Genomic DNA, 144,179 nt, shown 5'->3' with positions numbered 1-144,179 from the left:
GACACACTATCAGGTAGTTAGATGTGAGAATGGAACTCAAGATGCAAGATTTAAATCTGAGAGGCAACTATGGAGGTAATGTTAGCTGCCAATAAAAACCAGACCTAATGGCAAACTCCATGACATTTATCTGTATTTTTTGCCATATATTTTTATCAATTTCTATTTCACCATAGTCAGCAAGAGATCAGCAATAGGTTTTATAATATTGTCTGCATTAACTAGTTCATATTAATTAAAAATATTAATTATAAGCTTGCAAGAGCTTTTATTTATTCAACAAATATTCATTAAGCACCTTTGTGGAAGACATTGTTATGGACCCTACAATGATGAGTAAGACATACAAGGTCCCTGTACCGTAAATAAATACATAATGTCAGATCACATAAATGCTGTGAAGAAAATAAAGCATTTTAAGGGACAAAAAAGATACAGAGCAGGGAAGGGAAAAGGAGGGGAGGTAACTCTTTGGATGGGTAGTCAGCAAAGACTTTTCTCTGAGGAGGTGAATTCAGCAAAAGAGCTGAACGAAATGAAAAATCAGGCAAAGTTATATCTGGGAGAAGAAACTTTCAGTCAGACAGAATAAGTAAGAAGGCCTTGAGACATTGACGTTCTCTAGAAATTTGAAGACCAGAATGACTAAAGCATAGAGACTGAGAGAGCTGAGTACAACCTGATCTTAAAGGGCCTTATTAGTCCTGTAAAGAGACTGGATTTTATTCCAGTTGTGATGGAAAGCCATGGAAGAATTGTGAACACTGGGAGGTTTTGAGCATTGGAGGCTGTGCTATTTGGATTTAGGAAAGCCTGCTCTGACTGCTTTGTGGAAAATTGACTTTAGAGCAGCAGTCCCCACCTTTTTGGCATAAGGGTCTGGTTTCATGGAAGACAGTTTTTCCATGAATGGGGGGTCGTGTGCAGTCAAACCTCACTGTTAATGTTAATCTGTATTTGCAGCCACTCCCCAGCGCTGGCATCACCATCTGAGCTCTACCTCAGATCATCAGGCATTAGATTCTCATAAGGGAGTGTGCAACCTAGATCCCTTGCATGCGCAGTCCACAATAGAGTTTGTACTCCTCTGAGAATCTAATTGCATGACTGATAGGACAGGAGACAGAGCTCAGGTGATAATATGAGCACTGGGGAGCAGCTGTAAACATAGATGAAGCTTTGCTCACTCACCAGCCACTCACCTCCTGCTATGCAGTCCAGTTTCTAACAGTCCACAGACCAATATCTTGCCTCCTCTGCCTACTCTAGAGTAGGCAAAATATGATGGTAGCTCTATTAAGGTAGTGAAAGTGGTGAGAAAAGAGTCAGATTTCAGATCCATTCTGAAGGTAAAAGGAGTACAGTTTGAAGATGATCATGGGAGGACTGATGCACGAGGTCCAACAGTTAGGTTTGTGAACCATCCTAGAAAAAGTGCTATATACCTCATTGCTGTGGTCTCCTTCGAAGTACTCCCCTTAGGAAGCTATGTACCAACACAAGTGCCAAGTCCACCCATCAAAACAATTTTGGAACTCATTTTTCAGGAATGGTCATCAGAGCTGTCATTGTTATTTGTTGAGGTGTGACGATTAAGTTTGCAAACTTGTCACTGTATGCATACATGGGCAGCACTGTGCAAGTAACTGTATTGGAACACCCTCCTTAATCACCTGTTCTGATCCCCAATTATTTTTTTCTTTACCTGAAGATAAAGGAAATATTGAAAGGAAGACATTTGATGACATTCATGGCATCAAGGGTATACAACAACAGCTCTGATGGCCATCCCAGAAAGAGTTCCAAAATAGCTTTGATAGGTAGACTAGCCGCTGGCATTTGTGCATGGCTTTCCAAGGGGAATACCTCAAAGGTGTCTGTAGTGATATTCAGCAAGGAGGTCTGTGGCATTCTGTAAAGGATGAGTTCGCGAACTTAATTGTCAGACTGTACTCTCTGATTGATGTAATATACCTATTGAGATGTTTTTTCCACTGCTCAAAAATGTTTTTGAACTCATCAGTTCCTTTTTGTGCTTTTGTTTCACCTCTTCCACACTGGCAAAACGTTTCCCTCTGAGAACTTTTTCTTTCTTTTTTTTTTATGTTGTATCTCACTCTGTTGCCCAGGCTGGAGTGCAATGATATGCTCACAGTCACCACAGCCTCAGTCTGCTGGGTTCAGGCAATCCTTCCCCTTCAGCCTTCCAAATAGCTGGAACTACAGATGCATGCCACTAAACTGGACTAATTCTTTTGTTTATTGTAGAGATGAGGTCTCGCCAAGTTGCCCAGGCTGGTCTTTAACCCTTGGACTCAGGCAATCTTCTCTCCTCTGCCTCCCAAAGTTCTAGGATTACAGGCGTGAGCCACCCCACTGAGGACTTTTTCCATCCAAGGAAACAACAAGAAGTGGCTAGGGCTGAGATTGAGTGAATAGGGAGGGTGGGGCATAGGGGTCATACCATTTCTGGTCAAAAACAACTAAACGGTGCTGTGCGTGCGAGTGCATTGTCATGGTAGAAGAAGCAGTCACCTGTTTGCCACAACTTGGGACATTTCTTTCGCAAATTGTGATGCAACTTTCTTAATACTTTCAGATGAAAACTTTGGTTGATCGTTTGATCTGGAGGAACAAATTTCAAGTGTACTACAACGGGCTTGCTCTCCAAAAAATAATTCCGGGTTTTTTTGGGTCCCCCTTCATATTAAATCTTTTCATTCTCAAACAATCCTGGGAGGTAGCTACAGGTATTATAATTACTGTTTTGCATGTGAGGAAAACATTAGCATATATGTACTTTAAGTGGCATCAGGTAAACTCAACACCTAAGCCTGCTCAGCATGGCATATTATATTTATGTAATATTTAAAATAAGCATTTATGTTATTTCACTAATCTTTTAGTTCTTCTGTTTTACATTGTGTTTTAAAAACTGTAGATAGAAGGTGATGCCTTATAATTATGGCATCTGTAAAGTTGGCCTTATTCTATTATACTTCCAACTTTTAATATCCTGTTTTTTTTTCATAGACCACCCAAATGCCTTGAAAATTATATTTTTTAATCTAAACAGTGCCTCTCAGATGATATTCCACATCTAGAAATTACAACAGAAATATTTCAATAGATGATGGCTTGATTTTTGATTTACAAAATTTCATTTTACAGCTCTTAGCACATAGCGGATGTTTAGTCACTGGAGACACCCATTTCTCTTTGCAACATGGTCTCATTTTTACCTGCTAAAGAAGAATAGGTTTACCCTTGAGACAGGAAAATATAACTACCAACTGCCCCAGATTAGCCTACCCTAGTGGAAAGTGAGAGGTTCTATCTTCCGGTATTCACTGGAAGAACTCTGGCCCATGGGGTCATGCACCTACCCTTTGGACCAATCATTACTTCCAAAAATTGAGGCATTATACCTGGCTAAGCCTAGGTCAGTTTTTCCTTTTAATGGCCATGGAGGCATATTCCATCACTAAGAGGAAAAATATGTGGAACCTGAGCCAACCAAAATGGCAACTTTAATTGTCCACCACAAAAACTAATTGGAGTTTAAATTACTAAACAAGTTTTGGTCTCTTTCAACTCCTGCAATTTAATGAAAAAGTGCAAGTTGAAAAGAAACATGGTATGTAAATATGGGAAATTCACTTCTTAGTATTTTTGATAAGGGAAATGAGAGAGGTAGAGATTGGCTCTGTAAAGTGATTGAAGATAGAAATCTTAAGGCTAAGCAGCTGTCTTTTCAAGTTTGCGAATGGGGGTCTTAACTCTCTCTGGTCAAAGGATTGCAATTCATGTTATTTTTGCAAGCCAGGCTGATTTTGTCCATTGTTTTCCTCACATGCTCAAGGTCCATTGAAGTTGTAAAGAAATACACTTTGAAGCTATCACAGTTCACCTTGTTTAGCTGAACTTGCTTAGGGGCAGTTATCACAGTTCCCAGTCAGCCAAGCTATTTCTGGTAACCATGGGAGGTGTGAAAAAGAAAAGAATTGAAATGAGAACTATTGGGAACTATTGGGAATGGAAGAGGTATGAGTGCTTTTCCCCTCCTTCATCACTGATAACAAAACATCTAGTACTATTGTTTCTTGTTCCCTTAAACGTTTCTATATCACATTTTGCTGTATGCAGAAAGTATTCCCTAATGAAAGAATGGAGTCAGAACAAAAGGAAACATCTAAGCTTTATCGATCTGTGCTTATCTTACATCACTGCTCCCTGCTGAGAAATTGATTGATGCTGTTTAAAAAAACAAACAAAAAACCTTCAGGAGCCTTTTTTGGATATTGCCATTGCTTTTTCAAACTAGGAAAACTATGCATAAATTATGTGGACAAGATATTTTTCTTGATTTTTTTCCTTCTACAAATGAGTGGTAAGATATTATACAAAATTAGTAAACGATCGTATTTTTTTTGAGAGACAATTTCATTCTCACTTAGGCAGCCCTAACATTAAGCAAGAAGGTCTTTGTGAGGAATTTACTGTTATTTGCATATTTACCCACACTCTATGATATAAGGGGTTTTAAAAGTTCTCAAATTACCATTTTGAGATCTTGAATTTTTTCCCAGCCCAATCACCAAAATCATATACACATTTTTTTTAAAAAAACCTATTGTTAAAAAAACCCTGCTATCAGCCCTAAAATGAGTAATGCCATAGTTATTTTTGCTTTTGTATTATGAATTCTCTCCACTGAAATTAGAACAATACTATTCAATTATCGTTTCATGTAAATTATGTCCTTGTTGTACACATGCAGTTTTTGTGACATGGGAATGAGCATGCCACCATAAATATAATTCCTAAAGATTGTCAATGTAGTGTTTTCTACATTGTAGTCGTGTCATTGTTTATCATAGTTAATGGTTTCCATTTTTTTAGTATGTAAAAAATGCAATTATTAAAATATTAAACATTAAACATCTGTAAGCCATTATTTTCTACAAGTTGTTGATATTTTAAGTGCTACTTAAGTAACTGAAACTTTTTAGTATTTGAAAAGATGCTTCTAAACATTGTACATAAAAGCAATTACTTTCTAAGATAAATGTAAAATAAATTTAATCCTAGACCTTGACTAACTTGTGTTCTTTTACTTCCTGGACAGTAATCTACCCTCATGACATTTCAAGTTGATTGACTTAAGTAATTTAACACATGATCCAAATCACCAAATATCTGTTTGGTCTTTTCAATAATTCTTGAGTTTATGCCTTCTGCTAATAATTTCACTTTTCATCAAGACTAAAATTAAACTTTTAATTGAGTTGTCTTCCTGAAGTTTTTTCATACTTAAACTGTTTCTCTTTCCACACTATTGCCAGATTATCTTTCTAGAGGCAAAGTTTTGGTCATATCCCATTTCTGCGGAAGTATCTCCAAAATCTTGCATTGTATACAGGAACAATTCTAAATTCTACTGTGCATTTAGAGACCCTCAGTAAACTGGCCTCGGTTTAGGTGACTATTTTCATAGCCTGCCCAAGTGATCTTCCTGCAACCACCGTATTATTAATGTACTCAGAGACATCTCATGGATCACCTACCAGCAACTCGACTGTACTTCTGTGAAATAGTGAAAAATGAATCACTTCATATTAAATAGAATAGCATTGGAACTAGTTATTTTATTGTAATGATATGTGACTTATACTGGGATTTAGGACATTGAGGAACTTATTTGTGGCAAAAACATCAAAATTTTATATCTCATTTTTTTCTAATGTGGTAAAGTGTGAAATAGTCACTGACAGGCATTGCAGGTTCATTGATACATGTTGTGCAATAGTAATTTGTTTGACGTCTTCCACCTGGCATTTTTCTATTCGAGCAGACAATGCAGTCTCATTTTCTTTCTCCCATATTAACAATATGTAATTTATTGTCCAGACTGTGCACCACTGTGAAAGCACTTCACACATTCTTTCTACGTAATGCCGGCTGATTTTTTTTTAACGTATATCTCAGTATATATTCCATCTCTCTTTTTTTTAATTTTTAGTTTAAAGATGTGGGATACAATTCAGGGTTAGGTATACAAATGGTCATTGTACAGGTAAAATTTGGGCCTCACTTTGGTTCTCACTTTACCTGGTTTGAGATCAGGTACCCTTATTGATGAGGTATGTGTGTCGTCTGTCCTCCATCCTGTCCCCCCACCTCCCCTTTCTTGTCTGTATTATGATAATTGTTCAGGGTCCATTTATGAGTGAGAACATGCTCTTTTGTGCAGTTTGAATGGAAAACTTCAAGGAGACATACATTTTTCAAAACTTTGCACTGGTATAAGGTTGTCCTGTATAATCACCAGCAGTCTCTTTATATCCCCTGAGAGGGGACATCCAAGTGGTTTGCTAGATTGATGATGTCCCCTCTGAAGGGATTACTATATTTAACTGCTTGCTGTTTCCAGACTTGCCTTTATGATTCTGTCCATCTTCACATGCACTGCCTTCCCTCACTATCCTTTTCTTATTTTGGTGCTCAGATGTCCCTTTATTTCTCTAGGACTCTGCATTCTTGTAACACTGTGTCTAGATCAGTGTTACAGCATTAATACATTATAATAAGTTGTTTAGATCTTTCTCACTAGACTAGGGCCTATTTAAAAACTCCTGGGCCCATTGTGGTACCTTGACATGAAATAGGTGTTCCATATGCCTTTAAATATTGAATTGGATACAGATGCAGAGTTTAAATATTTTTTCCCCCTGAAAGAATTTGATTTGTAAAAGTGTCGAGGGAATATAGTATCTTTTTTTCATCACATTCTTCCAAAGTAGGAAGGACCTGGTCAGGATAGTCTGGTAATTTAGTTGAGGGTTGAGGGAGGTATATTTAAAGTGTTAAATATAAAACCTTGTTATAATTTACTTGACAATACATAGTTAAAACTGAGTTAAATAGTTCAAAAGAGTGAATATATACTAACACAAATTGGTGTTAGGGTAGAACAAGTTGGGAAAGAATGAAGGGATAGCCATTTTTAATTGTGCTAACTCTTAAACTATATCTAAACTTGTGTTTGTGCAAGTTATTTGTGTGTTTTGTTTTTGCTTGAATAGAAATAAAATAGTGATTATTTCAGAGTACTCGGTGTTGATTACTTAGAAGCTTGTCATTCGAAGCAGATGGATTGAGTGTTTCCCTGCTTCAAGGAGAAAAGTAATGATCAGTTTTTGCTTCATATCATCTGATTTGTTTCCAGTCTTTCAGTCAGTAACGAAGTATACACATCAGTTTCAGATCTAAGCTTTAGTATGTCTGAATTCCAGTATTTGCTATGCAAATATTATAGGTGTGTACTTTTCATTTTTATGTCTCTGGGGGATTTGTATAGATTTTGATTTATGAAATGGCAGATACTTCTCTGCCTTCACAAGGTAATTACAGGTTGATTACATTTTTCTGTTCCACTCTCTATAGAAAAATTGACCTATCACTATTTTAAAATTTGGCATATCACTACGTTGAATAATTGCTTTCATGGGGCAGATATTTCACATAATCCCCCCCCAGGATAAAATCCATTAAAAAAAAAAAGGACAAAAACATCACAGGTAAAGTCAAGTTAAATTGACTGTCATAAATAGTATTGAAGGATAAAGGAAGCCACCCCTTTACATATAGCATGAAGGGTATATGTCGAAGAACTCCACCAGATAACTTTACCTTTTACCATGAACACGAGACCTAATTGTCTCCAGCACCTATTACAGGACCTAACACACTGGGCACTCAACATGTGTTTACATGAATAGATGACTGAGAGTTTAGACATTTGGTAGCAACAGTGGTACTACCTTTCCCACGACTATCTGCCTAGTTTTTGCTAAGTTTCAGCAATGGTCTCTTATCTAAAGTCAAGGGTAGGGCAGATTTGTTTGTTTGTTTACTCACTTATTTGGCTCAAATATTTTCTTTTAGTTTAGGCCTCTAAAACCCAGAATTAGTATTTATAATTGCATTAGATAGTGACAAGAGATGAAGTAAAATAATTTTGTAAGAAAGTCACATACTAACTTTCTTGGCAATGTTTACCTCAGTTTCTTTATACAATTTAAGATTGGATCAGAAAATTTGAAAGAGTTCTTGCTGGAAAGTTGTAAGTGGCTAGATAAATAGTTTTATAAAATTTAATTTATAAGAAAGAATGTTTAACGAATTTACTTAAACTGATATTGGACTATAGCATGAATGGTTTTGACTCCATGGAATTTAAATTTATAGAGGAAAATGTCATCTTTTAGGAGTATTGCTCTCGGGGTGGCACATGAAATAGCATTATTGTGATTATCATCTTTATACCTTCCCCCAACCTCCCTCACATAACCATAGGAGAAGCTGAATTTCCTAGCTTAAGTTTCCTGGCTTTGTTTTATATGGGTGATTCTCTATAATAAATTTAAAAAAAACTAGCTGGGCGTGGTAGCGTGCGCCTGTAGTTCCAGCTACTTGGAGGGCTGAGACGGAAGGATCGCCGGAGCCCAGCAGGTCAAGGCTGCGGTGGCTGAGAGCGGCCACTGCACTCCAGTCTGGGCGACAGAGTGAGACGCCAACTCAAAATAAGTAAATAAATAAATAAAAGGCTTCCCCTTATGTCTTCTTTATATTTCTTTAAATATGAAAACATTTAAATGCACAAAAAAACTCATATTCAAAATCAATAAAATAATTATTAGGGTAAGACAAAAGGAGTAAAAATGACCTACATATATTTGTGGGACTAAGGGAGTCATAATTAGAAACATTTTCCTGTATGTCCAGTGTTAGATTTTAAAATCAAAGTCATGCATTGCAGATGTTTAAGCATATTAATCTATTACAATAACTAAAAGACTTTAAAATGAAATATTTAGACCTCTTTGTTTGACTTAATTGTAAAATTGCAGGCCTTGGAAAGAGCATAATTAACTCTATTACTGCAGCAAACACTTAAAGATCCAAATATTTTGGAGCATTCTATTTGAAAATTAGGGGGAGAACTGCTCTTTACAAAGCCATCTACAGCTCTTTGTGTCCTTTTTATTCTTTCTCCTCGACAACTAGTTTGTTATATTTTAAGAAAGAGGAATAAAAATACGATTTTAGGCATAATTTTTAAGATTTTTAAAGCTTATTCTTTTCATTTTTCTTCTTCAGAGTGGCATTATGCAAAGCATTTGTACTCTTGTAACTTTCTTAAACCACAAACCCAAATTTCAAACATAGAGTGTACCCCAGGGGTTGAAATATGGCAAAGAATAATGCTAAAATGTAAAATTTGAATAACAAGTAAGAGAGGAATTTTCATACTTTAATTGTGATATCTAGTACTTCTGGGTCACTGCTCTAATTGCCAACCTTTACTTGGTTCTTTTTTTTTTTTTTTTTTGAGTCAGAGTCTCAATCTGTCACCCAGGCTGGAGTGCATGCAGTGGCACGCTCATGGCCACCCCAGTGTCGACTTTCTGGGCTCAGGTGATCCTCCTGCCTCAGCCTTCCAAGTATTTGGAACTATAGACACGTGCTACCACGCTTAGCTAATTTTTTCATATATTGTAGAGATGAGGACTTACCAACTTGCCCAGGCTGGTCTTGAACCCCTGGGGTCAGGCAATCCTCTTGCCTTGGCCTCCCAAAGTGCTGGGATTACAAGCTTGAGCCACCGCACCCAGCCTTTACTTGATATTTTAAAACATATGTGGTGTATCTTTATAAGTAAATCTGATGTGGAAACTAGACAGTTGTTTTCAAATAGTTGTTAATTTTGTTTTCTAAATAAAAGTTTTTCTTCTGCCAAACCTTATAAAATAAAGATAGGGGAGGGAGAAAACCATTTCTTAAGTAAAAATGGCAAAAACTTTATTATTTCATTGCAACAAACTTCCAAAGGTCATTGATACTTGTCATTTTGTTCTGATATTTGACTAATATGAGTAATGTTTGGTACTATTCCGTTTTTGTGATTTGATATTTGTTGTGCTGAAATCTGACCTGTAAAGTAGTATCATGACTTGATTTAGAGCTTTGATTGAAGAGAATGAGAGAATGGACACAAGGAAATAATTTTTTACAGTCTCGTCTCATATGTTTGTCTAAAATTAGTCAAGAGCCTCCTTACAGTAAAAAAAAGTTAAATTTTACAACTTAATTAAAATTGTTTTTAATTTATATGTGACCTCCAAAAATCTTATGCAGCTAGTATATAAATGACAGAGGAGGCAGGACTCAAAATCAGGTTTTGTCAGTTTTCAAAACGTGGATTTAAGCCACTGTTACAGAAACACACTCTTAATTCTTGAGTGAGGAAGTTGTTTAAGGTTTATGTTGTATCTACTTTTTTATTTTAAAAGACAGTGTATGTGTAATGACTATATAATAATGTGCCATGATGATTTGTAGTACTGATTATTTAAATCATTCCTCAGAGGTGAAAGTGTGCTGATTTTGAGTTGTGCTATTACAAATAAGGACTTTTCAAACTTGGCACTATTAGCTTTTTGGACTGAATAATTATTTTGTTGTAGAGGACTGTCCTGTGTACCATTGGATGTTTAGCAGCATCTCTGGCTATAGCTGCTAGGTGCCTATCGCACCCTCAGTAGTGACAATGAAAAATGTCTCTAACATCAGTATGACTCATATTTAGCTTTTTATATACACACACACACACAGTTTCACATGGGAATATTTATCAATGTGTGTATAATACAGAGATTAATAGATAGGCACATATCTCCTTATTCTGTCAGCTGGCAAGATCTAGAAGCAGTGACACCTTAGTAGCAATGAGCACGCCTTGCATTCAGATCTTGGTTTCTAACACCATTCTCCAACAAAAGGAACCAGGGCTCCTTATAGAAGTGACAGCTTCCAGGACTGGTTTAGGAAAAGTACAAGATGAGCTTGGAGCATCTTGTAGTGCCAGAAAGTAAGGAAGTACTAAAACAAAACAAAAACTCACCCCCATTTTATAGGGGTATGCCAAAGGGACACAAGATCTAACCAAAGAGCTTTCAAATCTGAAACAATTTAGCAATAAAATAGAGCAGCATTGGATTATAACCCAAAGTTTAAAATAAATATCCATGAGTCCACACTGATGTAAATAAATGATTTCATAAATTAACAAATGAGGGTGAAATAGGCAAACCTCCTAAAAAGAATTTATGCAGTTACTCGTCCTCAAAGTATGGAACATAACTCGCCATTCATTAAGTGTGAGCTGCCTATCGTGACTTCTTCCAGAAAGCACAGTCAATATAGAAAGAGAGGGAAAAGTAACTTTACAGGAGAAATCTGATGATATTGCCTAAGCCAGATGACCAAAATTACCATAAACAATTATAAATCATATTGATAGTATGTATCCTTGATATGAAGTAGTAAGAATGGCACTTTATCTCCCTCCAAAAACACATAACCTCAGTCTTATCATGGGAAAACCTCAGACAAATCCCAGTTGAGGGGCATTCTAAAGAATACCTGACTACTTTTCCTCAGCATTTTCAAGGTCATCAAAAACAAGTGTAAGAAATTGTCACAGACAAGGGAAGCCTAAGTAAACATAACAAGTAAATATAATATATCCTGGATGGGACAGGGACAGAAAAAAGGACTTTAGGTTAAAACTTAGGAAATCTGAATAAAATAAGAACTTTAGTTAATAATGTATCAATGTTTGTTTATTGATTTGTGACAAATGTACCATAGTCCTAAAATATATTGATAGTAGGGGGAATTGGTGTGGCATATGGGGACTCTCTGTACTATCCTTACAATTTTTCTGTAAGTCTAAAACTGTTCTAAAAGAAAAATTTTATTTTAAAAAAATTATCCAAACACTACTAAATGTCTCCTAGGAAGAAAAATTGCACCTAGTTAAGAGAATCGCCATTATAGATAACGCCACAGGAAAACAGGTATATTTCTTTTTTGTGTCTGTTGCGTCCACAGAAAGAAATAAAATTAGTGGAAATGTCTAGGACACCTAGCAGGCACAAAGTACATATTACTTACCTTTGCTAATCTCTCTCCCATTCCCCTTAAAACGTTGGTGTCCTTTAGGGTCCTGTGCTTTTTGCTTTTCTTCTCATTCTGGTATCTGCCTTGGATTACCTCATCTATGCCTATAGCTTCACTTATCTATATGTTGACACTACCAATTTAAAATCTTTAGGCTGATCTTAGAGAATATGAGGCTTATATTTCTGGCTGCAGAGTGAGCATCTGTCTATACTTGTATGTCCCATAGCATGTCAGATTGACTAAGTGTTAAACAGTTCAGTTACAAAATCTGATCTTCCCTGGATTTTCTGTCTTGTTTCCCCAGCTGAATATGTGGGAGTCATCCTAGATTCCCTTTATCATAAGGCCTGAATTATTGTACCCTCCTTCCCTCCCAGGGTATCTTCTACATCCTTGGGTTTAAAACAGAAATTTGATCCTTCTAATGCATTCTTTTCATCCTTTAATGGTTCCCCCTTTTCTGCAAGGAAAATTTTTCTCTACTATCATTTACTTCGGTATCTCTAAAATTGACCACATCCTCTTTTGAGCTCCCAAATCTATCTTACTGGCTTTTATAATAACACAAATAACTACCTCTGGCATTGCTGACCTGTCTCACCTCCTACTCTACTGTAAGGTCCTAGAGTGCAAAGACTGTCCTTCTGACCCATGATGGTTCATCTACATTAACTGAATGCAATTTTAGATTTATGGCTATAGTTTTTATTCACTGTGTTCAACTTGACTGTTTCCTGTGTTTTGGAAAGTTCTTAAGAGTATGGCTTTATAAAGTCAACGGTAGTAACCAGATGTTTTTAATTTATATAAGCAATGACTTTCCAGTGAATATTATGATTTGCCTCACACTTAATTACAGTGTAGTTGGGAAAAGCAGAGTAGTTAAAATATCAGAAAGAAACCTTACTGGTTTTTTCATACATGTCTACATACAGTACAGTAAAAGCATAATTATTTACATCCTAAATGTGAATGTTTGATTAGATACTGAAGCATTTCTTTTTTTTTTTTTTTTTGAGTTGGAGTCTCACTCTGTTGCCCAGACTGGAGTGCAGTGGCCGCTCCCAGCCACCACAACCTCGACCTGCTGGGCTCCGGCGATCCTTCCGCCTCAGCCTTCTAAGTAGCTGGAACTACAGGTGCACGTTACCACACCTGGCAAATTTTTTTTGATTTATTTTAGAGATGAGGTCTCGCCAAGTTGCCCAGGCGGGTCTCGAACCCGCGGGCTCAGGCAATTCACTCACCTCGGCCTCCCAAAGCGCGAGATTACAGGCTGAGCCACCGAGCCCGGCCTAAGCATTTCAATCATAATTAGACTAACAGATTGTGATTTAAAATTTGGGCAATGCACCTCTTTTTTCTGTAGCTAACAATTGTTTCAAAGTACAACTGCTATTGAAACTTGTTAAGTCAAATACATTTTTCTATGATAGATAAAAATGTGTATTGTGTTTTGTCTCTAAAATGATCTTAACTCTAACCAGTTGAATTTTAAAAGTTAATTGTATTTATTTAGAACATTATTTAATATTTTGTATAAAATATGCCTATCCTAAGAAAATGTGTAAGAGTTCTTGCCAGTGCTTCTTTAAAAATGAAAATATAGGCTGGGCTCAGTGGCTCGGTTTGTAATCCCAGCACTTTGGGAGGCCGAGGTGAGTGGATTGCCTGAGCCTGCGGGTTAGAGACCCACATGGGCAACTTGGCGAGACCTCATCTCTACAATAAATCAAAAATTAGCTGGGCGTGGTAGCGTGCGCCTGTAGTTCCAGCTACTTGGAAGGCTCAAGCGGAAGGATCGCCGGAGCCCAGCAGGTTGAGGCTGCGGTGGCCGGGAGCGGCCACTGCACTTCAGTCTGGGCGACAGAGTGAGACTCCAACTCAAAAAAAAAAAAAGGAAATATGAAATACAGGAGGCAGCTAAACAATTTTTGGTTATATACTGTTTCCAAGTTTTATTTCTTCAGAGGAATGAGTAAGTTTTTTTCTCCCATTTCTATAAGCTACACGTTATTTTAGGAGGTAAAAAGGACGCTGATACGTTCTGACATCACCCTAATTCTGTCTATGCCAACAGAAACCAAAGCCTCAAGAATCTTGTCTTTTAAAATATAATCTTTGAACTACAGAAACTTGTTCTGGAGGCGTCTCTGTTGGGGTTTACATGAACTTGGTGATGCAGGGGGAATGGGTGGAAATGAGATTCCTTAAGAATAATTTCATTACTTTTGAGGCTAAGACCTAGTTCATAGTTTAAAGTATGATTGAATTTCTCATAATTAATGATCTTTTTGCTTTCTTGTCTCATGAAGGAATTCTGTATTAGCCATTGGGTAGAAGTAATTATTGTAAAGCATAGTTCAAAGTCAAAATCATAATGACTTCTATTAAGTTTCTGTTTGATATGACTTTTTATGGAAATCTGTTAAATGTTTGATAATTTTCATTTTCCCACAATAATGGGACTACTATCTGATATGGCATGCTGTGTCAGAGGTCTCCAAGACCACTTCTAGGTTTGACAATTTGCTAGGAGGACTCAGAGAACTCAGCATAGAAACTTATTCATAGCTCTGATTTTTTTTTTAAATCTTTTGAGTCACAGTCTCACTGCATTGTCCAGGCTAGAGCAGTGGCACGATCCCAGTTCACCACAGTCTCAACTCCTGAGCTCAGGCAGTCTTTCCGCCTCAGTCTTCTGAGTAACTGGGACTACAGGTACTATGCCTGGCTCATAGAACCTGTAGCTGAGACTACAGGTACTATGCCTGGTTCATTTTTTAATTTTTTGTAGAGACGAAGTCTTGCTATGTTGCCTAGGCTGGTCTTGAGCTCCTGGCCTCAAGCAATCCTCCCATCTCAACCTCCCAAAGTGCTGAGATTACAGGTGTGAGCCACCATGCTGGCCCATACCTCTGATTTATAACAGCAAAAGGAAAAGGTACAAGGTGCAAAGCCCAAGGAAACCAGGAAGGAGTCACATAGGTTGCCCTTCCCTTCTCCAGCATTGAGTTGTGACAACATATGTGAAATGTTCTTTACCAGGAATGCTCAGTTGAGACCCACTGGCCTGGGTTTTTATGGGGGCTGGTCACATGGACATCCTCAGCCTAACGCGTCCCAGACTTCTAGACTCCCAGTGGAAGTTTGCACAGCTTAGGCATAGTGAGACTTTCTTATCAGGGATGTGTGGGAACTCTTAAAATTTTCAGGGATAAGCCTTCAAGCACACTTAAAGGATAGCAATCTCATAACTTGAATGCGTCTAGATAACGTTTATCTATCATAGTTACTGGAGCTTTGGAAGATGGTAATAAATTCCTGCCTGTTTTTTGATAGCTAGTAGCTATAGTTTGAAGCAAATGTAAACATGGTCAGTTCAGACTTCAACATTAGAAGCATGTTAACTTTTGGAACTAATGCTATTTTTAAAAAATAGTAGAAAATTATATGTTACAAAATGATCACAATAGGAACATACTGAGACTTCTTTTTTCTCAATTCTTCATGTGTAAATTCCATAAATTTGCATAAGTTCACCAAACATTTGAATGCCTACTGTATGTATATCTATTTATTTCTGTTTTAGATACTAGAGATATAGAAATGAACCAGGCGTGATTCCTGCCATGAAGAAACCCATATTCTAGCAAAGGTGACAAAAATGAACATAAATAAATGTTTATAAATTAATATAGGGAACATTATTTTGTTTATCAAATTGTATTTTCTAAGAAGTTTTAAAATATATTTCCTTCTGCTACTGCTTATGTGTCTGTGTATGCTCCATGGATACTGTTGTGTTATACTAGAGCTTTTGGTTTAAAAAAAAAATTTCTTTAATGCCCCATTGTCTTCAGATTTCTAGATCTTGTGCTAGAGAAAGGTGAGGGTGTGTGCTTAATTATATTGTTCTTAGCTATGATAAATCACTGTGCTGGAACCTCTTTGTCTTCTTCCTGCATACAGCCACTGCAAACTAGTAATTGGTTTTAAGAAAAATTTTGTAGTTAATGCTAATCTTAATGTCCAGTACTAGTAATCATATTTTGAACTTTATATAAAACTTAATATGAAATGAATGATCAGTTTTCTGTTTCAACCTTGTAATTCCTACTTCCTCTCCTGAAATATCCTAGTTATTGCTCAGTTTTGCTTTCCTTCATGTTTTTATTTTCCTTTTTGATATGACCAACTTACCATTATAAGCCTGGAATTTGTTTTCTAGTCTTTATTGGTCTGATATGGTTGCTGCAGTCTATATTTTACCTTGGTCTCAGAGTCTTCTGTCATGCCCACATCTCCACAAAAGAACACCAGAACCTGGACCCTTAATAATGCTTCCTCCCCTTCTCTTTAAATGCCTGCATTGACATATGTGTGTCTTCTGGTTTGTTATGTATTTCTTTATAATTACCCATGTGCTTACCTTTGCCTTCTGTCCTCTGAGAAGCTGTGCTTTTTTTTCTTAAACCTCAATTATACAACTAGCTGTGTGACTTTGAATAGGTTCCTTAACCTCTCAATTCCTCATCTATAAAATAAAGTTAATAATAGTGCTTGCTTCACAGGAATCTTGTAAGGATTAAGTGAGTTAATATATTTAAATATCTTAGAATGGTGTCTTCAACCCATAGTATTCACTCAATAAATGTTAGTTGTTTTCCCCAACTTTTTTTTCAAGTTTAAACCTTCAAAATTGGTGAAAGAAGAGTAAATGAGTATCCACACACCCTTAGCTTAGGCTATTTTTTTGTTTGTTTTTTAACTTATGCCACATGTTCTTTATCTCCCTTTTGTATATATGTGCTGAATTTTAACTAAACTATTTGAAAGTAAACACACTGTGATGCTTCAGCATTTATATCATAAGAGTCAGGCCACTTTTCTGTGTAATCACAATGACATTTTCACACCCAAGAAATGAAGAATGGACAGTAAAAGTATTTAATATGCAGGCCATGTTCAGATTTTCCCAGTTCCAAAAATGTCCTTTATAGCTTTTTTTTCCTTCTTTAAAAAAACCTAGGATTCAAACAAGAATCACATTTACTATACTTATCCTGACTCTTCAGATTGTTAATTTAGAATAATCCCTCTGACTTTTTTTGTGTGTGTCTTTTTATGACATTGACATTTTAAAAGAGTCTAGGGCAATTGCTTTGTAAAATGTTCTTTTGAAAACTGCATATAGAGATTAAAAGAGAGCAGACTATGTTAAACTATATTTCCTCTTTGTAGTCTTCATTTGGCTATTAAAATTCAAACTTTTGAGAAGATAAATAATGGAGATAATTTGGGTAATGTGGAAAATTATTGAAAATAAAATAAATGGTTTGAGTAAAGTATTTTAGAAGATAAGATTGGGTTTACAAAGAAAAAATTATTATTAGGCCAAAAAGTTGTTTTATTTCTCAAAGACTTTAAGTATTTGTGTTGCATTTTATTAGTTCTTTAATATTCCTATAGCTCTGGCTATGTTTTCCCTGTTTGATGCAATCCAGGGAATAAGACAGACAAGAACCTGGGCAGGTATAATAATGTGGGAAGGCATGTGGTATATGTGATAAGGGGAATTACAAGGCCCTACAGGAGCAAGTAAAAAGGGCAACTAACTTAGAATTGAGAGATCAGCGAGGCTTCTTCAAAGATAACAACCATGTACAGACATGAATATAGGTGTGCAGGTTGTAGGAGACAGCTGGACAAGGGGTCGGGGTAAGAGTGTTCCAGAGAAAAGGAGCATCGTGGTTCAAGCCCTAGAAGTGAGAGAGACAACCTAATGTTTGCGTGGTGTGAGAATTTCAGTGGGTATGGAGTGTGGAGAGGGAACTACAGAGTGGCAGGAGATGAGGCTGAGGGGAACGCGGGAGGTCTTATAAATCACACTAAGCGATTTGAAGGTTCTTCTCAGTTCAGTTGGAAGTCATTGGAAGGTTATGTACAAAAGCAGAGGTGTGATAATCAGATTTGGACTTTAGGAAAATCCTTAGGAAACAAGGTCCATGGCAGGGAGTCTGGTTAGGAAGCTGTTGGTTTAATCAGGCAAAAGGTGATAGTGTATTGGATTAAGCTAGTGGTTGTTGAAATAGAAATGAATGAATGAATTTGAGAAATATTTAGAAGATGATATCAACAGTATTCAGTGATTTGTGTAACTAATTGTTAAAGAAAAAAAGAATGTAGAGCCCAATCACCTGGATTTGAGTCCTAACTCTGCCACCAAGTAGCTTTGTGAATTTTGGCAAATTACTAAACTTCTGTATGCCTTATTTGCCCCATCTATAAAATGGGAAAAAAAACAATACTATTTCATAGGACTGTCGTGATAATTAAATAAATTAATATATGTATAGAATATAGAACAGGTGCCAGGTACGTAGTAAGTGCCATTTAAGTGTTAGTTACTATAATAATTATTGTTGCAATTTTGAAATTTTATTACTGATTTTATATGTCAGTGATGGGGGAAAAAAAACCAAGGCTGACTCCTAGATTTGTAGATTGGAATTTGAGGCACATTATGGTGAGTATAGTGGATTTTGTGGTGGGGAGGGAGGAAGGTATGATGAGTTCACATTTGGGTTGGCTGAGTTGGAGAAACTTTTTCAGGTGGAAATACTCAGTAGGCCCAAGAGTTTAGAAGTAGGGAGAAGAAGTTGGGGCTATCATTTTGGGAATTGTTAGCCTAGAGGTGATAATTAAAGAAGTTGTGGAAGTAGATAAGATTACCTAAATTAAGAGCATGTTAAATAGAGAGAAAGTCTATGTCGTGTTTCAGAATGTCTTATGTAGACCAAAAACCAAAGAATGAAACTTGGTGCAAAGTGGAGGGTTTAGAAGACTTTCAGCATTCAATACAACTTCACTTCCATTAGCTTGGGCTTCAGAGGTTATTGAGCAGTGTAAAGGGAGCAGTCAGATGAAGGATGATTCTTTGCCTATTGGGGGAACCCAGAGCTGCAGAGAAGTCACTTTGCTAGCACAGGGAAGATGTTGCTATTTTCTGTTTTGCTTCTGATTGAGGGAAATAAAAGATGTAAGACTGATTTCTAATTGGCAGAATATAGAGTGAGTTCTTGTCTTTCTATAAATTATGTGTCCTGTTAAAGTATATATTACTACAGTTAGTTAGCATTGTGTTTACTAAAGAATTTTATTTTTTTCAACTTCTTATTATGAAAATTTTAAAACATACAGAAAAGTTAAAAGATCAGGGCAATGAATACCCATATAACCACCACCTACATTCCGTATCCACCCATCTATAAGTGAGTTTGTGTGTGTGTGTGTGTGTGTGTGTGTGTGTGTGTGTGTTTGTATTTAGCAAAACTATTTCAAAGTAAATTGCAAAAAAAAGCCCCTGAAAACAAAGTCAATTGCAAATTTCATACTTTATCCCTAAGATATTTAGCATGTATTCCCTATTATACTTTGCAACATCACTGTAACATCAAGAAAATTGTCAATAATTTCTTAATATCGCAGTATTCAGTCCACAGTCAAATTTCCTCTTCTCTCTCAAAAATATTTTTTATAGATTTTTTTCACCCAAACCAGGGTTCACATGTTGCCTTTAGGTGTTATATTTCTTTAGTCCCTTTTATTCTAGAACATCTTTACCTCCCCTACTTTTTTTGAAGGAAGCACAGACTTTTTAAAAGATTAGAATGTTCTAAATTTTCTGCTTTTTCCTTTTGGTATCATTTATCTTGGTCTTCTGTCCTTTGTAATTCCTATAAACTGGAACATAAGTCTAAAGTTGATTCTATTCAGACTAAACATTTTTGGCAAAAATACTTCATATTGTATACTTCATATTATATTGCAATAGGAGGCTGTCACATTGTCCCTCTATTATAAATTTGGTCTTTTCTGTTTAATATTCTTTTCCCCTTTGCAATTAGCAAAAAATCTATGGAAATAATTTCATAATAAATGGCTTAGCATCTATTGATGATTCTTGCTTGAATAAGTTATTTAATTGGGGGGTGCTAATTCTATCATTACTTCTAGATTGTTACCCATTCTTGGGTAAAGAGTAACTTTTCAACTGGAAATAAACAACAGTTATTTCTTCAAAAGACAGGGTAATAGCTTAATTATTTTCTTTTAATTAGAAGTTTAAAGAAAAGGGAGTTTGGTATTATAGTCACCTATAATCATTTGGTATTATAGTCAGAAATAATCATTATTTTTGATGCTCAAAATCTCTCAAATGGCTAGTGAGAGCCTCTTAAATCTGGTTCCAGTGTCTTTTTGACAGCTCTCCATTAGTCTTTGAGTATTTCTTTACTTTCTAGAAAAACATAAAGACCTAGGCTCACTCAGTTTCTACCCTAGACCTAAAACCAGTAATTTCTCTAAGGAGCCCTGGTTCCTTTTAATGGGAAAGGGTGTATAGAAGGCAAGATCTGAGCACTAGAGATTTCCATTGCTACTGGGATGTCATTACCTCTAGAGAATATAATGAGAATGGATGGGTGTATATATATATATATAGATAGATAGATAGATAGATAGATAGATAGATATACACACACATATATACACATGCATACATATTTCTAATTATGTTCATGTACATGTACATATATGTTGAAGTCTTAGCTTCATGTTGATAACTATGTAAATTTAACACTATAATTTTATATTGTATCTTTCATCTTCCACCAAACATCTTGGTTTCTAATAACAGTTACATAATTAGTTTATTTGCTTTCTCTTACAATTAAAAAAAGCTTCAAAATTACAAAACTTAATACTACAAGTGTTATGTGAAGTTGAAGATTTCTTTATAGTTTTTATCATCCTTAGACTGTATCCCAGTAAGAATGTAAGTTAGTACTCTGTTCAAAAGTGACTTGAAATATTTTTTTTCTTCATATGTTCACACCATCAACTTGATGTACAATTAAGTTCATTTGTTTCCGCTTGTTTTCAGTTAAAGTTTGCTTATTTAGATATTTAGTTTTTATTTAGTTTTATTCTCTTGAATGTATAATTTTGTGTGGGGTGTGTGTGTGTGTGTGTGTGTGTGTGAAAACAGGATTTATTAAGAGGACAGAAAAGCTCCCACAGTGGGAGGGGACCTGAAGGGGTTGCTCTGTATAAAATTATTATTGATTCAGAAGTCAAAGTATATTTAAAAAAAGAGAGAGAAGTGTTGCTTCTACTTTCTGCCTCCACCCTCTACCTCAGTCCTTTTACTCCACCATAGGTAACCATTTTTATTAATTTCTGGTTTTACCTTTCAATATCTCTGTTATTACATAACTGTTTTTGTCTATTAGGGCTGCTATAACAAATCATAAACTCTGTGGCTCCAACAACAAACATTTCTCTCTCATAGTTCTGGAGGCTGGATAGTCCAAGGTCAAGGTGCTAGCAGATTTGATGCCTGGTGAGGGCTCACTTCCTGGTTCATAGATGGCCATCTTTTTGCTCTGTTCTCTCATGGCAGAAGGGTCAAGGGAGCTCTGTGGAGTCTTTTTATAAGGCACTAATCCCATTTATGCAGGCTCTGCCCTTGTGATCTAAGTACCTCCTGGAGACCCCACCAACATGTGCCATCACATTGGGGATTAGGTTGCAGGATATGACATTTGGGGAATACAGAAACATTCAGTCTCTAGCAGTAACTATAACTCTCACTGTCCTTATTTTTTCTTCCAACCTGGTTGTATCATTTTGTACTCCACAGTGGCATACATAGTATATCTGATGCCTGGAGCAGGTAATTTTTAAATATCTTCCTCTTGTATATGATAAAATTATTTTCAATAATTACCATGAAATAAAACAACATAATAATGGCTAGAAATTATTTGTAAATGTTAAATATTTTTTATTGAATGTTGACTATAGAACCATGCCAATAAAGTATATTAATAATAAATATTACAATTCAGAAAGTGTTTATTAAAATATTTTCATCAGAAAATTTATCTCAAGTTTTTATTATATTTCGTTTTTAAAAAACTTAGCTGAGTGCCGTGGCTCAAGCCTGTAATCCCAGCACTTTGGGAGGCGGAAGTGAGAGGATTGCCTGAGCCCCTGGGTTGGAGACCAGTCTGGGCAGAGTGGCGACCATGTCTTTACAATAAATCAAAATATTATCTGGGCGTGGTGACGCACACCTGTCGTTCCAGCTACTTGGAAGGCTGAGGTGGAAGGATCATCTGAGCCCAGTAGATCGAGGCTGCAGTAACTGTGAGTGTACTACTGTACTCCAGCCTGGGTGGCAAGAGTGAGACTCCAACTCAAAAAAATAAAAATAAAAACTTCTAAAGTTTTTCTTTTTCTGCAAAATCCAGAGAAAATGTCTGAACCATAGCAAACACTGATGCTATGTGATCCACTAGTTTATAACCAGGCATTCAAATAAACATTGCCCTTTGGTTTCTTCTTTTTCATTGTCTTTCTCAGCATTCTTCAAATTTTTATTCTTTTTTGATGTAAAGGTACATTTCCTTACATCATACCTTGGCCACAATTTCTATGCACTGTTCTTTAAATAACAGTTTAAATAAACAGTTTTAAAGCTTTGTGTTTTATAGTTCATTATTCAAGGCTGTCTGCAAAAATTTTTGTGTCTGATTAACTCATTTAATATCAGAAAGAAAAAAAGACAAGTTAGAAAAGAGAAATAGCATGCAACTGTCATTATTTATTTGGAATCTATCATTTAATTGCAGGAATATGTAGTATCACAGGGTCTAGAGACATGAAACTCTGCTCAGAGGGAGCTTGAATAATTTAAAAACATTACAAAATTAACTTCTGAAATTAATGTGTGGAACTGAATCCATGTGTATCAGAGACTAAACTGAATTCTCCAAATTAACTTCCATATATTATTCAGTGGTTATTCAGAAATAAGTAACAAAACATGCTAATTTGAAGCTTATGTACGTGTTATTAAAACTCAGCAGTCAATGCAACGATTATTTAGAATTTAGAACAACAAAATATTTTTTTCAGGGAGTATTTTATCATTGGCATTGTTTAGAATTGCTGGTACATGATTAAAAAGCAGACAAATATTTAGTTAGGTTTAGTTTTTAAGTTCTCTGTGTAGAATGTACCCCCTTATTGTGGTCGCCTGGGGTGGTCTGCTTCCACTACCCACCCTTGGCATGCCTGTTTCTTCCCAGCCTCACCAACCGAGTGTTGTTGAATTTCATCAGTCTGATGGATGAGAAATTGTATTGCTTTAATTAGTGTTTATCTTATGAGTGAAGGTGAATATTTTTTTATAAGTTTAAAGGTCATTGCATTTTTTTCTGTAAACTGCCTAGTCATTTATTTTTGTAGTAACTTTTGCTCTGCTCTTTTCAGTTTATAAAGGGAGAGTTCTGTGTTTGAACGTAAGTGGTTAGGAAAAAAAAAAGCAGGGCACCATTTTTTACTAAATTGACCATGCTTATGAGAAGCCTCAGTGCACAACATGATATTAACAGAAACCATTGTTTCCTCCTTTGAGGTGGCTTATGCATATTGCAGCCATACTAAGGAACTAAAACAACCTCACCAACCTGGTAAACACTGGTGAAACAGAGATTTTCAAATTGGACCCACAGTTTGTCTATTTTTACACATCAGAATTTCTCATAAAATTTCTTTGGTGATATAATTCTGTTCTTAAAAAAAAAAAATTGACCAGGCTCGGTGGCTCAGCTTGTAAACCCTGCAAAACTTTGGGAGGCTGAGACGAATGGATTGCCTGAGCCCACAGGTTCAAGACTAGCCCAGGCAACTTGGCGAGACCTCATCTGTAAAATAAATAAAAAATTAGCTGGTTGTGGTAGCATGCACCTGTAGTTCTGACTTTCTGACTTGGAAGGCTGAGGTGGAAGAATCGCTGGAGCCCAGCAGGTCGACACTGGGGTGATCGTAAGCATGCCACTGAACTGCAGCCTGGGCAACGGAGTGAGACTCCAACTCAAAAAAAAAAAAAAAAAATTTAAATTGTGTCCCATTCCATTAAACATTTTTAAAATGACTGCTATAAAGTGAGAGGAAATATCAGTGGTTCTTTAAAATTTTATAATATACCATTGTGCAATAATAGCTACATAATTATGACTAAAATGATTAGAAATCAGTTATTTAACCCATGAAATCAATTAAATTGGTTTCCTTACTGATTGACTAGGTAATTTAATTAAAATAATTATTACATTAGTATAGCCTTGTTATTTAAGATTATTCATGCTTTGATAAGAAAAATGGCATATTTCATTTTTATAGAGTCAAATATGAATCTTTTTGTATCCTGGTTTTTTAACTAAACTTTTATATTATCTATATAAACAACTCTGTAGAAACAACTGAACATTAAGCCTTATTTTAACATCTGTGAATTCCCTTTCAGTTAGTATTAATCTATACTATCTTTGTCTTTATAGTTATAAACAAAGTATATATTTGAGTTTGAGCTTTTTCTAGCTTTTTTTTTAATTGTAACAACAGTAACAACACTTAAGACAAAAATTTAAAGACAAGACACTCATAATCTTATCACTAGCAATGGTTTAATTATCTTCCAATTTGTTTTCTATTTTTAAGGTCTCTTCTAAAATTGTCACATCTGACTCTTAAAAATCCTTATCACTAAGAATAATTTTTTTTCAATGATGATTCTTGTCTGTTAGTTTCTTTGTTAATATAATAGTATTCTTCAAGAGCAGCAAAGTAGACTTGGTTTTAATTTTGAATTTAAAATTTAACGAAGTATCTCATGTTTACTGAGGTTAAGTCACAAATGAATCATAGTATTTATTGGAAAGTTTAGAAACATTAATTCCAAGTGTGTGTATTATAAACCTGCCTCATAATGCCAATAACAAGATGATAGAATAATATGATATATAAAGATGTATGTTTTTGAGGTACTACAAAGAAGTGTCACTGTTAGTTTTTACTTGAACTTTCAACAGACTTTATTCCATCCTAATTGTGATCAACTTATGTCTCTCCATAAAGCTGTAACTTTTGACATCCTGCCACTAAAAAATTCAGCTATGCGTGGATTTTGCCTGCTCCCTGTGTCTATTGGTCTTGTTACTTGTTTTGTTTGTTTGTTTGTTTTGCTTCATGTCACCTGTTTATTTTTTCATCACAGTAGCAATATAACAATATCCACTTACAGCAGCTCTAAGTTATGAGGTTTTGTTTTAACTTTAGTCACAGAGATCTGAATTACTCCTTTCATTGCTCTCTGAAGAAAAGGTAGCTAGATGAAATCTCTTTGTCTATCACTATCTATCTGTCTATCTATCTATCTATCTATCTATCTATCTATCTATCTATCTATCTATCTATCTAATCTATCATCTATGTATCCATCCACCCATCTATCAGTCACCTATCTAAAACTACCACCCAACTCTGAGAGACTTTTTGTTCTAAGCAAACGGAATACGGATACCACATTGTGTCTTTCATCATGGAGTTATCATCTTAATCTCTGTTGATTTGGACTGTTTAAATATTTGTTAAATCTTTCTTTTGGGAAGCTGAGAGATTCTTCACCCTCACCTCACAGTCAAAACTAAAACCTTTAAATTCATGTCTTTATGATGCTGTTGTTTTTTTCATGACATGGTGAACTTTTCCATTTCCAATCTTATTTCTTTTTTTTTTTTTTTTGAGTTGGAGTCTCACTCTGTCGCCCAGACTGGAGTGCAGTGGCCGCTCCCAGCCACCACAGCCTTGACCTGCTGGGCTCCGGGTGATCTTTCCGTCTTATTTCTTTTCAATTTTTGAATGTTTTCTTCAACTGTACTCCTTGTTTATTGTTTAATTCATTCCCTTTTTACCTTCATGAACACCCATAATTTGAAGTTTGATTCACAGCACTTTCTCTGTGAATGAATGCACATTTGTGAGCATTCTCTTCATGTCTCAGCTAGTTTCTTATGTTTAGTGTGTTTCTGGAGTCTGCTTCCTATTTCACCAATCCAATTTTCTGCTGCATTGACTCTTCTAATACTGCTTCTACTGCCAGTATTTTTTTTTTTTGAGTTGGTGTCTCACTCTGTCGCCCAGACTGGAGTGCAGTGGCTGCTCCCGGCCACCGCAGCCTCGACCTGCTGGGTCTGGTGATCCTTCTGCCTCAGCCTTCCGAGTAGCTGGAAGTACAGGCACGCGCTACCACACCAGGCTAATTTTTTGATTTATTGTAGAGATGAGGTCTCGCCAAGTTGCCCAGGTAGGTCTCGAACTTGTGGGCTCAGGCAATCCACTCACCTCAGCCTCCCAAAGCACAGAATGACAGGCTGAGCCACTGAACCTGGCTTTACTGCCAGTATTAATTGGTTTGTGGCTGAATGTATCCTGTGCTGGTTGGTCTCAGTGCCTGCCAGCTGTTCTTCTTGTCTTTATAGTCCACGTTGTGGCTAGAATGATCTGTTTAAAATGCAAGTTTCGCCTGGTAAAATCTTTAGTACCTTCACGGCTGAGTCATGTTCTTACCCTTGAATGTCATGAGTTATCTGAACTTCCTGCCTGTAACTCTAGTTTTATAATCCCCGGCAACCCTGCTTTTATCCCCATGCCACTCAATATGCCCTTCCTCCTGCCAAGAATGTCCACTGTGCCATCCATTCTCCTGTCCATACTTTCAGCCTGCATTACCAGCTTTCCCCCAGACAATTATTTTCTCTTGAGTGCATACTCTGTGTATTTGTACATGCCTCTTAACTGGGTTTTAGGGTTATTTGTCTACGATACTGTAACACCGGGGTGAATACTGTGACACCAGGGCAGGCACTGCTTTGTGATTTTTATGTCCCTAACATCCAGCTCTGTGCTTGGTGATTTGTTTTATCACCCGCTTGTCCTTTTGCTTTTATTTACTTTAAGAGAGAGACTGACCTCTATCATATAGCATACTTTTTTTTTTATGGGTGATATTTTTATTGGAGTTAGGCTATTAAATTGTTTGTTGCCTGTCTGTGTTTTCTTATACTAAACTTACCCTTAAGATGTGGTTTTGCATAACTTGCCCAAACTGCCATATAGTATTCAATCTCTGGGTCAGGGCTCAGGAATCAGTTCTGTAAGTGACCTGCTACAGGCCCAGTTGCTTTTCATTTCAGTAATCAGATTACAGGCCTTAGGTAAACCAGGACTGACTTCTCTAGCCTTCTTGTTTGGTCTGCAGCCTAGGATGGTGCTCAGCTTTGACAATGTGCTCCTAGTTACAAAGCTCTGAAATTTGAAAGTCAGCTGTCCTTGGCTTCCTCTCCTGTTTTATTGTTTATCTCCAAGCTTATATTGTGCTCTGATTCTTAAGCACTTAAGAAACTAAGGGCGGGGGACCAGGGAGATGAATGAAGCTCTATAGATTTCTTTAAAATGGTATGCTTTTGTTGTTTGCTTTTATAAACAAGCACCTCTCAGTGTAGAAAATTGTGAAGATGAGGGTAAAAATTATTCAATGTCTTGTCGCTCAGAGACAAGCATATTTTAGAATATACTTTGCATACATATATGTAATAACTGTGTATCTATTTCATGAATAACATTGTACACTAAATGCTGTTCTGCAGCTTCCTCTTTTTTTTGCTCAACAATATGTTTAGACACTATGCATCAGTAATTGAAGATGTGTTTGATTGTTAATAAGTTAATCGCCAGTTCCCTATAGTTGGACATATAAATTCCTTATAAAATAATGCTGTGATGAGGATTCATCTTTTACATTTTTTTAAGCATTTGTGTTTGAATATTATCTCAGTAGAGCTTTTTAAAAAAAGAATCTGGAAGTATATGTTGATAGATATTGCCATAATGCCTTTCAGAAAGATTATGCCAACTTGTACCCTCATCAACAGTGAATGAAAATGCTTATTGCCCCACATCTTTTTCAAATCTAGATTTTTGTCAGTTATTTCCTGTGAGTTAGTCTCCCAATTTACAGCTCTAAATTCAGATCTCTTCTCTGAATTTCTCATACTTGTATCCCAACAACCTACTTGATATTTTCATATGATATTTGTCTTATCAGCATGTGAAAACATGCCCTAACCTGTAACCTGATTTCCTGGCTCAATTCCCAAACTGATTTCTTCTCCTTTCTGTGTATTTTCTTGTTTTTGATTTTTTTTATTTTCTGAGTCAGAATCTTCCTCTGTTGCCCAGGCTGGAGTACATTGGTATGTTTATGGCCACCACAGCATCCACTTGCTGGGCTCATGCGATCCTTCTGCCTCGGTCTTCCTAGTAGCTGCACCTACAGGTGTGCGCCACCATGCCTGGCTAATTTTTTGGTTTATCGTAGAGATGAGATCTCATCAAGTTGCCCATGCTGGTCTTGAAACCCTGAGCTCAGGCAGTCCTCTTGCCTCGGCCTCCCAAAGTGCTGGGATTTCAGGCATGAGCCACTGCACCTGGCTATATTTTCTTTACGTAGAACTTAAATTTACCTAATTTCTCAAGTTAGAAACCTGGAGTGATTTTTTTTTCTCTCTCCCTCTTTTACTGAACCTTCCTGTCAAATAACTCACCAAGCTTATTGATTCTACCCATAGTAGCATGTATATTCAAATATGAGGACAGCCTGTTCTTAAGCTGTCTCATAATTACTTGTTTTTTAAAAAATATCTTTTGATTGCACAATATGAATATAAACTTTTAGAGTTATAATTACATTTCTACTTCTAATATTTAATTTAATTATACATATCCATAAAATAACAATTTAGAAATTCTGCTTTCCTACTATTTCATGCAAAAATCTTATTCAGACTTTTTAAACATATTTATTTGGTATTTTGTCAACACTGGAATGAGTCATCTAACAGTTTTCCAGAGCATCTCCTCTTCTTCCATCTACATTGTTTGAGATACTGTATTTTTTAATCTGTGTAAAATGCTGTCCCAGCCACAAGTATAATCAGGACAAAAATCTCCCCCTACTCTTTCTGTTGGCATATATTCGTGATTCCATAACCTACCCTTGGACTGAATCACTTGTTTCCAAGCGATTGTTGAAATATTATTTGGCGGTGATGGTGACATCTAACATATGCATTTATGAGGTGGTACCCCATAGAATAATTGCTAAGTCTTCTCACTTTCCTTACTGTTTTTCCCTCTCTTACCAATTGTGTCGCATTTTCTTTTGAAACAATTGTTGGTTCAGGCTAGCATGGCTGCTCCAGACAGTACTTTGTACTTTTTTCAAAATGAAATAATTGAGATATCATCCTGTAGTCTGAAACTTTGTTAAGTCTCAAATATAGATGACTTCCTCTTCTAAGTGCAGCTTTTGGTATTAAAAAACTCTTCATGCATATGGGTGTGGACAGTGAATCTCATCTCCTTTCTCTCCACTGCTACCATGAATGTAAATCGTCTCTCACCTGGACAATGGCCCTTGCCTTTTAACTACATGCTCCATAGCTATTCTTGGCCGTTGTACATTCTCTACACAATTTTAACTTTCTAACATGACAATCCAGTTTCCTTACTTCTTTACTTAAAAGCTCATCAAGTCCATTTCTTGACTACCTTTTTGCCTTATCTTGGTACCACTTGGCTCCTACCATTAGTAAATGAACTCTCTAGCTCCACAGATAGCAGGTAGCCTCTATTTAGCTGTTCAAACGTCTGAAAAGGTAGTGGGTGGGGAGGGAACTAGAGCAATGGCAGCTATATTGTGGGAGCTTTATCTCTGTTTCCTTTGAATTTTTGTGTCTTCTGTTCCTAGACATTGGGAAGTTTTGCCCTCCCGTTGTTGGGAGTAGAGGTGATGGTTTTGTTTGGTTCCCTCTGCTTCAGAGTGAGCTGATGGTGAATTAGCAGGTCACTGCAGCAGCATATACATCTTTGGTCGTGTACCATTCCAATCTCAAAGTCACTGTGGTCTGCAGCTTTGAAGTAGATATGCCTGTGACATCACACCTCCTACTTGAGAACTTTGGACAGAAGAAAAATGGCCAGTGAACTTGGCCAGTGAGTCCCACCTTCAGCCCTGCCATGCCCTTTCATAGCTTGTGTAAACCAGGGGTGTCAATGGGGGCCTTCTGAGTACTTTCTACTCAGAATCTGCAAAATGTGCTGGACTTTTGAGCTAGCAAGTGGTATGTCAGCTTCTGGCATTCCCTCGATGGTGGTCCAAATTGTTTTGTATTTTTGAAGTTGATAAAGTTTTAAGGAGATTAACTTTTTTCCCTATTTTTTGACTATTTCTCCTCATTTTGTTCTGTGTTGGAGAGGGGGCTTTTTGTAAAAGTGACTTACATTACTGTGTTGACTAGAAGAGGCTCTTCCATTTCTTGAACTGACATTATGAATAATCACATTTTGAAGAATAAGTTTCGAAATTCTTGTAAATGCGTCATTGATTAAACATAGAGATTAGAAATAGAAATGGGAAATACCTAAATTAGTTTGTTTGTTCAATGAATGCTGACTCCCTGGGGTTATTGATGGTGCAATAAAGTGTCTAGGAGCTTTATGTACTTTTGAAAATTTCTAGGGGTTAGTATATAATTTTAAAAACTATCAGAGAAAAGGAGTCTATTAAATTGTTCTTTTAATAGTGGTTAATAGTATCAGTCTACTGCCTGAACCCAGAGTTTGAGATTGTTGACATAATGAAGCCTCTTAAAACACAGTATGAATTCTCTAATGGTCGTCTTTTTTGGATCAGTGTTCCCCTTCAATTGTTTCTCTAACAGTTGTTGTATTGAAATATCAGTAATAGATCTTCCACCTGAAGTCTTGGACATTCTGTTGAAGCACATAACTTTTATTTGCAAAGATTGTTGAACCTGGTTTTTCTGTTTTCAGTGAAAATGACAGGGCACAATAGTTGGCTTTGTACTCTACTGTCAAAAGGATGAAGCATTAATACTATAACTCAGTTTTTGGTGTGCCAACCGGACATTGGTTATATGGCATTATGACTGGTTTGCTAATGATTCCTGACATCAGTGTTACAAAGAAAACATTGTAACTAGCCTTAAGGTAGCACTTTTTAAAAACTGTTTTTCTTTGAGCATGGAAAATTCACATAATCTCTAAATCTACATAATCCCATCAAAAGTTTGGGGGAAAACCGGCCCAGTTTTGATTATTTATTATTATTCTGTTCTGCTAGGAAGGTTCCATCTTATTTTGATCTTCCTGATATATGACTTTTTAAGGAAAATTACAGTGATTTTTTTTGTGTGTCTTGTCTAAAATGATGATTTTCATCTGCTTTTTCTTTTTTTTTTTAATTTTAATCAGTATTTTCATCTACTTTTTCAAAGGTAGTTTTAGTTTTTTAGCGAATCCATTGAGAGTTTCAGTTAAAAGAGAAATGGGGGGGCAACCCCTTTGGGTCCCTCCCATTGTGGGAGCTTTTCTGTCCTCTCAATAAATTCTGCTTTCTTTAAAAAAAAAAAAAAAAGGGGGGAGAAATGGCTGCCATTTAACCTAGGTGTGGTACAGATGATTCTTAAATGACTAAAGAAAAATCTACACAAATGATCTTGTCTTTCATAAAGAACCTGTAAATTTTTTGTCATAGCATACATTATGTCAGGCTTTGTTTTCTACTAATGACCTTTGAAAGGCACCGTTCAAAAAAATATAGTTTCTGATTTATAAAAGTTTTTCTCATTATAATAATATATTTTCACTGTAAAAATTTGAAAATATAAAAACTGTGAAAAAAATTAAGTTTTAAAAGTTTTAAGATATATACTTCCATGATACCTTAAGTTTTGTTAAGTGTTTAAGTGCAAATTTATATATGTCTCTTACATTTTTATTTGCATATTCTCTGACATATTTTAATTTGAGTTTACCCTGAATATTTTATTTTGTAATCTACTTTTTTTTGTTTAAAATATATCATTTCCATACGACCCAGCAATCCCCCTCCTGGGAATATACCCAGAGGAACCTAAATCACTCTACAGAAAAGATACCTGCACACGCATGTTTATTGCAGCACTATTTACAATAGCAAAAACATGGAACCAACCATGCTGCTCATCAAAACTGGAATGAATAATAAAAGTGGTACGTATACACAATGGAATATTATGCAGCCATAAAGAAGAACAAAAGTATGGACTTCGCAGCAACTTAACTGGACTTAGAGTTTATAATACTCAGTGATTTATATCACAGAAACAAAGAACTGAGTGCCACATGTTCTCACTCATACGCAGACCCTGAATATTTACCATAATACTATACGAAAGGGATTGAAAGTAGCCAGAAACAGCCAGGGGAGGGGTGGGGATGAGCACATAACATCCATAAGGGTACCTGATCTCAAACCAGGCAGAGTGGGATAAAAGGGAGGTCCAAACTTTACCAATATGATGACCACTTGTATATCTAATCCTGAATGGTATCCCATATCTTTAAAATTAAAAAAGTAAAATAAAATATATTGTGAACATTTGACAACATTATTATCATCATCATAGCATTACTTTTAATCATACTGTTTATTGAAAGGATGTCTGTGTCTTTGAGGGTTATAATAAAAGTATTTTTCTAAGACAAGTAAAAACTCAATCAGCATAGCAATCACATTATTTGAAATGTCGTTTTTGCGTGTTTAAGACAAGGGCTTCTTCAGCATTATGCTAGCTATTTGGGGGGATACAGAGACAAATGAAATCTACTTCCTGACTTCACACATACTTAAGATATAGCGAGGGAGGCAGGCATGTACTTCATGTTCTTTGGCGAGAACTAGTGGGGAGGAGAGATGGAAACAAGACCTAGTTAATGGGACTCTGAAGTTCTGCCTGGATCTTGGCTTCAAAGAGCAGGTAGACATAACAGTCTTTGTATGTACACAGAACTGTGGGGCATCCAGTAGAACAGACACAAAACTGAAACCAGCAGGGGATATAGTTGGGTATGGAGATAGAATGGTAGAGTTGGGTGTTAACCAACTTGTGTAGTTGCCTCAGAAATGAGAACAAATATGTAGCTACAATAGTATTTTCCTCTGAGTACCAGTTCGTTTTCTTTACAACTCTGATCCCTGGCCATATGTCTGAGAGTTTTTAAGAGAAATGATTATTTGTAAATACATTGTACATGGAAACATTTGCTTTATTTAAGCAGATAAAAATCATACAAATTAAAATGTATGTATAGCATGATGGATTTCATTTGTATATAATTTGGATATGCTGAAGCAATTTTGATGCTGCGTAAGCTGGAATTTTGCATCTAAAGTGTTAGACTTTTAGGAATGGATACTCTTAGTTTGGTAGGTGTATAGGTTGGATTTTTTTCTGATGTGTAGACTCCCTAACTCAAAGAGTTCTTTCTCTGGCTATGATTCCAATTCTTCTGACTATAAATGCACTAAAAAATAGTAAAGGAAGGAGGCAGAGAAAGAATGAAAGAAAAGCAGAAGCGAGAAGAGAAAACCTTTCTAGGAATGTATAGGGGTTGAACCAGGTGTGCAACAGCAGACTTGACCTTAAGATGTCTGCAATGTGTAGGAAATTGATGAAATCTGACCGACGTATTTATGGTGGTTGCTTCCAGGAACCTATGAAGGATGGACACTTCTCCATTTTAACATGTCTATTGCCATAATTTGTAATATAGACAAAGAATATGGCCTCTGTTAGCAAGAGACTTTCTCCTGATAGGTGAGATGGCTGCAGTATTATGCAGATGATAGCAGCATTGCTTAATTTCTTCAGTCTGTATTTCTGCAGACTGTATCTTGGAAAATTGACTTGTTTTAAAAACTGAAATGGCTTGGGAAATTCCAGAGTATTTAATGCTTTTCACACTTGGGAATGGGAAAAAATTTAATTATATAAATTATTTTAAAAATTAATTAAGTTACTGCTTGCCTATAATGAGAGTGGCATACATAGAGATGTATGTAGCTCTGGGCCTTCTAAGTTGATAACCTTGGGTATATTCTTGTAAATAGGAGACAGAACAGAAATAAAGAGATAGCATTTGAACACAAATGTGGAATATAGAGGTGGCCAGAAAGAATATGCTTATAGTAATTAGCTTATAGCAATTATGAAGGGTTTGATGTTAGATCTGAGTTAGTGGAGTTCTTTTTTCTTTTTTCGCTCTGTCAACCAGGCTGGAGGGCAGTGGCATGCTCATGGCCACAGCAGCCTCGACCTGCTGGGCTCAGGCAATCCTTCTGCCTTCCAAGTAGCTGAAAATACACATGTGCACCACCATGCCTGGCTAATTTTTTTACTTATTGTAGAGCCGAAGTTTTGCCAAGTTACCCAGGCTATTCTTTAAGCCATGAGTTCAGGCAATCCTCTCACCTCTGCCTCCCAAAGTACTGGGATTACAGGCGTGAGCCACCTGTGCCTGATCTGGATGTTCTTTTAATTACAGTTACAAGTTTGTGCTTAACTCATGAGTCCCTGGAACTTATGCGACCTAAGAGCCAGCTGTCCTGGATTGCTGTCAGTTTCTTAACCACTGTGTTCTTTTCCACCTCAGATAAGTGCCTGCATGTGTTCTGCTGTCTCTACCGACATCCTCTTTTTGCCTAGCTGTCTTCTTTCTGCCTTCATGTTTCAGCTCCTGTGGCACTTAGTGAAGTGTTCCCACAACCCCAGACTTAAGATCTAGGTCATAGATTCCCGCAGCGCTCTGTACAGTAGTCCCCCTTTTATCCTTGGGGGAGATGTTCCTGGATCCCAGTGGATGCCTAGAACCACAGATGGAACCAAATCCTGCATATACTGTGTTTCTGGATCTGATAACTCAGGCAGCTACTGAGTGACTAATGGACAGATAGTGGATACAGGGATGATACATCTGGACCAAGGGATGAGTCACATCTCAGGCAGGATGGAGCAGGAGAATGTGAGACTTCATTGCATCACTCAGCATGGCGCACAATTTAAAACTTAGGAGTTGTATTTCTGGAATTTTCGATGTAATTTTTATTTTGGACCACAGTTGACCTTGGATTAGGGAGGACTACTGTACTTCTCTTTATAATGTTCCTGTGTTTGGAATTTCTTCTTCAATGATTACCTTCCCTGTAAGACTTTAGGGTCCCTTTGGGCTCACTTGCATTCACTGCCTTATCCCCAAGTGCCTACTCCTCAGAACTCAGAAATGACTAGATGTGACTATTTCATGGAAACACTCTATACCCAGTGGAGCCAGAAGACAATAGATTTGAATGGTTAACTTAGCCATATTTTCTATTTTAGGCCAGATACCATTTTGTGAATATTTTTTAATACGTTAATAAAGAACAATTTGAGGAATTTGAATATAAAGTAATAATTAAAACTTACTTTTAAAGACTAATAGGGCATACTTCTTTAATAAAGAATTGAAGAATTTATTTTAGCATTTTCACAGTTAAAATAAAATCTATTTCATTGTTGAAGAAACACAATTTAGATAAAACTATATATAAACTATTAAAGAGTGTTGTATCAGTTAAGAGAGTATCGTCTTCCTAAATTTCATGTATTCAAGGAGAGGGTCAAATGAACAATTAAAAATGCAAAATAAAATCGATTCACTCATTCTATGTGCTAGATACTGGAACTAAATCTGCAAAAAACAAACCATTGCCTTTGCCCTCAGATAGCTTACAAACATTTATGTTTAACAGTGTATAAGGTGTTTTGAATAACTTTTCTGCCATAAATTTTTTTATGATGGAATATATAGATATTGATTACCTAGAATAGCCTGTAAATACCATTTAGTTTCACAGACAAGTGGATTACAATTTTGTTTTGTTTTAGGGACCCCCTGCTTTGGCCAAGAAGCCAGTTGACATTAGGCGGATTTCACCACTTTCACAGACCCTTCCCTTACTGCCGAAGAACTCATGAGGCAGAGGAAGCAGTAAGAAGAATTGCTATTCCGAGTCTTGATCTAATGGAGAGCTCTAGTTGGTCATGTTAGTTGTGTTGAACTAGTTAAGTTATATTGAGCAGTTTATTGGGGAAAATAACCAAGTTGTCTTATAGACATAACAGTAAGGAAGAGAACTGGAACATAGTTATGCCCATCCTTTGCCTTTGAGGAAAACAGTTTTGAAAGCTTAAAGCACCTATAGGTGTGATCCCAAGGCTAGAGATTTCTAAAAGAAAAATGATGTGTAGAAATGCTTATTGGTCTACAGAATGCTGTGAGCAGCTCAGGTTTCCTAAAGGATGTGTATGATTTATAGATGAATGGAGCACATAATCATTTATTCAGTGCTAAGGAAACTTTTAAAAAAATAAATATCTAAGAATTTTCAAAGACCAAAGCTCAAAAGAAGTAAGATGCTTAAGAGAACACAAAGAGCTTTTAAGGTTGTGTTTGGAGCAAGAATATCAAGAGGAAAGAGACAAGCTCACCATCTGAGGAAGATAAGCTTAATGTGAGCTGTTTACAGGCAGAAATCAGGCTTATGTCATTCTAACTTTGCTTCTATAATCTTTAAATTGCAGAATTACCTCTCTAACAGTAGGAAGTAAAAAGAAACAACCTGAAACAGGGAAAATTAAGCCAAAGAAAAGATAAGAAGATAGTAAGAGTGTCATTCATTTGAAATGAGTTTAGGATTTTGGGATTCATATGAGTTGTCTCGCAGAAGTTGATGGGACTAACATATGATCTCAGGGTTATTGTCGGTATTTTCTGCAGAATCACCGAGAATGTGGGAAATACCAGGAAACTAGAGAGAGACAAATGCCCACTTTCCAAAAAGGAGTAAAGTATATTATGAAAACTCAAGTCCGGTTCTCTAACTTAAATTATGGCAGAACTTGAAGAGATTGTGAAAAAGTGAAATACTATGTTTAGAAGAGAATGGGATGATCACCATAAACCAATGTGAATTTTTAAGAACAAGACATGCCAAACGACCTTATTTTTTTTTAATTTTATAATTGTAAAATATTGCTACTGTATTAGAGAATAGTAATTTTTTTTCTTGAGTCAGAGTCTCACTCTGTTGCCCAGCTGAAGTACAGTGACACAGTCACAGCTACCACATACTGGACCTGCTGGGCTCAAGAGATCCTTCAGCCTTAGCCTCGCAAGTAGCCAGAACTACAGGTGCATGCCACCATGTCCAGCTGATTTTTTTATTTTATTGTAGAGAGGAGGTCTCACCAAGTTGCCCAGGCTGGTCTCAAACCCCTGGGCTCAGACAATCCTCTCATCTCTGCCTCCCAAAGTGCTGGGATTACAAGCATGAACTACAACATCTGGCTAGTAAAGACACTTTTTTTTTTTTTTTTAATTGGAGTCTCACTCTGTCGCCCAGACTGGAGTGCAGTGGCCGCTCCTGGCCACTGCAGCCTTGACCTGCTGGGCTCCGGCGATCCTTCCGCCTCAGCCTTCCAAGTAGCTGGAACTACAGGCGCGAGCTACCATGCCTGGCTAATATTTTGATTTATTGTAGAGATGAGGTCTTGCTGCCCAGGCGAGTCTCGAACCCATGGGCTCAGGCAAGCCTGGCTAATTTTTCAAAATTTATTGTAGAGATGAGGTCTCACCTTGTTGCCCAGACTGGTCTCAAACCCGCGGACTCAGGTAATCCTCTCCCCTTGGCCTCCCAAAGTGCTGGGATTACAGGCTTGAGCCACTGCACCCGGCCCATAAAGACACTTTTTATCTTGACTTTAGCCAAGTGATTGAAGAAGTTTCCTCAACTATTTTTGTGGAAAAGATACTGAAATGTTGGTAGTCAGATTTCAGCTGCTTACATGGGCACACCCATGCCAGCATGCCCAGGTTTTATCTAAGTAATAGTCAGTTATGTTACAACTGATTCCTCTAAGAGAACTGGTGGTAATTTGCATATATTCAGAAAGTATAATCTGTAATTGTGAGTTCCTTTGACTAAGGATTTGTATGTTGAAACTTGAGTGCCTGGATTTTTTTCGTATGATTGAGATTTCAGTTATAGACTTTTTTCCCACCCAAGCTGTATTTGTAAGATACATACATGTATTTTTAAGTGTCATAAATCACCTTGACTTATAAATTGTGTAGAAGTCAAGGAATACTATTAGCGCTTTACAGGAAAGTTATACTATATCTTATAATATATAAAGAATGCTAACATTGTAAGAAATCATTTATTTAATAACAACTACATTAGTTCAATTAGGGTATGTTTTTCATACCCTTGAAAATGTAGTTTCTGAAAACTATCCCTGAACAAAAGACAGAACTTCATATACCACTTGATAATCTAGATAGACTGAGCACTGTCTGTTTGAGTTCATGTTTTTCTTAGCCTTCTGGTAATCCCACAGTCAGCTGCCTATTTAGGATATTTTTACTTTTTATATTACAAATTTCCTGGAAGTATATCAAAGAGGGAACCATAATATTCTGTCCCCTTAGGAAAGTTTTTTGGTTTCCTGAGACACAGAAGTCCCCTGATGACTGCTTCATCCGACATATTTTATTAATTGTTAATCTTAAAGAATGCCAACCCATACTTATTGAAATATCTAATTGATATTTCATTGATGCTTATAATATTTTGTCTCTAGCCTCAAGAAGTATAATGACTTTTTTGAATAGTTGCACATCTTAAATAAAATATCACACTTAAAAAATTGTCCCTCTTCCCTTTGCAACTGTTCATCTCAGTGTTACACCCAGATTCCCATTAGAGGTAGAGGGTGAAAACAGAGAGCAGCTCCACCCCCAGTAATTTTAGGTGTTATTCTTTAAGTCTAGCCTTTTCTGCCTTAACTCTCAGTCTTAAGATCTTGTAGGCCTTAAAACAATAATTGTGTTGTTTTAACCATTTTCCCTTAAGAGCCCCATTATGCTGTAATTTGTGATTTATTTTATTGTGGTTTTGTCCTTTATATCACATTTAATGGCTGTTATTTTTATAGATTGAAATCTAGTCTGAATTTTTAGCATTTTATAGTTATCTCTGTAAGTTATACTATATCTTATAATAAAACTTCAGATTTTAAAAAAGCATTGATTCATACTTTTTAAATTATACATTATTATTTTCATCCAAATTGAGTATTTTCCTGAAAATGTGTTACATAGCTTTTTTAAAATATATACTGGAGCCTACATTTTGTTTTTAAGTTGGAAAAAAACAATGTTGCATTCTCTGTCCATTCAAAAACCCTAACCAAACTTCCCCAGATAGAACAAAACACCGTTAAGCAACTATTTGGCAATCCACCAAAACTTTCATATAATATTTACAAAGCATTTGAGACATCTCCCTAATTTTTAAAATACTATATGAACTATTATTGGGTATATTTTTGTTCAATAAGCAATGACTATACAGTATTGATTATAACTTAGGTTTTTCTTCTGTCTAGCAATGGGCAAGTATCATAAATAACAAATGAAATAATATGATTTTTTCTAAATTAGACTTGGGTTAGCAGGACTCCTAGATGCCTGACAAAAACAACTTCTGGGACCAGTGGTTCTTCCACATTCTTTCCCATAAATATCTTTCAGTTTTTTTTCTTTTGTCATTTTTCATCCCCTCCTTCCCTTGGCACCTATTTTTGGCAAGGCAAAATAAGGACTTTTTTTGGTTTGTGTTTGTTAGTGGAGAATCTGAATGTTCTCTCAGAACTTAAGAGACACTCTGATTTTCTGCTTATGTTAAACACCCTTTTACATAGGTTTTGTTTATTTATACGTGTGAGAAAAGAGCAAAAGAGGGAATTAGAAATGTAATATTGTGGAACAGTAGTTAAAAGAATGACTTGATTTGTAGTATTTGGTCTATCTAACCTTATAAGTATGTTGCTCCAAATAAAACAAAAAGTATACTTTAATCAGCTAGTCATTTCTTACTCAATAAGATAATCCATTTTGTTAATAAGTCATTTCTTACTCAATAAGATAATCCATCTTTTTTAAATACCGGGAGTCTTGTCTACTGAACAGTGTTTGGACTACTTTGATTTTCATTTGAACTTTAACCCTTACTGCAAATTCACTGCTATCAGATTTCTGGAATCCCCTGTATTTCTGCTTAATATTTCTTTGAGAGCCCTAATATTCTTCTGTTTATCCCCCATTGCCCCATAAGTAACAGAAGTTCTTTGACTCTCTTATTTATTCACATTGTATCTAAGAGTCAAGCAAGTGGACAGAAAATGCTTGTTCAATATCACGATAGACAGAAGACCCTGAGGTAGGGCCAGTTTGGCCTTTTCCACAATCAGAAAGATGGCCAAGCATCAATGGAGCATAGTTTGAGAGGGGGAAGAGTGAACGAGTTAGAGTTAGAGATGGCCAGAAACCAGAACATGTAGGGCCTTCTCTGTCTGCCCTGGACAGTTTTTATTTTATTCCAAGTACAACAAGACGTTATTGGGGGGGGGAAGGAGTCCTAAGCAGATAAATAATTATCGGGTTTATGTTTTAAATCTCACACTGGCTGTGTGTGAGTGGTGGGACAGGAAGGAGGCAGTAATGGATGCCCGTGAGGAGGCTGGTATAGAATTTCAGATGAGAAGTGCTGGTGGCTTAGTTAGGCTGATGGCCTAAATGGAGAAAAGTGGAATATGTTTTGAAGGCAGAACGTACAAAAATTGTTAATGAATTGGATCTAGGGGATAGAAGTGAAAAGGGGAAATCAAAGATGACTCCTAGATTTGGGGATTGTTCTATAGGTTGATAGTACAGGGGAAACGGGGGAGGAGAACAGTGGGGGAGGGGAGAATTAAGAGTTATGTTTTGGCTATCTGAAATTTGAGGTGCTTATTTGATTTCTAAGTACATCTGCAATGTACAAGTATATGGATGAACTTGATGAGTTTGGAACTTGGTAGAGATAAGTCAGGGATGGAGATAAGATATGAATCTAGAAGTCATCATTATATAGATGTTATTTAAAGCCCTGGGACTAAGTGAAATTACCTTGAATTTTTTTACATTCTCTGACTTGTACCTTTACCCTATTCTCCCATGCAAAATTATACCAACGTTATATTGCAGGTATGTATTTTAATATAGTACCTATAATAATTTGATGTTAGTTATCTTCTTTTTAGGAAAATATTTCTGATTACTTTTTCCTATTTATAGTTATATGGCTTAAGAATATTCAGTCACTAGCTTCTGTATTTAACTGGACATCTAACAATTATATGTTTTATTTTCTGTTTTTTTTTGTTGTTGTTATAGGCAAAGTCATTAATAAGGATTTGCGACATTACCTGAGTCTTCAGTTTCAAAAAGGATCAGTTGACCACAAACTGCAGCAAGTGATCCGAGATAATCTCTACTTGAGAACCATTCCATGTAAGTGTGTGATGCAATAAAAGAAATGAGGCAGAAATACCCTTACTTAACTAATTAAACATGTAGAATTCAGTAGAGTGTCTCATGAAATTGTGAAAACTAAGTTGAGGACAAGAATGCAGTAAAAATTGAATAAAGAGAAAAATTTCAGAACGTTTGTAAAAGTAGAAAAGTTGGAAGATTCTATATTGTCAAATACAGTGATGAATAGAATTTAAGAACATATATTTACATGTTGTTAATTAGATTTTATTCCTATAAATCAATTTCTGAAACCTGTGCAGTAAGAAGACATAGCTTACAATGCCCTGCACATCAAGAACATGTATTTTATTAGAACATTACTAGTTTTAAAATTTGCCCCTTCCCCAGTGAAAAACAAAAGTAAAAAAGAAGAAACATGCTTTACCTCCTTTCTGGAAATTCATTTTGAATTTTTATCTAGATGTTGGTGGATCTATCCCAGTCCTAATAGTTTTCAGAGAACCTGGCTATTGTACTAATGGTGCTTTTTAAAAAACACATGGCCAAGTAGGGTGGCTCACGCCTGTAGTCTTAGCATTTTTGCAAGGTTGAGATGGGAGAATCACTTGAGGCCAAGAATTTGAGACCAGCCTGCACATCATAATGAGATCCTGTGTCTAAAAATAATTTAAAAATTAAAACTAATTGGCCAGCACAGTATGCTTGCCTGTAGTCCTAGCTACTTGGGAGAGGCTGAGGTGAAAGGATCGCTTGAGCCCAGGAGTTCGGGGCTGCAGTGAGCTATGATTGTGCCACTGTGCTCTAGCCAGGGTGACAGAGTGAAATCCTGCCTCTTTAAAAAAAAAAAAAAAAAAAGCACATAACAAGAAGTCATATACAGTATGCTTAAATTTTTACTTTAGTTAGTGCAGGTTTAGGGAAAAAGTAAAAGCAATATAAAGCTTTGTTTTCCTTTACAAAATATTTGTAACTCCTTGTGGGTACTAGCATTCTTTTTTTTTTTTTTTTTTGGTACTAGCATTCTTAATGAAATAGGTAAGGTAAAATAGGGAAGCAAGACAGAACTGAGGCAAAGCATATTGATCATATCAATAAATATAAGGAATGTCTGTAAAACAAAGAGATTCAGAAACTTTAAAAATAAAAAAAGGAAAAAGATATGACAGAAAAATACAAATTAGAAAAAAGGCAGGCCAGGCGCAGTGGTTCAAGTAATCCCAGCACTTTGGAAGGCCGAGGAGAAAGGATTGCCTGAGCCCATGGGTTCGAGAACTGCCTGGGCAACTTGGTAAGCCCTCATCTCTACAAGATATGGAAAAATTAACTAGGCGAGGTAGCGCACACCCATAGTTCCGGCTACTTGGAAGGCTGAGGTAGAATTCTTGATTTCTTTTTCTTGATGTTTAATGTTTTACAACGTTCAATCTATCAACAAGCCTCCCTCGTTATGCTTTTTAAATACCTCTCCCTCTGTATTACTTGGATCATTTTTCTTCTCTTTCCTTTAAACTAACAAACAATGAAAACAAATAACATTATGTTGTAGCCTCCACCTAGCTAAAATTGAGTTCAGAATCGTGACACTAACATCTTACGAGCTGCTTTATTTGGGCAAGCTACTTCATGAAGTCCCTGAGCCTCAGAATCTCCAGATGTAAAATGAGAGTAACAAGACTGGCCTTATATGGTTGTTATTAGAATTAAAAGGAGAATGTGACTGTTAAGTACTTGACTGAGAGCAGGCTTTCTGCAGGGTTGTCTTTTCACCCATTCTGACTGGATCCCCTGCTCTCATGTCTCAAGTCAGTCCGCCTTTACAGTACACGTCTGGTTCTTACCCATCTCTCGTTTGGCCTTCAAAGACTCCCATTGACTGCAAGATAAAGTTCAGGCTCTTTAGCATTGTATAAAATATCTTTTCTTTTAAAATCGGACTCCTTATCTATTATTTCCTCCTCCTGCAAGTCTCCCATGTCAGATTTCAGGATTGCAACTCCTGCCTTTTTTTTGAGTTGGAGTCTCACTCTGTCGCCCAGGAGGCTAGAGTGCAGTGGCATACTCTTGGCCACCCCAGTGTTGACCTGCTGGGCTCAGGAGATCCTTCTGCCTCAGCCTTCTAAGTAGTTGTAGTTGGAACTATAGGTGCACGCTACCACGCCCAGCTAATTTTTCCATGTATTGTAGAGATGAGTTCTCACCAGGTTGCCAAGGCTTTTCCCAAACCCGTGCGCTCAGGCAATCCTCTCACCGTGGCCTACCAGAGTGCTGGAATTACAGGCTTGAGCTACCGCGCCCGGCCTGCCTTTTTTCTGATTTGTATTTTTTCTGTCATATCTTTGTCCATCTTTTTATTTTTAAAGTTTCTGAATCTCTGTTTTACAGACATTCCTTATATTTATTGTTGTGATCAATCTGCTTAGCCTCAGTTCTGTCTTACTTTCCTGTCTTACCATATGTAAGTCTTTACATAAAAAGCTTTTCACTGTGTAGCCTGTTTTATTTGACTTCTCTCCTTTTAGAAATGTTTGTCTTTATTCGAATGGCTACCTTTATGCTCTTTGTTCCCCTTTCCCCCCTTTTGCTATTGTTTCTCCTATGATTAATGTTAAAATTATCAAGTCATCTCTTCTTTGTCCTTCCTTCCCTTTTCCCCATCATCTGACTGGAAGTAATATCTTTTTACTACAAACATATATAAGGTAATCAGTCAGTAAGCTTATTCTACTCTGCATAAGCTTTCCTCATTCATACGCTTTTCTTTTTTAAAGTTAAGCTGTATCTATACTGACAACGTAAACTACTGTCACATTATTGTACTCTCCCCTTTATAATTACTATTTACTGTCTATTCTGTGGGTAAATTCATGTTTAATCTAACCACCAGTCCTGATGTAGTTTTGTTTTTTTCCCCCAGTAATTATGGTTGTCTAAAGCTTGTTCTCTACTAGATTTCCCAGGAAAGGCTCACAGGATCCTCCTAGCAGTTTGTGGCCTTTACATGTTGATGTTTGGATGGATATGCAATTTTTGGCTCATATTTTGTTTCCTTGACTATCTTAAATATGTTAGTCAATTTTCTTACTGTATTCTGGCATAAAGCATTGCTCTTAAAAAGTTTGATAATAGTCTAATTTTTATCCCCTTTTGAGTAACTTGGTATCTTACTTGCATGAGGTTATCCTTTTATCTCAGGATAACGTTCTTAGTTTCCTAGCTCTGGAGCTTCCTCTTCCTTTGTTAAAACAAGGTAATGAAAATATGTACTTGTACTTTCTAAGATACGTCTTTTTTACTGCCCTCTGCCACTTTTACTTGGATTTTCTTTTTAATTTACTGTTATTGTCCCAGTTTTGCAGTTTCCTCAATGTGAGGTTTTGTCCTAGAAAGGAGCTAAAGTTTATTTAGTTTTAGCTCATAGGGTCCAAGAAGCTGCAGCTCTTTCAGATCTTCATAGAACCTGTTATACTTAACTCAAAAATTAAAGTGTCCAACAGCCCCACTAGGAAATTAGAAGCAATGACACACCAGTAGCAGTTAGTGTACTGAATGGTCACATCTGGTCTCTAAATATCATTCTTTCTAAAAAATCATTCTATCTTGGAGAAAATTCTGATTTTAGGTCTAGGGCGAGGAAAGTATAAGATGAGCTTTGGAACATCTAAGTATACCAGAAAGTATATAAATGCTTTAAAAAGTATAGAAACAGGCGGGCTCGGTGGCTCAGCCTGTAATCCTGCACCTTTGGGAGGCTGAGGTGAATGGATTGCCTGATCCCGCGGGTTCGAGACCCGCCTGGGCAGCGAGACCTCATCTCTACAACAAATCAAAAAAATCAGCTGGGCATGGTAGTGCGCGCCTGTAATTCCGGCTACTTGGAAGGCTGAGGCAGAAGGATCGCCGGAGCCCAGCAGGTCGAGGCTGCGGTGGTCGGGAGCGGCCACTGCACTCCAGTCTGGGTGACAGAGTGAGACTCCCAACTCAAAAAAAAAAAAAAAAAAAAATAATATATAGAAACATGTCAAAAGGAAATAGAAGCCATCTAGAAGGAGTGCTCACTGACCAAAAAAAAAAATCGAACGCAATTTGAATGACAAAAGAGAGGGAGAGAGGGAGACACTGCTGTTGATAGATACTGGATTGTAGGTAGAACAGGATTATGACCCCTTAAAAAAAAAAAAAGGAGACTACACACAAAGGAATCCTATAATTTCTTCAACTTGCTATGTAGATGCACTCTCTAGACCACAGTATAGGAAGGGAGAACCCAGGCAGAGTATAGTGGACCCAAATTTGTGAGGACAAAAATCTGAATTCAAGAAGTTTGAGGTGTCTGGAATTTGCAGGACAGAGTGTCAGAGAAGAGAACACTGTGAAGAAAAAGAGTTAAGCAATCTGCAAGGGCACCTTCTTTAGTCTGTTGCTGAATACTAAGCTGATAATGTATAGGGCTAGACTTCACAAGGCCAGATAAAAAAACTCTCAGGGAACTGTCAGGTTAACAATTCCCAGAGCTTACACAGGGCAAGGAGACACTTAAGTTCTAATCAGCATGAGTGGAGAAATCCCATAAGGGTCCTGCCTTACTAGCAGGGCTAAAATAGCCATAGATTAAGCTCCTTTAGGCCTACTTTAACAAAGATTAATTAAGCAAGCCCCCAAAGGCTCAAGTGGATGGATATACATGCAACTTAACTATTAGAAAGGAAGGAGAGAAGGGGGGAGGGGAGAAGGGGGAGGAGACAAAAAGGGAGGTAAGGAAGGAATCAACACTTCTTAAAGGAAGACAACAATGGAGAGACTGAATAACAGTATTCACAATGTCCAGGATTTAATAAAAAATTACTAGACATGCAAAACAGGAAAACGTGACCCATAATCAAAAGAAAAATCAGCTGATAGAATAAAGAAACAGAAATGACACAGATGATAGCATTATTATACCAGGAATTTTGGAGTTATTATAAATATGCCCAAGAATATAAAGGGCAGTATCAACATAATTAAGAGAAAATGAAATATATAAAAAAGAACTAAGTGGAACTTTAAAAATTCACTGAATCCACTTAACAGCAGTGTAAAAATTATAGAAGAAAAGATCATATAAAAAAATAAAAGAATAAAATCAGTAAACTTGAACACATAGCAATATCAACTCATCAAACTGAAGCATAGAGAAGAAAAAGACTGAAAGAGTGACCCTTTTTTTTTGAGCAAATGTGTGTGTGCGCGCGCGCGCGAAAGAGAGAAAGAGAGAGAGAAAATTTCTGCTTCTGCAATGAAGTACCAATACCGTAACTAGTACTGGATTTACTCTCTTGTAAACAACCAGAAATTGGACAAGATACATGTAGCAGCTGTTTTCAGTCATTGAAACATAGGCAGAACAGAACAATTGTGCATTTATATTGAACTATGGAAAAATATCAAGCCAAAGTGAGGAAAGCAGAAAAAAATACTTGAAGAAATAGTATTTCTGAAATCTTTCCAAATTTGGTGGAAACTATAAACCCATAGATCAAAGAAAGAAGTTCAACAGACACCAAGCAGAAGAAACATAGAACCATACCCAGGCACATCAAAATCCAATTGCAGGTAACCAGTGATAAAGAAAATGATGTCAAGTACAGTGACATATACCTGTAGTCCCAGTTACATGGGAGGCCAAGGCAGGAGGATTGTTGGAGCCCAGGTCCAGCCTGGGCAACATAGTGAGAACCCATCTCTTAAAAAATTAGTGAAAAAAGAAAAAAGAAATGCAAAAGGCAGACAGAAAAAAAAAAAAAAGATATAGTAGGTGGAAGGGAACAAAGAATGAGTGTAGACTTATCTACAGAAACAGAGTCCATCAAATGACATCTTTCACATGCTGCAAGAAAACAAATGCCAACATAGATTCCTTTTCTTTCTTTTTTTTGTTTGAGAGACAGGGTCTTACTCTGTCACTCAGGCTGGAGTGCAGTGGTGAGATCCTATGTTAATGCAGCCTCAGCCTCCTGGACTCACTTGATACTCCCATCTTAGCCTCCCGAGTAGCTGGGACCATAGGCACTTGCCACCACGTTCAGCTAATTTTTTTTGATTCTTTTGTATAGACAGGGTCTCACTACATCGCGCAGGCTGGTCTTGAACTCCTGAGCTCAAGCAAATCCCAAAGTGCTGGGATTATAGGCATGAGCCACCATGCCTGGCACCAGTCTAGATTTCTATATACAACAAGGATATCCTTCAAAACTGAAAACAAAATAAAGAATTTTTTAGACAAAAAAAAAAAAAAGTGGTTAGGGAACTACTCAGCAGCAGACTTGTGTAAGAAATATTAAGGGAAATTCTTCAGGTAGAAGGGAAATGATACCAGGGCAATAGAACTGAAAAGAAATTATTAACAGATATTTGGAAATTAAATAGCATACTTCTAAATAACCTGTGAGCCAAAGAATAAGTCACTAGAGAAATTACAAAATATTACACTTATCAACATATCAAACACATATATGGAAATTTGTAGAATATAGCTGAATAATGTTTAGGTGAAAACTTACAGTATCAAACATATTAGAAGACAATGAAGATCTCCAATCAATGATCTCAACTTCTTTCTTTAAAATTGTATTTATTGGCCAGGCACGGTGGCTCAAGCCTGTAATCCCAGCACTTTGGGAGGCCTAGGTGAGGGGATTGCCTGAGCCCATGGGTTCAAGAACAGCCTGGGCAACTTGGCAAGACCTCATCTCTACAATATATCAAAAAATTAACCAGTCGTGGTAGTACACGCCTGTAGTTCTGGCTACTTGGAAGGCTGAGGTGGAAGGGTCGCCTGAGCCCAGCAGGTTGATACTGGGGTGGCAATGAGCATGCCACTGCACTCCAGCCTGGGCAATGGAGTGAGACTCCCAACTCAAAAAAAATTATTTATTATAAAGTTGTGGGGTACAAGTGAGGATTTGCTACACAAGTAGTCTCCATGCAGGTGAAATTTGGGCTTCTAGGTGCCCTCACTCCCCTGGTAGCGGTTAAGGTACACTTTGTGCTGTCATGTACCCTCCAGCCTCTCTTCCTCTTCTAGCAGTGCCCAACGACTACTGATAACACCCTGTGCTAATGTGATTAGTGATCAGGGCCCACTTATGAGTGAGAACATGTGGTATTCAATTCTTTGTTTCTGTGATAGTTCATATAGTATGACGGTCTCCAGTTGCATCCAAGTTGCTGTGAAGGCCATTAATTTGTTTTTTTGGCTGTGTAATACTCAGTCATGTATATGTGTATATGTACATTTTCTTTATCTAGTCCACTTTCAATGGGCAACAGGGTTGGCTCCATGTTTTTGCTATTGTGAATAGTGTGTGCTGGTATCTTTTTGGTAGAGCGATTTATGTTTCTCTGGGTATATTCCTAGGAGAGGGATTGCTGGATCGTATGAAAGATCAGTTTTTAGTTCTTTTAGGAATTGCCACACTGCTTTCCATAGAGGCCAGACTTGCTTATGTTCTCACCAACAATGTAGAAACATTCCCTTTTCTCTGTAGCACCTGTTGTGTTTTGACTTATTAATGATAGCCATCCTTACTGGAGTTAGGTGATATCTCGTAGTTTTGATTTGCATTTCTCTGATGACTAGTGAGGCTGAGCATTTTTTTTCATGTGTCTGTTGCCTGCTTGTATATAATCTTTTGATAAGTGTCTGTTCATGTCCTTTGCTTACTTTTTAGTGGGGTTGTTTGGTTTTTTCCTCTTACTTTATTTTGAGTTCCTTGTAGATCCTGGATGCTAGACCTTTGTCAGATTCATAATTTGCAAATTTTTTTTTTCCGTTCTGTAGATTGTTTCTTTACTCTCTTGATGATTTCTTTTGCAGTGCAAAAGCTTTTCAGTTTGATGAGGTCCCACCTGTATATCTTAGTTTTTGTAGCATTAACTTTTGGGGACTTGGTCACAAATTTGTTGCTCACTCTGACTTCTAGAATTGTGTTGCCTATGTTTTCTTCTAGGATTCTTATAGTTTGAAGCTTTACATTTAGGTCCTTGATACATTTTGAATTGATTTTTGTATATGGTGATAGGTGTTCTTCTGCATGTGGTTAGCCAGTTTTCCCAGCACCATTTGCTAAACACGGTCTCCTTTCCCCAATGATCACTATCGGTAGCTTTGTCAAAGATGAGTTGATTGAGAGACTTTGTTTTACTTCTGGAATCTCTGTCTTGTTCCATTGGTCTATGTGCCCACTCCTGTACCAATACCATGCCGTCTTGGTTATTGTAGCTTTGCAATAAAGCTTAAAGTCTGGAAGTATGATACCTCCCACTTTGTTCCTTTTGCTGAGGATTTTTTTGTCTATCCATACTCTTTTTTGTTTCCATTTGAATTTGTGTGTTGTCATTTTCAGGTCTGTGAAAAATGATGTTGGCAATTTGATGGGTATTGCACTGAATCTGTAGATTGCCTTGGGTAGCATGGACATCTTGACAATATTGACAGATCAATGATCTCAAACTCTATGTTAAGAATTAAAAAAAAATAAAAAAGAGCAGAGTGAACCCAAATTAAGCAGAAGGAAGGAAATAATAAAGAGCAGAAATCAATTATATAGTAAACAGAGAAAATCAGTTTTCTTTGAGATCAATAAAATTGATAAAGTTTCTAGCTAGATTGCTCAGAAAAAGACAAAACACAAATTAACACTATCAGAAATGAGAGGTAGTGTTCACTAAAAATCTTGCAGATGTTAAGTGTATAGTAAGGAATATTCTGAACAACTTTATGCCAACAAAATCAACAACTTAGATGAAATGGACAGATTTCTTAAAGGACAGAAACCATCAATGCTTTCTGAAGAAGAAATAGATGACCTGAACAATCTTTTTTCTATTAAAGAAATTTAATTTGTAGTTTATGATTTTTTCATAAAGAAAACTTTAGGCTCAGATGGTACTGGTAAATTGTTCCAAACTATTAAGAAAGAAATAATACCAATTCTACACAGACTCTTCCAGAAAATAGAGGAGGGAGTACTTCCCAACTTGCTCTGTGATCTGAACGTTATTCTGATTCTAAAACCAGACAAAAACATTAAAAGAAAATATTAGAATAAAATTTTTTATGAATATACACTCAAAATTTTTAAAAAATATTTTAGCAAGTCAACATATGGCAATATGTACAGAGAGAATACGTTATCATCAAGTAGGGTTTGTCTCAAGAATGCAAGACTGGTATAACATTTGAAAGTTAATATAGTAATAGACTAGAAAAAAAACCAAAGAATCAGTTGGTGAAGTAAAATCATTTGACAAAATTTAACTCCCATTCATGATAGAATCTCTCAGAAAAAGTAGTTTGTTATTTATTACTCATTGACTTCAAATCTACTCTTTTGCTTGCTTGTGATACTTGTGATAACATTTCTCTCCTGTCTACTGGCACAATGTTAAGTTTTGTCAGTAGACAGCATGGGAAAGAAACTGGAGAAAGAAGAGACTTCTTATCCTGGTTCTGGTTTGTCTTTTTCTTTTTTGCTCCTGCTGTGCAAAAAGGCACCCAGTAAGTTTCAGTAGTATCTTAACAGTCTGCTTCCCAGTGGCAAGTTCGGTGGCACATTTATGGGCGGCTTCCCAGCAGCAAGTTCTGCAACAGCCTCTTGGGTAGTTTCATGAATACCACTAGTGCACCAGCTGACTTCCTAGCGATTTGCTGAAAAGTTCTATGGATACCGCTGCTGGCCCCCAGATTTCAGCAAATCCCTTGCAAACCAGTTTTCCTGTGGGTTTCTCATGAGTGCAGCTAGGGTCCTACCCACAACCATAGGCAGCTTGCTGGTGAATCTCCTTGGTACTCTAGGCAGGTCCCTGATTCCATACTTGACCCACTGACTGTGAACCAGCTCTGTCCCCAGGCAACCCAGCAAAAGTCTCCACCATCCACTGGACTGTTATCACATTATTTTCAATGAGGTCTGAATCCCAGACTTTGGGAGACTCCTTCACTTCCAAGTTTGTTCCTTACTTGGGTATTCTCCCTCAGCTTTAGGGTGATATTCTTTAGAGTTCATGCTTATTCCCACCTAATTAATTCCCCATAAATACTTAATAATTCTGTATATTAAGCCTTCACTGTTCAAGTGACCATGTGGTTTCTCTATCCTGTGTGGATCCTGACTAGTACCAGTAGTGGTCCTAGGGACAGACCATCCAAAAAGGGATTTCAGGATTGGTTTTGTTGTGTTCTTAGTATTGTGCACAATGCCAGATTTTTTTCCAATGGGAAGTAATACACGCATGACTCATGACAAACTGGGGCATCACAATTTAATCACAATATCACCTATGGTTAATTGTGAAGAAGTGCCAAATTGAACCAGAGCCCAAATGACTCCTGTACTTGACTATTAGAACAGTAATAATGGCTACAAACCCTGTGGTGTGGAATGGATTCTCCTGAATGTGGCAAGTGCTTGCAGAGAAAAAAAAGGCAAGATAAAATCAAATGGTTTGTTGTTTTTTATGAATTACTATAATAAGATTGTAATATGGTTTTAAAATGATCTCTGCCTGGTACATTTGATTAAAAAAAAAAAAAAAACCCTTGAAAGAAAGAAACTTTAACAGAAAATAAATGCCAAATAAAAATCATGTAAAATTTTGAAAGATAATCACATACATATTTAGTATTTAAATTGTTTTCTCCTAAAATGAGTTGTTAGAGCGCAAAGCGTCAATAGCATTATCTGATGGTCTTGATCTTTGATGATAGATATTCCAGACATAGAAAAAATATATTTAATTGTATACTGACATTCATCAAATTGTTAAGAGTGTGTCCGAAAGCATCTTCAAATTGGGTATTATGATGTTTGTTGCTTCATATAATCTCATTTTCTTTTTTAATGATGAAAATATTTTATCTGCTACTGATTTTACCATTGAAATCTACATTTTTATAATGTCTGATTTAGTTTCTGATTTCATGTTGGAGTTTTTCAGAAGAGCATTCACTTCTTCTCTTTGCATTTCTTCAGTTAAAGTATTTACAAAGCACTGAAGCTCAAAGAGGGAAAAATACCAGAAAATATTTTTGGATAGTATTCAAATAACACAACATTCATCTCTCCTAGCATGGCTAATAGCATTACAAAGAATCATGTATTGAAACCGCCAATTTAAGGTCTTATTTAGCCTCCAAACTTATTATTTATGAAAACACCATTTATGGGATTTATATAAACTATAATACACATATAATCTTATTAATATTGTTTTGGTAAGAAAGACCCACCATTAGCATATAGGGTCACAAGTACACACTTACAACTTGGGAATAGTTGCAAGTAACACTGACTTGAGTATATCATGACTGCTGCTCTCCCACATGCTTCTGTTCTGGTTTCTGGAAATATCAGCCTTGACTTTTGATCCTACTTTTCAGTGTTCTCTGCTTTTGCTTTCAGTTGATATCAGTCAGTTTCTTAAACCAGAAATGTCTCTATTTCAAATTATTATGCTTTAATTCATGCAGGGGAGCCATAATACTTTTTTCTCATTTCCTCTATTAACTGATTTTTCAGGGTGCTATAGAAAAAATAAGCTAACTGAGAAACACCAGTTACATAGAAACACTAATATAAATCAACTATAGAAACACTAATATAAATCAACTGTAGCTCTCATATATTGCTGGTGGGAATGCAAAATGGTACATTTACTTTGAAAAATAATGTGACATTTTCTTATAAATTTAAACATATACTTACTATATTCTCCAGCAATTTCATTCCTAGTTATTAACTCAACATAAATGTTAAATATATGTCTGGCCAAAGACTTGTAAGTTCATAGCAGTTTTATTTATAATAACTCAAATTTGGAAACAGCCCAAATGTCCATTATTGATGAATGAATAATCAGATTTTGTTATACCTATACAATAGAATGGCAGTCAGCAATAAAAGGAAATTTAATAGAACAAGACAAAAGGTCAATGGGGAAACAGAGAACTTGAAAACCATTATAGACCAAATGAATCTAACAGATGTACAGACCATTCCGTCCAATAACAGCAAACTATGGGTTCTTATCAAGCATACAGGGAACATTCTCCATAACAAACCATGTTAGACTGAAAAACAAGACTTAATAAATTTAAGATTTAAATTATGCAAAATATCTTTTCTTACCATAATGGAATTAAACTAAAATGAATAGCAGATGAAAAATAGGAAAAATCCACAAATATATGGAAATTAAGCTATGTGCTCTTAACCAGTGAGTCAAAGGAGAAAGCATAAGAGAATTTAGAAAATATCTAGAGACAAATAGAAATGAAGATACACTATACCAAAACTTATGGGATGAAGTGAAGGTAGTAGTAAGAGGGAAGTTAATAGCAGTAAACACTTACATTAAAAAAGAAGAAAAATCTCAAATCAACAACCTGATTTTACACCTTAAGTAATTAAAAAAATAGCAAACTAAACCCAAAGTCAGCAGAAGAAAATAATAAGGATTAGTATAGAGGTAAATTGAATAGAGAGCAGAAAAACAAGGGGAAAAAAATCAATTGATTTTCTGAAGTGATCAATGAAATTGACAAACCCTTAGCTAAACTAAGAAAAAAAGAGAGAGAGAAGACTTAATTAAAGAATCATGACATTTTATAACCAGGTGGGATTTATGCCTAGAATTCAAGGATGGTTCAACATACATGAATCAATCAATATAGTACACCACATTAACATCTTAATCAATTAATCAATGCAGAAAGATCCTTTAACAAAACTTAGTATCCTTTCATTATTAAAAATACTCAACAAGCTGAGTAGTAGGAAACTATCTCAACATAATAAAAGCTATATATGAAAAGTCCACAGCTAATATTCTACTAAATAGGGAAAGACTGAAAGCTTTTCCTCCAAGATCAGGCAACAAGGCAAGGATGCCCACTCTTGCCACTAATATGCAACAGGGTACTAGAAATTCTAGCCAGAATAAACAAGAAAAAGAAATAAAAGGCACCAAGTTAGAAAAAAGAATTAAATGATCTCTGTTGACAGATGACATGATCTTATATGTAAAAAAATTTGAATAACATGAGTAAATCTCAGAAGTAGCATGCTAACTTAAAGAAGCAAGGCACAAACAACTACTGGAATCAAATTAATGTATAATTCCATTTATATGAGATTCTACTTATGGCAGAACTATAGAGACAGTAAGTCAGTAGCTGCTGCAGGGTGGGGGATTGCCAAGGGGTCCAATGAAACGTTTTGGGGTGATAGTTTCCAAAACTCATAGAATTGTACTATTACAATTAGTGCACTCTTGTAGGTAAATTACATCTTCAACAATTAGAATTAAATTAGAAACAATTAGAAAATGAAAGTTTACAAAAAGATATTATTTATAGTAGCATTTAAATATTTGAAATATCTGGAAACTAACCTCTAAAGAAGTGTAAGAGCACTATTGAGTAAAAGTAAGGGACACTAAAGAAGATGTGACTATATTGACAGATTTCTTGCTCATGAATTAAAGCCTCAGTGTGGTGAAGGTATCAATTCTCAAATTAATTAGTAGAGTCCATCTAATTTTGTAAAAATTTCAGTCATTTTAGCCTGTTTATCTGATTCCAGAATTTTTTTTTTTAAGATTAGAAAATATAGTTTTTTAGAAAGTAAATTAGAGAGAAGGAAGAGCTTCACCTCCCCAAAGTAGGGGAGGGGCCAACGCTAGGAAACATGGCAGCCATAGCTCAAAAAGCCACATGGGTGCACCAGAGTTTAACAAAGCAATGGCCTTTTTTTTTTTTGAGTCAGAGTCTTACTTTGTCACCCAAGCTGGAGTGCAGTGGCACATTCACGGTTACTACAACTTTGACCTGCTTGGCTCAGATGATCCTTCTGCCTCAGCCTTTCAAGTAGCCATAAGTACAGGTGGACACCGTCCTATCTGGATAATTTTTTTATTTATTGTAGAGGTGAGGTCTCACCAAGTTTATCAGGCTGGTCTTAAATCCCTGGGCTCAGACAGTCCTCTCACCTCTACTTCTCAAAGTGCTGGGATTACAGGTGGGAACCACTGCACTGGGCCCTGATTTCAGAATTTATATAGAAAGCCATGAATAGAAAAAAACAAGCTAGATGGACTTGCTGTACTATATATCAAGATTTATCATGGCCATCTAATAATTATAGCACTGATAATGGTACCGGAATGGTCGGTAGGTAAGTGGAATATAGTAGAAATCCCAGAAGTAGATACCCAGTCTTAGATAGATGTTTCTATAGTAGAAGTATTGTGACTGATCAGTAGGGAATATAATTGACTTTTCAACAAATCATTTTGACCTTTAAAAAGGATTTTTTCGGCCAGGCTCAGTGGCTCAGCCTGTAATTCTAGCACTTTGGGAGGCCGAGGCAAGTGAATTGCCTGAGCCCGCGGGTTCGAGACCCACCTGGGCAACTTGGTGAGACCTCGTCTCTACAATAAATCAAAAATTAGCCGGGTGTGGGCTGAGGCGGAAGGATCACCGGATCCCAGCAGGGCGAGGCTGTGGTGGCTGGGAGCGTGCCACTGCACTCCAGTCTGGGTGACAAAGTGAGACTCCAACTCAAAAAAAAAAAAGGATTTCTTCAACTAGGTACAAAAACTATTAGCCATAAAGGAAAAGATTAATAAGTTTAACTACATTAACATTAAGAACCTCTGTCATCAGAATACCAGTTTTTAAAAAGTGAAAGGAAAATCCGAGTGGGAGAAGATACTGTCTGTTCTGCTACATTTGTTTCTACAATGCAAATAAGTTCATGTGTGATTGACAGATATGTAGGAGAATGATGCCAATTTAACTGAAGTTAATTAGTTCTTACGCCATTTTCCTCAGCAAGCTGATGAAAATGTTTTGTATCATCAGGTAGCAGCAAGTAAACAGAATAAATGAACACAATTGAATGTTGCAGCTGAGGAATAGTATGGTGGTACACATGATACCCATTCACCTCAGTTTGACCTCTTTTCTCAGTTTGACCATTGCTCTGTCTTAAAATTCTTTATTGCACAATTTGCCCTGTCTTCAGTATTTAGTAGCCTCAACCCTTCCTTATACCACTTTCTATCGAGCTAACTTTTCATTTTTTAAATGACAGAGGATTGTATTTACTCTAGTTTTTTTGAGTTAAGAATTTAGCATGTCTTTTAAACTAGATTAATATTTTAAATAATGATTGCTATTGATTTTGTTAGTGTTCTGGTTTCAAGATTGCAAAGGTTTTAAGAGGTTAGCCCTGACCCTATTTTTTTCATAGTCTCTATTGCTTTTGATGCACGATTTTGCAGCAAGTACTGTTTCAAGAAAGCATGTGTCACAGAAATGCCCCATTTGCAACACATATGTCTGATAAAGGACTAGAGTACTTCATCAGTACTACAACAGTTTTTTAAATCATCTCTACAAATGGGATGCATCTTCAATAGACGGAATCTTTCAGTTATAATTGCCAGGTTTTTTTTCTTTCTTTCTTTTTTTTTTTTTTTTTTGAGTTGGAGTCTCACTCTGTCGCCCAGACTGGAGTGCAGTGGCCGCTCCCGGCCACCACAGCCTCGATGCTGGGCTCTGGTGATCCTTCTGCCTCAGCCTTCCAAGTAGCTGGAACTACAGGCGTTCACTACCACACCTGGCTAATATTTGATTTATTGTAGAGATGAGGTCTCGCCAAGTTGCCCAGGCAGGTCTCGAACCCACGGGATCAGGCAGTACACTCACCTCAGCCTCCGAAAGGCGCAGGATTACAGGCTGAGCCACGGAGCCCGGCTTTTTTTTTCTTTCTTGTAATCGTATACTTTAGAAGCTGTTGGTCATATAGATTTGATGATGTGCTATAGTATTCAGAATATAAAGATCTACAAATCAATTTTAAAGACACACAACCCAATAAAGAAGTGGGAAAAGACTTAAATAGCCACTTTACAACAGAGGAAATCGATATGATTACTAAATATATGAAAAAGAATGTTTAATCTCTTAAGGCAGTTGCACATTAAATACACAGTGAGGTGCCTTTACACACGCAGCATATTGACGAAAGTTTAAAAACCTGATAACAAGTATTGGAGGATGTAAGAAGATGCATGTTGTATGCATAAAGTTACAAAAGAGGCAAAACTAAGCTATGTTGCTTATAAATGCATTACTTTGTATAACCATCAAAAAAGAAATCATCGGCTGGACTTGGTGTCTCAGCCTGTAATCCCAGCACTTTGGGAGGCCGAGGCGCGTGGATTGCCTGAGCCTGTGGGTTCATCACCAGCCTGGGTAACTTGACAAGAGCTCGTCTCTACAATAAAATAAAATTTAAAAAAATTAGCCAGGCATGGTAGCGCGCACCTGTAGCTCCAGCTACTTGGAAGGCTGAGGCAAAAGGATCGCCGGAGCCCAGCAGGTCAACGCTGGGGTGGCCGTGAGCATACCACTGCACTCTAGCCTGGGTGACAGAGTGAGACTCCAACTCAAAAAAAAAAGAAAAGAAAAGAAAAGAAAAATCATCATCACAGATATCAGGATGGTGGCTACTTTTGGGGATGGAAGGAGGGAGAGGCTTATGGGGTCCTGGTAATGCTCCATTTCTTCATCTGGATATATTTGCTTATAACTAAACTTTAAATATGCATCTTATGTGTTTTCTGTGTATTTCAGAATAAAACAAAAAGGAATGATCAGTTATGTCACATGTTCATAGGTCAGGTAATATGAGGACTAAGACTTGACCATTAAGTTAAACAAAATGGAGACTATTGTTGAACACAGAAAATTGTCTCAGTGAATGGTGACAAAAAATGACCTCATTGGAATAGGTTCAAGAGACAGTGAGAGGAGAGGAATTGGAGATTGTGAGTAAACAGAACTCTCTGGAGGAATTTTGTGTATAAAAGAGAAATATAGTGATAACTGGGGCACGGAGAGAGTATTAGGAGAATATACAGATACATTTTCTGGAATGCTGAAGCAGTGAGGTAAGGGGAGGAAGATAACTTTTTTATGTGTATGCGGTTATATGGCTTTAGGGGGAAAGTGAAAATTTCTAGTGCTTTGTAAAGAGAATTAACATTACAGCTGTTTTCTAAGTCTTAGAAATATATGTTAGAATCACACATAGCATTCATATCTATTAATGAAAAGAATCATGACCAACATCTTGCTCAACACCACTTTGCAGAAAGAGAATAAAGCTCAGAGAGGTTAAGTACTTCCTTCAGATTGTGCCATTAATTATATTCCCAGACTAAAACAGAGTTCCTCCTGCCCCTTGGGTCAGGGCTCTTTTTATAATATTATCTTTCTTATGGTTTGCTCTTAAGTTGATTTTTATACTCATTATATTTTATAGCAGAATTTATTTGGATAATGTCCAACCTTTGCTACATAACAGACCACCCTAATGTTTGGAGGCTTTAAATAATCATAATGTGTATTTCTTGTCATTTCATGAGTTGATTGGGCTTAGATGGAACCCCTTACATGGCTATAGTCATTGGCGGCTCAAATGGGGCTGGGGGCGCTGAGATGCTCTCACTCACGTGTCTGGAACCTTGGTGCTGTTTGTTGTCTGAGCTCTCTCGTTGTTCAGTAGTCTAGTCTGGACTTGCACAGTGGTAGGAGCATTCTGAGAGGGTAAAGATTTAAAAAGTCTCAACTCTGAACTTGCACAGCATCACATCCTCTACATTAAATTAACCAAAGCGAGTCATGCATCCAGTCCAGATTCAAGGGATGAGGCAACCTGTTATTGGGAGGAGGTGTAAAATATTGTAACCATGTTTTTCCCATTTATAACAGATAATTATAAATTGTAATTTTAATCATTTAATTTACTTTACTTTCTAATGTTGTTTTATTTAATATGGAGCTAAAAGCTATTGATTTAGGAAATCTAATAATGTAGTTTATGTCAATATATGAGAAACACAGATTCGAAGAAAATATGCTAAGAAAAAAAGGAAGCTGTGTTTTCTAGATTTTGTATCTTCTGTTGATACAAGTCAAATAAATGCTTATCTTTAGAAAAAGTTGGGTTAAAAAATGAGAGGGAAAATTCAATATAGTCTTCACTGCATAGAAAGCTGGCTTAATCATTATTTTCTCGGATCATTACCATGAATATATTATCAGCATCTTTGTGGATGTTTTCACATTTTACAGAATATAATAGACTGTAATGCAACTAAACAGCAGGAACAATTAAAAGTTTCTTATGAATTAATTTATAATAATAATAATAACAGCCAGGCTCGGTGGCTCAGCCTGTAATCCCAGCACTTTGGGAGACCCAGGCAAGCGGATTATCTGAGCCCATGGGTTCGAGACCAGCCCGGGCAACTTGGCGAGACCTTGTCTCTACAATAATCACAAATTAGCTGGGTGCAGTAGTACACGCCTGTAGTTCTGGCTACTTGGAAGTCTGAGGGGGAAGGATCGCCGGACCCTAGTGGGTCGATGCTGGGGTGGCCGGGAGTGTGCCATTGTACTCCAGCCTGGGCGACGGTATGAGACACCAACTCAGAAGAAGAAGAAGAACAAGAACAAGAACAAGAACATAGTGCCAGGCACTGTATTAATTATATTTGTTTAAAATGTCAATTTATTTGACCCCTATGTATGTCAAGTACCTACTATGATCCTTGCGCTGTGCCAAGGCTGTTACTCAGAATCACATTTAAACTATGTCTATGGTTTCTATTTATTGCCATACCCTGGATGAGAATCAGGAAAGATTCTGTAAAGGAACTTTCTAAGTGAGGACGTGAAGGAGTTAGCTAAGAGAAGAGTGGGAAAGGGAGTATGAAGTCTTCTAGGCAAATAACAACAGCTTTGGAAGTGAGTGAGTGAAGGGAACATTCAGTGAAAGAATTGAAAAAACTCCATTTTAGCTAACGCCCAGAGTGCGAAAGGGTAAGGCTAGAAAGAAGCTGCGGAGGTAGCCAGCGGCCAGATTGCCAAGGGCATTGTAAAACACGTTGTCATAGAGTCTGGATTCTATTTCAAGGGTCATGGGATGCCATTGATGGGTTTAGAGAAGAATTTTTTTGTTTGTTTGCCGACTGTTTTAGAAAAGTCACCGCCTGCCATTTGGGTAGTAGGTTAGGCTATGGCTGGGGAGAGGCAAGGATTGACCCGGGGGGGATACCTAATTCATATCATATCATCTATGACTGAGATGATATGATATGAATTAGGTGATATTAGAGATACCTAGGAGGTAGATTTGTACTGGATTTGGCTTAGTGGGAGGAGCCCAAGATGACTGACTCTCAGGTTTCATACTTGGAGTGCCCTTACTGAATAGGGACTTAAGAGAAGGAGCAGGTTTAGGAAGGCACCCTTGCCCAGGACTCCATTTCCAGCTAAAAACGTGGACCTCTTTTTCTTTGTATTCTGTAGTATTTGAAATGACATTTCCAATATCAGTTCTTAAAAGTGACTTTTGCTTAGTAATATTCAATCAAATGTAGCAGTGCTGCCATAACCTGAATTTGTACCTTGGAGTTGAAAGAAAGATTTTACTTTAGCATGAATTCCTTAATATACAGAAATTGAGTGAAGCTGTACTCAATTTTATAAAACTGTTTACATAATGCTTGATTTTTGGAGATTACTTAAAATTACATATATGGCTAGGAAGCAATATTTGAATATCTATCTTAAACCATTTATTGTTAGTATAAAAGCTTTATAATTTTTTTTTCAAGTTTTAAAAAAGTTTATTAAAAGAACTTATAAAAATTATTTTTCTATTTTTATTGTCTTTCACAACTCAAGTAAGTAGAATATTAGTCTGCATTTATGCTAGGAAAGAGAAAAATGCATAGGGATAACTACTTAAAAATGAAGTCTTCCACAATGTATACATTTACATCAAAGCATCATGTTGTACACTGTAAGTATATACAATTTTTATTTGTTAGTTATACCCAAATTCAGTTGTGTGAAGGGGAATGAAGTCTATCAGTAGTAGACTCTTTGTTGTCAAGTAATGTAATAGAAGTTTCTAAAGAATTAACTATTGTGTCTCGGAAAGTTAAGCCTCTTTTGGCACAAAAATTATTTTAGAATTTTTGTAGTTTTGAATTTCTTGGTTATCTTTAGATTGTATTAAAGTATATTTACTCAGTTTGCATTATTTATTAGCCTACTTTCACCTAGTAATATTAAGTTACCTGAAATTTTCTCATCCTTTTTCTAGCAGATACAATATATTCAGTAGTCTCTGTCTCCCGTGTGTTTTCTGTAGCCTGAATATTATGTTACTCTGAATATTTTGTAAGCATGAAAGCACTTTACAACTGGCTTTTTTTTTTCCCCCTTAGGTACTACAAGGGCCCCCAGGGATGGGGAAGTACCAGGAGTGGACTATAATTTCATTTCTGTTGAACAGTTCAAAGCACTGGAAGAGAGTGGAGCATTGTTAGAAAGTGGAACATATGATGGTATGTCCCCCAATACTAACAGCAGCATCCAGAAAATGATCTGAATGACTGAACATACTTCAGAGGGAATTTGATCAGTAAAATACCACTTTTTGAAAAGGTTTCTTTCCTCTCTGTTTTTGGGAAATTTTGTTTGATGGGGAGATTTGTAATTTACTAATTAAAATGGGATCAAGCAATAAGCAAAAACACTTTACTATATTGTAAAGTTGATTGTGTACAATATACTAAAAATTAGCCAAACTGGCTAGTTTACATGTTTCATAGAATATGCATATGAATTCAATGAATATTTTTGATTGCTTTCTATTTGTGGTTGAGAATCCAAAATCTGTACACTTTAAAAAATCTATATGTATCTTGACTATCTGGGAGAAAAGAGAATGTAGATTTTTTTTTTTAAAAGCAGTAATTGGTAATCTTTTCATATGTCTGTTCTCTTTGCCCACTTGATTCCAGGAAATATATATTAACTTCCATTTTTAAATGATTCTGTGTTAGGTCCATTTTTTTCTCCCTTATTTAACATAATCTTCACTGGTAAGCCTATCCACTCCCACAAGTACCCTGTACCCTTCCGTCGTTGCCTTATCATGCTATTAGAATTGGCTGTTTCCCAGGCACTGTGGTAGTAGTGATCATGTCTTTCTTACTTGATATTATCTTCAGTGCTTAGAGATAGTGTTCAATAAGTATATTCTGAACACTAGAATCATCATGTCCAATATGCTTTTGTGTTATTTCCAAAAGAACAGTTCTTCATAATTTTTCTCTTTAGCAGCACTATGATCTCAAAACAGTAGAATCATCATTTACTTTCTCCTTTTTTCAATTTTATTGAATAAATATTAATTTCATATCTAGCCAGTTACCAAATTGTGTCTTTCTTCCTTTGCAGCCACTTTTACAGTGCCCCCCCCCCTTTTTTTTACTTTCTCTGCCTCATTGTGGTCCCACTAGAAGAGCTCATTTCTGGACTATCACAAGCTGATCTCATTTGTTCCAATTTATTCCCTCTGTCCAATCCACCCTGCCCATTGCTTTCATGCTAGTCTTCAAGTATAGCTCTGATAGTGTCCCTTTCCTGTTCAGAACCTTTAGTGATTTCCTTTTGCCTGCTAAGTTTGACCTAGCTACTCTTTCTGGGCTTAGCTCCCATGATTCGTTTATTTATTAATTGATTTAATCCTGTTTTATTAATTCAGCAACCATTATTAAGTACCTCCTAGAGGACCTAGGGATACTGTGATGAACAAGAGTGAAGTGATACTGTTTTAGTAAATCCTAGTGGGGAAGGTGATCAAAAACCAACGAACAAAATAACTATAAACTGAGATATTACGAAGAAAACAAAAACAAAGGATTTAAAGAAAATAACAAGAATATTTCTTTAGATAAAGTGACCAGTGAAGTTGTTCACAGGAAATGACAGCTGCTTATTTGTTTTCACTTTATGGAAATAGCTCCCTCTTATCATTAACCATTCTGATATGTTTAATATATACAATTTTGTTTGTATGTGTTCTTATAAAATGTGTTCTTGTGTGTGTATATTTACTATTTCCATCGGAATTGTGATCTGTATCTCATTCCGTTTTTTACTGTTTTCATTTATTACTGTTTTTAGAATCATCTGTGTTGGTTGCTATGCTGTATTTACAGTATCATCCATTGCTTTTAACTGCTGCAGGACTCCATATTCTCCTAGTAATGGTCTCCCTGATTGCCTCTAATCCTCCCTCATCACCACAGATAAAGCTGCAGGGAACATTCTCACGTGGCTTTTTTATAGACCTGTGTGAGAATGTCTGTGGAATATATTCCCAAGAGCAGAGTTGTTTATATGTAAACATACACACACAGTTAATTTGAAGAGATATTTTGGATATCTTTCCAATTTATGTTGTCCCTAGCAGTGCATGAGAGCTACAGTAATGGCTTGAAATCTTCATCAATACTCGGCACTATCTACTTTTGTAGTTTTGCCAATCTAATGATTATAGAAGCGGTATCTCGTTTACATTTTAGTTCCCCTGGTAGTCAGAGAGTTTGAACATCTTTTTATAAGCTTATTTTTCTTTGGGACTTCTGAAAATTGGGCATTCATGTTCTCTGTCCATTTTTTTTTAAAGTAGGATACCAATCACATTCCAGTTTGCAGATGTTGCTTAGATGTTTAGATATTAATCTCATTGATATTTTCTCCCATTCTGGCAACTGTGAGTTTTGTGCTGTGGTTTTTCAGAAATCCTTAATTTTTATATATTAGTTTTATCACTGCTTCCTATGATTTGTGCTTTTGAGGTTTTGCTTGAGAAGTCCTCTGCCCTTATGTGACAAAGATAGTCTGCATTTTCTCCAATTAAGTATAAGAACTTGGCATGTGACAGAATGATGTATTACATGGTATTAATTACTGTGTGATCAACTCAAAGGAAATAGAAATTAAAACAACAATTATACATCATTTCATATTTACCAGATTGGCAAAAAGTTTAAAGTCTGCTAATTGCAAGAAATGGAAATTCTTGTACACTGCTGGTGTGGTATAAATGGTCCAGTCCCTTTGGGGAACACCTTGGCAATAGCCAGTAAGGTATATATAACTCCAACCTAGCAGTACCTTCTCTTTTCTTTTTTTTTGAATTGGAGTCTCACTCTCACTCCCAGCCACCGCAGCCTCGACCTGCTGGGCTCCAGCAATCCTTCCTCCTCAGCCTTCCAAATAGCTGGAACTGCAGGCATGTGCTACCACGCCCGGCTCATTTTGATTTATTGTAGAGATGAGGTCTCGCCAAGTTGCCCAGGCGGGTCTCGAACCCGCGGGCTCAGGCAATCCACTCACCTCAGCCTCCCAAAGGTACAGGATTACAGGCTGAGCCACCGAGCCTGGCTCTCTTTTCTTTTTCTACTCAAGAAAAACCATGACCCATATGCATATGTAGACATGTGCCAGAATTGCAGTACTGTTTGCAACAGTGACAGAAGGAAAACAACTCTCCTTTAGTAGGAGAATGAATATAATACATTTTAATTTGTTCATAAAAATGGACTTCTATACAGCAGTTGAATGAACTAGATTTATATGTACCAACATGAGTAAGTCTTAGAAGTATAGTTATATAAAAAGAAGGTTACAAATGATATTTCAGTATACTATTTATAGAAAGTATGTGAAATGTTGTAAAATACCTTGTAGTTTTTATGAAAATAATATGTATATGTTATGAATGTGTATTCATATGCCTTAGATATATACGATATTCAGGGAGAATAGCACATACTAACTTTAGGGCAGCTCAGGGAGGGGGTGGGAAGGATGGAGACTGGAAGTTAGGGCTTAATTATGTATGTGACCATATATGTATGTCCTTAAAGAGGAAAAAGGAAGATCAAAAAGAAATCCAGCAATAGTTAATCTCTAGATGGTGTGTATATAGATAAATAAATGTACATATATTTATGTAAGTAACTTTATGTAACTAAAATAGATATTTCTGATACTAATCCGATACTATGGTCTGTAATTTTTTATGTGTTTGAAATATTTAATAGTTGGTAGTTCCACTGTAAAAATGAAAAAGCCAGCTGGGCGAGGTGACTCAAGCCTGTAATCCCAACACTTTGGGAGGCTGAGGCAAGAGGAGATTATCTGAGCCCAGGGGTTCGAGACCCGCCTGGGCAACTTGTGAGACCTCATCTCTACAATAAATCAAAAAATTACCTGGATGTGGTAGCACAGGCCTGTAGTTCCACCTACTTGGAAGGCTGAGGCGGAAGGATCACCTGAGCCCAGCAGGTTGAGGCTGTGGTGGCTGTGAGCATGCCACTGCACTCCAGCCTGAGTACCAGAGTGAGACTTCAACTCACAAAAAAAAGAAAGAAAGAAAAAAAGAAAAAAAGCGTCCAGAAAAGAAAAAACAATAACAACAATACTTTGAACCAGCTCTAAAAAGATTTAAAACTTTTTCCATCAATAACTATAGTCAGGGTTCACAAACCTTGGAATTTTATACCTTGCTGTATCTGAAATCTTGATACTTAGCAATAACTCAAGAAAAATAGATCTAATTTATTTATGTGCAATGCTAGTTTTATTTTTTAATCTAAGCCCAATAATGGTCAAGAAACTGCCAAAAATTAATATGAAGTCCTAAAATCTGTTCAATGATTATGGATGGCAGTCATCATATCCTTCATTTAAAAATTGTCCCCTTAGAAAAAGTTAAACTTTCTAGAGTTAGATGATAATTACAAAGAATTCACAGTAAAATGTGTTTCTAGTAGTACTACTATCATCCTTTTTATCTCTCATGGCACATCCAGTTTCCTAGTGTGATTATTGGGCATAATTCAGGAAATAGAGATGCTAGAACATCCTTTTCCCCCAACCAAACCTTCCTTTGGAGTATTTCAGCGTCCCCTACACCAGAGAAGTGTGAATGGGCTTTTTCATGGACTCTTTGCTTTACTATGTGCCAGAAAGTTTAGTGTTTTCACATGAATATTTGCATCCATTTGCACAGGGTATTCTATTTTAAACATGAATGTGGAAGCAAGTGAGTAGTTGATGGGGGAGAGACAGGATGTTGTTGAAAAGTTTTTTTAAGTTTGATTTTATTGTTTTTTCTTGAACAGTTTAAATGACTCAAAATCAAATTTCCAAAAAAATTCATCTTAATGTTTTTCCTCGCAAAGCATTTACAATTTAAGATAAACTATGTTATTTCTAGATTCAGTGTTATGAAGAAGAACCTATGTTTGTTTGTTTTTTTCCATCTAGAAAAAAAATTCATTATCTACCTCATTCATTTACCTTAGGTGAACGAGCATCTTAATTAGCTCCTGAGGAGCCAAGTAATTTGATTAGAAGATGTGATTTTTAAAAAAATCACAAGTATTTTAATCTCTAACCACATATATATTTCTATAACATTAGCATAATGATTGATACAAGGTCAAAACTAGTAGCTGTTTTGTAGCCTGACATGTTGAGTGTTTTCCCATCGTATTTGGCTGCCTAATGGGAACTCCATGACAAATTGATAAGATACTCAGTCATTTCATTCTATTCTGGAACATTTACTTTTACTACGAAAATTACTGATTGTTTCTCAAAAGAAAATTAAAGTATTTCTTGCTTTCCTGAAAGTAAACCAATATTGAATTATACTGCTAGTGTCTCTATTTGTTCAGTAAATTGTTAGAGAACATAGCAGAATGCTCAGAAAAACTCTGTCTCCTAGACTGGAGTGCAGTAGCACTCTCACAGCCACGCCAGCGTTGACTTGCTGGGCTCAGGCAGTTCTTCTGCTTCAGCCTTCCAAGCAGCTGGTACTAAAGACACGCACTACCATGCCAGGCTAATTTTTTCATTTGTTGTAGAGATGAGGTCTCACCAAGTTACCCAGGCTGGTCTTGAACCCATGGGAAAAACTTTTAAAAATTACCTTTACATAAATAGCCTACATTTTTACACATTGTATCCGTTCTTGGCTTAACCTTTGCTCACATACTTCCTCATTTTACCAAAAGAGCTTGTTATGTTATGTGTTAGAACAAAATTTTTTTAGTTAGTTGCACTGATGCTTTTTTAAATTCACAAATTAGATCCATGTAAAGCAAGCCCTGTAGGAATAAATAATCTGCACACTTAACGTCAGCTTCCTGGCCTTAACACAGATAGTGTTAAAATGTTAGATAATATATGATGATGGGCACTTGAGAAATGAGTTATTTCCCCTATTTCTTTGCCTGCTCTCCCAAGAAGGAGTGCTGTGGTCTCTTTTTGGCCAATGATAGACAGATACTTTGAAACAGGGCAGAAACATACTTGTTCATATTGCTCTGACTCTCCAGTCAATGTTAGTACTTTTAGCTGCTGTTAATTTTGTTTACTTCAGGAAACTTCTATGGAACTCCCAAGCCTCCAGCAGAACCCAGCCCTTTTCAACCGGATCCGGTTGATCAGGTCCTCTTTGATAATGACTTTGACACAGAATCCCAAAGGAAACGAACTACATCTGTCAGCAAGATGGAAAGAATGGACAGCTCTCTTCCTGAAGAGGAAGAGGATGAGGACAAGGAAGCTATTAATGGCAGTGGCAACACAGGTTCGTAAGTAGATGAACAACTTTTTTTTTTTGAATCAGAGTCTCACTCTGTTGCCCAGGCTGGAGTGCAGTGGCATGCTTATGACCACTGCAGCCTCGACCTGCTGGACTCAGGCGATCCTTCCACCTCAGCCTTCCAAGTAGCTGGAACTACAGATGCACGTCACCACACCCGGCTAATTTTTGTGATTTATTGTAGAGACAAGGTCTCACCAAGTTGCCAAGGCTGGCCTCAAACCCCTGTACTCAGGCAATCCTCTCGCCTTGACCTCCCAAAGTGCTGGCATTACGGGCTTGAGCCACCGCACCCAGCACTGATTTAATATTTAAATGGAGTATATTCAAAAGTATGAGAGAGATAGTTTGTATGCTACCTCTTGTGTATAGATACTATAGAACATTTATATTTCTTTGTAAGAGAAAATATTCAAGATATTTAAATAAAAACCATAACAAAACACCTACCTAAAAACCATCTTTTCTGAGTAAGTAGGGACTGTAGTTGTTAACTTATTCAAAGTTGGGGGAAGTGTACTTTGTGTATTACTTTCAAGGACTAGAATCCCTGCCTTGAAAAATCAGAAAATCGTTGGGGACTACGGGAGGGTAGGTAGAGAGTTACGAGGGGGAACCCCCAAACCCCCAGAATTGTATATATTTATTTTTTTGGAGACCTGTCCCTTGGAGTTCAGGCTTCGCCCACTAGGTAAATGTCCTAAGAACCCATCAGCATCAGTGTCCCAGCTAGTGTGGTTGTGAAAGGCTTCATTCACTTCAGTGATTTTTTTGGTTTTTGGAGATTCTTTCCGTGTGTTTGCCTAGCTCATGATGGGCGATTTGCAGGCTCGCCTGCCCACACTGCGCTGAACATTCAGCAGTCTTTGACCAAAAGTGGCATGACCCCCATGCCCCCACATTCCCTGTTCACCTGGTTTGGCCCCTGGGGACTTGCTTTTGCTTTTGTTCCCTGATGAAAAAAGCCCTCAAAGGGAAACGTTTTGCTGATGTGGAAGAGGTGAAGCAAAAAACGGCAGAGGCACTAAAAGGCGTCAGAATTGCAAGTTCAAAGACTGTTTTGAGCAGTGGAAAAAGTGTCTTGATAGGCGTGTTGCATCAAACGAAGAATACTTCAAAGGTGACTGAAATTTAAACATGCAAGAATACACAATTTTGTATAAACAAATTCTGGTGTTGTGGGGCCCCTCCTAGTATTTGTATATATCAATATGTATATTATTTTGCATTTTGTTGGAGAAGTAACCCACAAGAATGCTAATATGGCCACATAGGAAGCCACAGGTTATATAATAATGCTAACTTTTTTTTCCCGCCAGAGTTGGTGTTGTGTAGACAACATTTTCTCAAGTCATTAGGTATTAAGCAAGCTTCATTATTCAATGACTTGGAACTATATTAAGAAAAGTATTATAACGGGTATACTTGCTTTCCCTTTTCTCCCACATACTTATTTCCTAAGAATATAACTCCATTACAGATTGATTTATACATTGGGTGCCTTTTAATTTTTATCACTTTTTATGCATATAAAACAAATCATGTGTTTCATTCATTTATTCACCCAGCACATATTTATTGAGCCCCTGCTAGGCTGCTAAGTGCTCGCCATTGTTTTAAATTCTGGGAATAAAGCAGTGAACAAAGCGAACCAAAAAACCTTGTCCTCATGGACTTTACCTTCTGGTGGGAGAGATAGAATTGGCCAACATAAGGGAATACAGAGATTATGTGTTAGGTGGTGGTAAAGAGAGAAGGAGATGGGTAAGCAGTAATGGTGGTATAACCAGGCACAATGGCTCATGCCTATAATCCTGGTGACTTGGGAAGCTGAGCTGGAAGGATCACTTGAGGCCAGGAGTTTGAGGCTGCCGTGAGCTACAGTTGTACCACTGAACTCCAGCCTGGGTGACAGAGTGAGACTTCGACTCCAAAGAAAGTTAAAATGAAAAAGTTGTGGTCAAGATTTGCAATTTTAGATAAAGAGGCAGAAGAGACTTGAAATAGGTGAGTGAGATCAAAAGATGTGGGCAAAGAGCCTTCCAGACAGAAGGAGCTTTAAGTGCAAATGCCCTGAGGTGAGAGCATGCCTGAAATATTAATTAAGGAAACCAGTGGGATTGGTGCAGAGTGATGTAAGACAACAAAATAGAATAGTAACCAAAGAGATCTGCCAGCTCAGGATGGCAGGTGTGGAAGGGAGGAATGCATACTATATAGGTCATTGGAAGAATTTTGATTTTTATTCTTAGATGGGAAAACCACTATTGGGTTTTGAGTCAAAGAGTAACATGTTACAACAGGTTTTAACAGGCTCATCCTGGCTCCTGTGTTGAGAACAGGCAGTAGGGAGGCATGGGCAGAAGCAGAGATACCAGATAGGAGTGTGCAAGGAAGAAATGATCAGATCTACTGAGAGCTCAAGGGAGGTGGGAACTGAGAACTGATCATCGGATGCAGCGATGTGGAGGTTATTGGTGTCCTTGATAAGAACAGTTTAGAAAGCTTTGTTAGAGTAAAGTCTGGAGAGAACTGGAAGAGTGGAAGTGGCGGTAGCAAGTAGAAACTCTCAAGGTGGTTTGGTATGAAGAGGAGAGAAATGGGATGATTACCAGAGGGGAAAGAGAACTCTTTTTTTCCTTTTTAAAGAACAGAGAAATAGCATGGTTTTATGTGGATGAATATTATCTAACAGAGAAGATTGGTGATGCAGGAAAGAATCACTGAAGGCAAGAGGGGTTAGGATATAATTTATAATTGGAGGGTTAACCTTAGCTAGGAGCACAGACGTTCTTCCATAGTAAAAGATGGTAGAGTAGGTGGGCACAGTTGCTATGTAGAGGCAATGGTGTGAGTTTGTGGAAGTTCTCTTCTGCTTGTTTCTGTCTTCTTGTAAAATAGGAGCCAAAGTCATCAAATGTGATTCAGGACAAGGGAAAAGTAGTAGATGATTTAAGGAGAGGGAAGGTAGAAAATACCTAGGAGTGTCAGAGCGATGGACTAAAGAAATATACCATGATTGTCATGCATCATTAAATGCCCACCTGAGGTTAGTGATGATGAATCTAAAGTGAACTAGCTGCATGTGCTACTGTGGAGCAGGTGGAGAGTAGGATTAAGGGTTATGGGTTAGCCAGGCATGTACGATAAGTTGGATCAGGACAAAGGAATTAGGAATGTTGACAAGGGTGTGATTGCAGTGGTTGATCATGGAATCTAAGTTGAATTTGCAGGGCAACGAGGACATGGTTGGAGGGACGGGACTAGTGAAAGGCAGTTAGCAGTAGGATGAATGGATTGTAAGACTTGGCTGAATAAAGAATGGTGGACGTTGAAGCAGTAGAGGGGATGATATCTGTGATGCCTTCTAAGATTCTGTGATTCTGGGGGCATTTCCTACAGCTTGTAGTTCTTACAATGATATTATGTAGTATCTGTTTTTTTTTTTTTTTGAGTCGGAGTCTTACTCTGTCGCCCAGACTGGAGTGCAGTGGCTGCTCCCGGCCACCACAGCCTCGACCTGCTGGGCTCCAGCGATCCTTCCGCCTCAGCCTTCCAAGTAGCCGGAATTACAGGCATGCGCTACCACGCCCGGCTGATTTTTTTTTTGATTTATTGTAGGGATGAGGTCTCACTGCCCAGGCGGGTCTCGAACCCGCGGGCTCAGGCAATCCACTCACCTCAGCCTCCCAAAGGCGCGGGATTACAGGCTGAGCCACCGAGCCCGGCTTATGTAGTATCTGTTAAGGTGTAGAAACACGTTTTAGGTGAATGAATTATGAAGTCCCTAGACAGTAACCAAATTTTAGTATTCTTAAAGCTTATTCTTATATTATGGGCTTTGGGGCTGTAGGCGGATTTTAAGAGAATTCTACTTAAACTATAGGAACTGTGTTGAGTGTAATGTTTTAAAATTGCTATTATTTAAAGGCTTGTGTTAAGTGTGTATTTGTCAGCTTAGTATAGCAGTTAAGAGCATGGACCCCTTAGTTTCAAATCTTGGCTTTGCTGTTTACTGGCTGTGTAATCTCGATTAAGTTAACTTAACCTGTCTGTACCTTAGTTTTCTCAGTCTATAAAACGGAAATAGTGACAATAGATACTCACAGGGCTGCTGTGAGTATCTATATGTAAAGCACTTAATATAGATAAGAGGACTGCATAAGGACTGTTGCAGCTGCTGTACCTGTTAGAATTTATACTGAATTGACTCTAGTGCTGTTTTTTTCTTCTTTCCCAGACTAGCATCTGTTAATTAGTAAGTGAAAAGAATTGAATGTGTTCTTTTGTTATTTCAAGATTTATAGAAAACATAAAAGGAAATATGCAATATTTATGTATTTGACATTTTGTTAGAAATGAAGACAACTGTTTGAAGAAGAGTGTAACTTTACATATTTTTATGATGTTCTGTTTTGAACAATGGCAGAAAACAGAGAGAGGCATTCTGAGTCATCTGATTGGATGAAGACTGTTCCAAGTTACAATCAAACAAATAGCTCCATGGACTTTAGAAATTATATGATGAGAGATGAGACTCTGGAACCACTGCCCAAAAACTGGGAAATGGCCTACACTGACACAGGGATGATCTACTTTATTGAGTAAGCAAATGTCTGCATCTCTTCTGACATGCCCTGTCACTGTGAGGATTGTCTAAACTTTTTAAACCTCATTTTGGACATGTGCCTTTTTCACAAGACTTTCATTTAATTTCTTTACAAATATTTTTCATAAAAATGACAGTTGATTCTTAATCTACTTCTCTGGATGACATTTCATTTTTATTTGACTTGGATAAAGAAATAATGTATTTGACCTCTGGTTTTATAAAAGAAGGAGGATTAAAAACAGATTCATCACTAATGATGAAAAATATAAGGAATAATTGGTATTTTGCTTTGCTTTTGCTTTTTTAACTTTTAGGAAGATTGTCCAACTTAATGAGCAATTCAAGAATTATCATCATTTATGGCATGTTATTATCTGAGCTAAGTATTTTCAGTCCTAGAGTTTGGATTTGATGTATTCAGGCAATATAGTTAAATGATATAGGAGGAAAATATCACTGGTCCTCAGAGGAATTGGTGTGATATAAGTTTACAAAAAAACAAAACTATTTTTATGGAAAATCACTATTAAAATGATATTTATACAGAGATACTGAATACAACATGTATTAGAGCAACCTAAAATTGTATGTTGTTTGTACCAGAGATAGTATCATGTAAATAAATTATTGGAAGTTTGATTATGAATAATTTTTATATCCTCATGTAGCTATAATTCTTGCCTTTAAAGTAATTTGCCCAACAGTAGACTGTTCATGTAATGAAATTATAAAATATAACAACTAAATAAGAGTTAAAATAATGAGAGCTGGCCACTATACTTAAAGAGCATAAAATTTTCAGAAATGAATTAGGGGTACAAGACTTGAATCTTTTTCCTCAAATGGTCCCAATTCTACATCCTTCCCACAGTGTGAGCATCTTGCTGTATCAAGTAGGATTCTAGTGTTAAAAGACAGATTTTTGTGTGCATAGTGTTCTTTTTACTATATATGGCACGTTATTGATTATTTTATACATTTATTTAAACATTAATGACCAGGATTATACAAAACAGGCACAACCAGGTATACATTTCTTTATGGACAACTTAAAAGGTTTTTCAGGGGAATTTAGACTTTGAACTTTCATGCTGACTTTAGAACTAAACCCCAAAGTAAGGTGTAGACTCATCAGAAGTGGCTAAAATATCTTTAGAAACAGATTATGAGACATTGAATCTGACAGTACTTCACCCTGCTAACAAGGATAAATTAGTGCATTAAAGGAGGGGGAGAATTTATAAAAATAAATGTCTTTATAGTGCAGTATTATTGAAATGGATTAAAGCCCAACCATAAGACATGAAACTATAAAACTCCTAGGAGAAAACATAGGAGAAAAGCTTCATGACAGTGGATTCAGCAAGGACTTCTTGAATGTGACACCAAAAGCTCAGGCAGCAAAAGCAGAAACAGATAAATGGGACTACACTGAGCTTTAAAACTTCTGCAGAGGAAACAGTCAACAAAGTGAAAAAGCAGCCTACAGCACAGAAAATGTTTGCAAATCATATATAAATATAAGGGGTTAATATATAGAATGTAGTTGAATATTTGCTGCTGTTTTGTTTGCTGTATAGTTGATATGATTGTTCTGTGTTGCTGCTGCTGTTAAAACCTGCAACTATGAGAAAAATTGATCTAGGTCTATAGTCTTCAGTTACTATGTTTTGGGAATAGCGCCTGTGGGCATTTTGTTTCCTTGGAAAATATTGGTTAGAATTTGAGAGAATTGCCTGCATCTGCTAATTTAGCAATACAATTTTGAATTACTGAAACCAAAGTTAAGCTTTTCTCAAGTAGCAATTTGTAGTTTGGGTTAGCCAGATGTTTTCACATTGCTGCGTTTTGGTTTTCGTTTTCCCCTAACAATCTGTGTGTCCCTATGCCTCTTTGAGTCCTGATCCTTTCATTTTGCTAAAATAGATTTCACGAGTTTTAGTTTGGGGAGATTATCTCTCTGACAGAGTCAGTAACACAGACTTACTAGGAACAATTTCAGTTTTTCCTACAGCAGTTACCATTATTCAACATACAAAAAAAAGTGTTTCTACCACATTCTACCAACTAGTATCATACATGGCGATGGCTACATAACTCTGTAAGTAGCTCAGGGACTAGAAAAGGTTTAGAACATATGATTGATTCCCTGAAACCATTGGCTTCATTTCCTAAGAGTAGTCAAGGTAGAAATCAGTGAGTTTATCTTGCGTTAAACACATCCAGGAAAGGTAACTTGTTCACCTTAGTTGTTATTCTCACAGTACTCTGATAATTTACACTTTGTTGCCTTCCTATATATTTTCTTTCATGACTTTTTCTTTCTTTACTATTCTTGCATTTCAGATACTAACTAACACTGTCTGTCTACTCAGCAGTGTGATAGTTTTGTTTTAGCATTAGTTATCTGCTGTATGATGACCTGGTCTGGCACTGTGACCTACAATGAAATTAAATAGACATTGCACTCAAAGGCGTCTTTGGCCTACTTCATAAAAAGGGGCAGAGGAAGAATATTTTTGTTCTGCTTTTTTCTCCTGTTTAGTCCATGCTGATGAAAACTTAGTTTTGTAGAGTAGAGTTTAGCTATACCCATATTTTTACTTGCATGTGGCAGAAACAGCCACTTTAAAACTTTTTTAAAAAATTATTCTGTCTTAAAGAGACCCTGGGAGGGCAGGGGTGCTATCTAATTATTTGTTTTTCTTTATATTTCGGCTCCCAGCACAGTGCATATATATCATAGGCACTCAAGAAATATAATATATTTTGAAGAGAGGGAGGAAGTAATTCAGCCAGCCAGCAAGCAAACTTTTCAATGCAGTATTTTTGGCTAGATAATGCACAGTACGTGGTTATGCGCCCACTTTCTGGTACATTTTCAACTGCCTATACCTGGCATTTTAGGCCTTCTTTAAAGTCTTCATTCTCAAATTAGTGCCTCTAGCTTTACCCTTCCTTTATAGCAGTCTGGGAGTAGAGAGAGCAACAGGATTAATGAATTTGAGGTATACAAATGGAGCCTGCAGGAGATTATAATGTTCAAACATCCTATGCCTTTTAGTCACTTTTAATCTTTACTTTTGAAATACTTTTCTCCTTTATCTTACTGTTTCTAATTGAAATCTTTATTCTACAGCCACAATACCAAGACAACCACCTGGTTGGATCCTCGTCTTTGTAAGAAAGCCAAAGCCCCTGAAGACTGTGAAGATGGAGGTAGAAATTCAGAAATCTTTCATACCATACTTATTTTTTTTATCTCTTTTTGTTCTTCTTGCTTAGATAGTGGGTTTTCCAAAATCCTAAACAAACTGTAGTATAGAGAAGTATATAAGCAGTGGGTGGAGATTTAATCAACTAACTATGGTAATTTTGTCATTACATCTAATCCCATGAGAGATTTCAATTCTCTTTTTTGTCGATTGCATAGTTCTTTTTAAAAAAATCAATAAAAATACATTGACATATGTATTTGAAGACATACCTTTAAAATTCTAAATAAATATTCAATAAATTAGACACACAAGGTACACAAAGTAGCTTTATCATGTCTGTTGAATTTTCAAAAATATATTTAAATTCAGGTACACTATAATAGATACGCTAGTATCTGTGGCTATTCCTTAGCAATTTACAATAGCAGTAACAGTAGAAACTCAATGAAAGTCTTTACTATACCCTCCACACACACACACTTTTTACTGCTTAGAGGAAAAATTATTTTTTCTAAAAATCATCATAAAATAGTGCTTATCTATCTTATATGTTATAGATTCTATTTAATAGTATAATTTTATAAATAAATATAAAGCTTATTCATATAAAATTGTTCTATTTTCATCTTGAGCACAGAATGCAGATGAATACAATTTACATTTGTTTTGTATCAGTAATCAGAAAATATTTATTAATTGGTAGAAAAAAATGAGTGACTTAAAATGATGTTCCTGATAGCCACCTTATATTGAATTCAAATCAATAAAAACAAGTAAGCAGAATTTCTATGTATTTTGTTCAACAATATTAACAGTTTTTATAGGGTCAAACAGTTAAAAGTTGAATTGTTTAAAATTTTGTTTACAGTGGCACAAAAAATTAGATATCATGGAACAAATCTACTGGAAATGTGCAGATTCTCAACATTGAAAAGTACAAAACATCATTGAAAGACATTAATGAAGATCTATAATAATTGATGAGATATACTGTGTTCATAGATTGGATGTCACAATTTTGTTAATGATGTCCCTGTCTATAATTCATATCTAGATTCAGTACAATTCCAATCATAATCCTAATGGCCAGTTTTGAAGAATTTGACAAGCCAATTCTAAAATACATATGATAACCAACGGCTCTAGTTAGCCAAACAACCTTTAAAAAAACCAAAAACAAAGTTTTAGGGCATAGGTTACTAGATTTGAGGAATTGCTATAAAACAACACAATGAAGATTGTTTGGTATTGGCATAAGGATGGACAAATAGATCCGTGGAACAAAATAGAAAATCCAGAAATTGTCAAACACGTATGTAGTCACTTGATTTTCAACCAAAGTGCCAAGTCAACTCAATGAGGAAAGGAAAGTTTTTCTAACAAATGGTGCTGGAACAACTGGATATTCATATGGAAAAATGAACCTCAACTATACCTTGCTTCCTAAAACATAGTTAATTTCAGGTGAATCAAAGACATAAGTATAAAAGCTAGAACAGTAAACCTTTTGGAAGAAAATATAGGAAAGTATCTTCATGACTTTGGGATCGGTAAAGATTTCTTATGTAGACCATAAGAAATAAAAACTATGGAAGAAAAAATTGATATTTTATACTTTAAAATTTAAATTCTACTTATCAAAAGACACCATTAAAAAATGAAGAGACAAAGGGCAGGACACAGTGACTCACACCTACAATCCCAGCACTTTGGGAGGAAGCTGAGGCAGGAAGATTGCTTGAGCCCAGGAGTTCAAGACCAGCCTGGGCAACATAGAGAAACCTATTCAAAAATTAAAAATTAGGTGGAGTGGCACATGCCTATAGTTCTAGCTACTGGGGAAGCTGAGGGGGGAGGATTGCCTGAGCCCAGGAATTTAAGACTGTGGTGAGCTGTGATTCTGTTACTGCATGCCAGTCTGGGTGATAGAGTGAGACCCTGACTCAAAAACAAACAAACAAAGACCAAACAAAACAAAAATGGAAGTACAGATTCCAGGGTTCTAGCCTTTTTAGAATTCCAGGGCTTCGCTGTGAAAAAAATCATTAAAAAAGAATAGACATGCTCAGACTTTGCAATATATATTTGACAAAGGAGTTATGTTCAGATTCTGTAAAAAAACTGCTTACAACTCAACAATAAGACACCAAATTTAAAAATAGGCAGAATAGTTAAATAGGCTTCTCACCAAAAAAAAATACAAATGGCCAATAAACATATGAAAAGATACCAAAAAGTATTAGTCATTCAAACCACAATGAGATACTACTTTACACACACTAGAATGACTGTAACAAAAAAAGACTGAAAAGAATGAAGAGAAACAGTAACCTTTGCACACTAAGAGAGCTAAAGATACCATCCACACCCATTGGGAGGGCTAAAGTCAAACATACTGACAATACCAAAATTTGATGAAATTTTAGAGCAGCTAGAACTTTCATTTATTGTGGGTGGGGATGTAAAATTACGTGAACATCTTGAAGAACTTGTGGCACTTTCCTATGAGGTATTGTCTCAAGAGAAATGAAAACATATGTCCCCAAAAGACTTTATGAGAATGATCATGGCAGCTTTGTTCATAATAGCACAAGCCTGGAAATATCCCACATCTTTATCAACAGGAGAATAGATAAACGATTTGTGGTATATTTGTGCAATGAAATACTATTAATCAATTTTTAAAAAAAAAAACTGTTAACTGGATGCGGTGACTCAAGTCTCTAATCCCAGCACTTTGGGAGGCTGAGGCGAGAGAATTGCCTGAGCCTACGGTTCAAGACCAGCCCAGACAACTTGGCAAGACCTCATCTCTACAATAAATCAAAAAATTAGCCGGGCGTGGTAGCGCACACCTATAGTTCTAGCTACTTGGAGGGCTGAAGCGGAAGGGTCAATGCTGGGGTGGCCGTGAACGTGCCACTGCACTCCAGCCTGGGTGACAGAGTGAAACTCCAATTCAAAAAAAAAAAAAAAGACTCTCTGTTGGAGTCTCACGGCCACTGCAGCCTCAACCTGCTGGGTTCAGGCGATCCTTCTGCCTTAGCCTTCCAAGTAGCTGGAACTATAGGCATGCACCCCCATGCCCTGCTAATTTTTTGATTTATTGTAGAGATGAGGTCTCGCCAAGTTGCCTGGGCTGGTCTCACACCTGTGAGCTCAGACAATCCTCTCACCTTGGCTTCCCAAAGTGCTGGGATTATAGACATAAGCCACCGTGCCCAGCCTAATAAATAATTTTTAAAATAGTTTTTATACTATATTTCCCTTGTCTATAAGGGTTCAAACATTAAGTTCCTAAGTTCCTTCTTATATATATTCTTTTTATTTTATTTTTATTTCTTTTTTTAAATTTTTCTTTATTTCATTAGTGCTAGAAGGTACAAATGGTTGCATTGTATGAGGGGGACCCCCCAAAAAGCAGAATGTATTTATAAAAACTTGTGTTTATCCCTGCATGTTTAAACTTCAGTCACCTTCCAAGTGCTCTCCATTTGATGCAATACCCTGTAGAGACACTTTTCCCACTGCTCAGAATAGTTTTTGAACTTGTCAATGTCGAGGTCTTTTAGTGCTTCTGCCATTTTCTGTTTCCACATTGGCAAAGCAGTTTCCTTTGAGGACTTTTTTCATTGAGGAAACAGAAAAAAAGTTACTTGGGGTGAGATCAGGTGAATAGGAAGGGTGGGGCATGAGGATCATGGCTGTTTTTCGTCCAAAACTGCCAAACACTCAGCAGGGTGTGGGCAGGTGCACTGTCATGGTGGATGAATCAGTTACCTGTTCAAACCTTTCCTCAGCAAATTGTGACACAACTTTCCTGGTGATTCCAGATAAAAAAAACTTTGGTGGACCATTTGATCTGGAGGAACAATTTCTGAGTGTACTACAAGGGGCCTACCCTCCAATAGATAATTCTGGGTTGGGGGGGTCCTTCCTTGTACCGTCTGGGCTGTAAGTGTGCCTATCACTCCCACCTGTACACATTGTACCCGATAGGTAATTTTTCATCCTCCAACTCTTTCCCCCAATCTAGAATATATAAAACTGTAGAATTTCACTTTTAAAATAGTGAATGTAGTATTATTAGTCTTGTAGAGTGGTGGTCCCCGACTTTTTTGGCATCAGGGACTGGTTTTGTAGAAGACAGTTTTTCCCTGAACTGGGATGGGCAGAGCAGAGTAGGGGGAATTATCAAACATTATCTTCTAAGGAGCACACAACCTAGTTCCCTCACATGCGCAGTTCACATTAGGGTTCACATTGTGAATCTATTGCTGCTGCTAATATGACAGAATGCTGAGCTCCACTTGCCTGCTGTTTACCTCCTATGCACCTGGTTCCTAATTAACAGGCCATGGACCAGTACCAATCTGCAACTGGGGGTTAGAGACCCCTGTTTTAGAGCATGTCTCTTTTGCTGATCTCTATTCTTTTTCCTGGCCCTCTAATTGTTTCAACTAATTCTTTTGTTTTCTTTTGTAGAAGTTACTTATTCTCATAACTTTAACTATCAGTTTACTATAGCTGTCCTTGTTATCTTATTTTTGTTCTGAATTCTATTTCTATGTTTCTTACTGCTTTTGAGACTTTGTTTTTGATTGTCCTACTAGCACTTAAAATAAACATATTTAGAACTAGACATCTTTCTCCTGACACCACCCCATCCCTCTTTCTGTCACATTGGTACCATCTTCATAATCATCTGGGCCAAATCCTTGCAATCATGTTTGCTACTGCTTCTCTTCTTGCTCTGTTCCTGTATAGTTTTCAAGCCATGTTACGTTTTCTTTTTTCTATTTTTTGCCAATATATTTTTGTGCAGAAGTCCAACATATAGGAAAATTTTAAAAATTTTGCAGTGAACCATACATAAGCCCACCTAATCTCAGCACTTTGGGAGACTAAGGCAGGAGGATCACTTGAGCCCAAGAGTTAGAGACCAGCCTGAGCAACATAGCGAGACCTTGTCTTTACAAAAAAATTAACTAACAAGGTGTGGTGGCATGCACCTATAGTCCCAGTTATTCAGGAGGCTGAATTGGAAGGGTCACTTGAACCCAAGAGGCTGAGGCTGTGGTGAGCCATGAGCTTGCCACTCCACTCCAGCCTGGGTAACAGAGTGAGACCCCACCTCAAAAAAAAAGGCAAAAAAAAGTATTGCATTTACTTTTCCACACAGTTGTCTACCCATTTATCCTTTCTCTATCTTTGCTTTTTCCTTTTTGCTGTACTTTCCTCTCCATTCCCCCAATCACTCTTGGTCTTTCTTCCTCCCAGTTATTTCTTCCTTTTTAATATATCCTTTATGCCAGTGGTCTCCAAAATGATGGTACTCAAACTGTCTATTTGTGTACAGGAAGAAAATAACATTTATCATAATGTTATTCTTGGGGGAAAAGAAATAAACTACACTTCACTACTATTTTATATGTAGATTGGCAGTGGCATTCTTATTCATTCTGTGTGTCAGATTATTACATACACTAGCCAGAGTGTCTTGAGGGAGGAAGGGTGTGACCTTCTTGCCCCTTTTTCAAGGGAATTGTGAAGTTTGACAATTTAAGTGGATTTACATTTTAGGTGGATTTATAGACTGTTATGTAGTTTTAAAAACTAACTCACAAAATGGAAAATGTAAGTAGATAGCACAATTTAAGAATAGTTGATTTTTGTCTTGTCTGTGTATCTTGTCAGTAGACTTAAATGTTTAGAAGGAGGGAAAGGCGGAAGGGAAGCAAAGAAGGAGGAAGAGGAAGAGGAAAGAAGGAAGAAAGGTACTCTATTCTCCAGATTATTTAAGTCATTCTTCTTGGAAATTTTTTTTTAATATGTATAAGGTTCTGGGAGGACATCAAATAATAAGCCTGCCTCCGTTTCCCAGTATGTAGTCAATAGAGATACAAGACACAGGAGATAGGCAGATGAGATCAAAATGCCTCCTGACTAGTGATTGTGGCATTAGTCGTAAATCTGTGTAGGCTTACTGATATTTTACCCCTACAGGAGGCAGAGTAAAGCACTCAGTCTCCGGCCTCGGTGTTCAACTCTCATAAGGCAGGCATGCAGGAGAACAGACCAGAATTCACCTCTGCAGGCAGTCTCTGAGCCAAGCATCTTGAGTTCATTCTGTAAAATTCACCAGTCAGCTAAGACATTGTTTCTTCCATGTGGAAGAAAGTCAGGGAGCTCAGAGAAACTGGAAATGTTTACCCATTCTTTTCTTCTCTATGGAATGTGAAGAATTGGATGAATATGTCCCTTAATGCTCTTTATATTAAGGCTGACCATATGTCTTGGTTGGCCCAGGACTAATCCAACTTCTTCCTGTTGTCCTGACATAATTATTAATAGTGTCATCTTTTATTCTCAAAAGTGGACAATACATAATAGTCATCCTAATTATATCTTTCTTCAGGCAGAACAGAAAAATTGCATTCTGTATTCAAGGAATGTTCAAAACCCTCCAGATCAGAGCTAGTCTCCCATCCCGCAACTGGACATACCTTTCTAATGCTGCCTGTACTTGTCTGGTGGAGAACCTACAATTTGCAATTTCAAGTCTGTTTGTTTTATGCTTAGCCAACCTTTACCTCTCTGTGCACTTTGTCTCCTCTCCTCAACAGGGAAAGTTGCTCCACAGCAGACCATTTCCAGGACAGACTGTCTAATTCACCTTGGCATTCTCTACGGTGCCTTGCACAGAGTAGATGCTGGCAAGAGAATAATACTAATAACATTTTTAATGTCGGCTTCCATAGTTGAAGATATTGTTTGCATTCTGCTGCCGAACATTTAAGATCTTCTAGAAAGACCTTAGAGTTTCTAAAACTTAACCTTTTCTTCCAGTTTTCTGATATTCAGAACTCAGCTGTGTCTTTACACTGTATTTGATGGTTTAATTGATATATGTTTTATCTTCTATTCAAATATAATAGTGTTTTGGTTAAATAGTTATCTTAAAAATACAACTTCAGGAATCCATTTTACTCTCAACCCACCTTCTCTTATGATAAAAGAAAGATTAAATTTTTGCTGAAGGCAGCGTACAAATGTATTGAATGTTGATGTGATTTCAGAGCTTAGAGAATAATAAAAGAAAATTATCAACTGAATAGTACTCCACCATGGGAAAGCAATTGTAATTCATACATTTAAACAAGAAAAAACTATTTTGGGAAGAAGGAAAAAGAGTATAAATTTTGGGGCTTTAGAACCAACCAGCTTCTTGAGATGCTAAAAATAGTTTACCTTTTGAAATTACTTTTTGGGGGGAAATTCTTTGGTTTCATACACAGAAAAAGATGGGTAGGTTAGGTTTCTCCTGTATCAAAAACAAATAAATGTATTTTCTCCCGGCCCTGTAGTTCTTATACTGTCTTTTTCACAGCCAAGTTTTTTTTTTTTTTAAGTAATCTATTCTTTTTTTTTTTTTGAGTTAGAGTCTCACTCTGTTGACCAGGCTGAAGTGCAGTGGCACAGCGTTGACTTGCTGGGCTCGCACAGTCTTTCAGCCTCAGCCTTCCAAGTAGCCAGCTAATTTATTGATTTATTGTAGAGATGAGGTCTCGCCAAGTTGCCCGGGCTGATCTCAAACCCGCAGGCTCAGGCAATACACTTGCCTCAGCCTCCCAAATTACTGGGATTACAGGCTGAGCCACCAAGCCCAGCCAAGTCATCTGTTCCTAAGGACTCTGTCTCCTATTTTTCTCTTCAATGATTGCAATATTTTGACTTTTGACCCTTAACTTTTCAGGGTTACCAGTAACCTCCTGATCTGATAGACTCTTTTCAGCCCTTGTTTTTACTTTTGACAGCTTTAAAAAGCATTTGTTAGTGTTGGTCATGGCCCTCCTCTTCTTTCTTGTTTGATACCATTCACCATTTTCATGCCTGAAGAGCCAGACACCTGGGAATCATCTTTGCCTCCTCCCTTCCTTTCCCTCTCTCAGTCCTCATGGTAGTCATTAAGTCCTATTACTTTGACTTCCTTGTGTCTGTATTCATTCTACTACCACTGCCTTAGTCCCAGCCTGGATAAGTTCTTATCCAGTCTGTTGATGTTTTTCTTATTTGTCTGACTTTATTCTCACTGCACTCCATCTATTCCGTTTTCTATTTGTTACCCATAATCTTTCTCACATATAAGTTTAATTATGTCTGTCCACCTTAATCAGTTCCATCATTGTCAAAATAAAGATCAAACTCCTTAACATGACACTTCAAGAATGTTGTAATTTAGTGCTTATTCATAAAGCCTGTGTCTCTTTGCATACAATTTTCATATCAGTTTACCAAATTATTTGTAATTACTGAAAATGCCAGACATTCTTGACACCTGAATGTCCTTGGATTTTTATGGAACGACCTTCCTCTCCCTAATCCCAATTTATCCTTTAAGACCTGTTCAAACATCACCTTCTTCTTTTTTTTTTTTGAGTTGGAGTCTCATTCTGTCGCCCAGACTGGAGTACAATGGCCGCTCCCGGCCACCGCAGCCTCAACCTGCTGGGCTCCAGCGATTCTTCCACCTCAGACTTCCAAGTAGCCGGAATTACAGGCGTGCGCTACCACGCCCAGCTGATTTTTTGATTTATTGTGGAGATGAGGTCTCGCTGCCCAGGCGGGTCTCGAACCCGCGGGCTCAGGCAATCTATTCATCTCAACCTCCCAAAGGCACGGGATTACAGGCTGAGCCGCCGAGCCCGGCCAAACATCACCTTCTTTTAGAAGGCTTTCCTGATAGCTACTCTTACTGGGCAGTTGGTGTCATTTCTGTGTACACCCCCCCAAAAATTGTGTTTAGTCTTCATCTTATCATTTTTTTCTTCTGTCTTCCTGTCTATATTATTAACTCCTTGAGGTCAAAACTGTGTTGTATTTCTAATTTTTATTTCTGCATAAGGAAGGAGAGGGAAGGAAGAAAAAGGGGAAAGGAAAAAGGAAAAAATGTGGGAAATGAATGAATGAACTGGATAGTATATAAAATTGCTAGATATTTTAGCCTTGCTTTTTATTACCTTCATTTTAAATGGGCAAACAATAACTACCTCCTTATCTGTATTAGTCTGTCCTACAAAGAAGGTGGCTAATGGTGTGAGTGGTAAAGACTTAAAATTACTAAAAGTAACCCAGAAGATAAATTGCCATATTTATTTGCTCTCCTAAAGAAAGGGTTGTGCTTAATCTGTTATTTGCTAATTGCTTTAAATGCTAACTAAAATGCTAAGCCAATATGTCCTTTTAGAAAACCATTCAGATATTAAGTAGACTATTTTAGCTATCTCTGTAGTCCTTCAAATTCTCAAACTTCTCTAAAGACAATGCATAAATCTAGTTGTAGTTCACTTGTAGACTTCCTCCTTACTCAACATCATTCAGTTTCCACGCTGTTTCAAGAAAAATTCTATTAAAGAAAAAAATCTCTTTCATGAAAGATTCATATGATAATGCTTTGGTAATATTGTTATAGTGCATTTTTACAGTTATAATCCAAGATGTACTCTTATCCATGCAACAGTTGTTTGGAGATCAAATATCATACCTATTTAACTGATGAGTGTTTGCTTTATAGCTTTGAAGACTCAAAGTGAACTGAAGTACATCTCAGTTCGTCTTAGTTTTTTGTTCTGTACTCACATATTTCAACTATTTGAATGAATACTTTAACTATTCTTTTCTGCCTCAGACATTTCAACCAGTTTTTTCAAAGGAAAACCACAAAAACTCATCAAACTTTGAAACCAACAATCAATAGACCTGCAGGAAAATAGGCTGGAGGAAAGGGGTGGGAGTAATTTAAAATTATTTATCAAGAGGCTAGTCATCTGTTCTTTTCTTGTATTCTGAATGCAGAACAATACTTTTTATTAGAGCAAAATAGTATAGCTTGTCAAATTTATTATAATGAAATTTTTCTTACAAAGTGAATATGTCACAATTGAAGCTAAATGATATAAAACTCAAAAGGCTTTTAAAAATATATATTCTAAGCCTGTTTGTTGTCCAGCATACTTCATTTATGCACGCACTTCAGTGTAGCAAAAGCACTCTAAAAGAAATTGAAAATAGGCTGGGCACAGTGGCTCACACCTGTAATCCTGGCACTTTAGGAGGCCAAGGCAAAAGGATTGCTTGAGCCCAGAAGTTCAAGATCAGGCTAGGCAACATAGTGAGACTTCATCTCTACTAAAATAAAAAATAAAAAAAAAATTTGCCAGGCATGGTGGCACGCACCTGTAGTCCCAGCTACTTGGGAGCTGAGGTAGAAGGATCACCTGAGCCCGGGAGGTTGAGGTTGCAGTGAGCCCTGATCATGCCACTGCACTCCAGCCTGAATGACAGAGTGAGACCCCAACTCAAAAAAAAAAGTAACCATACCTGAACAGACCCTTAAAAAAAAAAAAAGAAAGAAATTGAAAAATAAATGTGTGGGACATCATAATGTACAACTGTGGTTTTTTGTTTTTTTTTTTTTTTAATATTCTTTCTTGTTCGACTCCTGTATGTAATTGACAGACTAGAACCACCTGCTAGGAACATTCCTGCCAGCTTAATCCATGTCTAACTACTAAGATGGTTCTTTAGAAACTTTAGTTTTACAGGGAAAGCAGACGAAGTGGGAGGGAAAAAAGGATTCTTTCTTGACAGTTTATGTTGAAAAGGCCAGACATATTTTTTTAACTTCAGAAATTCAACCAGTATTTCTGGTTATATTTTATTGGTCAGTTACCTGGAGTAAATAATATATAATAATGCTATGTAAGCTATTTCTTTGTTACTATTCACAAATCCAGATTATATAAGGCACTGTGGCAGTCAAATTAGTGTACCTTCAGATACTCAGATCAAGTTAATCCAAGGAAAAGCAGGTATTTTCTTAGCCTTTAAGCATACCTAGATTACCCACTTGAAATAGCAAAAATCCAAGACTGGACTTTCCTTTTGGGGAGAAGTAGGTCAGAATGAAGTAACAGAAATGATTAACTATAATAGTGAAAAATTTAACAAGCAGCTGCTTCTTGTATCAATATGAAGGGTATGTCTCATGTCAGCATTATTCAGCTTTTAAGAGAAAGAAATATTGCTAATGTTTCTTTTTAATGATTAGCATTTTTATGGCTTGTGATTTCTAAACATTTTTTATTTAATGCCATCTTTTGTTCTGGACTTCTAGTTACTCACTGAGATATTCACTGACTACTGAAGAAGCTTCTCAGATTTAAACCATGTTTGTTCTTTGAAAGTGAACCTTCAGCTTTCTGACTCCCAAATATTAGTACTGTGTAATGAAATAAAAAATTCACTCATTACTGAATTCTTTTCTGTCCATTTTGAATCTGGCATTTCACTCAATTTTCTTTATTTGCAGAGCTTCCCTATGGCTGGGAGAAAATAGAGGACCCTCAGTATGGGACATACTATGTTGAGTAAGTTTGTTACCTCAGTTAATGTTCCCCCAAATGTTTTCCTTTCAGCATACAGCATTAGGGAATATTGGATACAGCAATTTATATGCTTCTGTGAACCAGTTTTTGAAGTTTTTCAACTAGGAGAATGAGAAGGTAGGGGCAGTGAGCATTTACTTCACTGACCTGGGGCTTCCCAGAAGTTAGCTTTGAATTTCTAAATATAGAGAATAAGAAGGAAGTTGCCTAAGGACTAATAGCTGGAGATGCTATTGTTACTACTACAGCCTCTAAAGAGAAATGCAGTAGATAGAAAACTGAAATGAGGGCACTGGACTAGATGGATTATTGAGGTCACTTCCAGCACTACCACTGTGTGCTTCTGAAAGCAGTAAAAGGACTTTAGGTACATTGTAACATAATGAGTCAAAGTTTTGAAGTATACAATTAAAGGCGTACTTTCCTTTAGGGAGTTAATCAAGGAAAACTGAGTATTCTTTTGGAGGTGAAAGTTGCTTCTTATGCAGCTTATTATGGTTAAATTTAAACATATATTAGAGAGAGGAGCACCAGAAACCTGTCAATGTTAGCCAGAGAAATTAGGCTAATGTTAACATCTAATTTTTCTTTCCCTTTTCTTTCTTTATCTAATTGCTACATTGTTACCACCGTTGGGATGACTTTCTTTTTTTCTTTTTTCTTTTTTTTTTTTGAGTTGGAGTCTCACTCTGTCGCCCAGACTGGAGTGCAGTGGCCACTCCCGACCACCACAGCCTCGACCTGCTGGGCTCCGGCGATCCTTCCGCCTCAGCCTTCCAAGTAACTGGAATTACAGGCATGCGCTACCACGCCCGGCTGATTTTTTGATTTATTGTAGAGATGAGGTCTCGCTGCCCAGGCGGGTCTCAAACCCGCGGGCTCAGGCAGTCCACTCACCTCAGCCTCCCAAAGGCGCGGGATTACAGGCTGAGCCACTGAGCCCGGCTGGGATGACTTTCTTTCTAGATGTTACAGATTGAATTTTGACTTCAGATGTCTAGCACTAGGCAAATAATTATATCAGAAACATTAGTATTTACTTGGAAACTAAGGGTCTGAACCTACTGCTGTCTAGATAGCAAAGGCAAAATGATATTATTACCTGGAGAAATAGTAAGCATGATAATCTTCTAATGTTATGGTTGCTTATTAATTTTTAATCACTTGTAGGCATAAATCAATGCCATTTCCTGGTAATTATTGCTAAAGTAAGTATTGCTGATTCTTGCAACTGTAGTCTTTTTTTCTAATGTGTAGGTCGTTACTTGAATCTCTGTGGTTCGAGAGGTTTTTGGAATGACTTCTTAAAATCTTAAAATCAAATGTGTACCCCAAGGAAGTGACTCATTTAGATTGACTCTTAGATATATAACTTCAGAGTTTCAATATTTTGGTTCCTTTGAAAGGTATGCTAATTCTATTTCCAGTGTATTTATATCCTACTGATACTGTGATATGAAAAGTATGCAGCAGCTCTTTTGTTATTTTTTTTCCTGAGGCATATTTAGTTAAACTAAAGAAAGATACAACCCTTTTTCAAGTCAAAGGAATATTTGGAGGCCAACTGCAGAGGTTTTGTGGGATTCTTCTCTTCTCCTCAAAGTTTAATCTGTTTAAATTGGGCTTCAACCAACTCTTATTTGCCATTGACACTGCCAAACATTTCTGAGATAATAATTCTCATTCTCTTTATTGTCCATTCCAAGTGAATTTGAATACATGATCAAAAGGTGAAAGTCATTTGCCTGCTATAAAATCTTGAACTGAGTGGTCTGGTTCCTGTGATGCAAGGATATGATATTAAAGCAACTTTAGGGCAAATCCCAAAGTCACCTGTTCCCAGTTGTCAGGAAGGAGCGAGAAATGGCCTGAATTAGAAGCAACAGCAGCAGCAGCAACATTATTTTGTACAATTTTTCTCAAAACGAGTTCATTTTACAGGAGGATTATGTATTAGATTAAGAAAGAGCAGACTGTGCTCAAGATGCACATTAGTACGGAGTCAGCTGAGCTATGGAGTGTGGCTTGATTCCCAGATTAGTTAGATTTTGAATCTCAACCATAGTAATCTTCAGTGAGTTTGCTGATGGAGATAAAAAGCTGTTACTTGAATGGCTACTCTTTGGCTCTCTTAGTTTGTCAAACCAGATGGCGCAATGATTGCTCTTGGCAGGAGACTTGTAGTAGTAACACCAACTGCAATAGCAGTTTTTCTTTGTATTTGTTTTAGAAGATGGGATTCTGAAATGGATTAATTTACTTTTGAAAATAAAATGGTTCCAAAAATTTAATGACATGACTTCTGTAATTATGCATATATATTTAGAAATGTTGTCTTGATTGAATTGCTTTAAATGTCTTTTTAAATTGGTATATCATAATTATACATATTTGGGGGTATACAGCGATGTTTTGCTGTATAAAGTATAGTGATCAGATCAGTATAATTTGCAGTAAATGTCTTGACACGCTTAGGTGACAAAATCAAAATATACATCTGCTTTTGTATCTCAAAACTCTTTATGAAAGAATAATTATTTTGTTTGTTGAGATACATTTTAAAATTCAGGTATTAGAAATAAAATTTTAATAATTATGCCAAATTATACAGTATATATTTAAACATTCTTGTTTGCTACCTTTGCTAATTTTCCTGATAATCTGTAATATTCTCCTCTCTTACTTTCCATAGCTAGTTATATAGAGAACAAAATCTGTTACATCTTAATAATAGGTAATAAGTAATGAAATGAAAAGGAGAGTATTTTTACTTTTTTGATTGTGTTTGTTTGGTTGGTTGTTCTTTTTGGAGTGGCATTTTAATCTAGATAGTCTAAGGTAACAGATGCATTTATTTCCTTTACTAAATCTTAATATCTTGTTGTCAAAGAATTTTCAGGAGAGGGTTTACTCATTTGTATACTTCTACTCTCTTCTCCCACACATTACAAAAGGTATAAATACAAATTACTACTTTTTATTTTATCTAATGCTTGGGTGACGAAGTGAGTCATTCTGATGACATTAAAGTGAGCCAAGGTACTGTCTAAACAGGCTCATTCTTTTCTGAATGCCAATTTTTGTTTTTGTTTTAAAGAATATGTTAAATTGCAATACCTAATAAATAAATGGTTTTAAATGTGGTATTTAAGATTGTCATTTTCACAGAGATTTAAACAGTTAACTCAGTGGACAAGGTGCTCCCTCATAGTTTGGAGCAAAAGCACCCTGATTGTTGGTGAAAGCAGGACCCAAGAATGTCCAGTAGAACTTGATGTATTTAGAGCTCTGAAACTAAATGGCCACATCTGTCATAAAGTTGATGTGCACTAGTAGCCTAAATGACATAGGGAAAGCTAACATTCCTTTCTCTAAAGGTTGTTTTTTATTTTTAAAAATTTTTTGTCCCTGCTTCCCCCTTCTCTACTGCCCCTATTAATCATCACACGTGGCAAAGTAAATGTCTGATTTGTGCGCTAGTATGTAGGTTTTGTAATATTCAGCCTACCTAAAGATAATCATACTCTGAAATTCTCATGATTTGATGTTTAATTGTTAGTGTTCATTATGTGCCTTCTTGTGAAAGTGGGTTTTACTGGAAAATGTGTATCATTTGGTGACATATAGGAGGGGCGACCCAGAAAAACCCAGAATTATCTTTTGGAGGGCAGACCCCTTGCAGTACAGGCTTCCCCTGTATTTAAGTGTTCTCGGAACCCATAGGCATCAGTGTACCAGCTAGCACTGCTGTGAGAGGCTGCGTTTGGCTTCTGTGAATTTTTTTTTTTGAGATTATTTCAACACATTTATCCATTTCATGATGGTTAATTTACACGAACAACCTGCCCACACCGTGCTGAGTGCTCTGCAGTTTTTGATCAGAAGTGGCATGACCTCCATGCCCCACCTTTCATAGTCACCCAATCTCGCCCCAAGTGACTTTTTTTCCCTGATGAAAAAAGTTCTCAAAGGGAAATGTTTGCTGATGTGAAAGAAGTGAAACAAAAAAACAGAAGCACTAAAAATCATCAAAATTGACGAACTCAAAAACTGTTTTGAGCAATGGAAAAAAGCACCTTGATGGGTGTATTGCATCAAATGGAGAGTATTTTGAAGGCGACTGAAGTTTAAACATGTAAGAATAAATACACAATTTTTAATAAATAAATTCCAGTTTTTTGGGAGTCCCCCTAATATGTATATGTATAGCTAGAATACAGTTCCCATTGCTTCTTCTTCATTAGACCTAGCCAAGGCCTTAAACATCTTTTTTTATAACAGCTGTTTTCTTAACCAGCTTCTACTTAACTGACTTGCCAGAATAACAATGCTTTATTCCCTTTGTAAAGCATGCTATTATTGCCCACAAAATGTACTCTCTGGCTAATCTCCAACCTCCATTCTCCCCACACTTTTTTGCTTTTTCTCAGAGTTGTATACTTTCCAAGAGTCAGTTATAAATGTTTAAATCATAAATGCTGGTTGAACTTAGGTTATAATTAGGTAATTGATGTCATTATGAGAAAATTTGTATGAAACAGTAATTTATAATACAATTTGATAAAAGCAAGTCACTTTCTTAGTTGCTGCTGAATTGATGTGGATGAGTTTGTGGAAAAGTAATAGTAATATTCTAGAAGGGTTCTGTATTCAGCTTTCTTTAAAAGTGTCTTTACAGCTTGCTTCATTTTAAAGAAACTTAAATTAAAACTCTTCTGTAATTAACTGCTTTTTTTAAAATTAAATGACCAATACTAACACTTCTGATTGCATTAGATAATAGGGCTTCTACTGTCATTTTGAAGACTGTTGTTGGCTGTCTTGGGTGCTATAAGCCTCAGCAACTGTGACTCCTAGGCATCGTCTGTGCGATTTTATTTAGTTGCCAAAAAGCCCTTCCACTGTCTTCTGTCAATTTCTCCATATTCTACAGTCTAGAGATATATATTTGTCCCTTAATCTGTGGTGATGAAAAGTTATGGTAGTTTATTTAAAAATATGTAACTCTTTATCTTAAACTGAAATGCTTGTTTTTCTACATTCTACAGTCACCTTAACCAGAAAACCCAGTTTGAAAATCCAGTGGAGGAAGCCAAAAGGAAAAAGCAGTTAGGACAGGCTGAAATTGGGTCTTCAAAATCAGGTAAAAGTTTTCTATCTTTTTTTCTAAGAATAATTTGTGAAATTTGTATCCTGAGTTAATAGAAATGAGTATGAACTTTTTATTGCTGGGGTTTTGATGTTCAACACAGAATGTCTAATTTTTGTCACTGTAAATATATGAATAATCTTTTTTTTTTTTTTTTTTTTGAGTTAGAATCTTACTCCATCACCCAAGCTGGAGTGCAGTGGCATGCTCACAGCCACCCCAGCATCAACTTGTTAGGCTCTGGCAATCCTTCTGCCTCAGCCTTCTAAGTAGCCAGAACTACAGATGCATGCTACCATGCCCCACTAATTTTTTTTTTTTACTTATTGTAGAGACGAGATCTCACCAAGTTGCCCAGGCTGGTCTTGAACCCATGGGCTCAGGCAATCCACTTGCCTCAGCCTTCCAAAGTGGGAATACAGGCTGAGCCACCAAGCCCAGCCATAAGAATAACCTTAATAAAATATCTAAACATTGTGAGAATACTGAGTTTTTTTTCATGATTATATTAAAAACATGAAATTGTTGGAAGAAGAAATTTGAGTAGCTTTTTTATGAGTTTGTGGTTTTGTTTTGAATATTGGAATATTTCCTTATATGTTTAAAACAAATCCAATATTAGGTCCCTAGTTCATTATGAGCTTTCCACAAGTTAATTAATTCCTTAAGTCTAGTTTCTATAACCATTCAGGATTTTTCATTAACCAATATTAATAAATATAAATAAATATATCAAATTATTTGCCTAGATCATTGAGTCTCAAGTAGGATGGTAGATATTAATAATATCAGGATCATTAGGGGAGCATTTAGAAAATACGTCCATCCCAAGACTTTGATGAGCTTTTTCACGTATAGGAAGTTCTTACATTCTGCTTCCCCGCCCTCCTCCCTTCTTTTCTTCCCCCTTTTGTTACTAATAACCAGGGGTCTATGTAACGTGGGTCATATTGTAACCCAGTAGACTGCAGTTGCCATGAGAGAAATAGTGGTTTCTGTTTTGAATGTTGGAGGCTCAAACAAATGGCATTTACCGTGGAAGTGCATTGCTGTCCAAAGTCTAGTTTTCTACTTCGAGAAGCCCAGTATAGCTGAATTTTGTTTGTTTTTTAGTATCAAGTGCTTTTCTATATAAGAGATCAGCAAATCTGGGAATAACAAGTGAAATAAGATAGACCCTACTTTCCATTCCAAACCTGCCTTTGTCAGTATTTCCAGAGCAGCCCTGCCTCTTGACGGAGCTGTTTACATTTTGCACAATCTATATGACCATACAGAGCAGCCCCAAGGAGTGTTCTTTTTCTTACCCGACAACAAGCTTTAACTCATACCTCTTAGAACACTCTACTGAGAAGGGCAGCAGCAGATACACACAAATAACTCTGGGCTTGATACTGGTGCTGAGTATGGGCTAAGTATGAAACAAGCCACGCTTGTTAATTTAAGTCATTAGGAAAATGCACAACAAAACCACAGTGAGATACCACTCCATGCCCACTAGCATGGCTACAACCAAAAGAACAGGCAGTACAAATGTTGACAAGGATGTGGAGAAGGTGAGCCCTCCTCTGTTTCCTACTTAGGCAATTTTTGGCAACTGATCAAAATGTTAAACATAATTACCATATGTTTATCGGAAATGCTGGAATTCCCCTCCAATTGTCGCTCACCCCTGACCAGCAGGAAGGAGGCAACAACAACGTGTTCTTCTCAAAGCGGTTTATTCAGCCTTTACGCCATGCCAGCTTCTTCTTGCTTCTTCTAGCTTCTTCTAGCTTCCTCTTCTTTCTTCCCCGTTGTCCCGTACTTATATCCCTTGGTCTCCACCCACAAGTCCCGTTCCAGCGTGTCAGCAGTTCATAGGCTCTGCAGCGCTGCACTTGCGCGGTGCGCAGTGAAGGAGGGCCCGGCGGTATATCATGCGCCTAATCATGGGACTTGGCAGAGGCCCCGGGCGCCATCTTGGCTCAGGCGCTCTCCACATCCAATGTATATATGAGATGAATGAAAACATATCCACACAAAAACTTGTATGTGAATGTTGAATGTTCACAGTAACTTTATCATAATAGTCAAAAAAGGAAATAACCCAAATGTTCATCAGCTAATGAGTGGATAAATAAAATGTGCTGTTTATCCTTACAGTGGAATATTATATTGGCAATAATATAACAAATATATTTGTATTTATTAAATGTATTTTATTGTTTTTCATATTTATATTAATAATAAAAAGGAGAGAAGAACTGACACATACTACAACACAGATAAGCCTCAAAAACACGCCAAGTGAAAGAAACCTTTGAAAGACTACGATTCCATTTATTTGAAATGCCCAGATTGGACAGATCTTCAGTTAGAAAGTAGATTTGTGGTTACCTAAGGCTAGTGTGTGGAATGTGGCTTGGGGAGAAATGAACAGTGACTACTAATGGGCATGGGGAGTTCCTCTGTTGGGGGAAGGAAGTGTTCTAAACTTAGATCGTGCCGATAGCTGCCTGGTATTGAATTATACACTTCAAGTGACTGAATTCTATGGTATGTGAGTTCTATTTTAATAAAGTTGTTTAAAAATAGATATAGCAGAAATTTTTAAACCATTTTTTAAAGTTAGCATACTGTTTTGTAAATTACAAATCTGTACAACTGGATTCTGAGTTTTCATAGCTGCCCTAAAATGGCAGCCATGATAGGGAAGAGGAGAGAAGAGTTTCTAGGGAAGGGGAGGGAAGGAGGTGTTTTTCGCAAATGTGAATCACAGGATCATCTAATCCCTAAAAATAGACTTTTCAAAGAAACTGTGTTTTTCTTCCAGAAGCACCCACTAAACATATGTGAAAGGGATAGAAACACAAAGCTATTTGCTGATAGTGTGGGGATTCATTCCTTCCAACAGATATACATTAAAAGCTATAGAAAGCCTGAGTTGTGAATTATAAGAATTCTCAACATAATCTTTTTCCCAAGTTTGTAATACTTGACTTTGTCTTCCTAGTATAGGGCTTTCTGCATAGAACTTAGGAGATGCTTATTCAAATAAAGGGTATGCTGAATGGGTGTCCAAAACTTTCAGGAATGTAGTTCTAAAAGTTGTATAATTTTGACAACTTTCTCTCTGGGTTGAGAGAAAGTAAGTACAAACAAGACAATGTGGAGGAGATACAGTAGATGCTTTTACTTTCCAAGTAACATAAACGAGTCCTATAAAAGAGCAATTATTCTTTAGATAAGTTTTCTTTTTTTTCACTCCAGAGTTTAAATTCTGTTTTACAACATTAGGTTCTCTCTAATTCTCCTTCCCTTATGGTTTCTTGTATTTAAGTTATATAGATTGTCTTGAAGTTTGACTGTTTTTTAGTTTTGTTCTCAAATTCACTTTTCTTTTTGGAACAGATGTGGAAAAATCACACTTTACACGAGATCCATCCCAACTTAAAGGTGTTCTTGTTCGAGCATCACTGAAAAAAAGCACAATGGGATTTGGTTTTACCATCATTGGTGGAGATAGGCCTGATGAGTTCCTACAGGTGAAAAATGTGCTGAAAGATGGTCCTGCAGCTCAGGATGGGAAAATTACGCCAGGTAACACATTTTTCAGAATTACTTGAAGAATAGTGGTACTATAACAAAATTGCAGTGTAGAGATTTCATATATAATAGAGAATTAAATTATGTAACTGAAGAGAGAAATTCCTGTATTGAAATAGCTTATCCTCTCAATTAAATGCATATTAGCTTTGTTGGAGGGCCATTTTTACCAATAAGCAGAAATAGAGAAAACGTTAAATTTATTAATATTTTGAAATTATATATTTTGAGATAGTCCTTTGGCTGTATAATGCTAAAGCCTTATTAACCGTCTCAGAAAACTATTTAATTGTTGGATTTTCTTTAATTATGCAGGATACTTTTGGAGCTATGTAACACTTACCTATAATCTTGTTTGAAAAATAGTCCTCTGTGATGTTTATAATGATATCAAACAAATTGTTATATCCTGCGGTTTTTCCCCCAAATTTATTTGCTTCCTTAATCTTACTTGTTGTTAGTAAAATTTAACTCCTATGTTACAAATTATGAACACAAGTATTACCATTTTCACAAAGTTGTGTAAACTTAAGTTGTTGTTTATATAGTTTTTCCAAAGTCTTTACTTGGTAATTGTGGGATATTTTAATATGGCTGGCAGGGTTTGTGGCTCAGGAGCTTGGAAGAAGTTCAAGACTAGTTATTGATTGTGGGGGAGGTTTAAAGACTTCTTTCCAGTATTTTAGTCTTATACTGAGTTGCTTCTTGAAGTGTTTGCTAGACCTCTCTAATACTCTGTTATTTCACATGCCATGTAAATGTGGACTCACTTTTGGCTGTTGAATTGTCAGAGTACTTTTTGATGACAGATGCCACATTTTTTCATTGGGGATATGAGATCTCTCATATTGCACTTTCCCATTAAGGTGATAGAAACTTAAAACAAGAAGACTTAAAATAATCAAAAGTTATATTTATAAAGAAAATTATTTTAATTCCACCTTATTACTTTATAAAATTAACATACTCGAGATTAAAATTAATAGTAAGATTTTTTTGTTTTTAGTTTTGAACTTTTCAACATTTTATCCATAAAACACATCTCTTAGCTATTGTATGTACTGTTGGAATTTCATAATATACTTTCAGATTTACCTAAAACTGCTATCAACTAATTTGCATAGTAATGCAATACTTTCAAGAAAATTCTTTCATTAGGGGAGGAAAAGTCAAAACTTTGTTTCTAATCAGTCTAATTTTGATATCTTCTTAGATTATGCAACGAATTTCCACAGACTTAACATTTGTTTTTAATACCATTCAGGTTAGTTTTTTTAAAGCCATCAGAACAAATTAAAGCTCCTTTATTTAGTAATCGCCTTTTAAATAATCGTATAAAATAAAAGCAAATGGATGAGACAGCAGAGGCCAAATTTTAAGTCAAGGCAGCATTAAAAAAATACTCAACCAATGAATGTCAAGTGGTAATGATTGTGCAAACAAAATAGTCATTCTAATGTAAAATTAGAAAGCAAACTCAACTTTTATAAGGATTAATCTAGCTTGTCAGTGTCTTAAATACTGTGTCCTTTGCTTGTATTGAGTTTTTTGTTGATTGTTTTACCTTTTGAGATCTGAGTTATAACAAATTTTAAATATTTACAAAAAGAAGGATGCTAAAAAGAAATACATTCATAAATTAACGTTATTCTAATCTTCAGCTCTACATGTCTCAAACTAGAAAGAATTTTTAAGTACATTGTAATCAGTAGCTTCTTAAACTCATGAAATAAGGTGGTATTTAAAGAAAGCCTTAACTTTAAATACTTTGTATACTTTGTACACTTAACCAATGAAGCTATTTGCTTCTCCTCTTTGTACTAAATAAATGTCTCCCACAATGTGCCTAGCTTTGTATGGCCTCTTAGGTATGACTCAAGAGGTATACTAACAATGATCACATGAATTTCTAGGGTTTTAAAAATTATTCTCTTGAGCTTGAAGTCAAAACTTTTTACTGCTAAGATAGTCAAGATTTTTGACATTTATATATACTTTTTAGAGAGTTACAAAAGGGGAAATGTCTGTGTTAGGAATCTATCTTCTCAGGAGTTAGTAAACAGTAAGAAGTTTCTAGAATTTATATTAAGTTGTTAAATTTAAGTTATTTTTGCCTCCCTACCTCAGCAAAAAATTAACCTTTGGTAATTTTAATATTTTTAACATGATTATATTTTACCAGGTGATGTCATTGTAGACATCAATGGCAACTGTGTCCTTGGTCACACCCATGGAGATGTTGTCCAGATGTTTCAATTGGTACCTGTCAATCAGTATGTAAACCTCACTTTATGTCGTGGCTATCCACTTCCTGATGACAGTGAAGATCCTGTTGTGGACATTGTTGCTGCTACCCCTGTCATCAATGGACAGTCATTAACCAAGGGAGAGACTTGCATGAATACTCAGGATTTTAAGCCAGGAGCAGTGGTTCTGAATCAGAATGGAAAATCGGGACACACCTTGACCAGTGATCGTCTCAATGGACCGTCAGATCCAAGCGAGCAGAGAGCATCCATGGCATCATCAGGCAGCTCGCAGCCTGAACTAGTGACTATCCCATTGATTAAGGGCCCTAAAGGTTTTGGGTTTGCAATTGCTGACAGCCCTACTGGACAGAAGGTGAAAATGATATTGGATAGCCAGTGGTGTCAAGGCCTTCAGAAAGGGGATATAATTAAAGAAATTTACCATCAAAATGTGCAGAATTTAACACATCTCCAAGTGGTAGAGGTGCTAAAGCAGTTTCCAGTAGGTGCAGATGTACCATTGCTTATCTTAAGAGGAGGTGAGTAAAGCACAAGGAAAAGGCATCAATGTCCAAGCATTTGCATCTGTTGACCATCCTCTCTTAGGGATTAGAATGTCTTTTTCCAGCAGACTTAACTGGTAATTAGCATGCATTTTCCTTAGGGTTCTGTCTGATTGTTTCCATAAGCAGTGTCTTTTTCAGCAACGTTTTTACTTATTAGTGGTTCCATTCATGTCCATTATGGATTCTTTCCTTCTCTATTCTTTTTAAAATCTGATTTATGGCTTTAGTGATTAAAAAGAGTCAGCATTATGCTACTTCAAATGAAATATATCCTCTTAATTTCATTTTCTCTGTTGATGATAATAATGGAAGTTGACTCTTTCAATCAGTGATGCTTCATCTGGACTTGGGTAATGCACCAAAGATGTTTTGAAAGGGCTATCTGTGGATAAGTGAAATGTTGGATGGTGTGTTAATCTGTTCTGCAAAGACAATCATGATAGCTTGTACTTGTAAAGCTTTTATCTTAAGCTGTAGTATCTGCCTATAAATGTTAATTAAACCCCACAGTGCTTATGTGAGAGAAATAGGATTTTTATTTTCCAAGGTCATCAGCTGATATGAACTACTCCCAAACACTATAAATCCAGTTCCAAGGATTAATCACAAAGTGGCATTTCAATAGGCTTTCTTAAATCCATACCTACGAATGACTAGTGTTTTAAAGAATAGAATCTAGCCTTTTACTCTTTTATCTCTCTGGCTTTTGGTTTTCATTTCTGAAGCAAGTGAGCACTTTAACTTCTTTGGGGATTTTTTTCTTATTCTCATTTCTTTAAACCATATTGGTTTCTTCTCTGGGTAATGGTAGAATGTGCTCAGAGTAAGGCAAAATTATCTTCATGAGTACTTGAGAGCTATCCAGAGCTTCAGCAAATATAACAGACACCAGATTTTGCTGTCACACTGGTTTGATGTCAGTTTCCTGCCTTGCCACATATGGGTTCCAAGGTATGGGAAGAGTCTAGTTTATCGCCTATAAAGTGATCATTACATATATGCCTTCAGATTGTCATAAAAATGAAATGAGATAATACATATATAAAGCCTGGCACATAGGAGGTGTTAGACATAGATGGAATTTACTAGCCTACTAAAAAGTGAAGCTAGTTTTATTATATAAACTAGCAGTATTTATTACCCGGGAATGCTTCCTCTGTTTTAAAAATGTGTCTCCTTTTTTTTAAGGTCCTCCTTCACCAACCAAAACTGCCAAAATGGTGAGTATACACTGGGCCTCAAATGCTTCTTCCCAACACTGAGAGATGCTTCATTCTTCTCTGTAGAAGCAGCTCACAGTGGTGGTGATTATCGACTGGGAGAAGTCAGGAGGCATACTGCCCTGGGCTTGTGGCAGAAACTCTAGGGCAGCATTAGAAAAAACCTCTAGTGAGGGGTTGTGCTCTCCGGGTGCAGTATTGCTATTGGAGGAATATTAGAGACCCATTGTACCAATAATCTTGTTCTCTGCATAGAAAAGCATAGACACACTGAAGAACTTTCTTAAGGGTTCTTCTACTTTCTTTGTGTTAACTCTTACATCTCCTGGCTAATATCTGAAGAGAAGATGTATAGCTTCATATAATTTCATGGGGACTATAAATACCCACATTTAGACAACCTTCTTACGTTTAGGACTAAACAAAACTTTCTGGAGTAATTGTGGCCTTCTGTGCTAAATTTTCTTATTATTAAAATGAAAGACTGTCAGATTGGAAGCAGTGTCTTTCTTTGGCATTCTGCTGAATAACCAAGAGGCCTATTTAAGGACCTATATAGAGAATAAGAACAAAAAGAGTGCACCACATAATGCTGTTGTGGAAGAGACTACTAGATGCACATTTGTGGCTATTCAAATATCTACAATTATGTGGATATAGGTATAAAGACAACTATTTAAAATTTTAATTCTAGTTTATTTGATTTGGAGTCTTTCATCTCAGAATTGAAAGATGGTCTTTCATAACCATAAACCACAGACTCTTAAAGACTATCTAATATTACATGGATTAACCAAGTAGGAATCCTCTGCAAATGTTATTTTATGGATTAGAAGGAAAGAAACACTCAGCTTCTGCCCTTATTATCGGTTGTTTATATTACTTAGGTCTAATGTGAACAGAAATTCTTTTTGTCCATTCAGTTAATATTGCACTATGTTTTTCTACATTTCTCTGGTTCCTCTAGTAATCGTGCCTAACTCCTCTGCCACCATATCTATTTCATAATGGATGCCACTGCAGCCACAGTGACCCTAATGCTTTGGAACTGATGGAAGGCTCCAATGACCTTTAACTGCCTCTGCCTCTGACAGAATGCTAGGACATGTGGGGGAAAGGGAGGAGGCTGCTCTTACCTTCTCCACCCTCTGACTAGGTCTGGGTCAGTGAAGGGTTCCCTCTGGCACAACACTTTATAGTAACTGACCCCTCATTACTCTCTGACAAGCTGGTGCCCCTGCATTCTAGTCAGCATTAATTATCACAGATGTCTGTAATCTCCCTCTCCTTACAAAAATTCAGGACAATAAGCTGGTCTCAAACCATATTGCTTAGGCTATTTATTGGATTTTTAACATTGTATTAAAGAAGTCATTTTGCTTGGCTATTATTTTGGGAAAGTTCTCTCTGAATAGGAAAAATATCAAAACATGCTACTCTGTTTTCCCTTATCTGATTGCCTGGCGTAGTAAGTTTTCCTTTAATATATTTGAATTGGCCAGGCAGAGTTTTCAAAGTGTTATCTTTATAACCTAGATTAGAGTTAACCCTTCCTATCCCATTTGCTTAGAAAGAATATTATCTCAAACATCATCACTGGAAATTAAATTCAGTGAGTGGGAGGAGGAGCTTATCAAAATTTCATGATGTATTCTCTGAGTCTCCCTATTGCTTTTACCGAGAAGTTGCTGCCTTGTATTATATTTCTATTTATCTTCATCTCAAAGTCATTCTGTGTCTTGGTACAAAAAAGATTGCTTAAATAGGACTGACGCCCTTTAGATGATACCATTATAAACTTTTTTCTAATTTAAGTTAAGTATGTTTTAGCCAAATACACATGACTATGAAAGTGAATTTCTGTAAGACTGCACATCTGCTGTGGCTTTGATCCTGCCACCTATACAATTGTAATCAGTTGACATATCCAGTTCAAATAACAGTTTTATGAATTAATCAACCACCTGATTTTTAAAAATATACTTAAGTAAGTATTTCCATTTTCCATTTCAGAAAACAGATAAAAAGGAAAATTCAGGAAGTTTGGAGGCCATAAATGAGCCTATTCCCCAACCTATGCCTTTTCCACCAAGCATTATCAGGTCAGGATCCCCAAAATTGGATCCTTCTGAGGTCTACCTGAAGTCTAAGACTTTATATGAAGATAAACGTAAGTAGTTGTGGAGTATTTCAGAAGAGCATGTAATACAATAAATTTGGATTTTTTTAAAGCTGAAACCTTCCCATCTTTCAGAAACATATTGAAAGTTATTCCTTCGCTCCCATTTTAATATGACCCTGGACTTCTTCCATGTACATTCAATATTCACTCATTCATTTTTCTCAAAACCATATATTAAGTGCCAGCTACCACTGAAATATAGAGAGAGACAGGTTACATGGGCCCTGCACCCAAAAGTATTAAACCTAGATGGAAAATACAGACATGTAATCAAATAAATGCATGTAAGCCTAACAGGTACAGTGATCAAAGAATGAACTGGATAAATTGGGATCCAAACTAGGAAATGGTGAGTGTCATCAGTGGGGGAGGTAGCAAGTATCCAATAAAGCTTAATACTGGAAGTAAAGCTTTAACCAAGTCTTCAGAGATGAAAAGATGATTATGAGAACGATAATAGAGAAAGACAGAAGGAATAGCATTTGCACCTTGGCCTTGCATGGCCTGGGTTCTGCAAGTAGTTCGCCTGGGATGGGTGTGATAAGGAAGGGAAGTCAGAGAAGAGGAGGAGCAGGCTGAGGAGGGCCAACTATGCCCTTTTGAGGAAGCTGGAATTAGTCATACGAATGAGAGAGAGTCACAGAATGGCTTGACTTGGGAAGATATTACTGGGCTTGTGTTTTAGAAAGGTTTTTCTGGCAGGAGTATGGAGGATGAATCAGAGGTCTTTGATAGTTGAGGAGAAAACCAAAGTGTGAACTCCTTCAAAGAGCCCAGCTGAGAGATGAGAAGAGAGTGCATGAGGCAGAAGTGCATGTTTATATTAATTCACTTACTAATGACAAATATTTCCCAAAATAAAATTGCAGATTCAAATAGGTTTACTTTTTAATGTGTATGTTTCTAAGAAATAGATCTAGATCTTCTTTGGACAAGATATATATAGGTGGGAATATATGTAATTGACTTCATGCGTGCTTAACTGGTTACAGAATTTTATCTGTAACACATTTAAAAAGATGAAAACCAGGTGTAAACAGAGCAAAGCAATAATTTGAATTACTATAACCATCTAGAATCCCTTTCTTCAGACTTTCCATTCATAGTTTGATATATTCTTCATGTTGGTGTATACCCTGCATTCCCATTGGGCTTCACCCATAAAATAAGTGACTCGGACTTCTGACTCCTTTAATCTTTAAAGTTCTACAATTTTAATAGGAAGTGTTTATCAAAAGTGATTGTTTCTAAAGAAATATTGTGAGGAATTTATCTTGTATCTCACTTTTTATTTAGTTCCCTGACATGTTTATCTCTTTTCTCTTTCTAGTAAATACTTCCTACTTATAAATAACATTAGTATTTTCCCAAAGATAAAATCTAAGTCATGAACCAGCTTTTCCTAACCTAATATTCTGAGGAATACAACCTGTCCTTTGGGGTCAGGATAGTATGGGGTAAGAGCCTGGACCTTGACAGTCAAGCTGGATTTAAATCTCCGCTCTGCCACTTACTTGCTGTGTGATACTGGTCAAGTTACTTAGACCCTTGGTTTCACCTAGAAAATGAAGCTAATAATAGAAGTTAGTTGTTATTTACTTTCCTTTAAAATATTATCATTTTGCAAAATTAGGCTAGGTAAGTAGTTCATATAGAATACTCTTCTGAGACAAAGGTATTCTCTTGAGAGTAGAAATAATTATTTTATGGACTCTATTTTCCTAGGATTTAAAATACCTTACCCAAGTGTTAACTTAGATCATTTGCATCTATCAAATATCAAACTCAAATTGGATAATTCTGAATTTATTATTGTAATATTGATTGGACATTAGAAGTCATGGCAATGTAATACTGAGTGCATAAAAGTGGGAGTAAATATTTCTGAACAATCTTGATACAGCTTTGTTTAGAACTCAAAGCAAGGATTTATAGTTGAATTTTATGTGTGTGTTACACTGTTGTGTAAATGTTCACATATCAGAAAGTTATGAGATTATAATTTGAGTTACTCTATAATGTTATCCTACTAAATATTGAAATTTGTTAGGTTTTAATCCTTTTAAAATAGACGAAAGTATTCATTTTATATTTTCTGGTTTTCCTTAGCACCAAACACCAAAGATTTGGATGTTTTTCTTCGGAAACAAGAGTCAGGGTTTGGCTTCAGGGTGCTAGGAGGAGATGGACCTGACCAGTCTGTAAGTGTCAGTTCTTTGGAATATGGCTGTTTCTCTTCAAACTTTTGGCTGGTGATTTGGTGGAAGAGGATGTGTTTTGTTTGTTTTTGTTTGAAGTTTTTTTTATTGTGTTTTGTTTTGCCTTGGCTTTGTTTTTTTCTAATAGTTTCATTAATATAAGGAAGAATTACCTGTGCATGCTGGCATGCACCAGTAGTCCCAGCTACTTGGGAGGTTGAGGCGAAAAGATTGCCTGAGCCCAAGAGGTCAAATTTGTAGTGAGCAATGATTGTGCCACTGGACTTCAGCCTGGGTAACAGAGTGAGGCCCCAATCCCCCAAAAAACAAAAACAATATAAGGAAGAAGTGCACTTCTATTAATGTCTTCAGTCCCTCAGTTAAGTTATACCTCAGTGGTATAACTGAGGCTAAAAATCGTAGGTAAAAACTGAATGTCAGCTGCATATTGGAGAATGATTAATTTATTACTTGTCTGGGTAAATAAATAAGTAAAGTTTATTCTGACTTTTTATTTCCCTTTGACTTTGTTAAGACAGAGTTTAAGACATTGTCTTGTTTAGGAAACCTATAACCCTATATTCTCTTTCCTACAATTACTTTTATCTTCTGAATGCTCCATAAACAGTTGGCATGAGCCTGTATATGCTATTTCACCCAATCTTTATTTATTTATTTATTTATTTATTTTTGAGATGGGGTCTCACTCTGTCACCCAGACTGGAGTGTAGTGGCCGCTCCCGGCCACCGCAGCCTCGACCTGCTGGACTCCGGCGATCCTTCTGCCTCAGCCTTCCAAGTAGCCGGAATTACAGGCATGCGTTACCACACCCGGCTGATTTTTTGATTTATTGTAGAGATGAGGTCTCGCTGCCCAGGTGGGTCTCGAACCCGTGGGCTCAGGCAATCCACTCACCTCAGCCTCCCAAAGGCGCGGGATTATAGACTGAGCCACCAAGCCCTGCTTATTTCACCCAGTCTTATTAATGGGTTGGCATCTCCATGCTCGGCACTTTGCTTGTCATTTCATCTGTTACCTATGAAACTAGGGAAATATAAAATAATATTTCTGTCCAGAAGACATAAAAAACATTTATCTTATATATATCGATATGTAGATATCTAAATATATATATTATATATGCATACACACACACACACACACACACACACACACACACACACACACACACACACACACACACACACACACACATTTTTTCAAGTTCGAGTCCCACTCTTTCACCCAGGCTGGAGTGCAGTAGCACACTCATGGCCACCACCGCCTCGACCTGCTGGGCTCAGGTGATCCTTCCGCCTCAGCCTTCCAAGTAGCTGGAGCTACAGGTGCATGCCACCATGCCCTGCTAATTTTTTCAAATCTATTGTAGAGGCAGGGTCTTGCCAAGTTGCCCAGGCTGGTCTCAAACCCCTGGGCTCAGGCAATCCTCTCACCTCCATCTCCCAAAGTGTTGGGATTATAGGTGTGAACCACTGCACCTGACCAAGAGTTATATTTGCAAAGCATTTAATGTGTAGAAATTTGTTTATATATGAGTCTCACATAAAGCTGATTTAGAGAACAAATGTAGCAGGCTTTGTTTTTAAGTTTTGCACTTGGTTTGAATAACAGAGAACTAATGTGCACACTGTATTGTATTCTTACTATAATACAGTGTGTAGAATTAAGAACATATATTTTCTTTTATATAATATCAAAAAGACTATATTGTTATACTTGGAAGCTAGGCAAAAAAACAGTAATTTTTTTAAATGACAGGCTTTTTTCTAGTTCTGTATAGAACATTTTATTATATATTATAAATTAGTTCTAATTAGTCATATTCTTTACAATTACAACAATCATTGGAGATACATAAAACTTAAGGCAGGTAGGCCTATACACATAAGGCAAATATAAGACTTTGTTCTTGGTGGTATAGTATTTTTGTCTTATTGCTTCCCATTTTGTTGATATTCATGGTGTTCACTTAGACATTTTAAGAATTTATCTTAAACAACTTGGGAGAAGCCTTTCTTTTTTCTTAAATGTCAGCTTTTAGCAGCTTTGAAAGTAGCCCCAGACAGTCAGGATTGACTCATTCTAGGATTCTAATTGCTAATGAGCAGAATGAATTGAATTTCTTCACCTGGGTGCAAGTGAACCTCAGGCCACTCTGTTCCCTTTCAGGTTTAGAAATAAGGAGTGTTTCTGCATTATATACAGTGAACTTGTATTGTTAGCCATATGTGATGGGAGTATCGTTAAGAATGATCCCAGTTGCTGTGAACAGTGGTGCAGAAAATCTTGCCCGATGACATTGAGGATACTTTTTTTACTTCTAGTAACTACTCCACAGAATTGCATTTTCTGAATTTAGTGTTTTGTTTCATTGTAGTAATGGAAATAATGGTGGTGCTTTTGAGTTACTGAACAACTATTTATTTTTCTATCTTATTGTACCAACCCTGAGGATATAGAAAGGATTACACAATACAGTGTGGTTATTTGGTCTACCATTTTGGAGAATGGGCACTTCCTAAGATATCACCTTTGTAAAATATGACTGTTTTCACAGTTGAACTGCAAAAATCTGATGGTTTACACAATGCTGAGTCAGGAAATCCTTAACCCATTAACTGAACTTAGACTGCAGACCAATCTATCCTTTGTTATTTTATTAGATATATATTGGGGCCATTATTCCTCTGGGAGCAGCTGAGAAAGATGGTCGGCTCCGTGCAGCTGATGAACTAATGTGCATTGATGGAATTCCTGTTAAAGGAAAGTCACATAAACAAGTCTTAGACCTAATGACGACTGCTGCTAGAAATGGTCATGTGTTATTAACAGTAAGAAGAAAGATCTTCTATGGAGGTACCGAACCTGTTTCTGCTCCGGAAAGTTAAAAAAACAGAGACATGGTCCACTTTCTGTGTAGTTTCACAGGTTATTTTATTATGTTTAATAGTATATGAGATGACCCATTTAGTGTGATCCTGGAACTCATTGTGAAAGGCCATGTGAGGTCAAAAGGATCCAGACATTCTACTACTACCAAAAGATAAATACATTTTGGGCCTCTGTATTAAGATTATATTAATATAATATATTGATACTTTTTTGCTAATGTGGTATTGTAGGATGGAAATATCAGTTTAAAGAAAATTTTTTTTAATACAAAGTTATTTAGTCATGACAAGGTATCCCACTTAGCTGACTATACAAAGATTTTGGATCCTGATGAAATCCCAACTATTCAAGGAAAGTGGAATGTTTCTACTTGAGAAGTTTTAGTATAATCTAACATTTATTGATTGCTAGCTATACCCCAGTCACATAGATTATTTTACGTAGCCCTTTGCACTCAAATGCCCCCTCTCAGAGACAGGTTAAACTTACGCCAGCACATATTTTTCAAATATATGTTTCCTTAAAGTTTTCCATTCAAATTGCACAAAAAAGCAAATAAAGAGATGGAATATATACTAAGATATATGTAAAAATATACCAGCTGGTGTTATATAGAAAGACATTGTATGAAGTGCTTTCACAGTGGTGCTCAGACCGGACAATAAATTACATATTATTAATCTGGGAGAAAGAAAACAAGACTGCATTGTCTGCTCAAATAGAAAAACAACAGGTTGAAGATGTCAAACAAATTACTATTGCATAACATATATCAATGAACCTGCAATGCATGTCGGTGACTGTTTCATGTTACCACACATTAGAAAAATGTAAGATATAAAATTTTGATTTCTTTATATAAATAAGTTCCTCCACGTCCTAAATTCCATGATAAGCCAAAGATCATTACAATAAAATAAGTGGTTCCAATTCTATACTATTTAATATAAAGTAATTCATTTTTTTCACTATTTTGTAAAAAAATTCAGTCAAATTGCTGGTAGATCTCCAGGTGCAAAAGGCTAATCTTCACAACACTGTGATATAAATACTGTCATTATCTACTTCTACAATTACTCACAGAAAGGTTGAAAGACACATAACTGATAAGTTACAGGACCAGGATTAAACTCACAGTTTAATTGCATTAGGATAGGAACATCTCTTAGTTTTCTCATGTAGCTTTTTAAATATTAATTGGAATTTTTTTAATAAGTAAATTGCTACCACCTTAAATGTTCATTAGTTTACATCACTCTTAAAAATGATGCACTATCATTTTTATTGCAACATCCAGAGTAAAGGACGGCCTCCTTTAGCAAAAATACCAGGCATTTAGAGATGCATACATATTTTAATGTAGTGTTGCCTCAGTTTGGTTGTGCTGGAGTCGGAACATAACTACTTACAGCAAAAATGTGATGTTATACATTCTACAGGTTTGGCTTTTCCCTAGAAGGGTTCATGAAGAAATTTCATAGTAGTGTGGTATTGCTGGAGATTTTGTGGCTCATTCATTCTAACCATACATTATGCGGATATCCTTTTACTTTTCAGTAGTGATCGGATGTTGGTGGCATTTTGTTGAAATTCTAAAACATATTCTTAAAATCATGAATTTTGAGCCAAAAGAAACCCTATAAATGTGTGCACAACTGCAGTGTGTTGTCGTTGTTGTTGATGATAGTTTGTACCAAATTATGGCACAAAATATACCCTTCTTAAAAAAACAATTAGGACTGACTGTGTGTCATTCCCAAATTCTGCTGTCATCCTTGAATAGCAGAAAAAGATGTAGGTTAGCTGCCCATTTACTGGGAATTCCATATCTCCATATCTATGCCCAGAAAGAATTTGCTGTTCATGTGAACAGTTTGTAATGGGCCCCAGCAAGGGGGATAAACGGGACTGAGAGCGGCTACTGATGAACTCATCTGATATCATCAATCAGGAAACTGCAAGTGCAGAACACATTGTATAAGACACATCCTGTGCCGGCGGCACACTGTGTCAATGGGGCAGCATTTCTGCCCCGATGCTTTAACCTCCAAGACATCAATGAACGTCAGGCACTGAACTAGATTATATTTACAGTTGATTTTAAAAGGAAGTTTACTGGGTCAGTCCTCATTATATACTTTTGTTAAAATTACCAGTCAAAGTTACAAACCTTGACAGAATTAAAACAATGTTAAGAAGAATTTTTTTACTATCAAATAGTTCCTTTCAAATGAGATACCATTAGATCATATGCATTTTTTTTCATAAGTAATATACTTTAAGTGTTTGGTAAGTCAGATGACTGCTGCCTCCAGCATCTACACTCAGCTTAGTCCAAAGCTCACGTGGGAGGCTGCTTTTCTATTCTTTGTTACTAGAAACTAAATTTTCTTGTGAGAGGCTTAGCATAAAAACACTTAGTTACCAATATGTATGGTGTTCTGAGATCAAAACTAATCATGTTTATTCTAGAAAAACAACCTGAGGACAACGGCTCTCAAGGCTTCATTTCACCACAGAATGGATCTCCCCGCCTGAACCGAGGAGAGGCCCCAGCCAGGCCTCCGCAGGAGGCCTATGATGTTATCTTGCAACGAAAAGAAAATGAAGGATTTGGCTTTGTCATCCTCACCTCCAAAAACAAACCACCTCCAGGAGGTAAGAGTTATTGTATCTTACTTACTGTCTCTCCCTTCAAGGCTGGTTTTCTGAGCCTCCCACTAGAGTTTATAAAACTGATTAGGAACTATGTACAAATTGCTGGAGAAATTTTTCTTTTTAAGAATGGTGAACATTTTCCTTGGTTTTAAAATTAGGTAATCCGAACCAAACCTTCCATGTTTCAAGTTTACTTAGCTCAGATTTCATAAAATAAATCTCAGTAGCTCAGTTTACATCGATATTATACTGAGATGATGTATCGGGGACATGACTTAATGGATTTAATGAAAGATACGGTGCTAAATGTTCTAAAAACATGGGGGCATAGTTTTTTTTAAATTAGGATAAATCATGTATGCAGAAATGAATTAAAACTAGAAGCAATTGAAAAGCAAAACAGATTAACAGAAAAATCTTGACCCAAATATATCTTAGTTATTTCATGTCATTTAATAATAATTACCATATTCTAGCTATAAAATGCCCTTGTTGAATAATAGAAGGCATTCCTTCTTTTCATATATATTTCATTGAAAGGTAAAAACTTTGCTGAAACCTTTGAAAATTAATCTAAATATCTTGAACCAAGTTTAACAGAATATTCTCATCTGGGAAGGATGAATGTCTATACATATCATTTCCATCCTGTGTCTAGTATGTGCGGGGCTGTTATAATTTAGCAAATGAAGTATCTGTCTTGATGTTTCTAAGAAATAATCTTTTAATATAATTATAAAATCCAATTGAATATAAGATGAAAACCAGCACATTGATATTTATATATGATGTTTGTCTGATACCTTTATCTTTCTGAGTCAGGTGACAAAATATTTTACCACATAAAAATGCACTCTTGCCTATGCCAGTGGGTTTGATTATTTCTTGGTTAGTGAGATCCTTTTAGACTAGATGGTTACTGAAACCTCAGTAATAAAAAAGAAAACACTTAGGAAAGTGTTGTGAGCCAAACCAGTTTGCAAAATCTTACTAAAATTAATGCAAGTGTGTAAAGGAAGAAGAGTCTGTGGCATGTATGAGTTATTGCTATAGTGTTAGGTCACTGCTCATTGGTACTAGTTTCCGTTTTCCAAAAGCAGTTGCTATGGTAACAGTTGGAGCTGGAACTGACACTGATGCTGTGAAGATGATTATATGGCCTGAGTCAGAAAAATGAAGGGAAAGCAGCTTTTAGGTGGTGTTCATGTCGTGTCATTGGAAATCAGTATTTCTAAAAACAGATAACCATTCAGGATAATCATATTGTCATTCTAATATCATCCAATCATCCTAGGCATTGAGATTAACAAAAAGAGTAAAAGATTATCATTTTAGTACATAGATGGTAACTACTTCTTATATTGAAAATAATCTCTTTCTAGCACTACAAAAATTAGGTGAGAGTCTAGTGTTTACCATGAAACTAAGTGATATAGAGGAATTCAGGAAAATAAGTCACTTTACTTAAATATGTTTAAGCATGCTTTATATCTATTTGTTTGTATTTTTAAAGCATATTACATTTTCGTGTATTATATATTAGTTTTATTTGTATATATTACTTAAAATCTTTAAATATTTTGTTATTGATGTATTTTAACAATTTTTTACTATTTTGATGGTTTTGCCTATGTTGATGTTCAATTTCTGTATAAGATAGTGTCATTAAATGTTTTGTAATCAAACAAACTTGGATTCAAGCCCTGCTTAGATCTTTTAGTAGTTCCCTGATCTTGGGCAAAATACTGACCTTCCAAGAACTCCAGTTTCCCTTTAAAATGAGGATGGTGATGGCATTCCCTATCTCGTGTGACCTGAAGGTTAAAGGAGACACAGCATGTGAGGCCTTAGCCCAGACCTTCCATAAATATCAGCTGCTGTTGGAGCTTCTGCTGCTGTTATCGTCATTATTATTTAGAAAATTGCCACGGTCCCTTGACCTTTCTTTTAAAGAAACTTTAAAAGTTTATCAATACTTAATAATGAGATGGGAAAGAAAGCCCAATTGAAATGTAAGGTTGAGGCAGCAGCTAATGTGTGGCAGGATGAGTGTTTGCAGCTCATTAATTATCAGCCTGGATAGTGAATTAGGCTCAGGCTGCTGATGAATTTTAAATAAAGTACTTGAGACTTTCAGTCATGGTGTAAAACCAGAATTGATCATTTCACTGAGATGCTAGTTAATAATCTCACAAAATGCTGAGCCCTGTAAGCGCTCCTCTTAGAACTCTGTTCATCTTATACAGACAGAAGGGTCCTAGGCAGGCTTGGGCGAGGTGCTTTCACTCTCTGAGATTGAGCACTTGCTGCAGACGTGCGACAAGAAGTTTGGGTTCAGAAAGGAGCCAGGACAGGTGGAAAGGCAGGAAGCCTGTCTGTCGGAATAGAACATTCCGTATGAACCTTAGTCTCAAAACTCTGTTCCTTGTAGATTACTTTTTTCTTTTAATTGAATGTTTTTTGTTTTTTCTGATGATGTGTGTCAGAAGAGCTCCTAGTAGTGTCCATGATACCAGTTATGGAATTACTGTGAGCTTCAAAGATTAGGGATCCAGGTCAAGCATCCTCACAGTTTGTCTAAGTGCTGAATGAATGGAGAACTTAAAAAAGGTCTCTATAAAGAGGAAAAGGACTTGACTGGTTTTTGCTTTGCCAGTACTTCAGAGCTGTTAGTGTTACGTTTTCTTATCATGTAGTTTTCAGTTCTGGTTGCAAAAGTTTTCTTTGCAAAGGGGACATTTCCAGTTACTGTTCTTTCTTTTCCTGAAAAGAAGTATTTTAAGAGCACTAAAGTGATCTTAGCAACTGGACAAGCCAGACTGGGAGACAAATTTCGGCCAAAGTTAAATGAAGACGGGTAAATTGGCTTTATAGCAAATGCCAGTAGACTTTGTATATCAACAAAACCAAGGCAGGACTGCAGGCTTTCCCTAGCTGTGTGTATCCTAAGGGATTACCTTGAAAAACTTCCCAGTCCATTCAGAGAATGTTTGGAAGCTACCTTCCTGCTGGTCGGTTTATGGTCTTCAGCTATTTTGGTGGTGCCGCTATAAATGCGAAGACATAGCATTGACTACTTTTGTCTTCCCTCACCCAGGTAGCTAGCCCTTTAGGGAGTTGTGTGTACCGTGTGCCGATTCCTTTTCACCCCATCCTCACACGATAAGAAAAGCGACCACTGAGACTTCAGAGATTGATTCTGTTTAATGCTTTCCCAAGTCTGAACGAGCCCCTTTCAGTATGCCAAGGAGCCGTATGATTTTCTTCTCAGGGCATCTAGAATGAGCACTATGTATGAGTAAATCTTTTCTAAGAAGGAGAATAACTGAGGTATTGATTTAGAAGGTCACCACAGGGCCACCGTATGATCAACCATATGTTTCCGGTGAGCCACCTGTTGTACATTTAGCGAATCAACTCAGAATGCCTGGCACGTGACATGGCTCATACTGTCCTGGCATTTCTCTAATTGCTTTGTTTGTAAGGAAAATGGAATAATAAGTGCTTGGTATAATTCAGAGCTAAAAGACACTTCTTCCAATATCAACATTCTCTATTTTAAGATCCAATCTCATACTGTATAATCCTGGGAGAGCCAAGGCACTCTCTGTAGAGACATAAATCATGACCAAGAATAATTCTTCCAGTTCAAATGAAGGTCTATTAAAATGTCCCTAACATACACCTCGATATGATTCAGAAATACTAGTAAGGAGCGTGTTTTACTATGGAAATTAAACTTAATTCACAGTGCCACTTAAAAATATTAATTATCCCTATTCATATCAGTCAGTAGTCAGCAGGAGCTCAAGTACCTGATAAGGTATTGAACATAGAAAGTACCTGATAAGTTACTAAACACAAAACATAGAAGGAATATGTGTTTCCTAATACGAATGCTCCTTATTGCACAGTGGAAGATATTTTGACAAGACTTCCTGAATGTCTAAGAACTCATTTTAAGCTCTAATAATACCAAAGCATCTTGGTAGTCTAGGAAAGCCCCTGGCATTATGAGCGAGAGATGCAGTAGAGCTGCGTGGACTATCCTTGCAAATGTGTTAAGCTCAGCTTTGTGCATTCAGAGTAGAATTTTGTCCTTGACCCAAATAGTCTTAACACTTAACATGTAATGTTCCAATTCCACTCAGCTTGTTGAATTTTTAAAAGATCTAAGGCATAAATTAAAGAAATTAATTTCATATAAAACTAAATATGGGTTATTTTCATGATCAGTTATTTCACTGTACCTGGACTTCTGATCAGTAACTTCTGAGTCCTAAACTTGAGTTTGACCTGCATTTATTTACCAGGTTCCTTCTGGGAGCAAGTGCCTCTTCAACAGAAGCAAAGATAGTCTCATTTTAGCAGCTTTTAAAATGGCTAAAAACTTGATGCAGCCTAAATGGCCTATAGTAAGTCATGAGACATCCAATCAGTGAGTTATTAATATTATCAGTGAACATATCAGTAGCCCTTAAACAGAGTAATTAGGATGATCATGTAAGAATTGGAAAAAGGATTTTGGTCAGTGGAAAACAGCAAAGAGGTTAGATGCTATGATTACAACTATGCATGTGGGCAAAAAGTGAGACATGAAAATAGTTGCACTCAGATAGGAAGATGACGTGGTACTTTTTTTGCCGTATTTTTAAAGGACGTCCCTTGATGTTTTTATGCTGAATTTTTAAATGATGATGATGATGATAAGTTCAACACTAGCAGACTTCTTAAATAATCAACAAACTGGGGATTTTTTCCTGTAGTTATTCCTCATAAAATTGGCCGAGTCATAGAAGGAAGTCCAGCTGACCGCTGTGGAAGACTGAAAGTTGGGGATCATATCTCTGCAGTGAACGGGCAGTCCATTATTGAACTGTCTCATGATAACATCGTCCAGCTGATCAAAGATGCTGGAGTTGCTGTCACACTGACGGTCATTGCTGAAGATGGTAAGGAACCTGCAGCCCTGTCTCCCTGGGCTGATGTGAGAGGTACAGAGCCTGGGGGAGGCAGCAGCTTCCTCTAGCCCTGCAGGAGCTGCTGCGGTGATCGAACTGTTCCGATACCCTGGAGTCCCATTCTCTGCCTTTTCCATTTAATGAGCTTAAAAGACAGTTTATTATCTAATGTTGTCAGCAGCTCAAGAAAAATAATCCAGCTAATAAGTGGTGGTCATTTATTTATGTGCTGGAAAAGCAAGCACCCAGACATGAAAGAGATTGGTAATACTTTTCAGATCTTATTTCCTTAAAATAATGTCTTAAGTTTCTGCCTGAGTGAGAGAAAATCCTTTACAAAGTTCAAAGGCAGTCGCTGTTGGTGTCAAGCCTTTTATGTCAGGCCCATGCCACAGTGCGCCTTTCCTTGGGGCGGGCATTGTTCTGGGCAACCGTTGTACAGACAGGAAAGGGCGCCTAAGTAGGGCGTGAGGCATGCTGGCGGCCCTGGAGTCTTCCAGACTGGTTAACGTCTTGCCTGCTTTAAAGCTGCCTTTTGATTGTCAAGAATTTCTAATTAGGAATCATTTTGAACCAGTCCTTGTTCTTTGTTTAAGAATTACAATGTAACCACTATGTACCACTTATCTCATTTTTCCTGATCTTAGAAAACTAACGAGGAAAGACCAGACACTGAGTTATGAAGGCCCAATCTTCCGTGTTGAAGTTACACCCACTATAATGTGTATCCATGTCCCGTTTTCCCCCATGACCCTCTAATCTAGTTGGTTTCCAGATCTTTTATGCTTCCTGTTTTTATTCTTCTTTTCTGTTCCTATTGCACCACTCATATGTTTATTTCTGAGTTATTGCTTAAATCATCTTCTGTTCAAGATACTGTAGGGGTATTTCTGTATGGACATGAGTTCACCTGGCGGCTCCCTGAGGCCCTCCCGGTTCTGAAGGCCACTGAGATGCTGTGACATCCGCCTCTGTTCTCTCCCTTCTCCTTTCTCTTCCCAGACGCTTCTGAGACTCTGCTGCTCCTTTCCAGAATCCTCTCCGGAGGAGATCCAGCGCTTCCCCATTCTGCACAGCAAGTGTGGCCCTTGATTTGCTGTCTGCCTGCCTTTTAAATCGCCTCCCAGTGTCCTCGCCAGACCTTCTCTTATCTGGGCCTCATGGGCCTCTGTGCACATGGCTTCCTCCCCTAACTCGCATAGCGGCTGCTGTCTGCCGTTCACTGGACATCATTCTTAATGTAACTCTCTCCCTGTTTAAGCGGTCTGCTCCTTGAAGACAAAATATAGGTTGACTGTGAGATTTTCTGGGTGCTCAGTAAGTATTTGTTGAATGAGTAAGTGAATAAGCAAATGAATAAGTCAATGAACAAAGTAAAAGCAGGAGATTTTAGTTCTGAGGAGTTCTGTGCCATTAACCTCAGCAGAGGCAATATAAAACCAGAAAAAGAAGTACAGCTTTTGGCATAGTCCACTGACACCTGTTAGCTAGCTATGTGACAGACCAAACTGCTTAACATTTCTGATTTTCAGTTGTTTTATCTGTAAAACAGAAGTAGTAATATCTATTGCAGCTTCTTGTAAGAGTTAAAGGTGAAAATGTACATAGACGTCATAAATACCCTAAGGTGTTTTCACCTAATGATAGTGATCATTATTTTGCCTATTGGCTGCCTCCCTCATTTAGGTCTCTGTGTAAATCTCACCTTCCAAGGAGCTAATAATATTACAGGCATGGCATGGTAGCTCGCACCTATAATCCCAGTACTTTGGGAGGCTAAGGCAGGAGGATTGCTTAAGACCCTGGAATTCGACACCAGCCTGGGCAGCATAGCAAGACTCCCATCTCTACAAAAATAAAAATAAAAAAAATAAAACCTTCAAAAATATTTAGTGGCCGGGCTTGGCGGCTCAGCCTGTAATCCCAGCACTTTGGGAGGCCAAGGTGAGAGGATTGCCTGAGCCCATGGGTTTGAGACCAGCCCAGGCAACTTGGCAAGACCTCATCTGTACAATAAATCAAAAAATTAGCGAGGCGTGGTGGCACTCGCCTGCATTTCCGGCTACTTGGAAGGCTGAGGCTGAAGGATCACCTGAGCCCAGCAGGTCGACGCTGGGTTAGCCGTGAGCGTGCCACTGCACTTCAGCATGGGTGACAGAGTGAGACTCCACCTCAAAAAATTTTTTTTAAAAATATATATTTAGTAAGTGCTTGTGTTACAGGCACTGTCCTAAATGTTTTGCATATATAAACTCATATAATACAATAATCCTAGGTAGCTATTATTTTGCCATTCTTGTAGATGAGGACAACAGAATCACAGAGCAGTTAGGTAAATTGCCTGTGGTTATAATATTTTCTAAATACTTATTCTCAATATCTGCATGTATCTGACCAACAAACCACACTTTGAGTAGCCTTGAGGTGGATACTTTAGTAGAAGAAAAGAAACTGTTTATTGTTGATGGTGTTTTCTTTAAGAAATAATCCAAAGCTGCTCATCATTTCTCTTGGAAAAAAGTTCTTTTGACATTCTGGCCCTTTTCCCTTTTGAAAAGACTCTTGAGACTCCCTGTGTAATGTCAGCCAGTGTTCAGGAGAAATAGAATGGTAGAAGGAAACTCCCCAGCAGGTATATACTTAAAGTAGATTACTATGCAGGTATAGCCTCTTAACATGCAATCACATTTTATATGTAAAATCACATTTCAGTGATCACATATTGTTTTGTTATACTCTAGAATTTTTTAATCTATAAAAACATCAAAATCTCTTATTTTTCTTGGGGGAAAAATATAGAAAAATCTCATTCATGAAGTTTGTAAGCCTTCCAAGTTTCTCATAGACTTCCGTATAAAATCTTTCAACTGCACTAAAGAATCAAATGACTGTTTACAGATGTATGGCTATTTTCAGAAGTCACACATTCGGATTGATATGTCCAAGCAGCATGGCTTCCCATCCGAAGCCTTATCCCTTCTCCACAGGCCATTTCCTAGTGGGGGGGGGGGAAGACAGTTGCCCAGAAGAAAAACAGCTCTTGTTCTCTCCATCTCTTTTCCCCTCCTAGGTACTGTTGAATATTTGTGACTATTTTGCCAAGGAAGTGGCAAAGCAGATGTTCTGCCTCATAAAACACTCGAACCCTAGTGATGACTTGTGCTCGTTCCCTGTCACCCCATCCCCAGGACGCCACCACCCTTCCACCACCATGGAATCTTGTTTCCAGGTGTAGAACAGAAATGGACTGTGTCTGGTAGTCCCTGCTTACTGTCAGGAAACCTTTACGTGGTATTATTTTTCAAAATGGATTTCTAATTTTTTGTCAGGTCTTGTTCATTTTATTTTCGAGAATGAACCTGAGTTACAAAGCTACCAAGACTCCTACTGGAACAATTCTGGTAGTGTTGCCAGAATTTTGTTTTGCTTTGTTTCCTGTTTATTTGTCTGTTTATTCCTATTTGGCTCCACTTCCCACTCTCATTTTTCTCACTGTCCCCACTAGCAACCATTCTAGTATGTCTTATGTACTGCATTTTATTTACGTGTTTTTAAAATACATTTTTCGTGGTGTGTTGGCATTTATTTTTGAGCTATATAAGTGTAGTAGATTGTATGCTGGTTTTTTTCCTCAGTACTTGTTTTACCATTCCAGGATCCATTCCAGCATTCTTCATGGAATTTTGTTGTCATGTCTTCTTTTCTCTTGTTAATTGAGATATAATTCACATACTGTAAAATTCATTATTCTAAAGTATACAATGCAGTGATTTTTTAGCATATTCCCATGGTTTTGCAGCCATCACCACTCATTCCACAAAATTTTATCATCCCAAAAATAAACTTTATGCCTGTTAGCAGTCACTTTCCATCCTCTCCAAATCTCCATCCTTAGGCAACCACTAATCTGCTTTCTGCCTCTATGGATTTGCTACGCATTTCATGTAAATAGAATCATACAGCATACGACCTTTTGTGTATGGTTTCTTTTACTTAGCAAATGTTTCCAAGGTTCATCCTTGTAATATGTGTTGATATTTCATTCCTTTTTATGACTAAGGTATAAATTATTTTATGCATATGTACATTTTGCTTACTTATTAATCATTTGATACAGATTTGGGTGGTTTCTACTTTTTCATTACTGTGAATAGGGCTACATTGGTATACAGGTTTTTGTGCTGATGTATGATTTCATTTTTCTTGGTTTTATACTTAGGAGTGGAATTGTTGGATCATGGTAACTATGTTTAATTTTTGAAGAACTGCCGAATGGTTTTCCACAGCAGCTGCATCATTTTGTATTCCCACCAGCAAGATATGAGGCTTCCATTTTCTCCATATCCTTGCCAACACTGATTTTCTTTTCTTTTTTTTTTTTCAAGTTTGTTTCCTAGCCATTCTAGTGTGTGTGAAGTGCTACCTCCATAGGTTTTGATTTGCTTTTCCCTGATGACTAGTGATGTTGAACATCTTTTCATGTGCTTAGTTACTACTTGTAAATCTTCGCTGGAGAATGTCTGCTTAAATTCTTTGCCCATTTATAACTCAGTTATTTATCTTTTCTTATTGTTGAATTGTAAAACTTCTGTATGTATTCTGACTACCTGACCTTTTTCAGCTAGATGGTTTACTCTCCTTTGGTACACAAGAGTTTTAATGTTGTCGAAGTCCAGTTCATCCAGTTTTTCTTTGATTGCTTGTGCTTTGGTATTATGGCATCATGTGCTTTTAAGATTTAATGTGCATTGCTGGGTGACCATAACTGATCACTTCTAAGTGCTTGACAGTATTCCATGATGTGTATTTATCACATATAACCTATCCACTTCCTTATATGATCAGAAACATTGCCTCCAACACCACAATATCACAAACAGCCCTGTGATACACATCCTCATGTATGTACATTATAAAACAGAGTGAAGCCGGGCTCGGTGGCTCAGCCTGTAATCCCGCACCTTTGGGAGGCTGAGGTGAGTGGATTACCTGAGCCCACGGGTTCGAGACCCGCCTGGGCAGCGAGACCTCATCTCTATAATAAATTAAAAAAAAAAAAAAATCAGCTGGGCGTGGTAGCGCGCACCTGTAATTCCGGCTACTTGGAAGGCTGAGGCGGAAGGATCGCCGGAGCCCAGAAGGTCGAGGCTGCGGTGGCTGGGAGCGGCCACTGCACTGCAGTCTGGGCGACAGAGTGAGACTCCAACTCAAAAAAAAAAAAAAACAGTGAGAAGCCAGGCACAGTGGCACATGTCTGCAATCCCAGCTACTTGGGAGGCTGAGATGGAAGGGTCACTTGTGCCCAGAAGTTCAAGGTCAGCCCGGCAACAAAGCAAGGCCCTACTCTAAAAGAAAGAAAGAAAGAAAAAACTGTGTGAGAATTTGTGGAAGTGAAATTACTTTATCAGAGAGTATATACATGTGCTTAATTGACTCAGTACTAATAGATTGTTCTCCATAACTGCTTCATCCATCCATAGTCCCACCAGCAAGATATTGAGAATTCTTACATCTTTTACATCCCCACCAACACTTGGCATTATCAGTTTTCAAATTTGCTAATCTAAAACATGAAAATGTTATCTCATTGTTTTTAATCTGCATTTCTCTGATTACCCATGAATTTGAACATCTCTTCATATGCTTGGGATTTTTTTTTTCCTTGTAAATTGCCTGTTCATATCATTTAGTCATTTTTCTTTGTGGGATTTCTTTTTTTGTTGTTGATACTTAGTGGTTTCTAATGAATTATGTAGACATAATTTTGTTTTAGAAAGTGCAAATATATTTTTCTATCTTATATTAACTGTGAGCATGATTCCTCACGATACAGAAATTTTTAATTTTGGTGAAATCAGATTAGTCAGTTTTTACCTATGGCTTGAGCTTTTGAGATTTTAATCTAAGAAAAGTCATCCTTTTGCCCCACATCACAGAAATGTTTCTCCTATATGATCTTCTAATAGACTTCAAATTTTGCTTTTTGCATTTAAGTCTTCAATCCAGCTGGAGCCTACATTTGAGTATAGTTGTAGGAGGAATCTAGTTTTATGTTTTATTCCTATTGTGAGTCAGTTTTCCGAGCACCAACTATTACATAGTACTTGTTTACTCCCATTGACTTGTGATGCCATCTGTGCTTTTTTTTTTGAGTTAGAGTCTCCCTCCATTGTCCAAGCTAGAGTGCAGTGGCACATTCACGGTCATTCCAGCATCAAACTGCTGGGCTCTGGCAATCCTTCCTCCTCAGCCTTCCAAGTAGCCAGAACTACAGGCGCGTGCTACTGCACTCGCTAATTTTTTATTATTATTTTTTTTTATGGCAAGGGAGTTCTACAGTAATGTGAATTTTAAGAGAGACCAGCTTAGATCCCTCGTGGTGTATGGAGGAGTGGATTTTTTTGTTTTGTTTTGTTTGTTTGTTTGTTTTGAGTCAGAGTCTCACTCTGTCACCCAGGCTGGAGTGCAGTGGCATGCACACAGTCACCCCAGCGTCAACCCGCTGGGCTCGGGCGATCCTTCTTCCTAAGCCTTCCAAGTTGCCAGAACTACAGGCGCAATACCATGCCCAGCTAATTTTTTGTTATATTGTAGAGATGAGGTCTCACCATGTTGCCCAGGCTGGTCTTGAACCCCTGAGCTCGGGCAGTTCTCCTGTCTTGGCCTCCCAAAGTGGTGGGATTACAGACTTGAGCCACTGCACCCAGCCTAATTTTTTATCTTATTGTAGAGACGAGGTCTTGCCAAGTTGTCTGGGCTGGTTGCGTACCCACAGGCTCGGGCAATCCACTCACCTTGGCCTCCCAAAGTGCTGGGATTACAGACTGAGCCACGAGCCTGGCCTGTACTACATATTGAGATGGAATCTACTCCTGGTGAAGATACTGTGAACATTGTTGAAATGACAACAGAATTTAGAATCTTACATAAACTTAGGTTGATATAGCAGTGGCAGGGTTTGGGAAGATTGAGTCCAATTTTGAAAGAAATTCCACTGTGGGTAAAATGCTATCAAACAGTGGTGCCACTATCTTGTTTATCCCCTTGAAGCATGAGTCTTCAAGCTCCTATTCTATTAATTTATTTATTCTTGATTTGATGATGTATATGTGTGTATTTTCTTTTTTTTTTTTTTTTGAGTTGAAGTCTCACTGTCACCCAGACTGGAGTGCAGTGGCACACTCCCGGCCACCCCAGCCTCGACCTGCCGGGCTCCGATGATCCTTCCTCTTCAGCCTTCCAGGCGCGCGGTACCATGCCCAGCTCATTTTTGGTTTATTGTAGAGACAAGGTCTTGCCAAGTTGCCTGGCAGGTCTCGAACCCACGGGTTCAGGCAATCCACTCACGTCGGCCTCCCAAAGTGCTGGGATTACAGACTGAGCCACCATGCCTGGCCCTATGTGTGTATTTTTAAAAAAAATTTTTAATCTGTAAGTTTGTGAGGTATCCTAGTATATTTGTGTACTAGTACAAATCTCTCTCTCTCTCAAAATTGACTAGATATTTGTAGAACTTTTCCATATAAAATTTTAGAGCAAAGTATTAACTTCCTCCAAAACATCCAATTGTAATTTTTTGGTGATATACTGCCAAAAAAGGTATATACATTTTAAGAAAGGAAAAAATTGTATTAAAATTATAATGCTCAATATATACCGAGAACCAAGGATGAATACAAGCCACGTTTGACTTCTGCAATTGCAAGAGGTGCGCAAAGTGATTACCATCAGCATCCAGACACTCCTGATTGTGGCAAACTAATAGTACATAGGTAGCATCTCTTGGAATGTGTATACATTATTTGTTTTGCATCCCCAATATGTATGTATGTGTACACACGTGTGTGTATTCAGGAGAACATATCTTTAAACATTACGTGATTCCACGTAGGGCCATGGAATGTATCTCTAAATACTCAAGTCATCTTTAATGTCCTTTAACAGAGTTTTAGAACTTTCTCTCAAAAGGTTTTTATTTACTTGTGGTAAAGATGATTTTCAATAGATTCTAATGTTTATTGGTATAGGTTAACTGTGGATTTTGTTTTGATCTTCTGATAAGACACTTTCTATTAAGTGTAGGCATATCTCAGAGTTATTGCAGGTTCAGTTACCGACCACTACCATCAGGTAGCGAACATTGCAATAAAGTAAGTCACACAATTTTTTTAGTTTCCCAGGGCATATAAAAGGTTTGTTTATACTGTACTGTAACCTATTAAGTGTGCATCAGCATTGTGTCTAAAACATATATACATACCTTAATTTGAAAATACTTTATTGCTAAAAAATGTTAGCAATCATTTGGACTTTCAGCGAGTCTTAATTTTTTTACTGGTGGAGAGTCTTGCCTCCGTGTTGGTGTCTGCTGACTGATCGGAGTGATTGTTGCTGATGGGTGGGATGGCTGTGGCAATTTCTAAGAGGGAGACGATGAAGTCTGCCACATTGAGTCACGATTCCTTTCACGAAAGGGTCCTCTGTGGTATGTGGTGCTGTCTGCTAGCATTTTACCTACAGTAGAGCTTCTTTCCAAATTGGACTATATCCTTCTGAACCCTGTCTCTGCTTTATCAACTAAGTTTATAAAATATTCCAATCCTTTGTTTTCATTTCAACAGTGTTCACAGCATCTTCATCAGAAGGAGTTTCCCTCTCAAGAAACGACTTTCCTGCACGTCCATAAGAAGCAACTCCTTATCTGTTCAAGTTTTATCATAGGGTTGCAGTAATTCAGTCCTATCTTCAGGCTTCACTCCTAATTCTAGTTCTTTTGCTATTTCTGTCACGTTTGCAGTTACTTCCTCCACTAACATCTTGAATCCCTAAAAGTCTCCCATGACAGTTGGAATCAGATTCTTCCAAATTCTTGTCAAGATTGATATTTTCACCTCCTCCCATGAATCATGAATGTACCTTTTTTGTTGTTTGTTTTGTTTTGTTTTTTGAGTCGAAGTCTCACTCTGTCATCCAGACTAGAGTGCAGTGGCATGCTCACGGCCACCACAGCCTCGACCTGCTGGACTCAGGCATTCTTTCCATCTCAGTCTTCCAAGTAATTGGAACTACAGGCATGCACCACCACATCCAGCTAATGTTTTTTATTATAGAGACAAGATCTCTCCATGTTGCCCAGGCTGGTCTCAAACCCATGGACTCAAGCAATACTCTTGCCTCCACCTCCCAAAGTGCTGGGATTATAGGCGTGAGCCACCACATCCAGTGTGAATGTTCTTAATGGCATCTAAAATGGTGAATCCTATTCATAATGTTTTCAATTAACTTTTCCCAGAGTTACCAGAAGAATTACTATCTGCAGCCTTACAAAATAAATTTCTTAAGGAATAAGACTTGTATTATTCTATTGTATTAGCAGGCGTGAAAACATTGATCTCATACTTTTCCATCAAAGCTCACCTAGGTGCATTGTCAACGGGTTGAAAATAATCTTTTTTCTGAGCAGTAGGTCTCAAAAGTGGGCTTAAAATATTCAGTAAACCATGCTACAAACAGATGTGCTGTCATCTAGGTTTTGTTGTTCCACTGACAGAGCACAAGTAGAATAGATTTAGCATAATTTTTAAAAAACAATTTTATTTTAAAGGTGTGGGGTACAATTCAGGGTTAGGTATGCAAATGTTCATTATGCAGGTACCCTTGTTGATGAGGTGTGCTCCCCTGGCAGTTTCCCACTACTGCCAATCCCTTTCTTGTAGTATTACAATGGTTGTTCAAGGTCTGCTTATGAGTGAGAACGTATGACATTCGGTTCTTTGTTTCTGTGATAGATCAGTCAGTATTATAGTCTGTAAGTCCATCCAAGTTGCTGCAAAGTTCATAATTTTGTCCTCCTTTATGGCTGTGTAATATTCCATCATGTATATGTACCACATTTTTAAAATTCAGTCCTTTTTGGATAGACAGCACCGTTGGTTCCATATTTTTGGTTTTGTAATTAAGATTCAGCATAATTCTTAAGGGCTCTGGGATTTTCGGAATGGTAAATGAGCACTGGCTTCACCTTAAAGTCACCTGCTGAATTAGCCCTTACCAGAAGAGTCAGCTTGTTTTTTTGAAGCTTTGAGGCTAGGCATTGACTTCTCCTCTCTAGCTATGAAAGTCCAAATGACATCTTCTTCCAATATAAGGCTATTTCATCTATATTCAGAATCTGTTGCCGGGCTCGGTGGCTCAGCCTGTAATCCTGCGCCTTTGGGAGGCCGAGGTGAGTGGATTGCCTGAGCCGCGGGTTCGAGACCCGCCTGGGCAGCGAGACCTCATCTCTACAGTAAATCAAAAAATCAGCCGGGCGTGGTAGCGCACGCCTGTAATTCCGGCTACTCGGAAGGCTGAGACGGAAGGATCACCAGAGCCCGGCAGGTCGAGGCTGCGGTGGCCGGGAGCGGCCGCTGCCCTCTACTCTGTGCGACGGAGTGAGACTCCGACTCAAAAAAAAGAATCTGTTGTTCATTGTTGTCACCTTCATCGATGATATTAACTAGATCTTCTGGATAACTTGCTGCAGCTTCTACATCAACACTTGCCGCTTCACCTTGCACTTTTATGTTACGGAGACATCTTCTTTCCTTAAACCTCATAAACCAGCCTCTGCTAGCTTCAGACTTTTCTTCTGCAGCTTCCTCACCACTCTCAGCCTTCATAAAATGAAAGAGAGGTAGGGTCTTGTTCTGCATTAGGCTTTGGATTAAGGGAATGTTGTGGCTGGTTTGATCTTCTATCGAAACCATACAACTCTCTCTATATCAACAATAAGACTGTTTCTTATTCGTGTGTTTGCTGGAGCAGCACTTCTGATTTCCTTCAAGATATCTTTCTTGCATTTACAACTTGGTCAACTGGTGCAAGAACCCTCCCTAGCTTTCAGCCTTTCTTGACTTCTGACATGCCTTCTTCACTAAGTTTAATCGTTTCTGGCTTTTGATTTAAAGTGAGAAATATGTGACTCTTCCTTTTATTTGAACACTCAGAGGCCATGGTAGAATTATTAATTGGCCTAATTGTGTCTCAGGGAATAAGGAGGCCTGAGGAGAGGGAGAGAGATGAGGAAAGGCTGGTTGCTGGAGCAGTCAGACATTTATCCGTTAAGTTCACCGTCTTATGTGGGTGTGTCTTTTTTGTACCCAAAACAATTAGAGACAAGTAATTTGAAACTGACATGGTATACAAATGTTCTTTCACCCGGTAATCCAAGGTGAAAGAGTTTATAGGAATTTCCAGTGGGTACAGAAATACAAAGATCAGGGCAACTCCTTCGGGTCCCCTTCCACTGTGGGAGCTTTTCTGTCCTCTCCATAAATCCTGCTTTCTCGCTTAAAAAGAAAAGAAAAGAAAAGAAATACAAAGATCAGTGATCATTGATCACAGATCACCATAATAGATATAATAATAATGAAAAAGTTAGAAATACTGTGAGAATTTCTAATGTGACACAGAGACATGAAAGTGATCACCCACTGTTGGGAAAAAAATGGTGCTAATAGACTTGCTCAGTGCAAGGTTGCCACAAGCCTTCAAATTTTAAAAAAAATGTAATATCTGCAAAATGCAATAAAACAAGGCATGACTCTGCTTACTCCAGTAAAAACTTCATTCTCATTGAGGATGAGATATACTTAACTCATTGCTTTACTATTTTAAGAATTTTTAGATAAAATATAGAGAGAATTTTAACATAATGGAATAAATATCTAATGAAAGATAAAAATAGCTTATAACAGAAATGAATTGGTGAATACACTTAGCATGGGTTGAAGGACTAAAAATGGAAAAAAAATAGCAATGATAGAAAGTTTTGGCCAGGCACCATGGCCCATGCCTATAATTCCTGCACTTTGGGAGACTGAGGCGAGTGAAGTAGCCACTTCAGATAGTAGTCCAGAAATTCGAGACTAGCCTGGGCAACCTAGTAAGACTTCATCTCTACAGAAAATCTTTTAAAAAATTAGTTGGAATGGTGGCGAACACCTGTAGTCCCAGCTACTTGGGAGGCTGAGGTGGAAGGATTGTCTGAGCTCAGGGAGTCAAGGCTAAGCCATGATTGTGCCACTGCACTCCAGCCTGGGCAACAGAGTGAGACCCTGACTCCCCACCCCCCAACAAAAAAGATTGTGCTTAACCTTGATGAAGACGACAAAAAACATGCCACTAAAAAGTGAGGGCACATTTTGCCTAGAAGAGACATCTGTCATCTTTAAGGGAAGGTCGAGGAAAGCTTGAAAGGGATCAGATTACTTATATTGTCCTGCTCTGATGTTATACACACAGTACTGTAGTCAAGCTTGTAAACTGATAAATTGTCTATATTGAACTCAGAGGTACAGACATCTCCCAGTCATCTCATTGATGGTTGTAATTTCCCTGTCAGTTTCCACCCCTGAATAGTAGCCATGAATTTACCATGACAGAAGAGAATCTAACTCTATAGTGGGAACTCCAGTTTAGAGACAGGTAACTTGAAACTGATATACTCAGTAAGCAAAGGTGGAAGAACTTCTAGGAACTTCAGTGGCTACAGGAAGATGAAGATAAATGAGGTGTGTGTCCTATAGTCAAGGAGTTCCAGTCTGGTGGGAGGACAGGAATTCGGCTAGCTCCAACACAATGTGGTAAATGCTTTCAGAACGTTGTCGTGGCAGTGTGCTTGAAGACCCAGGCGAGAGTTCCCAGGAGGCAACGCTTTGAACATGAGGTGAAAGGGAAAGGCAGGGGTGCCCAGGTGACAAGGTTGGATAGTAGCTTATGAGTGACAAGTCACCATAGGCCTCTAAGCAAGGTAGTGGCATGTTGTTCGACCTTTGTGTTGGAGCTGGAATCCGTGATGGTGGCAAGGAGACTAGTTAGGAGGCCAGAATAAGTAACTAGTTAAAGGTAATTGGGAAAATAAAATTCATGATAGCAATAAAAGAGCAGGCAATTTTCAGATCGCCCCCCAAAAAACCCCCCCAAAACTTGTAGCCCACCCCCCTGCCCCCCTTCCTGGAACACTTGACTTTCAAGAGGAGACACAACCTGGTGGGTGATTCTGGCCCAGAGGTTGCTTCTCCTCCTCTAGGTCTGCTACGCAGTGTTGACATCCTCGTCCACACATGGGCCCAGCAGCTGGAGAGCGTCGGGCGTCTGCAGGGCATGACCATTTGCTGTTCTCTGCCCTGCCACTTTTGACCCTCTTGCTGTGTTTTTAGGGTGCTCTCTAGCTCTCAGATACAAGAAGTTCTTAAATAAAATAAACCATTTGTCAGCTTTTAGACTCAACAGAACTTTGAAAAGCAACGACTTAATTGAAGCCATAAAGCAGCTCCTTCCTCCTCTATAGAACGTGCTTCCTAGTGGTCATAGCTCTTGTCCAGAGCATCAGACTTGCTCTGTCTCTGTGATGTCTAAGATTCAGGTTGCAGCCGGGCTCGGTGGCTCAGCCTGTCATCCCGCACTTTGGGAGACTGAGGTGAGCGGATGGCCTGAGCCCGCGGGTTCGAGACCCGCCTGGGCAACTTGGCGAGACCTCATCTCTACAATAACTAAAAAAAAAATCAGCCAGGTGTGGTAGTGCATGCCTGTAATTCCGGCTACTCAGAAGGCTGAGGCGGAAGGATCACTGGAGCCCAGCAGGTCGAGGCTGCAGTGGTCGGGAGTGGCCACTGCACTCCAGTCTGGGTGACAGAGTGAGACTCCAACTCAAAAAAAAAAAAAAGATTCAGGTTGTATCAGTGGCCCCATGTTGTTCTAAAGTGGCCTCTACATTGAATGTTTCTGCAAAGTAAGGGAAATATTTTAGAATGCACAGTTAAGGAGAAATGCAGCCCCAAATGAGATAGATCATTTTGATGATGAGGACATTGACAATGATGAGGACAGTTATAATAGAAACTTTTATATTGTGCATATTATATGCCAGGCATTATTCTACGCTCATTTGATATAATAACCCAGCGAGGTAGCCATAATTCCCCTTTTATAGGTGAGACCATTAGAAGCACAGAGAATACACTGATTTGCTTAAGAACACACAGCTGGCAAGCAGTGGGATCCAGCTTCAGCCCTGTCCATGCTGTTCATGGTCTTCTTCACGAAGCTCTGCTTCCTCTCTTTGATGTCTTAAATATCCTGTACTTTGATATATAGGCAGAGTCAAATGTTCAGAAGTTTCAGGTTTAAAAATGTGAGTCTGGCAGCCTTAAGAATCTCTTAGCTGTCCCCTCCCAGGATGTGCTGTCTTGCTCTAGATGTCGGCAGCTATGAAATCTGCCTTCGGTGAGCAGCAGGGGATCCAGAGCTGTTGGGACCGACACAGAAACAAATGTGACTCTTCTCACCCGTATTTATGTTCGGAGAAAATGGAAGCAGTGGAATCTCTATAAGCATTTGTAAGCCTCAGGATGGTTTTATGAGTTTGTCTTTGGTACTCAGTGTCAGGCAGAATGACCGCAGTGGAAAGATGGTGTGGGCTTTGCTGCTTGGCCTCTGCTCCAGCATCCTGCAGCCCATCCCTGTTGCCTCGAAAGGCCTCCCAGCTGTGAGGAAGAGGGTGCGGGGAAACCTGTCGGAGGGGCCACCCCATCGCTCCTGGAACGCGGTCTTCTAGATCAGTGTTGCCGAGTTTGGTCGTTTCGGATTTTCCTTTTGTTGGGCGCTCAAAACAGAGGGGAGGTGAGGAAGAGGGAATTTGACTCCTGTTGTCTTAAAACAGAAACATTAGCCCAGAGACAGCTGACAACAGTGCTGCTCATGCTGACCTCACTAAAGTCGGTAAAGCAACAACCATCTGTTGTGGTCTCACTTTCATGGGTCCACGCGGCCTTCACCTTTTTATGTACAAACTCTTACTTCTGTTGCTTTCTCGTTTGAACAGAGCATCCTGGTCCACCATCAGGAACAAACTCAGCCCGGCAAAGCCCAGCCCTGCAGCACAGGCCCATGGGACAGTCACAGGCCAACCACCTCCCTGGGGACAGGTGGGCTGTTCTTCTCAGGTTTTGCTTTCTTCTCTCATCTCCCCACTCCCCACAACGCACCCCACCCCACTCCCACCCCCATGCAGATGCCGGCTAGTGCCGTCAAACGAGAACTCGTGCCTGTTCCGTCCTCCAGTGCCTTCCCTGTTCCCTCCGCCTGCTCCATACCTTTGTCCCGCTTCCCAGCCCCCATCCCAGGCTCAGCAGAATTATCCAATCAGGCCTGCTGAGCAAGGATTAGAAAGGAGTGACAGAAGCATCTGGCTCTGCTGCTCCTGGTCCTCATAGTTTTAGTAGGGAGGGCCTAGACCCACATGGATGCTGTTTTCTCAGACTGCCTGAGCAGAGCAGTATTTTGTACATATTTCTTTCCTCTTTTGTTGAGAATACTAACCATGAAACCAAAACTAGACTTCCAGAAATTCTGCATCTTCATAGGCGTTGGTGCTGCAGGAGAGCCATTTTTTACTGTGACAAGGTCAACTGATCTGCCCTCTAGTTCAGTCATTTGAGTGCAGTTTTCCGTGATGTCAACTGAACTGAAGTGCCGTTTTTAAAAGTGAGTTTCTGAGAAAGGAATTGAGAAAAAAAAAACTTTTAATGTGGGGATGTTGACAGACTTTAAGCTATGTCAGAGTTAATGACCAGGTTTTTCCTGGTGTCTCTCAGGTTCTAGATATACTCTGTCTTCCTAGTGATTTGTCAGAAGGAGAATGACAAGGTTCAGCTTTTAAAAGAAAAGAAATTAATCTGCCTTTGCTTTTAGACTGTTTTTCATGTTCTCAGTTCAGAGAGTGACTTGACGTCTCTCTCTTGTAGAAGTGCCCTAGAAGATGAGGCTGGAAAAGATGGCTCCACGTACAGACACTCATGGTCTGACCACAAGCACCTCGCACAGCCTGACACTGCGGTGATCTCCATCGTAGGCAACCGGCACACTCAGGTAAAGACTGAGACTTTGAGTTTCTGTATCACTGACAGTGGTGAATCTTTATTGCAAATCAGTTCAGATCAGTTTGTTTCCAAAATGAATAATCCTTAAAGACCCACTGTGTGTTTGGCATTCTGTTAGCATCCAGGGTAATGTAGAGAGCGAAAGAAAAGTTCATCCTACAGGAGGAGAAATTGGAACCCTTGGTTAAGTACTTAGAAGTAAGTAGCATTTTAACTAATTGATGTAGGAGGTTTTTATTTGTTTTTCAGGAAAATTAGTTAAAATCTGTTTAAAGGAAGCACTTTCCAAAATTCTGTTCTCTGATCCATTGCACATTAACCAGTTAGTGGAGAAGACATGCAATCTTAAGATTAATTTAAGCTGCATTTTAAAATGAAGTAACCCAGCCGGGCTCGGTGGCTCAGCCTATAATCCCGCGCCTTTGGGAGGCTGAGGTGAGTGGATTGCCTGAGCTTGCGGGTTCGAGACCCGCCTGGGCGGGCGAGACCTCATCTCTACAATAAAATACAAAAAAAATTAGCTGGGCATGGTAGCGCGTGCCTGTAATTCCGGCTACTCGGAAGGCTGAGGTGGAAGGATCGCCGGAGCCCAGCAGGTTGAGGCTGTGGTGGCCAGGAGCGGCCACTGCACTCCAGTCTGAGCGACAGACTGAGACTCCAACTCAAAAAAAAAAAAAATGAAGTAACCCTTCAACCCAAAATTGCCTTCCTTCCTTCCTTCCGGTCTAGAAACTCATATTGGGAGTATAAATTATTTCTCCCAGCTATAAAAGTCGTGTTTCTTCCCAAGGTCGGTAAAGCCTTCCGCAAGAACTTGTTTCCCTGCACTTTGTTCTCTAGAGCCTCGGCTGTCACCCAGTGGAGCTGGAGAGAGGGCCCCGGGGCTTCGGGTTCAGCCTCCGAGGGGGAAAGGAGTACAACATGGGGCTCTTCATCCTGCGTCTTGCTGAAGACGGTCCGGCCATCACAGACGGCAGAATCCACGTGAGTCAGCGTCTGTCTGAGCCTTTGGCTCAGGCTCCAGCCTGGACACTTCCACAGTCGTTGAGTCAAAGGGGACGCAGAAAGGGTTCACCATCACTGATACCTGAAGGGCAAATGCTTGTCCTCTTGCTGACCCCCTGGTGGCTGCATTTCTTCCCTCATGCTATGTCCTGAAGTTATGCTACTTTGGCCTTCTTGACCCTGGGCGGTGAGAAAAGTCATTTCTTATTTACACAGTCAACATCTGAGGGTACGTAATTAACAAATAAAATATACTTTCATCCTCCTAAGAGTCTTGGGAAAGGCAAGATAAAATAGAATCTTTAACTTCATATAAGAAACAATAGGTCCCGAATTTCCCTTCCCCTCTTTGCTCCCTCTAGAGGTAACCAGAGGTTGAAAAGCATGACTCTCCCAACCTTTGTTATTATTTGAAGGACTAAAACAATAACGCAGTAACGTCCTGTCATGGGAGTTCTCAACTCTGAAACACGGTGACTTTTCACAGGGCATTGGAGTCCAGATTATTTATAGATCTGCCTAAGGTATTTTTGCTTCTTCTCCAGATGTTAATTAAAGAGGAACCTTATATAGAAGATATTTATTGTCTTCAATTTTTAAAAAGTAATTAACTCACCGGCGTTCAGTTAGGTTATGCATTTAACAAATGTTCTCTTTCTCCCTACCCAAGAGAATTTTAGATTTTGTTTCTCTGCCACCAATAGGCATCCGGGAAAGGGAACTCTTTTTTTTTTTTAGTTTTCACTAAGTATACCAACTAAAGGCAAATGATCCTGGTGCATTATTAGGTGGCATACTCTCGTACTGACCAGAAAGGCCTCTGGGTGACCACAGTTTGGAGATTTTCACCTTACTCCCATTGCTGAGTATTTCACAAGCCTGTGTTGAGTTCTTGTTCTAACCAAGGCTGTATCCTTGGTACTGAATACATTGGGAGAAGGAGTGACCCAAAACAAATAAGATGCCATCCTTCCTCCAAATAGCCAGACACCTACACAAGTCCCAAGGGGCAAGCAGATTTCACAGGCTAGGCAGTGTCAAAAGGTGCAGGGAGTTTCGAGAGAGAGAGGTTGAGGAGAGAAAGCCTTCTAAGCTGAAGCAATTAGGAACAGGATAAAACCAAGGAGTAGAATCATGTACAGGGAACTTCAAATAGTCGCGTGTATCTAGATTTTATTTAGAAAATACCTAGGGAAGTGGAGGAAGGCGTTGCCAGGATAGAGGCTGTAGACACTGGGAAGCCATGGAAGACCTCAGAGCCAAGAGTTGCCCTCCTAGCCGCTGATGAGATCCGTCTGTTGTGGCATGCGGGTGGTGAAGGGAGAGGAGCAGAGCGGGACCTAGCGGTGGCAATGGGCGTGTCGCTCTGACTCCAATGGTGGCACTTGGGATGAAGAGCCAATCCGTACGAGCCTAGCAGTGTCAGAGAAGGACCAGTCTAGTTGCGGATGAAGTATTTGTTCCGTGAGGACGAAGGAAAGGAAGCGTGACGGACGGCTCGGAGGCCTTGCCCTGCCGGCTCCATGAAAACCATTAGGGAGGCCCAGGGGAGAAAGGGCGTGGCGAAGACCGATGGCGCAGCGTTGGCCCGTGGAGGAGGAGGTGCCAGCTAGCTGGGCAGGTGTAAATGTTTACTAGGCGTCTGGAACCAGTGGTAGCCACCCAGACTACTCAGACAGGTAGTGACTGAAGCCTTGCAGTAGGTAAGTGACCAACAGAGAAGACTGAGAGAGTAGGTCAGGCGCAGTGGCTCATGCCTGTAATCCCAGCCCTTTGGGAGGCCAAGGTGAGAGGATTGCCTGAGCCCTGGAGTTCGAGACCAGCCTGAGCAATTAAAAAAAAAATTTAGCCAGTATGGTAGGTGTGCTTGTAGTCCCAGCTACCTGGAAGGCTGAGGTAAAAGGATCACCTGAGCCCAGGAGGTCGAGGCTGCGGTAGCCATGATCTTGCCACCGCTGGGCTCAAGTGATTCTTCCACTTCAGCCTTCCAACTAGCTGGAACCATAAGTGCATGCCACCATACCTGGCTAATTTTTGGATTTATTGTAGAGATGGGGTCTTACCAAGTTGCCCCAACTGGTCTTGAATCCCTGGGCTCAGGCAATCCTCTTGCCTCCGCCTCCACCTCCCAAAGTGCTGGGATTAAAAGCATGAGCCTCTGTGCCCAGCCTTTTTTTTTTTTTTTTTTTGAGTCAAGGCCTCACTCTGTTGCGCATGCTGGAGTGCAGTGTTACAATCATGGCTCATTGCAGCCAGTCATACTCCCACCTCAGCCTCCCAAGTAGCAGGGATTAAAGATGCACATCATCATGGCTGGCTAACTTTATAATTTTTGTAGAGATGGGTCTTGCTATGTTGTCCAGGCTGGAGTGGATATTATTTTGGAAACCACAAGACTGCTTAAAAAGATAGTGACTTTTGGGTTTTTTTGGTGGGGAGGTTGGTTTTGTTTGTTTGTTTTTTGAGTTAGAGTCTCTCTAGTTATCCAGGCTGGAGTGCAGTGGCATGCTCACAGCCACCGCAGTCTCGACCTACTGGGCTTAGGCGATCCTTTGGCCTTAGCCTGCCAAATAGCTGGAACTACAGATGCACGCCACCACGCCTGGCTAGTTTGTGATTTATTATAGAGACAAGGTCTCACCAAGTTGCCCAGGCTGGACTCAAACTCCTGGGCTCAGGCCTCGGCCTTCCAAAGTGCTAGAATTACAAGCTGAGCCACCGCACCCAGCTGTGACTTGTTTTTTAAAAGAATATTCTTTTTCTCTATTTCTTCTTCCCACTACTTTTTTTGGTTTTCCTGTTTCATTTTCTTCTCTTTCATTTATCTCATCTTCCTGGCTCTTCCTCTCTGTGCCCATAATTTTTTTTAATAATACAAAATTGAATTTAAATATTTGTTCTATTTATTAAAAGATGTTTTCTTCAATCTACTCTTATCACATTTAAAATTTTTAATGTAATTTGAAATTCTAAAAGCATGTTGACATCTCCCTTTCAGGGGAGCCTTTTTCATCTTCAGTTTTGCTCAGTTCTGCACAGAACTCTCCCCCCCGCAAGGGCCTGTCTGCCACAACCCTTAAAGATGTGACTCCCCTCTCCCGCACCCAATTTAGTTTTAAAGTTAAACAAAAATGACACCTGGTGGTAAATCTGTCCAATTACAAGTTTTATTTGTAATGTATTTGTTGTACTAAAAGAATGAAACGTTTAGAGAGTTTAAGCCAAAGAATATGATTGAAATTAATCTCAACCATTTTTAATAAGATAGACCCAAACCATGCTGCAAATACTTTCTACTTTAATTTTCATTTCTGTAATTATCAGCAGGATTATAAGTCTAGGGCTAATTTGTTATCTATATTTCCTCATGAAAATTATTCTTCTATCACTTATCAGGGGAAGTCTAGGTATTAGCTCCTGTTTCCCTCATATATTCTAGATAGTAAGGGGTTTTTAAAAAATTACTTTTCTTCATCCTATTAACCTCATTATTGTCTTACTTTGGTTGTTTTTGTTTGAAGGTATTTTTATTTTCTATATTAAATCCATGAATCTCGCATGCCATTTCTTCTCTTAAAATAAATAGGCAACAAAACACTTATTCTGTTTTCAGTTTCATGGTTTGCTTGAAATGTTTTGCCTTGTATAGAATGTGTGTAGTCCACAGTTAAACCTCCATAATGATGTACTTCAAAATAACTTGAAAACTAACACTTATTTTGCACTTATTTTGAAAACACTTATTTTGATGTATAATTACATTTTATCTCATTTAATCCTTCCAGCAGTCCGGAGGTAGGTACTAACATTATCCTCATTTAACAGATGAGGGAATTGAGACCACTCAGCTGAAAAGAGCTAGAGCCAGAATGTGGACAGCCTCCTGACCACCATGCCAGGCTGCGTCTACAGACATAGGGCTGCCCCACCCCCGGCCTTATCTAAATAATTACTGAGACTCCTTGTGTTATGTTACTTCCAGATTGTTTTAGTAAGCTCTTAGAAATATTTAGAAGATTTGCTTTTTGGAATTTCAATAACATTCCATTGTTTAGTTTTTCTGTTTTGAAGTCAATATCCTTCTGTTGCAGTCACCTTGAAATAGATGTTTAAAATCACTGCCACCATTATCTGTAGTCAGATCCTCTGTAAAAGTGACACTTGACTTTTTCATATTTTCCCTTTTTCTTTTAAAATAAATACCGATGTTTCCAGTAAATAGCAATGGTACTGAGGCATCGTATTCTGAGCCTCTGCTTTATGCTTATTTTCCTAGGAAATGATTTTACACTAAAGTTATTCAGTTTATGCCAGTTATTGGTTTTACCTAAGTCATCCTATTCATCTATTCTTTCTGGCTTAATTTTTTAAGAATTCTCTTCTGTAAATATGTCACTTATTTAATGTCTCATATGTGCCCAGATATAGTGGCAGCAAGGGAGTGGGCAGTTCTCCCTGGAGGCTAGGAGTCTTCAACGGTGAGAAGTCATCTGTCCAGGTTTTGGGAAGTAAATTCAGAATCCAGCTCAAGTTGGAAAGTCCCCTTTATGTTCAGATAAAGCTCTGGTGTCATTTGGATTGTTGTACAAATTTCACCTTTTCACTCCACCTAGACTTCCACTGTTTAACTGTTGGTGGAAAACTTAGACCTGGAGTCTTGATTCAAGATGCCCAGATCCCAACTTACTGTCCATATAAAATCTCCTGTATATGATTTTTATGGCGTAAATAAAACTAGATATGGTCTCTTCCTATTGCTACCATCTGTCCCCTCTTCAGCTCTAACATGATAGCGTTGCACACAAGTATTTTTCAAATGAAAGAGAATCCCTTAGCGAGGCTGAACAGCTCGAGGTGACAAAAGCAGAACTAAAGTAGGATGCATGGTCTCATGTTGTTACTGTGGCTGTTTCCTATCTAGGTTGGTGACCAGATTGTTGAAATCAATGGAGAACCAACACAAGGAATCACACATACTCGGGCAATTGAGCTTATTCAGGCCGGTGGAAACAAAGTCCTTCTGCTTTTGAGGCCGGGAACTGGCCTGATACCTGACCATGGTGAGTAAAGTAGCTCACGGTGGCTGAAAAGTTGTGTGTAGAGTGGGCGGAGGAAAGGAACATGCACTGTGGGGGATAGGCATTTACTAGCGAACTCAGAGGTGAACACCAGAACCACCAAGAGCTGGTTACACAGGAGAGTTATCAGAGAGTGCTATAAACAAGTGACTTTGTCAAGCAAGACTTTTACTGGAACTTGATTCCATCAGAAATTCAGAAAACATACAGTTGCTTTTGTAGAGAAATGTGCCAATAAAAAACAAGTACATTAGAGGCAAATGATTTAAATGGCATGAGAAACATTTTGAAGCCTTGTCAGAGTATCCCGGCTTTCTCCCTTCCGTGGCTAATGACACACTAATAGTATTCCTTTCTGTCCAGTAAGATATGTGTACATCTTAATAAGTGGTATAAAAAGTTTAGACTTTCCTGGTCACTTGTCAAAAACAAGTTGCTGTTGGAGTTGGGCCAGAGACCCTGTCTGTGCTTCTTACTGACCCTAAACCTCCAGGGTTGCCCTGTGTATTGTGAAGTATCACAGTACTTGAAAAGCAGTTTTGTTTTTTAACCGAGAGCACTGTTCTCCAAATCCAGGCAGTGCCACGCCCACTCAGTGCGCGTCTCCTCTAGCGCACCCGCCCCCCCACCCCCAGAGCTTTCGAGGGACCCTCCTGCAGTCCCCTTCCAGCTCACAGTTCTCTGACTATGTGACCTTCCGCCATCTGCTTGTAAATCATACATTCCCAATGACGTCTTTGCTGACTGCGCTGATTGTTGTCCACATAGTCCTAGGCTTTTTCTCTTCCTTCTTCAGGTTTGGCTCCTTCCGGTCTGTGCTCCTACGTGAAACCTGAGCAACATTAAGGCTTTCACGGCTTTTCTTGGTCTTTCCTTAAAAAGACTTGGTAAATTTGCATGTCTTATAAATCACTTCCGTCCTTTGTTTTCTTTTTAATTGAAAACGATGCTATTAAATACATCTGTTTCTATCTTCTGCACTTTTCCATCTCCTTTTGACATTAAATTTGACAGCTTAATGCAAGAAAAGTATTTAAATGCCCATGAACTTCATTCTGGTTACCACAGTTTGGTTTCCTTTATTAATTAGTGAATTTGCCATATCCTTAAGCTGTATCCATTGATAATAACTGAATTAGCAAGCTTCTTGGACCAGGTAATTTGGTCCAGTCTTATAAGTTTCTGATTGGGCTGTGCTACTAATTTAAAGATTATTTATTATCTAATTAATTACACATGATTGGAAAAGTGAATGTGAATACTATTCTTTTATGTATATCAACAACCCACCGTTCATGTACAAACAGATGTCTACACACATCTGTCTTTACAGAGCGATGCAGAAACATATGCAGACTGTCTAAAGTACTCATACTCGGGCTGTGTAAGCAGTCAGGACAATTCAAATGGCTGCCAAAGTTCAGAACCTGTTGTTCCCATTTGTAATTCTAAGCTTTGATAATGTTCCACTCAAATCACTTTCCTAGGTGATGGGGATATTAATAATCCTTCATCCGCAAATGTGATTTATGATGAACAGTCACCATTTCCCCCATCTTTACATTCTGCTTCCGTATTTGAAGAGTCTCACGTGCCAGGAACTGAAGAGTCTTTAATGAGAGTTCAGAGATGTGAGAAGGCAGAAGAACTAAAGGACATTGTGCCTGAAAAGAAAAGCACTTTAGATGAAAACCAGTCTGAGATGAAACATCAGTCTCTTTTCCAGAAAAATGTGAATAAGAGGGACCCACCCAACAGTCATGGGCACAGTGACAAGAAAAATCTAGGAAGAGTAGAAAACGGTGGTGCACAGAGAGGTAGATCTGTTAGTCCCAAAAAGTCAGCCAGTCGACATTCAGAGGAATATTTGGAAAAGATTTCCGGTCCTCCAAAAAATAATCCTAAAACAAGAGCCAGAGATCGATCGCTCAGCCCCAGGAAAGGGGAGAATAAAAGTTGTCAGACCAGCACCAGGGCAGGGTCTGGACCAGATCATTGCAGAAAAAGCAGAGGACGGTCTTCCAGCCCAAGGAAGCAGCAAAAAGTTGAAGGAAGCAAAGATCCATCAAATGCTGAGGCCAAATTATTAGAGGGTGAGAGTCAAAGACTAGTGGGCCATGCCAGCAGGAACGCTGAGCAGATCCCTGAGGGGGGAGAAAAGTCAGGGGTCGTCCAGAAAGAGACAAAGCAGAGTTCACTGGGAAAAAACAGAACAAGGTCTCCAGAGAAGAGAGGCAAAAGAGTGGGTGAAAAGTCTCCTCCATCCAGAAAGACCACTCATGCTCCCAGTAGAGTAGTGTCTGGAAATGAAAAAGGAAAGAAAGCGACAGCCATAGGAGAAACAAGTTCTGGTAAAGAGAAAACAGGAGATAGTGTCCAGATGCCAGAAAAGCAGCTGAGGCAGGAAGCTGAAGAGAGGATGGTTTCAAACAAAACAGAGGACCACAAAGGGAAAGACGTGGAAGCCGCTGACAAGAACAGAGAGCCCGGAAGGCTCAGACCCGAAGGCGGTTCTCCAGTTAAGAGAACACCAATAACTCCAGGGCCTTGGAAGGTGCCCAGTGGAAGCAGAGTCACAGGCACTCCTGGTAGGGCTGAAGAACGGCTGTAACTCTTAGTACAAAACAAAGAAAAACCAGCTGTCTTCTTTTCATACGAAAAAGCAGCGTTTTTCCAGCAAAAACAGGAGGCATTTTCCCCCCAGAAATTCCGAAACACGTAAGTACGTTTTCGTTTGAGCATCAAGCTCCCCAGGCTGCATGAAGGGCCTTTGGGATTGCTGGAATCCCCTGGCCCCAGCCGGTGTGCTCCCCACACGCAGGAAGGAGCTGCACCCTGGGCTCACCTGACACGCCCTGCTCAGGCTGCCCGGCTCGTCTGAACAAGCCACGTGTGTCGGTCTTAACAGTGTGGTCACAGCTCTCTTTGTGTCTGTGCCAAGTGATCTACTGTCTCACGTCTGTTTTATCCTTCTCATTCAGCTATTTCCACGGTAACGGAAAAGTTAGGTTCGGCTTGGAAGCTGATGTTCCCAATAGCATGTTGCATGTTTACCGAGAGAAGTATCTGAGTCCTTGCAGAAGAGATCGTTAACTCATCGTTAAAGATGGCAGTTTTCTCTTCTAACAGCTACTGATGTCCCAGTTTAAAAACAAAACTCTATAACATCCCTACTTTAAAGAAAGAAAATGTGGTCAAATATGGATGCTTTCTTTGGCTTTTTAATTTGGCTGGTTAAAGTGTTTCAAATAACTGTTAAAGATATGACTTACAACTGAATGTCAAAATGAGACAGGACTTTAAGCAATAGCGTTCACCTCCTGCTGTGTTATCCAACCTTAATGTAGTTAGAGCATCTCAGGTTGCCCTTTCTGTTTGCTATTTCATAATGAAACCACAGAGAAGCATGTGGAAATAGCACTTACTGTTCAAAGAAAACCTACCAGCTGTCTATTTCTGGATATTTTGGTTGTACCTACTACTAAAGTCACGAGTCTAATACATAATACATATCTGAAGAGTCAGATTACGAGGTTGTACGAGGGACTTCATCATGAAAGCAGTTTCACAGTCCACTGACAGATCAAGTACCAGCTTTTCTGGGAGCAGATGTACAAGTCCGGGTGATCAGAATCAGAACGTGTCTAAGGTCTACCCGGCAAGTCGGGACGGACGTGGCAGACAGGGCTTGCTGGGTCTTACTTAGTCTTACTTTTTAGCTGCATTAACTTTATTTTAAGACAAGAAAAGGAGACCAAACATCTGTTTAGCTTACACGAATTTTCAGAATTACTTTTAAAAGATGTTTGTTGGGAGTTGGAGACAGTTGACTCCATAAAAATAGACCCTGAAGCAGCATTCAGTAGCATCTATAAATAAAGGCATTTTCTCAGAATAGAACAATTCTCTGGGGTTTGAACACACTTGTTCTGTCACCTGGGGTTCATCGTGTTGTGAAACCCATTATGTCCAGGTCCTTTCCTCCAACAGTGACTATGAAACTCTTTGATCCAACAACTGTATCGGCCCCTGTAGATAAGACATGCTTCCCAGAGTGAGATTTTGAAATCCTTTTTTCGTCCAGAACTATATTTACCTACCTATTGCAACTACTCAAATAGAGCAAAATTAGGAGGCTTGATAAATGCTAAGACGTTAGCATCACAGAAATGATTTATTTTCCCTATAGCCCACACGTAGTGATACAAATCCTATTTTTACTGTTAAGTGTGACATAACTTTGGTGTCGTATGTTGTCAGTCTGATGTGGCTCTTCCTTCCTAAGTAACCTGTCCCTGTACTGATTATATACTGACTTAGCAATGTGGCCTTGGAATGCTGAGCAAAACATGGATGTACTGGTTGTAAATGTTTATATATTGTACAGTACCTTTCTATATACACTTGAGGTTCTGATTAGAGAAAGATCTGTAAATCGCTCGTTATTTTTTATATAGATATTAAAAAAACACAAAAAAATGCTCATGGCCCGTGTTTCTTTTACTGTCAGATTTGTTTGCTGTTGATGGTTTGAGGCCTCAAACAGATGTTCTCCCTAAAGAACAAACATCCAAAGTCCTGCACTCAGGAGACTCTGACAATGGTGACTTTACCTGTACAGTTATGCTTTTATCTATGTGTAAAGCTTGAAATTGTTTAGAGTTGAATATGCTTATTTTTCACCTTTCTTTGTAAAGAAAATAGCTTTGGATAAAATTTGCTGCTTAAAAATCCAGAAGGAGAACACAGTTTTGTCTTATTGCCTATTCAGCTACTAGACATTTATAATGAATATAGAAATGTAAGTCCAGTTAACCCCAAGGTCACAAACTTCCATTTCATGAGACTATGAGAATTCACATTTTTTAAAGATCATTTTATTTAGTTTTATACTTACTTTTAGAATGAAGTGTTTCGACTTGATTTCATTTAACCCTTGTTATAAGAAATGCCTAAAACTGACTTCAAGACCATGGTTAATTTAATCCTCTTAAGGGGAAAAATAAATTCCTACTTATCATTGCATGAACACACATGAAAAGTAAACCCAAACCCCTGGTTCCCAGGTCCCACGGTGGAGACGTGCCACAGCAAAGGCTGTAAGAAGTGGCAGCCAACACAGTTTTGTTGTCTGAGTGGCTGTGTTTTCTTACGGGTCCCAACGGCAGAAGAGCCTGGGGACGCAGTGTGCTGTCTTGCGAGTGAGACTGGAAGGCTGAGAGCGTGAAATCCTGTCTTCTAACCCAGTCACATCAACCTTCATGGACCAGTCGGCTTTGAAACAGAGTCGTCTCCTGTTTCAGAATTCTTGGCCCCCAAAAGCCTTTGGCTTTTTATTTCTACATGTGAATCCTTATTTCCTTTTTAAACAGCAAGACACTGTCGTGTAGGAACAAGAAGCCAATGCTTTTAAACATGTGGCCAAGTGAAGAATGCCATGTTTAATATGTCCACCGTTCGAAAAGAGGTGGGTTGTCAGAAAGCAAGAGTATTCGGATGCAACTCGACGACAGTCTGACTGACGATGTCCACGGAGACGTGTGCGAGTGGGGCTGAGTCCACAGCGTGCCCCTGGAGCTGAGGAGCTTGGGGTAAGCGGACTTGTTACACATGTGACCTTTCAGTCTGCTGTGAGGAAAGGAATACATCAGAGCAAGCACGACATCACAACATGCTCCAGTGCCTAAAAACGGGTCAGTGCTTTCTAAACAAGAACAAATTTATTTATTTAGGTGGCTCTTTTCTGGTTCTGCTGTTAGAATAATATCATGGCTTGTTTAAAGCATGCCATTATCATTAAGTGACATCTATAATCTTTGCTCTAGTGAGCTGAATTAGTTTAAGATATCCACTAACTTGGATATATTCTCAGTGTTACTGGGCAAGTAGCCTTCAAAAGTAAAAAGCCGGGCATAGTGGTATGCGCCTGCAGTCCCAGCTACTCAGAGGCTGAGGCAGGAGGATTCCTTGAGCCCAGGAATTTCAGCTATGACTGCACCACTGCACCACTGCACTCCAGCCTGGGCAAAAACAAAGGCCCTGTTTCTTAAAAACAAGTGCGGGGTGGGGGGGAGGGTGGATAACAGGTGTAGGCTAAATTAAAAACTCTTGGCGATGGTTTTGTTTTAATGTATAAATGGGAAAGGTTCAGAGTTGTCTATTAGATTTCAACTTTTTTGTTGTTGTTGTTGAGGTCTCACTGTCATCCAGGTTGGAGTACAGTGGCACAATCATGGCTACTGCATCCTCAACCTGCTGGGCTCAGGTGATTCTTCCACCTCAGCCTTCCAAGTAGCTGGAACTACAGGCACATACCATGCCTGCCCAGCTAATTTTTTTATTTATTGTAGAGGTTGCCCTGGCTAGTCTCAAACTTCTGGGTTCAGGCAGTCCTCTCACCTCCACCTCCTAAAGTGCTGGGATTACAGGCATGCGCCACCATGCCCGGCCTAGATGTCAACTCTTTATAAGCCTTCATTATCCTTCCTTATGCTTTTTAAAATGTATTTTAATGTCCTTTTGAGACAGCATCTCACTATGTTGCCCAGGCTGGACTCAAAATCCTAGACTCAACCGATCTTGGAGATTTGTGACAATTTGAAAAACTTGCAGACAAACCACATAGCCTAGAAATATTTTAAAAATTAAAAAGTACGTATGTCATGGAATATATGTTGGTACTAGTCTTGTTTTATCATTTATTACTATAAAATATACACATCTATTAAAAAATTTTGTCAAAACTTGCACACAAATAGACATGAATTTGCAGTAGAAAGAAATGTAAACAAACATAAAGATGCAGCATTGGCCAGGCTCGGTGGCTCAGCCTGTAATCCCAGCACTTTGGGAGGCCGAGGCGAGCGAACTGCCGGAGCCCGTGAGTTCAAGACCCACCCGGGCAACTTGGCAAGACCTCTACAATAAATCAAGAACTAGCCGGGTGTGGTAGCGCGCGCCTGTAGTTCCGGCTACTCGGAAGGCTGAGGCGGAAGGATCGCCGGAGCCCAGCGGGTCGAGGCTGCTGTGGCCGGGAGCGGCCACTGCACTCCAGTCTGGGTGACGGAGTGAGACTCCAACTCAAAGAAAAAGATGCAGCATTAAGTCATAACTGCTTGAGTGAACTGCAGAACCTGCTGCACGACTGTAATAACTTCACAGCCACCTCCTAGTGCTGCTGCAGCGAGCTCAAGTGTTCTGAGGGTCCACTTCAAGCGGCATGACGCTGGCCGTCTCTGTCCACAGTTCGTCTCTCCAGTAAACTGTGGAGCTGCAGTCAGAGGGGAGGTTTGCGGTTCCTGCGTGTGTTCCATCGTGTTTCCTGCAGGACTGTAAACCTTGAGTTA

General features: G+C 37.8%; 1 protein-coding gene across 2 annotated transcripts; it reads left to right on the top strand.

Annotated features, from left to right (window-relative positions):
• The first annotated feature begins 41,164 nt into the window (after positions 1-41,164).
• MAGI3 (membrane associated guanylate kinase, WW and PDZ domain containing 3) lies at positions 41,165-141,312 on the top strand. 2 transcript variants are annotated; one of them, XM_021715139.1, is made up of 21 exons: positions 41,165-41,283; positions 61,618-61,737; positions 67,641-67,850; positions 72,295-72,469; positions 75,617-75,696; positions 87,067-87,124; positions 92,191-92,285; positions 95,685-95,873; positions 98,062-98,667; positions 99,883-99,914; positions 101,928-102,084; positions 104,206-104,297; positions 106,980-107,172; positions 109,681-109,866; positions 114,633-114,818; positions 129,694-129,796; positions 130,616-130,739; positions 131,591-131,734; positions 136,677-136,815; positions 137,630-137,720; positions 138,321-140,012. In XM_021715139.1, exons 3-20 carry the CDS (start codon positions 67,772-67,774, stop codon positions 137,677-137,679), a joined length of 2,688 nt encoding a protein of 895 aa, XP_021570814.1. In that variant the 5' UTR covers positions 41,165-41,283; positions 61,618-61,737; positions 67,641-67,771; the 3' UTR covers positions 137,680-137,720; positions 138,321-140,012. The 2 variants fall into 2 exon arrangements, with proteins under 2 accessions (XP_021570814.1, XP_008061485.1); XM_008063294.1 differs by lacking the exon at positions 137,630-137,720 and having other exon boundaries at positions 138,321-141,312.
• The last annotated feature ends 2,867 nt before the right edge of the window (positions 141,313-144,179 follow it).

Source organism: Carlito syrichta, unplaced genomic scaffold (genome assembly GCF_000164805.1).
Source record: "Carlito syrichta isolate Samal-C Ts95f unplaced genomic scaffold, Tarsius_syrichta-2.0.1 Scaffold306713, whole genome shotgun sequence".
Taxonomy (NCBI): Eukaryota; Metazoa; Chordata; class Mammalia; order Primates; family Tarsiidae; genus Carlito; species Carlito syrichta.
This window is presented reverse-complemented; position numbering and strand designations above follow the sequence as displayed.

Bases quoted from the DNA above. Each gene is read 5' to 3' on its own strand.
- MAGI3 (XM_008063294.1), top strand. From the start codon at position 67,772: ATGGAAAGAATGGACAGCTCTCTTCCTGAAGAGGAAGAGGATGAGGAC. The intron at 67,851-72,294 runs GTTCGTAAGTAG...GAACAATGGCAG, and splicing joins TAATGGCAGTGGCAACACAG to AAAACAGAGAGAGGCATTCT. The intron at 95,874-98,061 runs GTAACACATTTT...ATATTTTACCAG, and splicing joins GGATGGGAAAATTACGCCAG to GTGATGTCATTGTAGACATC.